This window comes from Aquarana catesbeiana, linkage group LG13, assembly GCF_042186555.1.
Source record: "Aquarana catesbeiana isolate 2022-GZ linkage group LG13, ASM4218655v1, whole genome shotgun sequence".
Lineage (NCBI taxonomy): Eukaryota > Metazoa > Chordata > Amphibia > Anura > Ranidae > Aquarana > Aquarana catesbeiana.
The window spans coordinates 11,610,747-11,741,954 of record NC_133336.1 but is presented as its reverse complement, the minus strand read 5'-3'; the positions used below and the strand labels follow the sequence as shown (position 1 = coordinate 11,741,954).

General features: G+C 44.6%; 3 protein-coding genes across 4 annotated transcripts in view; 1 reads left to right on the top strand and 2 right to left on the bottom strand.

The window, feature by feature from the left end:
* The window catches only part of LOC141117035 (uncharacterized), a 96,412-nt gene extending 39,270 nt beyond the window's left edge, over positions 1–57,142 (top strand). For both annotated transcript variants that reach the window (XM_073609616.1, XM_073609615.1), the window contains 10 exons: positions 2,236–3,922; positions 12,094–12,621; positions 20,434–20,961; positions 27,935–28,462; positions 35,137–35,309; positions 40,918–41,063; positions 46,188–46,330; positions 48,520–48,601; positions 49,898–49,952; positions 55,958–57,142. In XM_073609616.1, the coding sequence (XP_073465717.1) occupies positions 2,236–3,922; positions 12,094–12,621; positions 20,434–20,961; positions 27,935–28,462; positions 35,137–35,309; positions 40,918–41,063; positions 46,188–46,330; positions 48,520–48,601; positions 49,898–49,952; positions 55,958–56,070 (3,983 nt within the window). In that variant the 3' untranslated portion in view covers positions 56,071–57,142. The remainder of the gene's footprint in view (positions 1–2,235; positions 3,923–12,093; positions 12,622–20,433; positions 20,962–27,934; positions 28,463–35,136; positions 35,310–40,917; positions 41,064–46,187; positions 46,331–48,519; positions 48,602–49,897; positions 49,953–55,957) is intronic.
* An 11,389-nt stretch (positions 57,143–68,531) lies between these two features.
* On the bottom strand, positions 68,532–100,232 carry LOC141117219 (serine protease inhibitor A3K-like). The gene is made up of 5 exons (XM_073609942.1): positions 100,109–100,232; positions 88,550–88,992; positions 76,479–76,704; positions 72,950–73,049; positions 68,532–68,667 (listed from the first exon to the last, which is right to left on the bottom strand). Exons 2-5 carry the CDS (start codon positions 88,953–88,955, stop codon positions 68,635–68,637), a joined length of 765 nt encoding a protein of 254 aa, XP_073466043.1. The 5' UTR covers positions 88,956–88,992; positions 100,109–100,232; the 3' UTR covers positions 68,532–68,634.
* A 3,659-nt stretch (positions 100,233–103,891) lies between these two features.
* Positions 103,892–130,885, bottom strand: LOC141117166 (serpin A12-like). Its single transcript, XM_073609845.1, has 6 exons — positions 130,848–130,885; positions 129,433–129,533; positions 112,567–113,009; positions 110,803–111,028; positions 105,548–105,647; positions 103,892–104,561 (listed from the first exon to the last, which is right to left on the bottom strand). Exons 3-6 carry the CDS (start codon positions 112,970–112,972, stop codon positions 104,529–104,531), a joined length of 765 nt encoding a protein of 254 aa, XP_073465946.1. The 5' UTR covers positions 112,973–113,009; positions 129,433–129,533; positions 130,848–130,885; the 3' UTR covers positions 103,892–104,528.
* Positions 130,886–131,208: the final 323 nt, after the last annotated feature.

The window sequence follows — 131,208 nt, the reverse complement described above, 5'->3', positions numbered from 1 at the left end:
CACAGTTTAGGAGATATCCCCTGTATCTGCATGTGCTGACGTCATCAGCAAATGCGCACTTAAGCAAACTGAAGCAAATGGCACGTACGTGCCGTTGCTTCAGTTAGACTGTACTGTTACTGGCGGCTCCCGTGCGCATGCGCAGGAGTGACGTCATCGGCCAATCAGAGCGCCGGAGCCGCGATACCCTGAAGTAACCCCCCGGGAGCGATGTCGGCCGCCGGAGCGGTGACCGAGGACCGCTGCAGGGGCTTCGATCTCGGGTAAGTAATTCATAATGAGCTAGTATGCTATGCTTTTTTAGGGTTTACAACCACTTTAAAGTGGTTCTAAAGCCTAAACCTTTTTTTTTTTTTTTTTTTTTTTTTTTATCTTAATGCCTTCCTTGCATTAAGGTAAAAAATGTTTAGGCAAGATACATCCCTGGGAATTACAGACCAGTTAGCCTAACATCAATAGTATGTAAACTCTTGGAGGGGATGATAAGGGACTATATACAAGATTTTAGTAATGAGAACGGTATCATTAGCAGTAATCAGCATGGATTCATGAAGAATCGTTCTTGCCAAACCAATCTACTAACCTTCTATGAGGAGGTGAGTTGCCATCTAGATAAAGGAAGACCCGTAGACGTGGTGTATCTGGATTTTACAAAGGCATTTGACACAGTTCCCCATAAACGTTTACTGTACAAAATAAGGTGCGTTGGCATGGACCATAGGGTGAGTACATGGATTGAAAACTGGCTACAAGGGCGAGTTCAGAGGGTGGTGATAAATGGGGAGTACTCGGAATGGTCAGGGGTGGGTAGTGGGGTCCCCCAGGGTTCTGTGCTGGGACCAATCCTGTTTAATTTGTTTATAAATGACCTGGAGGATGGGATAAACAGTTCAATCTCTGTATTTGCAGACGATACTAAGCTAAGCAGGGCAATAACTTCTCCGCAGGATGTGGAAACCTTGCAAAAAGACCTGAACAGATTAATGGGGTGGGCGACTACATGGCAAATGAGGTTCAATATAGAAAAATGTAAAATAATGGATTTGGGTGGCAAAAATATGAATGCAATCTATAGACTGGGGGGAGAACCTCTGGGGGAATCTAGGATGGAAAAGGACCTGGGGGTCCTAGTAGATGATAGGCTCAGCAATGGCATGCAATGCCAAGCTGCTGCTAAAAAGCAAACAGAATATTGCATTAAAAAGGGGATCAACTCCAGAGACTAGAACGATAATTCTCCCGCACTACAAGACTCTGGTCCGGCCGCACCTGGAGTATGCTGTCCAGTTCTGAGCACCAGTCCTCAGGAAGATGTACTGGAAATGGAGCGAGTACAAAGAAGGGCGAACAAAGCTAATAAAGGGTCTGGAGGATATTAGTTATGAGGAAAGGTTGTGAGCACTGAACTTATTCTCTCTGGAGAAGAGACGCTTGAGAGGGGATATGATTTCAATTTACAAATACTGTACTGGTGAACCCACAATAGGGATAAAACTTTTGAAACGTTTCAGAATTTAATAAGACACGTGGCCATTCACTAAAATTAGAAGAAAAGAGGTTTAACCTTAAACTACGTAGAGGAGTTATTTACTGTAAGAGCGGCAAGAATGTGGAATTCCCTTCCACAGGTGGTGGTCTCAGCGGGAGCATCAATAATTTCAAAAACTAGATAAGCACCTGAACGACCGCAACATACAGGAATATACAATGTAATACTGACATAAATTCACACACATAGGTTGGACTTGTGTCTTTTTTTAACCTCGCCTACTATGTAACTGTTTTTGGCCCCTCACATGCCCCCCCCCGTTATCTGAGCCCTTATTAGATCCGGTGCTGTACGTCTGCAGCTCTTCTCTCCCCTCACTGCTGTGGCTCACTGGCTGTGTTGGGCACTGGGAGCCATTGGTCAACCTTTGCTGTCAATCAAAGCCAGTGACGATAGAGTGGGGGTGGGGCCAAGTCGGGAGCGAGAGCATACACAAGTGCCCCCCACGGGAAGCTGCTTCCTATGGGGGCATTGGACAGAGAGGAGGAACCAGGAGCACCGGCAGGGGACCCAAGGAGAGGAGGTTTGCTCCTGCTCTGTACAATTTTTTCATTGCACAGAGCAGGTAAGTGTAGAGATGTTTGTTTTGTTTTTGTTTTTTTTTCTTTTATAATCACTTTAAATCCCTTTTTCTCATAGTCTACTGTTTTTTTACTAAAGCCATTTTGTCGCTTCTTTATAATTAGAACTACCGGTCAAGAAGACCAACTCTAAAAGTCAAACTTTGGGAAATAGACAACGAAATCGCAAGAAGTGTCCGCTGAAGCCCATAAGCGTAATGCTCACCCCCTTGAACACCAGACAACAGGTGAAAAAAAGGTGTTCACAACATCGGGTTCGGTGTCGCAGCTTGAGCAGTTCCAATAGTAGTCCCTCCAATGTTTCCTTAGGGAAGACAGATGTGGGGTATAAAAAATCAAAAGCGGAGAAAACTGGGAACAACAAAGCCTCTTCCAGTTTTTCCCAAGACACAGAAGATTGTGAGACTAGCTCTTTGACCGAAAGCAGTAAAGCTGAAAGTAGGTCCTCTAGTGATGTTATCATAATCAGCGAGGATGAAAGTGAGTCCTCTGGTGATGATTACCTACCTTTCGCTATAAAAAAAGGGAATAAGTCTAAAAAAGCTTCAGAAATAAAACCGAAGAGTTTTAAAACAAGTATGCAACAAACCGTCCATCCTACAGGACTTCAAAATTGTGTGCGAGTCTCCGAAAGGTTGAAACGTAAAAACAGTGGGAGTAATGACCATGTGGAAGAAATGCAGAAGGAAATGTTATGTGATCAAATTCCAAGTAGAAAATCACTATCTGCTTCTCCAGTGTTATTGACTAATATAACAGAAGTTTCTGAAGAAGGAAGCCTTGCCGTGTCTAAGAGCCCACCACACCTTCAGAAGATGGTAAATCCTGATCCTTCTGACAGAAATGGAACACAGACCTTTGGGACTGAGCAGCCAATAACCGATTCTGAGAAACCTTCCAATGTGGAGAAGGTGGCTGTTTTATGTGAAAACACCAGCAAACAGACTGTAAGGAAAAAGAATGAAGCCATTCTACATAAGTCTAACAAGCAGAAGTCAGAACCTGTTGAACCTTCTTCCTCAAAACCACAAAGTTATTTAACAGAATCTCAGGACTCAGAAGAAGAAGTAGAAGCAAGGGTCTGCAGGCAAGAGCCGGACAATCAGAAGAAGTCAACCCTTTCCAAACCCACTCGGAAAAGGAATTCTGTAGAAAAATCCTCCCATTCTGAAGAAGTGTCTAGTCCGTTAAATAGTGTGCAGGGGAAACGAAGATCTCTCAATTCCAAGCAAGATGACAAACAAGCTTCTCCTACTACTCAACCTTTGGATGACTGTGAGAAAGGAAGCCCTCAAGATAATGAGGCAATAGCAGAGCCTTGTGACAAGGTAGCTGTTCCTTCTGGAAAATCCCAAAGTAGTTCAGATTTTGAAAAGTCTGAAGTAGAAACGGTTTCTAGAAAGGATTTGTCTGAAACGGTGAAGTCAAAAAATAAAAGACTTCTTTCTACACCTGGCCCACAGAAAAGACAAAATACTCATTCACAGGAATCTCAAAGACAGGCCATAGAGCAGGAGAACACTGAGGAGCACTTTACAGAAAAAACAATTACAACCAAGCGGTCACATCCTAGAGCCTGTCGAAGGAAAACCAATCTGTCTGAAGAAACTTCAGAGTCTGAATTAGACTTTGCAGAAGAAGAAGATGATGATGACGAAGAAGACTATGAGTCTGAGAGGGAAGCCAAGAAGAAAGCCAAAGGGAAGGCTACCAAAGCAAGTAATCGATTGCGGGATTTTCGGAAACCTCAGCAAATCTTGAGAGGCAGCAGAGCATCAAAAAGACTTGACAGGCAAGTATTAAAGCGGAGCTCCAGTAATTTTTTTGGTTACAGGTCAGCAGCTACAAAAACTGTAAATGCTGTTTTTTAATAAAACACACTTGCCTGTCCCACGATCCAGCGTTGTGATCACGCAAGCTGCCTCTTCCCACAGCCTTCTCTCCGCATCTGGCATTTCCACTGTGGGCACCCGGCTGTGGTAGATTGCCGCTTCACAGCCGGGTGCCCACTGCACATGTGCGAGTCGCACTGCACCTTGTGAATGGTCCTGCAGTCTTCTGGGACCTGACGCAGAAGACTGCAGGCAGAGAGGGCGAGAGGAGAATTTTCTGCTTGGATCGCCTAGGCGCTCCAAGTGAAAGTAGGGCAAAACCAGGTATCGCAAAAAAAGCTAAAGTGGGCGCAAAGGAAAAAGGATCCCCAGTATAGAATTCAAACCACAACCAGCTAGCTCACAAACTCGGGGGCCAAATGAGGACAATTGACTATCTAAAACGTGGAGTGCCTATGTTGTGAATTAAACAGTGGCGGGAGGCTTGAGTATAGCGAGAATAAAAACAATCCATAGTTTACAGATCAGATATTGACAGACTATATCCCAATGGGGATCACACTTGCATGCCCAGGAGCAGGAAGGCTGGTTGGGGTGACTCACGGTCTTGTACCCAGTTATATATGACAATGTAAAATACGTGCCCCCCTGGTCGTTTTTAAATGTAGCTTTTGCCGGCAAATCCCGGTGACCTGATGAAAGGGCGTGCCCCGAAAACATGTTGTCGTAATTTCCGACAAAATCAACACCCCCCCACCCCCCCCGTGTGGACTCCAGATTCACACCCAGGCTCTGGGTAGGGCGAGGAAGTCACGGCACTTCCAGTTTGTGTTCCATGCTCCTGTCGAGTGCTGGCAGCTTCTCGCTTCCCAGCCGAGACATTTCCACTGTAGGAGAGGGGGAAAGGTGGAACTTCCTGTTTTGGGTGGAGCTCCACTTTTATATGCAAAATATTTTATTATCTGCTGCAGTTGAGGGGGATTAGAATCTGTCACACCTTTATTGCTGTCTGTAGCATCCTGATTACAGCTGTGAATCCAGGAGAAGAAATGAGGGGGTTGGGGGTGTCATTGGGGCAGGAATGCATTGACAGCAATAGAAACCCTACAGAGGTTCTGACCTTTCTTTATTCAGGTGAAGAATTATTGCTGCCTGGGCAAGATAATGAGGCATGAGCTTAAAGTGGGTGTAAAGGCTCAAGGTTTTTTACCTTCATGCCTTCTATGCATTATACAGGACGCCAAGGGGGGGGGGGGGGGGGGGATCCTGAATAGGTGCCTTGAAAAAGTATTCACACCCTTTGAAATTTTGTCAGGTTACAACCAAAAACGTAAATTGTTTTATTGAGATTTTTTGTGATAGACCAACACAAAGTGGCACATAATTGTGAAGTGGAAGTAAAATGATAAATGGTTTTCAAATTCTTTTACAAATATGTGAAAAGTGTGGGGGGTACATTTGTACGGCGCCCCCCCGGAGTCAATACTTTGTAGAACCCCTTTCTCTGCAATTATAGCTGCAAGTCTTTTTGGGGATGTCTCTACCAGCTTTGCACATCTAGAGAGGGACATTTTTGCCCATTCTTCTTTACAAAATATCTCAAGCTCTGTCAGATTGGATGGAGAGTGTCTGTGATCAGCAATTTTCAAGTCTTGCCACAGATTCTCAATGTGATTTAGGTCTGGACTGTGACTGGGCCATTCTAACACATGAATATGCTTTGATCTAAACCATTCCATTGTAGCTCTGGCTGGATGTTTCGGGTCGTTGTCCTGCTGGAAGGTGAACCTCCGCCCCAGTCTCAAGTCTTTTGCAGACTCTAACAGGTTTTCTTCTAAGATTGCCCTGTATTTGTCTCCATCCATCTTCCCATCAACTCTGACCAGTTTCCCTGTCCCTGCTGAAGAAAAGAATCCCCACACCATGATGCTGCCACCACCATGTTTCACGGTGGGGATGGTGTGTTCAGGGTGATGTGCAGTGTTAGTTTCCCCCCACACATAGAGTTTTACTTTTAGGCCATGAAGTTGAATTTTGTTCTCATGTGACCAGATCACCTTCTTCCACATGTTTGCTGTGTCCTCCACATGGCTTCTCACAAACTACAAACAGGACTTCTTATGACTTTCTTTCACCAATGTCTTTCTTCTTGTCACTCTTCCATAAAGGTCAGATTTGTGGAGAACACGACTAATAGTTGTCCTGTGGACAGATTCTCCCACCTGAGCTGCGGATCTCTGCAGCTCCACCAGAGTTACCATGGACCTCTTGGCTCTTCTCTGATGAATGTTCTCCTTGCCCGGCCGGTCAGTTTCGGTGGACGGCCATGTCTTGGTAGGTTTGCGGTTGTGCCATACTCTTTCCATTTTCCGATGATGGATTGAACAGAGCTCCTTGAGATGTTCAAAGCTTGGGAGATTTTTTTATAACCGAACCCTGCTTTATACTTCTCCACAACTTTATCCCTGACCTGTCTGGAGTGTTCCTTGGCCTTCTTGATGCTGTTTGTTCACTAAGGTTCTCTAACACACCTCTGAGGGCTTCACAGAACAGCTGTATTTATACTGAGATTAAATGACACACAGATGGACTCTATTTACTATTTAGGTGACTTCTGAAGGCAATTGGTTCCACTAGATTTTAGTTAGGGGTATCAGAGCAAAGGGGGCTGAATTCAAATGCCCCCCCCCCACACACACACACACACACACACACACACACACACAATTTTCACATGTTTTATTTGTAAAAAAAAATGAAAACCATTTATCATTTTCCTTCCACTTCACAATTTTATGTGCCACTTTGTGTTGGTCTATCACCAAAAAAAATAAAATACATTTTACGTTTTTGTTTGTAATATGACAAAATGTGGAGGCACTGTATTTTATTATTATACAGGTTTTATATAGTGCCAACAGTTTGCGCAGCTCTTTACAACATGAGGGCAGACATTACAGTTACATTACAATTTGGTACAAGAGGAATCAGAGGGCCCGGCTCGTTAGAGCTTACAATCTAAAAAGGAAGGGTCAATTGATACAAAAGATAATAGCTGTGGGGGGGATGAGCTGATGGAGGAAGTAAAACAGTGTTAGTTAGAAGCAGGATAGGCTTCTTTGAAGAGACGGGTTTTCAGGGATCGCCTAAAGATGGATAGATTAGGGGACAGATTGGGGTTGGGAGTTCCAAAGGATGGGAGAAGCTCTGGAGGCGAGCATGGGAGGAGGTGACAAGGGAGCTAGAGAGCAGGAGGTCTTGGGAGGACCGAAGAGAGCGGCTTGGTTGGTATCTTGGGACTAGGTTAATGATGTAGCTGGGGGCGGAGTTATGAATGGCTTTGTAAATTATTGTTAGTACTTTGAATTTTATTTGTTGGGTGAGTGGGAGCCAGTGGAGGGATTGGCAGAGAGGGGTGGAGGACACTGAATGGAGACCAGTGGAGGGATTGGCAGAGAGGGGTGGAGGACACTGAATGGAGACCAGTGGAGGGATTGGCAGAGAGGGGTGGAGGACACTGAATGGAGACCAGTGGAGGGATTGGCAGAGAGGGGTCGAGGACACTGAATGGAGACCAGTGGAGGGATTGGCAGAGAGGGGTGGAGGACACTGAATGGAGACCAGTGGAGGGATTGGCAGAGAGGGGTGGAGGACACTGAATGGAGACCAGTGGAGGGATTGGCAGAGAGGGGTGGAGGACACTGAATGGAGACCAGTGGAGGGATTGGCAGAGAGGGGTGGAGGACACTGAATGGTTGGTAAGGTGGATGAGTCTTGCAGCAGCAGTATGTGGCACCAATATTTGGGTTGGTGTACCCAGGGGTCTCGCCCGTAAAGGGTGAGGGATTCTGGGACAGTTGAGCAGAAGAGTGGACTGATTCGCAGGCCTCTCGGCATTAGTAGTGGCTTATTTGGGACCAGCATTTTGGAGGTCCTGAGTGACATTCGGATGGGAAAAGGGCCTCCACTCCTGACATCGGGGACTCCGGTCCCTACGGGGTTAAGCAGCCTCCAGGACTCCACACATAAGGCAGGGAACTCCCGGCGTTGGCGGGTGGAGTAGGACTTGGGAGGAGACCTGGATCTGTGCTGCATGTTTGCTACAAAGGTCTAAAGCTGCTAACCCCGGAGTAAAAATCCTTATTTGACTTTTGCTTATTTAACAAGTTTGATTTGTGCTGAAGATAAGCGGAACTTTCTGTGTTGCTTTCTCTGAAGTTTTGTTTTGCTGCTGGAAGCTCTTTTATGTTTTTGACCTCATGTACACTGCTGATGGTCAACGGACATTTGGCATTCAGCAGTTGGAAAAAAAAATGCCCAACTGTTCCTGATCTCTCCTCTGTTATTTTATCAGTACATGTACACAGGATCCCCGATCTCTCCTCTGTGTTATCTTATCAGTACATGTACACAGGATCCCCGATCTCTCCTCTATGTTATCTTATCAGTACATGTACACAGGATCCCCGATCTCTCCTCTATGTTATCTTATCAGTACATGTACACAGGATCCCCAATCTCTCCTCTATGTTATCTTATCAGTACATGTACACAGGATCCCGATCTCTCCTCTATGTTATCTTATCAGTACATGTACACAGGATCCCCGATCTCTCCTCTATGTTATCTTATCAGTACATGTACACAGGATCCCCGATCTCTCCTCTATGTTATCTTATCAGTACATGTACACAGGATCCCCGATCTCTCCTCTGTTATCTTATCAGTACATGTACACAGGACCCCCGATCTCTCCTCTATGGTATCTTATCAGTACATGTACACAGGACCCCCGATCTCTCCTCTATGTTGTCTTATCAGTACATGTACACAGGATCCCCGATCTCTCCTCTGTTATCTTATCAGTACATGTACACAGGACCCCCGATCTCTCCTCTATGTTATCTTATCAGTACATGTACACAGGACCCCCGATCTCTCCTCTATGTTATCTTATCAGTACATGTACACAGGATCCCCGATCTCTCCTCTGTTATCTTATCAGTACATGTACACAGGATCCCCGATCTCTCCTCTATGTTATCTTATCAGTACATGTACACAGGATCCCCGATCTCTCCTCTGTTATCTTCTCAGTACATGTACACAGGATCCCCGATCTCTCCTCTGTTATCTTATCAGTACATGTACACAGGATCCCCGATCTCTCCTCTATGTTATCTTATCAGTACATGTACACAGGATCCCCGATCTCTCCTCTGTTATCTTATCAGTACATGTACACAGGATCCCCGATCTCTCTATGTTATCTTATCAGTACATGCACACGGGATCCCCGATCTCTCCTCTATGTTATCAGTACATGTACACAGGATCCCCGATCTCTCCTCTATGTTATCTTATCAGTACATGTACACGGGATCCCCGATCTCTCCTCTATGTTATCTTATCAGTACATGTACACAGGATCCCCGATCTCTCCTCTATGTTATCTTATCAGTACATGTACACAGGATCCCCGATCTCTCTATGTTATCTTATCAGTACATGTGCACAGGATCCCCGATCTCTCCTCTATGTTCTCTTATCAGTACATGTACACAGGATCCCCGATCTCTCCTCTGTTATCTTATCAGTACATGTACACAGGATCCCCGATCTCTCCTCTGTTATCTTATCAGTACATGTACACAGGATCCCCGATCTCTCCTCTATGTTCTCTTATCAGTACATGTACACAGGATCCCCGATCTCTCCTCTGTTATCTTATCAGTACATGTACACAGGATCCCCGATCTCTCCTCTATGTTATCTTATCAGTACATGTACACGGGATCCCCGATCTCTCCTCTGTTATCTTATCAGTACATGTACACAGGATCCCCGATCTCTCCTCTATGTTATCTTATCAGTACATGTACACAGGATCCCCGATCTCTCCTCTGTTATCTTATCAGTACATGTACATGGGATCCCCGATCTCTCCTCTATGTTATCTTATCAGTACATGTACACAGGATCCCCGATCTCTCCTCTATGTTATCTTATCAGTACATGTACACAGGATCCCCGATCTCTCCTCTATGTTATCTTATCAGTACATGTACACAGGATCCCCGATCTCTCCTCTATGTTATCTTATCAGTACATGTACACAGGATCCCCGATCTCTCCTCTATGTTATCTTATCAGTACATGTACACAGGATCCCCGATCTCTCCTCTATGTTATCTTATCAGTACATGTACACAGGATCCCCGATCTATCCTCTGTGTTATCTTATCAGTACATGTACACAGGATCCCCGATCTCTCCTCTATGTTATCTTATCAGTACATGTACACAGGATCCCCGATCTCTCCTCTATGTTATCTTATCAGTACATGTACACGGGATCCCCCATCTCTCCTCTATGTTATCTTATCAGTACATGTACACGGGATCCCCGATCTCTCCTCTGTTATCTTATCAGTACATGTACACAGGATCCCCGATCTATCCTCTGTGTTATCTTATCAGTACATGTACACAGGATCCCCGATCTATCCTCTGTGTTATCTTATCAGTACATGTACACAGGATCCCCGATCTCTCCTCTATGTTATCTTATCAGTACATGTACACAGGATCCCCGATCTCTCCTCTGTTATTTTATCAGTACATGCACACGGGATCCCCGATCTCTCCTCTGTTATTTTATCAGTACATGTACACGGGATCCCCGATCTCTCTATGTTATCTTATCAGTACATGTACACAGGATCCCCGATCTCTCCTCTATGTTATCTTATCAGTACATGTACACAGGATCCCCGATCTCTCCTCTGTTATCTTATCAGTACATGTACACAGGATCCCCGATCTCTCTATGTTATCTTATCAGTACATGTACACAGGATCCCCGATCTCTCCTCTATGTTATCTTATCAGTACATGTACACAGGATCCCCGATCTCTCCTCTGTTATCTTATCAGTACATGTACACAGGATCCCCGATCTCTCCTCTATGTTATCTTATCAGTACATGTACACAGGATCCCCGATCTCTCCTCTATGTTTTCTTATCAGTACATGTACACAGGATCCCCAATCTCTCCTCTGTTTTCTTATCAGTACATGTACACAGGATTCCCAAGCGGTCCGGGATACGACTCCAACCGGGAGCTGAGGTGGAGAGTCTCGCGAATTTGGAAGGGGGCGACACCCAGGGTAGGCGCGGAACGCAAGGACATGCTGGGGAGGGAGGAAACTAATTGTGAACAGAGGGGAAAAAAGGGGGGGCAGAGAAAGGGGGGAGGGCAAGGAAGGAAAGGAGAAAAGGGGGAGGGGAAAAGGGAGGATGGAGGGAGAAAAGGGGGAAAAAAGGGGGGGGGGGGGGGAGAAAGAAAGAAAGAAGGGTGTGGTGAAGTGGTAGTGTTGGGAGTGATGGTGAAGGTGGCTGAAGTGTGAGTTGGAAGGGAATTAAAGGAAGGGAAAAAGCCATGAGTTGTGAAGGTGATAAAACCATAATAGTGGTAATAAGTGTAGCAAATTTACCTTGTGAGGGTGAGGAACTCAATGGTGGGGAACCAGAAGAGTCAGGCGCAGAGTCCCACCCTCCCTGTAAATAAACCCCTTTCTCTCTTCATGTAAATGGGATGGATATACACGACCTTACCAGATCTTGATATATAAAGTCCCTAGGGATGGAAATACATGACCTTACCAGGCCATGGCTTCCTGAAAGTCCCTATTCCCCCATAAACTTCCTCCAATTTATTTACAGCATGAAGGTAAAAATCCTGTTTGCAGCCCCCCCCCCCACTACTTACCTGAGTGCCGCCTCGATCCAGCGATGTGCACTAGATCAGTGGCTCTCCTGCATCTCTTCCTCCTCATTGGCTGAGACTAGCAGCAGGAGTTTTTGGCTCCCACTACTGTCAATGACAGCCAGTGAGCCAATGAGGGAGCGGGGCCGAGAATGGACACACAGGGCAGCAGCTCCGGGTGTCCTCATAGCAAGCAGCTCAGTAGTAGGGAAGGGTCAGGTGCGCCGGTGGGGGGACCTGAGAAGAGGAGGATCTGGGCTGCTCTGTGCAAAACCAACAGAGGAGGCAAATATAACATGTTTAAAAAATAAAATCTTTAACACCACTTTAAGCTTTGTAACAAAGTATCTGTTCTTTCTAGAAAATCCCAAACCGATGATTTGGATTCAGAGTCTGAAGTGGAAATGGTTCCTGGAAAGGATTTGGGCCAAACTGCCAAGTCAGAAAATAAATTCTCGGTTTCTTCTCCTGGAATACAGAAAAGACAAAACACTCGTTCCCAGAAATCTCAAAGAGGGACCATAGAGCCAGAGAACACCGAGAAGGACTTCACAGAGAGAAATGATACAAACAAGCCGGCAAATCCCAGTTCACGTAAAAAGAAAAGCAGTCCGAGTGAAACTTCACCGTCTGAACTAGACATTGCAGGTGAAGAAGAAGAAAGTGAAGAGGACTATAAGCCTAAGAGGAAAACCAAGAAAAAAGTCAGCAGGAAGACTACCAAACCAAGTCAGTTGCAGGATCTTCAAAAACCTCCACAAAACCCAAGAAGAGGCAACAATGCATCAAGACCATCTACACATTCCAATCCAGAACGCCAACCGCCCAAGAACCCATTTGCAGTTCATCAGGACGACTGGACAGAGAAAGAAGTAGAAAGACTTCACAGGCAAGTATTCTACTTTAATGTTGTATTACCTGCAGCAGTTGGGGCGGGGGGGGGGAAGGATTAGAACCTCTGTCATGTTTTATTGCTGCCTGTGATGTCCCCATTGCACCTGTGAAGCCAGGAAAAGAAATGGGCGTATTGGTGGTCGTTCAGTCAGTAAGTCATAGACGGCAAAAAGAAACCTTCGAGGTTCTGATCTTCTGCACTTAGCTAAACACGGGTCCCTTTCTCTGTCCCTTTTGGAGGTAGTTATCATTTTGGCTTCCTGTCACTGGAACAAGTAAAACAAAATCCCACACAGCAATTAAAACCTAAAAAATATATTAAAGTGAGGGCCTAATAGAGAGGAAAAACCATGTTCTACACCTAGGGGGGCACCGGCCCGATATACAGTGCCTTGAAAAAGTATTCATACCCCTTGAAATTTTCCACATTTTGTCATATTACAACCAAAAAACATAAATGTATTTTATTGGGATTTTATGTGATGGACCAACACAAAGTGGCACATAATTGTGAAGTGGAAGTAAAATGATCAATGGTTTTCAAATTTTTTTACAAATATTTGAAAAGTGTGGGGGGGGGGGTACATTTGTACAGCGCCCCCCGGAGTCAATACTTTCTAGAACCGCCTTTCTCTGCAATTACAGCTGCAAGTCTTTTTGGGGATGTCTCTACCAGCTTTGCACATCTAGAGAAGGACATTTCTGCCCATTCTTCTTTACAAAATATCTCAAGCTCTGTCAGATTGGATGGAGAGCGTCTGTGAACAGCAATTTTCAAGTCTTGCCCACAGATTCTCAATGTGATTTAGGTCTGGACTGTGGCTGGGCCATTCTAACACATGAATATGATTTGACCTAAACCATTCCATTGTAGCTCTGGCTGGATGTTTCGGGTCGTTGTCCTGTTGGAAGGTGAACCTCCGCCCCAGTCTCAAGTCTTTTGCAGACTCTAACAGGTTTTCTTCTAAGATTGTCCTGTATTTGGCTCCATCCATCTTCCCATCAATTCTGACCAACTTCCCTGTCCCTGCTGAAGAAAAGCATCCCCACACCATGATGCTGCCACCACCATGTTTCACGGTGGGGATGGTGTGTTCAGGGTGATGTGCAGTGTTAGTTTTTCCCACAAATAGTGTTTTGCTTTTGAGCCAAAAAGTTGAATTTTGGTCTCATATGATCAGATCACCTTCTTCCACATGTTTGCTGTGTCCTCCACATGGCTTCTCACAAACTACAAACAGGACTTCTTATGACTTTCTTTTACCAATGTCTTTCTTCTTGCCACTCTTCCATAAAGGGCAGATTTGTGGAGAACACGACTAATAGTTGTCCTGTGGACAGATTCTCCCACCTGAGCTGTGGATCTCTGCAGCTCCTCCAGAGTTACCATGGACCTCTTGGCTCTTCTCTGATGAATGCTCTCCTTGCCCGGCCGGTCAGTTTAGGTGGACGGCCATGTCTTGGTAGGTTTGCAGTTGTGCCATACTCTTTCCATTTTCCGATGATGGATTGAACAGAGCTCCTTGAGATGTTCAAAGCTTGGGAGATTTTTTATAACCAAACCCTGCTTTATACTTCTCCACAACTTTATCCCTGACCTGTCTGGTGTGTTCCTTGGCCTTTTTGATGCTGTTTGTTCACTAAGGTTCTCTAACACACCTCTGAGGGCTTCACAGAACAGCTGTATTTATACTGAGATTAAATGACACACAGGTGGACTCTATTTACTATTTAGGTGACTTTTGAAGGCAATTGGTTCCACTAGATTTTAGTTAGGGGTATCAGAGCAAAGGGGGCTGAATTCAAATGCCCCCCCCACACACACACACACACACACACACACACACACACACACACAATTTTCACATGTTTTATTTGTAAAAAAAATTGAAAACCATTTATCATTTTCCTTCCACTTCACAATTTTATGTGCCACTTTGTGTTGGTCTATCACCAAAAAAAATAAACTACATTTTACGTTAACAAAAAAGGGGGACACTCAAAGGAGCAAAGACACAGGAGGCTGCGCACCCCAAAATATATATATGAAAAACGGAAAACCCCCTAACGGGCCTTCACTGCAGCCAATATTGTAGTATAATCCAATTCCAAATAAGGTAGATAGACGAAAGGTTATGTTGATATAAAGCGAGTTTTACTTAATACATTCTGACATATACAAGTCAGGACATGAACTAGAATGTAACATAGGTCAGGAAGCAATGTACAGTACAGTCAACCATGGGCAACAGAAGTAGAACAGCATAAATTGTTAAGTCGTGAGATCCTGACGCGTTTCGACCCCAGTGGGTCATCTTCAGAGGATAGGTGGTTTAACAACTGTAGGGATGTAAACATACATCAAAAAATCTTTCAAAACAAAAAACGGAACCAAACAATATATCTATATCTGCATGAACAAGTCCATATATTATAACATTACCAGTCATAATTGCTCTTAAATGATTGTAGACGGCCAAAATGTAAGGGAGTTGCCCTCTCACGTGTCTCCAATTTCCCAGGCGGTGGGTCGGTCCCCCAAGAGAGCAGAAATCGCGCACGCATACCTTACGAGGGATCACACAATGAATAACCCCCAAGTTGTGGAGGGGAGGAGGGGTATGCACTGCACCTGTAAGGGGTAATAAAGTACTAAATATAAATAAGACTTTTGGGTCAAGAAGTTTTAACCCCTCGGGCAATGAGGGGGAGTATCGTATTACCATAATTTTATACCATAATTTTTAAAGATATTGACAGGTACAGGTTGGAATATCTACATTTTACGTTTTTGGTTGTAATATGACAAAATGTGGAGGCACTGTATTTTATTATTATACAGGTTTTATATAGTGCCAACAGTTTGCGCAGCGCTTTACAACATGAGGGCAGACATTACAGTTACATTACAATTTGGTACAAGAGGAATCAGAGGGCCCGGCTCGTTAGAGCTTACAATCTAAAAAGGAAGGGTCAATTGATACAAAAGGTAATAGCTGTGGGAGGGATGAGCTGATGGAGGAAGTAAAACAGTGTTAGTTAGAAGCAGGATAGGCTTCTTTGAAGAGACGGGTTTTCAGGGATCGCCTAAAGATGGATAGATTAGGGGACAGTCGGACAGATCGGGGTAGGGAGTTCCAAAGGATGGGAGAAGCTCTGGAGGCGAGCATGGGAGGAGGTGACAAGGGAGCTAGAGAGCAGGAGGTCTTGGGAGGACCAAAGACAGCTGCTTGGTTGGTATCTTGGGACTAGGTTAGTGATGTAGCTAGGGGCAGAGTTATGAATGGCTTTGTAAATTATTGTTAGTACTTTGAATTTTATTTGTTGGGTGATTGAAAGCCAGTGGAGGGATTGGCAGAGAGGGGTGGAGAACAGTGAATGGAGACCAGTGGAGGGATTGGCAGAGAGGGGTGGAGGACACTGAATGGAGACCAGTGGAGGGATTGGCAGAGAGGGGTGGAGGACACTGAATGGAGACCAGTGGAGGGATTGGCAGAGAGGGGTGGAGGACACTGAATGGAGACCAGTGGAGGGATTGGCAGAGAGGGGTGGAGGACACTGAATGGAGACCAGTGGAGGGATTGGCAGAGAGGGGTGGAGGACACTGAATGGAGACCAGTGGAGGGATTGGCAGAGAGGGGTGGAGGACACTGAATGGTTGGTAAGGTGGATGAGTCTTGCAGCAGCAGTATGTGGCCCCAATATTTGGGTTGGTGTACCCAGGGGTCTCACCCGTAAAGGGTGAGGGATTCTGGGACAGTTGAGCAGAAGAGTGGACTGACTCGCAGGCCTCTCGGCATTAGTAGTGGCTTATTTGGGACCAGCATTTTGGAGGTCCTGAGTGACATTCGGATGGGAAAAGGGCCTCCACTCCAGACATCGGGGACTCCGGACCCTACAGGGTTAAGCAGCCTCCAGGACTCCACACATAAGGCAGGGAACTCCCTGTGTTGGCGGGTGGAGTAGGACTTGGGAGGAGACCTGGATCTGTGCTGCATGTTTGCTACAAAAGCCTAAAGCTGCTAACCCCGGAGTAAAAATCCTTATTTGACTTTTGCTTATTTAACAAGTTTGATTTGTGCTGAAGATAAGCGGAACTTTCTGTGTTGCTTTCTCTGAAGTTTTGTTTTGCTGCTGGAAGCTCTTTTATGTTTTTGACCTCATGTACACTGCTGATGGTCAACGGACATTTGGCATTCAGCAGTTGGAAAAAAAAATGCCCAACTGTTCCTGATCTCTCCTCTGTTATTTTATCAGTACATGTACACAGGATCCCCGATCTCTCCTCTGTGTTATCTTATCAGTACATGTACACAGGATCTCCGATCTCTCCTCTGTTATCTTATCAGTACATGTACACAGGATCCCCGATCTCTCCTCTGTTATCTTATCAGTACATGTACACAGGACCCCCGATCTCTCCTCTATGTTATCTTATCAGTACATGTACACAGGATCCCCGATCTCTCCTCTGTTATCTTATCAGTACATGTACACGGGGTCGTTTAATGTCATTTTCTAGGCAGTTGAGTTTCTAGGCTTTTTTTGAAACGCAAAAAAATGGGTTCAGAAGCTGAGTTTAGAGGCATTTCAAGCGCTAAACGCGGTAACTTGCCTTTAGCTGCGTTTCATTTACAGACTTTTTTCATTTTTGGCTATTTTGGGGGGGGGGGGGGGGAACACGGCATGTAAACGTGGCAAAACCGACATTTTTAACGCGGGTTACGATCTGTCAAGTTAAATCGTTCAGGAGAGGTTGTAAAAAACGTCCCGTGTACATGAAACCTAAAGGAAAATAAAGACTTATGTTCTAAAGTGTAAGTTCACCTTTACTGAAAAATCTGTAAGGTGAACTTACACTGGACCCCGCCCCCATCGCACCCAGTCCCGCTGACCTGGAGTCCGGCAATCGCCCGTTCTGACAGATCGTATAGCCACTCTACCCCGGTCCAAGGATTTGAAGTCCCGGCTTTCTCTCCTCTTCGCCTGCGGTGGCAGGATGGGCTACACAGGTTCTGATTGACCAATTTAGAATACCACCGCTCACAATTCCTTAGGAGATTAAGCGGTGGGGGGTTTTTGACCCCTGGACCCGTAAAACTGTGACCGTCAGTGCGGGTATTCACCAGACTCCAGGTCAGCGGAACCGGGGGGGGGGGGGGGGGTGGGGTGGGGGGGGGCTCGTATTATAAGTTCACCTTACAGAGATTTCTGTAAAGGTGAAGGTGGTTGTAAACGCTCCAGGGTTTTCACCTTGATACATTCTATGCGTTAAAGTAGAGTTCCGCTTAAAAAAAAAAAAAAAAAAATTAAAGTCAGCAGCTACAAATACTGCAGCTGCTGACTTTTTGAATAATCGGACACTTACCTGTCCCAGGGTCCAGGGATGCGGGGGAAGCCCCGCTCGTCTCCCCCCTCCTCTCTGTGGTGCCGGCTTTGTAACTGTGGGCACCTGCGCATGGGACCCTCTTGGACCATCTGGGACCTTTGACATGTCTCAGATGATTGCTGAGAGGGGGGAGAGGTGATCTCCCTTCCAGCGCCGCTGGTGCAGCAGAAGGAAGTGGGAGCTGGGACCCTCTAAAAAGAGGGTATCTGCCCCCCCCCCCCTAAAAAAAATAGCATGTCAGGGGGTCACCTCACTTAAAGTGGAATTTCCATTTGTGGGTAGAACTCCGCTTTAAGGTGAAAAACCTCCTGTGATGCAGGAGCGCCCCCCTTTAATTTACCTGAACCCGGTCTTTCCAGCGACGGGGATGAGCACACCAGCCGGTGTCTCAGATCCTGATTGGATTTGATTGATAGCAGCGCAGCCATTGGCTCCCGCTGCTGTCACTCAAATCCAATTACGCGGGGACGGGGCTGAGTCCTGCTGTCTGTGTCAATGGACACAGCAGCAGGACCCGCACGAGTCCCCCTCCCGAGGGAGAGCTGCTCTCAAACGGGGCACTCGAGAAGAGGAGGCGCCAGGACCGCTGCTGAGGGACCCCAGAAGAGGATGATCGGGGCCAACTGCACAGAGGAGGGGTAAGCATGACATGGTTGTGTTTTTTTTTTTTTTTTTTTTTTTTTTTTTAACGAACCTTTACATATCCTTGAACTTAACCTTTAAGTTAACTGGTTGTTGCACAGGAGCTAAAACCCCCGCTACAAACTTTACAGCATGAAGAGAGAGAGAGAGGGGTTTATTTACAGGGAGGGTGGGACTTTGTGTGAAGCACGTGGCAGCAAAGAGATAATTAGATGAATGTAGAGGAATTTTATTAGAAAATTAGTTTGTAAACATACAATGGTCCATAACATTGGTACAAGGTAACATACATATAATAAGATCATTAAACACAATCCGTAAAACATTTGATGATATCAGTGGTGTGCAATACACAATATAATAAAATTGACGGTAATCTCTTGTGGTGTAAACACTTAAATTCCCTCATTCACCTCAAGAAGAGTTGATATAAAGCAATAATTCAAAGGGTAGGGACCTATGGCCTCATAAAAACGATGATAACTTGAAAAATCTTGATGAGATAGGTAAGGACACGGCAACCGGTAGCTCTACGCGTTTCGTGGCTAAAATGCCACTCGTCAGGAGCAAGCGCGTGTAAGATCTATAAGAACATATTATAAAGCTAAATGGGAAAAATAAAATATAAGAAAGGAAGGACAAGTGTTAGGGGTGGAATAAGAAACCTCCATAACCTGGGCTTACTTACTGGGGCCAACTGGATTGATGGTATGGTGGTGGGACCCCTAAGCGGCCCGGGATAGGACTCCAACCGGGAGCTGAGGTGGAGAGCCTCGCGGGTTTGGAAGGGTTGAAACCCAGGGTAAGCACGGAACGCGAGGACATGCTGGGGAGGGAGGAACGAATTGTGAACAGAGGGGAATAAAAAGGGGGAAAGAAAGTGGGGGGGAGGGGAAGGGAAAAACAGGGGGAGGGGAAAAGGGGAGGATGGGGGAAGAAAAAAAAAGGGGGGGCAGAGGGAAAGAAGGAAGGGGAAGAAAGAAAGAAGGGTGTGGTGAAGTGGTAGTGTTGGGAGTGATGGTGAAGGTGGCTGAAGTGTGAGTTGGAAGGGAATTAAAGGAAGGGAAAAAGCCATGAGTTGTGAAGGTGATAAAACCATAATAGTGGTAATAAGTGTAGCAAATTTACCTTGTGAGGGTGAGGAACTCAGTGGTGGGGAACCAGAAGAGTCAGGCGCAGAGTCCCACCCTCCCTGTAAATAAACCCCTTTCTCTCTTCATGCAAATGGGATGGATAAACACGACCCCTTACCAGATCTTGATATCATATAAAGTCCCTAGGGTTGGAAATACATGACCTTACCAGGCCATGGCTTCCTGAAAGTCCTTATTCTCCCATAAACTTCCTCCAATTTATTTACAGCATGAAGGTAAAAATCCTGTTTGCAGCCCCCCCCCCCCTCCCCCCCTAATACTTACCTGAGTGCCGCCTCGATCCAGCGATGTGCACTAGATCAGCGGCTCTCCTGCATCTCTTTCTCCTCATTGGCTGAGACAAGCAGCAGGAGTTTTTGGCTCCCACTACTGTCAATGACAGCCAGTGAGCCAATGAGGGAGCGGGGCCGAGAATGGACACACAGGGCAGCAGCTCCGGGTGTCCTCATAGCAAGCAGCTCAGTAGTAGGGAAGGGTCAGGTGCGCCGGTGGGGGGACCTGAGAAGAGGAGGATCTGGGCTGCTCTGTGCAAAACCAACAGAGGAGGCAAATATAACATGTTTAAAAAATAAAATCTTTAACACCACTTTAAGCTTTGTAACAAAGTATCTGTTCTTTCTAGAAAATCCCAAACCGATGATTTGGATTCAGAGTCTGAAGTGGAAATGGTTCCTGGAAAGGATTTGGGCCAAACTGCCAAGTCAGAAAATAAATTCTCGGTTTCTTCTCCTGGAATACAGAAAAGACAAAACACTCGTTCCCAGAAATCTCAAAGAGGGACCATAGAGCCAGAGAACACCGAGAAGGACTTCACAGAGAGAAATGATACAAACAAGCCGGCAAATCCCAGTTCACGTAAAAAGAAAAGCAGTCCGAGTGAAACTTCACCGTCTGAACTAGACATTGCAGGTGAAGAAGAAGAAAGTGAAGAGGACTATAAGCCTAAGAGGAAAACCAAGAAAAAAGTCAGCAGGAAGACTACCAAACCAAGTCAGTTGCAGGATCTTCAAAAACCTCCACAAAACCCAAGAAGAGGCAACAATGCATCAAGACCATCTACACATTCCAATCCAGAACGCCAACCGCCCAAGAACCCATTTGCAGTTCATCAGGACGACTGGACAGAGAAAGAAGTAGAAAGACTTCACAGGCAAGTATTCTACTTTAATGTTGTATTACCTGCAGCAGTTGGGGCGGGGGGGGGGAAGGATTAGAACCTCTGTCATGTTTTATTGCTGCCTGTGATGTCCCCATTGCACCTGTGAAGCCAGGAAAAGAAATGGGCGTATTGGTGGTCGTTCAGTCAGTAAGTCATAGACGGCAAAAAGAAACCTTCGAGGTTCTGATCTTCTGCACTTAGCTAAACACGGGTTCCTTTTGGAGGTAGTTATCATTTTTGCTTCCTGTCACTGGAACAAGTAAAACAAAATCCCACACAGCAATTAAAACCTAAAAAATATATTAAAGTGAGGGCCTAATAGAGAGGAAAAACCATGTTCTACACCTAGGGGGGCACCGGCCCGATATACAGTGCCTTGAAAAAGTATTCATACCCCTTGACATTTTCCACATTTTGTCATGTTACAACCAAAAAACATAAATGTATTTTATTGGGATTTTATGTGATAGACCAACACAAAGTGGCACATAATTGTGAAGTGGAAGGAAAATGATAAATGGTTTTCAAATTCTTTTACAAATATGTGAAAAGTGTGGGGGGCATTTGTACGGCGCCCCCCGGAGTCAATACTTTGTAGAACCCCCTTTCTCTGCAATTACAGCTACAAGTCTTTTTGGGGATGTCTCTACCAGCTTTGCACATCTAGAGAGGACATTTCTGCCCATTCTTCTTCTTTGTAAAATATCTCAAGCTCTGTCAGATCGGATGGAGAACGTCTGTGAACAGCAATTTTCAAGTCTTGCCACAGATTCTCAATGTGATTTAGGTCTGGACTGTGACTGGGCCATTCTAACACATGAATATGCTTTGATCTAAACCATTCCATTGTAGCTCTGGCTGGATGTTTATTTCGGGTCGTTGTCCTGCTGGAAGGTGAACCTCCGCCCCAGTCCCAAGTCTTTTGCAGACTCTAACAGGTTTTCTTCTAAGATTGTCCTGTATTTGGCTCCATCCATCTTCCCATCAATTCTGACCAGCTTCCCTGTCCCTGCTGAAGAAAAGAAACCCCACACCATGATGCTGCCACCACCATGTTTCACGGTGGGGATGGTGTGTTCAGGGTGGTGGGCAGTGTTCGTTTTCCCCCCACACATAGCGTTTTGCTTTTGAGCCAAAAAGTTCAATTTTGGTCTCATGTGACCAGATCACCTTCTTCCACATGTTTGCTGTGTCCTCCACATGGCTTCTCACAAACTACAAACGGGACTTCTTATGATTTTCTTTCACCAATGTCTTTCTTCTTGTCACTCTTCCATAAAGGGCAGATTTGTGGAGAACACGACTAATAGTTGTCCTGTGGACAGATTCTCCCACCTGAGCTGTGGATCTCTGCAGCTCCTCCAGAGTTACCATGGACCTCTTGGCTCTTCTCTGATAAATGTTCTCCTTGCCCGGCCGGTCAGTTTAGGTGGACGGCCATGTCTTGGTAGGTTTGCGGTTGTGCCATACTCTTTCCATTTTCCGATGATGGATTGAACAGAGTTCCTTGAGATGTTCAAAGCTTGGGAGATTTTTTTATAACCTAATCCTGCTTTATACTTCCCCACAACTTTATCCCTGACCTGTCTGGAGTGTTCCTTGGCCTTCTTGATACTGTTTGTTCACTAAGGTTCTCTAACACACCTCTGAGGGCTTCACAGAACAGCTGTATTTATACTGAGATTAAATTACACACAGGTGGACTCTATTTACTATTTAGGTGACTTCTGAAGGCAATTGGTTCCACTAGATTTTAGTTAGGGGTATCAGAGCAAAGGGGGCTGAATTCAAATGTCCCACACACACACACACACACACAATTTTCACGTGTTTTATTTGTAAAAAAAATTGAAAACCATTTATCATTTTCCTTCCACTTCACAATTTTATGTGCCACTTTGTGTTGGTCTATCACCAAAAAAAATAAAATACATTTTACGTTTTTGGTTGTAATATGACAAAATGTGGAAAAGTTCCATGAGTATGAATACTTTTTCAAGGCACTGTATTTTATTATTATACAGGTTTTATATAGCGCCAACAGTTTGCGCAGCGCTTTACAACATGAGGGCAGACATTACAGTTACATTACAATTTGGTACAAGAGGAATCAGAGGGCCCGGCTCGTTAGAGCTTACAATCTAAAAAGGAAGGGTCAATTGATACAAAAGATAATAGCTGTGGGGGGGATGAGCTGATGGAGGAAGTAAAACAGTGTTAGTTAGAAGCAGGATAGGCTTCTTTGAAGAGAAGGGTTTTCAGGGATCGCCTAAAGATGGATAGATTAGGGGACAGTCGGACAGATCAGGGTAGGGAGTTCCAAAGGATGGGAGAAGCTCTGGAGGCGAGCATGGGAGGAGGTGACAAGGTAGCTAGAGAGCAGGAGGTCTTGGGAGGACCGAAGAGAGCGGCTTGGTTGGTATTTTGGGACTAGGTTAATGATGTAGCTGGGGGCAGAGTTACGAATGGCTTTGTAAATTATTGTTAGTACTTTGAATTTTATTTGTTGGGTGAGTGGGAGCCAGTGGAGGGATTGGCAGAGAGGGGTGGAGGACACTGAATGGAGACCAGTGGAGGGATTGGCAGAGAGGGGTGGAGGACACTGAATGGAGACCAGTGGAGGGATTGGCAGAGAGGGGTGGAGGACACTGAATGGAGACCAGTGGAGGGATTGGCAGAGAGGGGTGGAGGACACTGAATGGAGACCAGTGGAGGGATTGGCAGAGAGGGGTGGAGGACACTGAATGGAGACCAGTGGAGGGATTGGCAGAGAGGGGTGGAGGACACTGAATGGAGACCAGTGGAGGGATTGGCAGAGAGGGGTGGAGGACACTGAATGGAGACCAGTGGAGGGATTGGCAGAGAGGGGTGGAGGACACTGAATGGTTGGTAAGGTGGATGAGTCTTGCAGCAGCAGTATGTGGCACCAATATTTGGGTTTGTGTACTCAGGGGTCTCACCCGTAAAGGGTGAGGGATTCTGGGACAGTTGAGCAGAAGAGTGGACTGACTCGCAGGCCTCTCGGCATTAGTAGTGGCTTATTTGGGACCAGCATTTTGGAGGTCCTGAGTGACATTCGGATGGGAAAAGGGCCTCCACTCCTGACATCGGGGACTCCGGTCCCTACGGGGTTAAGCAGCCTCCAGGACTCCACACATAAGGCAGGGAACTCCCGGTGTTGGCGGGTGGAGTAGGACTTGGGAGGAGACCTGGATCTGTGCTGCATGTTTGCTACAAAAGCCTAAAGCTGCTAACCCCGGAGTAAAAATCCTTATTTGACTTTTGCTTATTTAACAAGTTTGATTTGTGCTGAAGATAAGCGGAACTTTCTGTGTTGCTTTCTCTGAAGTTTTGTTTTGCTGCTGGAAGCTCTTTTATGTTTTTGACCTCATGTACACTGCTGATGGTCAACGGACATTTGTCATTCAGCAGTTGAAGAAAAAAAAATGCCCAACTGTTCCTGATCTCTCCTCTGTTATTTTATCAGTACATGTACACAGGATCCCCGATCTCTCCTCTGTTATCTTATCAGTACATGTACACAGGACCCCCGATCTCTCCTCTGTGTTATCTTATCAGTACATGTACACAGGATCCCCGATCTCTCCTCTATGTTATCTTATCAGTACATGTACACAGGATCCCCGATCTCTCCTCTATGTTATCTTATCAGTACATGCACACAGGATCCCCGATCTCTCCTCTGTGTTATCTTATCAGTATGTGTACACAGGATCCCCGATCTCTCCTCTATGTTATTTTATCAGTACATGTACATAGGATCCCCGATCTCTCCTCTGTGTTATCTTATCAGTACATGTACACAGGATCCCCGACCTCTCCTCTATGTTATCTTATCAGTACATGTACACAGGATCCCCGACCTCTCCTCTATGTTATCTTATCAGTACATGTACACAGGATCCCCGATCTCTCCTCTATGTTATCTTATCAGTACATGTACACAGGATCCCCGATCTCTCCTCTATGTTATCTTATCAGTACATGTACACAGGATCCCCGATCTATCCTCTGTGTTATCTTATCAGTACATGTACACAGGATCCCCGACCTCTCCTCTATGTTATCTTATCAGTACATGTACACAGGATCCCCGACCTCTCCTCTATGTTATCTTATCAGTACATGTACACAGGATCCCCGATCTCTCCTCTGTTATCTTATCAGTACATGTACACAGGATCCCCGATCTCTCCTCTGTTATCTTATCAGTACATGTACACAGGATCCCCCGATCTCTCCTCTATGTTATCTTATCAGTACATGTACACAGGATCCCCGATCTCTCCTCTATGTTATCTTATCAGTACATGTACACAGGATCCCCGATCTCTCCTCTGTTATCTTATCAGTACATGTACACAGGATCCCCGATCTCTCCTCTGTTATCTTATCAGTACATGTACACAGGATCCCCGATCTCTCCTCTATGTTATCTTATCAGTACATGTACACAGGATCCCCGATCTCTCCTCTATGTTATCTTATCAGTACATGTACACAGGATCCCCGATCTCTCCTCTGTTATCTTATCATTACATGTACACAGGATCCCCGACCTCTCCTCTGTTATCTTATCAGTACATGTACACAGGATCCCCGACCTCTCCTCTGTTATCTTATCAGTACATGTACACAGGATCCCCCGATCTCTCCTCTATGTTATCTTATCAGTACATGTACACAGGATCCCCGATCTCTCCTCTATGTTATCTTATCAGTACATGTACACAGGATCCCCGATCTCTCCTCTGTTATCTTATCAGTACATGTACACAGGATCCCCGATCTCTCCTCTGTTATCTTATCAGTACATGTACACAGGATCCCCGATCTCTCCTCTATGTTATCTTATCAGTACATGTACACAGGATCCCCGATCTCTCCTCTATGTTATCTTATCAGTACATGTACACAGGATCCCCGATCTCTCCTCTGTTATCTTATCATTACATGTACACAGGATCCCCGACCTCTCCTCTGTTATCTTATCAGTACATGTACACAGGATCCCCGACCTCTCCTCTGTTATCTTATCAGTACATGTACACAGGATCCCCGATCTCTCCTCTGTTATCTTATCAGTACATGTACACAGGATCCCCGATCTCTCCTCTGTTATCTTATCAGTACATGTACACAGGATCCCCGATCTCTCCTCTGTTATCTTATCAGTACATGTACACAGGATCCCCCGATCTCTCCTCTATGTTATCTTATCAGTACATGTACACAGGATCCCCGATCTCTCCTCTATGTTATCTTATCAGTACTTGTACACAGGATCCCCGATCTCTCCTCTGTTATCTTATCAGTACATGTACACAGGATCCCCGATCTCTCCTCTGTTATCTTATCAGTACATGTACACAGGATCCCCGATCTCTCCTCTGTTATCTTATCAGTACATGTACACAGGATCCCCGATCCCTCCTCTGTTATCTTATCAGTACATGTACACAGGATCCCCGACCTCTTCTCTGTGTTATCTTATCAGTACATGTACACAGGATCCCCGATCTCTCCTCTATGTTATCTTATCAGTACATGTACACAGGATCCCCGATCTCTCCTCTATGTTATCTTATCAGTACATGCACACGGGATCCCCGATCTCTCCTCTGTGTTATCTTATCAGTACATGTACACAGGATCCCCGACCTCTCCTCTATGTTATCTTATCAGTACATGTACACAGGATCCCCGATCTCTTCTCTGTGTTATCTTATCAGTACATGTACACGGGATCCCCCATCTCTCCTCTATGTTATCTTATCAGTACATGTACACAGGATCCCCGATCTCTCCTCTGTGTTATCTTATCAGTACATGTACACAGGATCCCCGATCTCTCCTCTGTGTTATCTTATCAGTACATGTACACAGGATCCCCGATCTCTCCTCTATGTTATCTTATCAGTACATGTACACAGGATCCCTGATCTTTCCTCTGTTATCTTATCAGTACATGTACACAGGGTCGTTTAATGTTATTTTACGCAAGGACATGCTGGGGAGGGAGGAAACTAATTGTGAACAGGGGGGGAGAGAGAAAGGGGGGAGGGGAAAAGGGAGGATGGAGGGAGAAAAGGGGGGGGGAGAAAGAAGGGTGTGGTGAAGTGGTAGTGTTGGGAGTGATGGTGAAGGTGGCTGAAGTGTGAGTTGGAAGGGAATTAAAGGAAGGGAAAAAGCCATGAGTTGCGAAGGTGATAAAACCATAATAGTGGTAATGAGTGTAGCAAATTTACCTTGTGAGGATGAGGAACCCAATGGGGGGGAACCAGAAGAGTCAGGCGCAGAGTCCCACCCTCCATGTAAATAAACCCCTTTCTCTCTTCATGCAAATGGGATGGATAAACACGACCCCTTACCAGATCTTGATATCATATAAAGTCCCTAGGGTTGGAAATACATGACCTTACCAGATCTTGATATCATATAAAGTCCCTAGGGATGGAAATACATGACCTTGCCAGGCCATGGCTTCCTGAAAGTCCTTATTCTCCCATAAACTTCCTCCAATTTATTTACAGCATGAAGGTAAAAATCCTGTTTGCACACCAACCCCCCCCCCCCCAATACTTACCTGAGTGCCGCCTCGATCCAGCGATGTGCACTAGATCAGCGGCTCTCCCGCATCTCTTCCTCCTCATTGGCTGAGACCAGCAGCAGGAGTTTTTAGCTCCCACTACTGTCAATGACAGCCAGTGAGCCAATGAGGGAGCGGGGCCGAGAATGGACACACAGGGCAGCAGCTCCGGGTGTCCTCATAGCAAGCAGCTCAGTAGTAGGGAGGGGCCAGGTGCGCCGGTGGGGGACCCGAGATGAGGAGGATCTGGGCTGCTCTGTGCAAAACCAACAGAGGAGGCAAATATAACATGTTTAAAAAATAAAATCTTTAACACCACTTTAAGCTTTGTAACAAAGTATCTGTTCTTTCTAGAAAATCCCAAACCGATGATTTGGATTCAGAGTCTGAAGTGGAAATGGTTCCTGGAAAGGATTTGGGCCAAACTGCCAAGTCAGAAAATAAATTCTCGGTTTCTTCTCCTGGAATACAGAAAAGACAAAACACTCGTTCCCAGAAATCTCAAAGAGGGACCATAGAGCCAGAGAACACCGAGAAGGACTTCACAGAGAGAAATGATACAAACAAGCCGGCAAATCCCAGTTCACGTAAAAAGAAAAGCAGTCCGAGTGAAACTTCACCGTCTGAACTAGACATTGCAGGTGAAGAAGAAGAAAGTGAAGAGGACTATAAGCCTAAGAGGAAAACCAAGAAAAAAGCCAGCAGGAAGACTACCAAACCAAGTCAGTTGCAGGATCTTCAAAAACCTCCACAAAACCCAAGAAGAGGCAACAATGCATCAAGACCATCTACACATTCCAATCCAGAACGCCAACCGCCCAAGAACCCATTTGCAGTTCATCAGGACGACTGGACAGAGAAAGAAGTAGAAAGACTTCACAGGCAAGTATTCTACTTTAATGTTCTATTACCTGCAGCAGTTGGGGGGGGGGGGGATTAGAACCTCTGTCATGTTTTATTGCTGCCTGTGATGTCCCCATTGCACCTGTGAAGCCAGGAAAAGAAATGTGGTGGTCGTTGGGTCAGTAAGTCATAGACAGCAAAAAGAAACCTCAGAGGTTCTGATCTTCTCCACTTAGCTAAACACGGGTTCCTTTCTCTGTCCCTTTTGGATATAGTTATCATTTTGTCTTCCTGTCACTAGGAACAAGTATACCAAAATCCCACACAGCAATTAAAACCTAAAAAATATATTAAAGTGAGGGCCTAATAGAGAGGGAAAAAACATGTTCTACACCTAGGGGGGCACCGGCCCGATATACAGTGTCCTGAAAAAGTATTCACACCCCTTGAAATTTTCCACATTTTGTCATATTACAACCAAAAACATAAATGTATTTTATTGGGATTTTATGTGATAGACCAACACAAAGTAGCACATAATTGTGAAGTGGAAGGAAAATGATAAATGGTTTTCATAATTTTATTTTACAAACATCAGAAAAGTGTGGCGTGCATTTGTATTCAGCCCCCTTTACTCTGATACCCCTAACTAAAATCCAGTGGAACCAATTGCCTTCAGAAGTCACCTAAATAGTAAATAGAGTCCACCTGTGTGTAATTTAATCTCAGTATAAATACAGCTGTTCTGTGAAGCCCTCCAAGGTTTGTTAGAGAGCCTTAGTAGTGAATAAACAGCATAATGAAGGCCAAGGAACACACCAGACAGGTCAGGGATAAAGTTGTGGAGAAGTATAAAGCAGGGTTCGGTTATAAAAAAATCTCCCAAGCTTTGAACATCTCACGGAGCTCTGTTCAATCCATCATCGGAAAATGGAAAGAGTATGGCACAACTGAAAACCTACCAAGACATGGCCGTCCACCTAAACTGACCGGCCGGGCAAGGAGAACATTCATCAGAGAAGAGCCAAGAGGTCCATGGTAACTCTGGAGGAGCTGCAGAGATCCACAGCTCAGGTGGGAGAATCTGTCCACAGGACAACTATTAGTCGTGTTCTCCACAAATCTGCCCTTTATGGAAGAGTGACAAGAAGAAAGACATTGGTGAAAGAAAGTCATAAGAAGTCCTGTTTGTAGTTTGTGAGAAGCCATGTGGAGGACACAGCAAACATGTGGAAGAAGGTGATCTGATCATATGAGACCAAAATTCAACTTTTGGGCCTAAAAGTTAAACGCTATGTGTGGGGAAAACTAACACTGCACATCACCCTGAACACATCATCCCCACCGTGAAACATGGTGGTGGCAGCATCATGTGGTGGGGATGCTTTTCTTCAGCAGGGACAGGGAAGCTGGTCAGAGTTGATGGGAAGGTGGATGGAGACAAATACAGGACAATCTTAGAAGAAAACCTGTTAGAGTCTACAAAAGACTTGAGACCGGGGCGGAGCTTCACCTTCCAGCAGGACAACGACCCGAAACATCCAGCCAGAGCTACAATGGAATGGTTTAGATCAAAGCATATTCATGTGTTAGAATGGTCCAGTCACAGTCCAGACCTAAATCACATTGAGAATCTGTGGCAAGACTTGAAAATTGCTGTTCACAGACGCTCTCCATCCAATCTGACAGAGCTTGAGATATTTTACAAAGAAGAATGGGCAAAAATGTCCTCTCTAGATGTGCAAAGCTGGTAGAGACATCCCCAAAAAGACTTGTAGAGAAAGGGGGTTCTACAAAGTATTGACTCTGGGGGGCGCCATACAAATGTACCCCCCACACTTCTCACATATTTATTTGTATCATTTATCATTTTCCTTCCACTTCACAATTATGTGCCACTTTGTGTTGGTCTATCACATAAAATCCCAATAAAATACATTTACGTTTTTGGTTGTAACATGACAAAATGTGGAAAATTTCAAGAGGTATGAATACTTTTTCAAGGCACTGTATATTAGAAAAAGAAGTATTGTAGAAGATGGGCTTTCAAATGGTAATCCCCATGGTTCAGGTAAAGCATATATAGTATATAACAATCAATATTAGAAAGATAAAGTTTATTAATACATATATTATTCATAAAACAGGCAAAGAGGGCAACTAAAGCCCTCTTTGTGTAGAAAGCACATTACACAAAATATCAAATAGGAAAACACATGAATTGTATGGGATCTGCCAACATGTTTCATGGTCATTCCCGCTTCTTCAAGGCTTAATCATCTATGTGTACATCACAAAACATTTGATATTTTGTGTAATGTGCTTTATACACACTTTTTTGGTCTTTAGTTGCCCTCTTTGTCTCTGTTTTATAAATAATATATGTATTATTTATTATATAAATTTGTATAATGTTTTACCTGAACCACGGGAATTACCATTTTTTAAAAGCCCATCTACTACAATACTTCTTCTTTTTCTAGCAATTAAAACCTAATGGATATTTTAAAGTGTTTTTGTTTTCTTTTTTTTTTTTTTTTTTTTTTCACTTTTTGCATCCAAATTGGGATAACATCGAAATTTGTATTTGTTACACGTTTTCATTTGCATACCATAACTAGATATGTGCAATTCGTTTCCTTCTGAATTTGTTTTTTTAACGAAAACCGTTTTAACAAATTTTTCCGAAAATTCGTAAAATTCGGAAGGTCGAAAATCTGAAATAATAACTAATAATACCTTAACTATTACTAACTATTAAATTATAGGTATTGGAATTTCCTTTCAAATGTGGCTGTTAGTGAACGCAACAAATATGAATTTATCCAAAGTCATAAAATAATGAACGTCGTATCAACAAATGGAACGTAACAAATTATTAATTATAAATAACGATAATAATAACATTATTATTATTATTTATTCGTTCTGTTCTATTTGTTTACATGCGGCATTTGTTATTTTGGATATTTCATAACTTGGGATAAATTCGTATTAATCACGTTCACTAACTGCCAAATTTGAAAGGAAATTCCAATACCTATAATTTTAATAGTTATTCATTCCAATTTATGAATTTACGAATTGCAATCATAACAAATGACCCGCAAAAATGAAAAAAACAAAAAAATTTAATGAAAACAAATGAATTTTTTGGCAGTGCACAGGTATAACCATAACTTTAAAAAAATTAATTAAATTAAAAAATTGATGCTTCAACCTTCTCTTTTTTTTTTTTTTTTTATTTGTTTTTAACATGATTGAATATTCTACATAGCTTTCCCCTCTATGTAATGTTAAAGAGGAGCTCCAGGATCCTGCAGAAATAATAAAATGTCAGCAGCTATAAATGGTGTAGCTGCTGACTTTTATTATTAGAACACTTATCTGTCCAGGAATCTAGCGGTGTTGTCACCTGAGCCGATTCTTCATTCGGCTATTGGGTGCCGCCATCGCAGTCTCCACTAAGGGGAGCCCAACGGCTCCACTGCCGGTTCCCTACTGTGCATACTGCACTCTCTAATTGGGCCAACTGTGGGGTAAGGAGGAGGGGGGGTGGTCCGGGTGAACTCAGTCGGAAGTGGGAGCGGGTACCTGTCAAAACCAGGTACCTGCTGTATTCTATGCATTAAGATAAAAGCCTTCTGTGTGGAGCAGCCCCCCTCCCCCAATACTTCCCTGAGCCCCATCTCGATCCAGCGACGTTGCACGAGACACTTGGCCATTGGCTCCCACTGCTGTCAATCAAAGTCAATGAGCTGCGGCACAACTCGCTATCCCCCTCCGATAGCAAGCTGCTTGCTGTGGGAGCACTCAACGGGGGGGAGGGGCCAGGATCACCGAAAAGGGACCAGAGAAGAGGAGGGTCGAGGCTGCTCTGTGCAAAACCATTACACAGAGAAGGTAAGTACAACATGTTTGTTTGATATTTTTAACCAAAAAAAAAGACTTTAGTATCACTTTTTAAAGAATAAGTTCCTCTTTCTAAAGATAAATAAATGCACTTATTTTTTTTTTGCAGGTTAAAGAAATGTGCATTTTTATTTAAAGCCTGTAAAGCATTGCAGATGGCGGGTGCAATCTTAGGCTCCTGCAGACTGTCTGCTTGTACCTCGTACGGACCAGCAGTTGCACAATGACAGGAAGACTCGAAGCACCAAGAGTGCTCGCTAGTGCCTCCCCTCTACCCGACGGCACCCGCTATGCCGGTCCCAGGCCTGCAGATGGGCAAGCCGGTGGGATATATGGGAGGGTGGGGGGCGCTTGTGGGGTGTGTGGAGCATTTGGGTGGAAGCTCAGGATCCAGGACAAAATTTCTTGCCACCCTGGGGCCTGGGGTGTGTTCAGCCCTGCTTTAGACCCCTTTCACACCGGGGTGGTTTTCAGGTGCTTTAGTGCTGCAAATCGCCTCTGCTAAGCGCCTGAAAACCGCCTCCCCATTCATTCCAGTGTGACTTTTCACACCGGGGCGATGCGCTTGCGGGACGTTCGGAAAAGTTCTACAAACAGCCACTTTGGGGCGGTTTGGGAACGCTGTATTTAGCGCTCCCAAAACGCCCCGCCCATTGGAATGAATAGGCACGCTTCGGAAGCACCGCAACGCGGGAGGTTTTAACCCCTTCTTTAAAAGCGCTCCGCTAGAGGGCGAAAAGCGCCACTTAAACAGCACTAAAGTGCCGCTAAAACGAGTGGCGCTTTAGCCCAGTGTGGAGGGGGTCTTAATGCTTTTTCTGCATGAAGGTAAAATATCATCTGTACTGCAGGATCTTGCCGCCCCCCTTATACTTATCTGAGCCCATTCTCGATCCAGTACTGTGACGGGGTGCAGGGCCATGCCATGTTGTTTGTGTCTATAGACGCAGGCAGCAGGGCTTGGCGGGGGTGAGCCTGCAGGTGTCACAATAGGAAGCAGCTTTATATGGTGGCAGACCAATAAGAGGAGGGGCCAGGAATGGCGGCGGGGGATCCGAGAAGAGGAGGATCAGGGCCTCTTTTTTTTTTCAATTCTATTGTGGAGCTGCACGATTAATCGTTAAGAATCGCGATTTTTTTTTTTCCCCGTTGTGATCTTGAAAAAAGTATTTCCCGATTCTTTCTATGCAGAGAATTATCTCCTCTCTGCTAAAGCCAACAGCCCTCAAAAGAAAGGAAAGGAAACTTAAGCAGTGGAACTTAAGTATAAACATTGTAACGATTTGTCCTTTAGATCAAAGGAATACACTTTGGCGTGTAAATGAGGAAAGTTTAACCATTTAAACACTAAACCTTTTTCTGACATTTGTTGGTTTCAAGTTAAAATCATTTTTTTTGCTAGAAAATTACTTGGAACCCCCAAACGATATATATATATTTTTTAGTAGAGACCCTAGAGAATAAAATGGTGGTGGTTGCAATATTTTATGTCACACTGTATTTGCGCAGCAGTCATTCAAATGTAATTTTTTTGGAAAAAATTACACTTTAATGAATTAAAAAAACTAACCAGTTTTCAGCAAAAAAATTGTGTGACAGACCTAGCCGGGAGAGAGACTTTTGGAGGGGACTGTATGCTAGCCTCTTGCCGATCAATCGTGGGCCCTGGCATTTGGGGGAACGGTGTTCTTTGTGAGCTGTATGCCTGGGGACCCTTGAGGTGGTATTACTGTGGATTCGGGTCCTGGTCCCCCAGGACACACAGACTCTGGGGACCCTGGATTTGCCATATTGGAATAGTGACTGATTCATATCGTTGGGACTCCTACTGTTAAATGCTAATGTCATCAATTCCAGCTACCTGTCTGTTGTCTGCTAAAATGTGTATTGTAAATAAGTCTCTAGTATGGGATCTAAGAGTCATTAGATCCCCATTGTTGTTTGTGTTTAATTAACTCTGCTATTGTGATAATGCTGATTGGATTTTCTGAACTACAAGACGGCCAGTCTGGCCTAAAGGTCATGTCTGAGTCATCTAGGCTGTCTAAAGGGATTAGTTAATTAGCTCATGTTAATTAGGTTTCTGGTCACAGGTGTATGTTCAGAGTAATATGAGCCGGAGGTATACAACTCCTCTGTTAGTGTATAAAAGAGCCTGTATTTTCCAATAAAAGAGATTCCTGGTTGAACTTACATACAGCCTGCCTGGTGTTTGTTCTGAGCTATCACAACTGGGTTAGAATGGCACATAGCTGTAGTTCTAATCCCGGAGCATCGGATGACCGAGCAATCAAATGTCGCGATCTGCAGTCTGATTCTATAGCTGCAGAGGAGTGTCGGGATAGTGGAACCGAGCGAGCAAGGGGCTCGTTACATTGTGATTCTCATTTTGGCCAGAATCGTGCAGCTCTATTCTATTGCACAGAGCAGGAAAGTATAACATGTTTGTCATTTTAAAAAGTTTGTCTATTTTTGGCAAGACAGACAAGAAAAAGCCCACAGGAATAAAAAAAAAAAAACATGTTACCTCTTTATTACTAAACACAAATATAGAAAAAAAATCTTTAGTACTTACGGAGCCAATCTAAGCAATATATTGATAAAAGGTATCCCTAGTGAACTCTATAAGCAGCTTTTGTGTATGAATATAGTAATCAAAATATGGGACAGCAAGACTTTCAGGTAGATGTCCATGTAATGAAGAAGATGGTCTGGTCACTAAACTTGTTTCTTTTTAGCTCTCAGTACTTTGTTATGGATGTAAAGAATCTAAACGTTAATCTATTCTGTGCCCTTTAAAGTGCAATTTCTACACTACCGAAGTACAAACGCGGGTTCTGGAGCGAAGTCGCCATGGCAGTTGGATTCCGCTCTTCGGAGGAATGCCAGGAAAAATACATGGAAATCCAGCAGCTCGAGGGATTCAAATCCAAACCCCAAAAGAAAAATAATTCCTCTAAGAAAAAAAAAGAGAGTAAGTAAAAGAATTCTGAATTAAATTTTATGTATTTTTTTTTTTTTTTTTTGGTTGTTTGAGTGGCAAAGGTTCCCATTAAAGCGGAGTTCCCCGTTTAAAAAAAAAAAAATGTAAAGGTCAACAGCTACAAATACTGCAGCTACTGAATTTTAATAATCGGACACTTACATGTCCCAGGGTCCAGCGATGCGGGGGGAACGAAGCCCCGCTCGTCTTCCCCCTCCTCTCTGTGGCGTGGCATTGTCACTGTGGGCACCCGGCTGTGGCTTCACAGCTGGGCACGCACTGCACGAGCCACGGGTTGCGCCATGACTGGCCGGGCAATCATCTGGGACCTGTGACGCGTCGAGAGGGAGTGGTGATCTCCCTTGCGGTGCGCCGGGAGGAAGTGGAAGCTGAAATTCTCTAAAAAGAGGGTATCTGCTCCCCCCCACCCCAAAAAAATGACATGCCAAATGTGGCATGTCAGGGGGTCACCTTCCCTTAAAGCAGAAGTTCTATTTTTGGGTGGCACTCCGCTTTAAGTGTCTCTTGTGTCCCTGCTGGGCAGATTTACCCCTCTATTGGTCTCCGGGGACCATTGTCACTGAGACACAAAGCAGGAGGAATCCAGAAGTTGTCACCAGAGCAAGAGGTGAGGGAAAATCTTCCTGCATAAAATAAACTGACTGGTTTAACCCTTTTCTTCTCTATCCAAAATATTTAAAAAAAATGTTTTGACTTTAAAGAGGAACTGCAGTCTGCTCACATAATTAAAAACATCTTTTGCCATTCTGAAGCTTCCCTCCAACCACTTTGCATATTATTTTATATATACTGTGATTCTGTACTTGCCAAATATGGTGCAGAAATCTCCCTCCACTAAGTCTGGCTGCAGCCATTTTAACTGTGGGCAGCTGAAGCTGCTGCCCTGTTCACTTCCTGGATTCACACAGAGGCACACCTCCAGCTCCGCAGCTCTCATTGGCCCTCTTATGACTCATTCCCCCTCCTTTCCTGTCAAACTCTCGTGAGAAAAAGGGAGAGCTGTGCATGATGTCATAAGTCTAGGTCTTTTACCAGACAAACAGGAAGTGGGCTGTATAAGGTATTTACTGGCAGAAAAAAAAATGTATTACTATCCAAAGTTAAAACAACAACAACAAGGGCAGAAGATTTAATAGATGGAAAGATATAAAAAAATGACTGAAGGTCCGCCTTAAATACACTTTAAGTCGTGTTGTATAGGAGAACCTGAAAATGGAGGATGCGGCTGAAGCTGCTGCGGAGGTGGCCGTCCCCTTTGGCACCAACAAGCCATCTTGCGCGGCAAAGGTGTTCCCTTATCCATCCTATTCTGACAGGTTTGTCTATAAGTATTGGGAGCGTCCAAAACACCCCTTTTCTGGTTCCTAAACGCTTTGTAGAGAGGGACCCCCTTTTGAAGGGTCACTCCTTAAGAAGTAGTGGACTGTTCCACCAACAGTGGACCCCCCTGTCCCCAGGTTGAACAAGGCGACCATGATTCCGATCGAGGAATCTCCAGCCTCTAAGGATCCGGCTGACCGAAAGGTGGAGTCTGTGGTCCGCAATATGTTCACTATTGCTGGTTTGCCACTGAGTCCGGTCCTGGCCTTTGCCCTGGTGTCGCAAACACTAACTGAATGGGCAAAACCTTTGCGCTATGATCTGGGGGTGAGCAGATTCCTTCTGCTTTTGCTGAGTTGGCGGACCAATTGGTCCAGGGGATGCAGTTTGTCTGCGATGCCGCTTTTGGATGTGGCTCCCTTGATTTCTAAACTTTCTGTTTTTGACAGTGGTGCTTAGGCGTGTATTGTGGCTTAAGTGTTGGTCTGCGGACCAGACTTCTAAAAAAAAAAAAAAAAAAAAAAAAAAAAAAAGCTCTGACTGATTTACCCTTTCAAGGCGTTTGTCCGTTTAGGGTTACACTGGATGACATTAGGAGTCCCACGGGGGTAGCACACCTTTCTTCTGCAGTCTGGAAAGGGAAAAGAACCTTGACGCAAACACAGACTTTTTTTTGTCCCTCAAGGTCCACTGGCAAGGGTTCAAAACCTTTCAAGCCCTCCTTGGGAGGTTCCAAGCGGCCCTGGTCTGGCAAGCCAAGAGCAGGATTCTCTAGATTCTCTCCTTCAGCATGAAGGTGTGCCCTCACCTATGCCTGGGGTGGGGGGGCATCTTTGTTTGGTTTCCGGGCCTTTGGACTTCCTTGGTAAATGACAAATGCGTCCACAAAGTGATTTTGTTCGGTTACAAGATATAATTTGTTCTTGCCCTCCGGAAAGGTTCTTCCCTTCCAATGTATGCCTATCCATGGACCGCTTGCAAGCTCTCTTCGGAACGGTGCAGGACCTGTTGCTTCAGGGAGTGATTGTCCCACTGCAGATCTTGAAACGGTTTCAAGGTTTTTATTCAAACCTGTTTACGGTCCCAAAAAAGGAGGACAAGGTCTGTCCAATTCTGGACCTCAAGGCCCTGAACTGGCATTCCTACATCTGGGATTTTCTAGCCTCTATCGACATCAAGGATGCTTACTTGCACATTGCAGTATGTGCCCGACATCAGCATTTCCTCCACTTTGCTGTGGGAGAGGAACAACATCAGTTCGTGGCGTTACCCTTTGGTCTCGCTTCGCCTCCTCGGGTCTTCACAAAAGTGTTGGTTCCGGTTCTGGCATTGCTGTGTCAGAGGGGGATTGCAGTACTGTACTACCTGGACAACCTCCTCTTGCGAGCGGAGTCCTCTTCTGCCTTGATGGACGATGTGGAAATCACTATACAGACCCTGAAGGAGTTTGGCTTCTAAACTACCAGAAGTTTGCTTTGATTCCATCCAGGAAATTGGATTATCTGGGTCTGACTCTGGATTCAGCTCTAGCCAGAGTTTTCCTTCCTCTGGACAAACTCCAGAAGTTGCATGCTGCGGTTCATCTGTTGCTGTCCAGCAGGTGGTCCCCCCTCCGGACTTGCATGCGGTTGCTGAGCCTGATGGAACTTCGGGCAATCAGGCTGTGCCTGGATCACTGGACGGTTTGGCGCTGGGGGCTCCCGGTACTGATCCAGTCAATGGATCACGGCGGTGGCTTATGTCAATCACCAGGTGGGAACAAAAAGTGTGTTTAACGTCTCTAGATGTAGCTGGCATTCTCCAGTGGGCAGACCGCTTTGTTCTGGCCCTCTCTGCCGTACTCTTTCCAGGAGTGAAAAACTGGCAGGCGGGCTATCTCAGTTGGCAGGCGTTAGACCAAGGGGAGTTGTCTCTTCATCCGGGCGTGTTTCATCGGATATGTCTACGGTGGGGCACACCCGAGGTGGATCTGTTGGCGTCTCGGCTCAACAGAAAGGCACCGTGGTTTGTGGCAAGGTGTCAGGTTCCTCTGGCGGACGCCAAAGGCGCACTGGTGGCCCTGTAGGGCCAGTATCGTCTGATTTATGCCTTCCCTCCTCTCAAGCTTTTTCTGTGCAGAATCGAGGCCAAAGGGATTCTGGTGGCTTGGGGCTGGCCTTGCCGGTCTTAGTACGCCAACATGGTGTAATTGGTTGCCGACGTCCCTTGGAGACTGCCTCTCAGGAACGGCCTGCTTTCCCAAGCGCCGATCTTTCATCCTGCTTTACAGCCGCTGGCTTTGACGGCCTGGCTGTTGAAAGCCAGGTGCTGAAGGATAGAAGTTTTCCTGGGTCAGTTATCTCGACGCTGCTGAAGGCTCGGAAATCTACCTCCTAGAAAGATTTACCATCGTACATGGAAAGCGTACATTTTGTGGTGTAAGTCGATCGGTGTTCATCCTTGTAAGTTTTCGGTGGCTCGCATTTTGACCTTCCTTCAACGAGGTGTTGAGCAGAAGTTGGCCTTGAGTACCCTCAAGGGCCAGGTGTCTGCCTTGGCGGTCTTCTTTCAGCAACCCCTGGCCACGCATTCATTGGTGCATACTTTAATTTAAGGGGTTTGACACCTGACTCCATCAGTGCGGTCTCCTTTACCGCTGTGGGATTTGAGCTTGGTGCTCTCAGTTCTCTTTTTTTGGTGTCTATCGCCTCTGCTCGCAGGGTGTGGGAAGTGGAAGCGTTATCTTGTCGTACCCCCTATGTGGTGTTCCACAAAGATAAAGTGGTTCTTCGTCCACGCCCGTCAGTCCTACCTAAGGTGGTCTCTGACTTCCATCTGAATGAAGACATTGTGTTGCCTTCCCTGTGTCCAAGGCCCACCCAGGGAATTTGCGTTGCATGCCTTGGATATGGTTCAAGCAGGTTATAACGTGGTTTTGTTTTTGATTTTTTTTTTATTGATATTTTTATTGTAAAGATAAGTATGTTATAGGTTATATTCCGATCACATGCTGCGCTATGCTTTTACTGTTACCTTACTAGGTAAATCACTGCGGTTTCAGTAAACCGAGAGGAGGGGAAGGAGGGCTGTTTCTCCCTCCTCTGGTTAAAATGTCAGACATTTAGTGGCGGCGGGTCATAGGTTACTGACCTCTGCTCTATTTGTTCTATCCTTTTTACGAGGAACACCCTGCTCCCGAATCACCAGGGTGAAATAGATAAGAAATCTGATCACTAGAGCTGTATTAGGTGGATCGGATAGCGGCGGATGTTAGCGGACATGTCAGCTGACATCCGCCGCTCCATAGGGGTGAAGGGAGGGTCCACCTGTAAAACTGGTGCCTGTGTGAAAGGTAGACATGTGCAATTCGTTTAGTTCCAAATTAGTTTTTTAGCGAATTTTGACAAATTCGTTAATTCCGAAATTTCCGATTTTTTTTTTTTTTTTTTTTTTTTTTTTTTTTTTTTTTTTATTTCCGAATATTCGATTTTTCTGAAATACGAATTTTCGGTTTTTCGGAATTCGGAAATTCAAAAATTTGAAAATATGAAAAAACATTATTTCAAATTTTACTGATTTTCTAACTATTAAATTTATAGGTATTGGAATTTCCATTCAAATTTGGCTGTTCGTGAACGTAACGAGTACAAATTTATCTGAAGTTACAAATTATCCAAAATAATGAATGCCACAGCTAAACGAATGGAACGTAACGATCTAATAATAAGAAAATAACAATAATAAAACCTTTTTATTATTATTATTATTAATTTGTTCCATTCCATTTGATTAGATGGATTAGATTAGATTATTTCGGATAATTCGTAACTTCAGATAAATTCGTATTCATCACGTTCACAAACAGACAAATTTGAATGGAAATTACAATATCTATAAATTTAAAAGTTATTTTGAACTTTACTGATTTTCTTTCCTTTTTTCAGATTTTCAAATTTTTGAATTTCCGAAAATCCATAGTTTCGGAAATTTGAAAATCCGAATTTCCAAAAAAACGAATGAAACGAAAACAAACAAATTCACATGTCTAGCGAAAGGGCCCTTATTTATTTATTTATTTATTTATTTTTCCAATCTTATACAAAAAACGCACACTTCATTCACTGCCATGTACTGCATATGGTGTAAATTGGCCCCTTTAAACCCTTTGCCCATTCTATACAAAAACAAATTGGGTGCATTTCCACTAAATAAGATTCTCACCTCCTTTTTTTTTTTTAATTTTGAAAAAAAAATAACGTGTGGTGTTTGTGTCTGATAGGTAAAGGAAAGGAGACGGTACAAATCACAGCAAAAGTGGGAACCTTGAAAAGGAAGCAGCAGATGCGGGAGTTCTTGGATCAAATCCAGAAAGATGATCACGACGACGTATTCAGGTCCACTCCATTCAGGAATAAGAGAGTGAGGGTAAGGGGACGCTCTTCTGTTCTACAAAATGTCTCTATACATTGGTGTGTGTGGTTTTTGTTTTTTATATATAGTACAAGAACAATCCTGGTTATTTTTTTTTGTTTTGTTTTGTTTTTTCTTGCCTTGTTTCTAGCTTTATTCCCCCTTATATTAGAGACATTTCATGAAACCTCTTCAAGTTAAAAAGTACAGATGGTATTGTTTTTTTTTTTTTTTTTTTTTTTTTTTTTTTTTGGGTTAATAGCAGTTTGTGCAACTTATGGATTAGTTCCCAAAAAAACATTTGTAACCATTTATGTCAATAAAGTGTTTAAAGCACAGGGCAAGATTCAGGAAGAAGGCTGTAAAAACTAGGTGGAGGGTGTTAACAAACATTAACTTGTTCTTTTTTTTTTTTTTTAAAGCTCAACTCCAGGTACAAAAACCATGATTTTAGATATACAGTGATACCTCGGTTTGCAAGTAACGAGCTTTAGCAAGACGAGCTATATATTTTTTTTTAAATCCTGACTTGATTTGCGAGCATTGTCTCGCAAGACCAGCAGGACTCAAGCCGCTGGTGTATGTATTACTGTATGTAGCCAGAGCTCCAGGGGCGCTGGTGGCTCCCAGTGCTTCCCGGAGAACTCGGAGACACTCCGAGCTGGGTGGGGCGGGCGTAACATGCACTGGAGCACCCAAAAGTGTCAACAGTTCTTATGTGTCTCCGAGCGTCACCAGTGCCCCCCGCACCTCTGGCCACATGCAGTATAGCTTACTCCAGCGCCCCCTCTCCTCTGCCCACATACAGTACTGCATACTCCAGCGCCCCCGCACCTCTGGCCACATAAGTACTTCATACTCCAGCACCCCCACACCTCTGGACACATACAGTACTGAATACTCCAGCGACCCGCACCTCTGGACATATACAGTACTGCATGCTCCAGTGCCCCCGCACCTCTGGACATATACAGTACTGCATGCTCCAGTGCCCCCGCACCTCTGGACATATACAGTACTGCATACTCCAGCGCCCCCGCACCTCTGGCCACATAAGTACTTCATACTCCAGCACCCCCACACCTCTGGACACATACAGTACTGCATACTCCAGCGACCCATACCTCTGGACATATACAGTACTGCATACTCCAGCGACCCGCACCTCTGGACATATACAGTACTGAATACTCCAGCGACCCATACCTCTGGACATATACAGTACTGAATACTCCAGCGACCCGCACCTCTGGACATATACAGTACTGCATGCTCCAGCGCCCCCACACCTCTGGACACATACAGTACTGCATACTCCAGTGCCCCCACACCTCTGGACACATACAGTACTGCATACTCCAGCGACCCGCACCTCTGGACATATACAGTACTGCATGCTCCAGCGCCCCCACACCTCTGGCCACATATAGTACTGCATACACCAGCAGTGGTTGTGGAACAAATCATCTGAGTTTCCATTTTTTCTTATGGGGAAACTCGCTTTGATGTATATTAGTGCCTTGGATTACAAGCATGCTTCTGGAATGAAAAACCTAGCAGTTTCTGGACTGGCTACCCTTGGTTCCTTCTGTGGGGCTGTAATGTTTTTCCTTCTGGCACTGGATCCTGTGTAAGGTGCTTTCCTTGGCAGGAAGTGTAACATGTAAAGTTAGCTGCAGGATGTTATACAAGTCCATAGACTGTGGTTCCAAGACCCTGAAGATCCCCTTTCGTGGGTATGCCCACCGTGCTGGGCGAAGCTTGGATCTTTTTGGGTCCAGCATCGTGAATAGGATAAGACCGGGTTTTCCTGTATATGGAATCTGGTTCCTTGCTTTAAACGCCACTATCCACATGGCATTGATTGCGCTCTATGCAGTTCAGTGGGCAGAAGATTTGGGCGGTGGTCGTTTTTTATTTTGGCACTTTGATTCTAATGCTTCTCGGCAATCAATTTTAACCCCTTCAGTATCGGGCACTTTTACCCCCCTTCCTGCCCAGAACAATTTTCACCTTTCAGCGCTGTCACTTTGACAATTGCGCGGTCATGCTACACTGTACACATATGACATTTTTATCTTTTTTTTTTTCACACAAATAGAGCTTTCTTTTTGTGGTAGTTAATCGTCACTGTGTTTTTTTTTTTTTGTTTTGTTTTTTTTGTGAAAAGCTTTGAAAAAAATGGTTATGAGGAAAGGTTGTGAGCTCTGAACTTATTCTCTCTGGAGAAGAGACGCTTGAGAGGGGATATGATTTCATTATACAAATACCGTACTGGTGACCCCACAATAGGGAGAAAACTTTTCCGTGGAAGGGAGTTTAATAAGACTCGTGGCCACTCATTAAGATTAGAAGAAAAGAGGTTTAACCTTAAACTACGTAGAGGGTTCTTTACTGTAAGAGCGGCAAGGATGTGGAATTCCCTTCCACAAGCGGTGGTCTCAGCGGGGAGCATCGATAGTTTAAAAAAACTATTAGATAATCACCTGAATGACCGCAACATACAGGGATATACAATGTAATACTGACATATAATCACGCACATAGGTTGCACTTGATGGACTTGTGTCTTTTTTCAACCTCACCTATTATGTAGCTATGTCCCACCTGTGTGTTTATGATAATGTGATTTGGTGCTGCTACAAAACTGTGGCATTCTGGTAATAAGTGGGGTTAGTAAGTATGATGGCCTACAGTGTTTTTGCCACTGTCCAATCCTCCTGTAGGTGGCAGGATAACGGATTTTGTACAAAAATCCTATGTCAACTACTTCTCCTCCTGCCCTTCCTCTGCAACAGCACTACCGACACTGCACACAGCAAATCACAGGCAGTGAGACGTTTCCCGGTCCGCAGCTTCACAGATCGGAAATGTCTCCCTGCCTTAGCAGTGTGCATTGTCGGCTTCCTGGCGGGATCGGGCAAGGTGGGTTGGGTCTAGGATCCCGTACAAACCCGAGCCCATCTCTACATGCAGAGCACTTGCAGCACAAGTTCTAGTTGAGACTTTTCCAAATTTTGTAGCAAATTTGCATTGCAAAGTCTCTAGCAAGAGCAACGTTGCAGTGGTGAGTCTACAGCAAGAGCTCTGCAAGTCTACAGCATGATAATTCAGCCACAGCGACCTCTTGTGGTGGGATGACTATCGCACAACATAACTCAACCAGAACCAGAAAGTTGATCTGGAGTTGTGCAAATGCGGACTTGCTGCAATTTTGCAACAAACTCGTGAAGACGGACAAGTCTAGCAATAGCTTAGAAAATCATTTTCAAACATTGCTTGTTATCTGGGAAACTGGGACAAAACCCGAGGTTGTGCTGCCACAGAGAATTTCTGAGAAAAAGTTACTGGTAAATAGACTGTATTTATTGGCGTATAACACGCACTTTTCCACCCTGAAAATCGGGTGCAGATAGCGTGTGCGTGTTATACGCCGATACTTCAGTTTTAGCTGCCTCAGAGGGGACAGGGAGGGGGGCGTGGCGAGCACCATCAGATTACGTACGGTGAGAATCTCCTGTTTACTTGGCGGCCTCTGTAATAGGAAGTCTTATCTCCTGGGCCGCCATTGGACCACTGTTCTGTCTATCATAGGAGATTCTCACTGTATGTAATCTGTTGGCGCTCGTCCCGGCCCCCTCCCTGTCCCCTCTAGACTGCAGATGGGCATCGATCAGGCTGCACTGATGGCAATGGTGAGGCTGCAGCATTGATGGCAATGGTGAGGCTGCTGCATTGATGGCAATGGTGAGGCTGCTGCATTGATGGCAATGGTGAGGCTGCTGCATTGATGGCAATGGTGAGGCTGCGGCATTGATGGCAATGGTGAGGCTGCGGCATTGAAGGCAATGGTGAGGCTGCGGCATTGAAGGCAATGGTGAGGCTGCGGCATTGAAGGCAATGGTGAGGCTGCTGCATTGATGGCAATAGTGAGGCTGCAGCATTGAAGGCAATGGTGAGGCTGCTGCATTAAAGGCAATGGTGAGGCTGCGGCATTGAAGGCAATGGTGAGGCTGCAGCATTGAAGGCAATGGTGAGGCTGCTGCATTGATGGCAATGGTGAGGCTGCTGCATTGATGGCAATGGTGAGGCTGCTGCATTGATGGCAATGGTGAGGCTGCTGCATTGATGGCAATGGTGAGGCTGCTGCATTGATGGCAATGGTGAGGCTGCTGCATTGATGGCAATGGTGAGGCTGCTGCATTGATGGCAATGGTGAGGCAGCTGTATTGAAGGCAATGGTGAGGCAGCTGTATTGAAGGCAATGGTGAGGCAGCTGTATTGAAGGCAATGGTGAGGCAGCTGTATTGAAGGCAATGGTGAGGCAGCTGTATTGAAGGCAATGGTGAGGCAGCTGTATTGAAGGCAATGGTGAGGCAGCTGTATTGAAGGCAATGGTGAGGCAGCTGTATTGATGGCAATGGTGAGGCAGCTGCATTGAAGGCAATTGTGAGGCAGCTGCATTGAAGGCAATGGTGAGGCAGCTGCATTGAAGGCAATGGTGAGGCAGCTGCATTGAAGGCAATGGTGAGGCAGCTGCATTGAAGGCAATGGTGAGGCGGCTGCATTGAAGGCAATGGTGAGGCGGCTGCATTGAAGGCAATGGTGAGGCGGCTGCATTGATGGCAATGGTGAGGCTGCTGCATTGATGGCAATGGTGAGGCTGCTGCATTGATGGCAATGTTGAGGCTGCTGCATTGATGGCAATGGTGAGGCAGCTGTATTGAAGGCAATGGTGAGGCAGCTGCATTGAAGGCAATGGTGAGGCAGCTGTATTGAAGGCAATGGGTGAGGCAGCTGCATTGAAGGCAATTGTGAGGCAGCTGCATTGAAGGCAATGGTGAGGCAGCTGCATTGAAGGCAATGGTGAGGCGGCTGCATTGATGGCAATGGTGAGGCTGCATTGATGTGGACTGATGAGGCTGCAGATGGGCACTGACCCTTATTTTGCTTCAAAGTTCTTTATTTAAAATGTAAAGTTTTTTTTTTTTCTTGAAACTTCCCTCTTAAAATGAATGTGCGTGTTATACGCCAATAAATACCGTAATTATAGACCTAATCTAGCAGCAACAAATGTATTGTATTTTATTACATATTGTGATAACTGCAGCCTGTTCTCTTTGTCTTATACACTTATAGCTACCATCAATGATGCACAACACGGAGGATGACGACTTCTACCTGGATGCGCAATCTCCATCTTCTTCCTCTGGTATCTTTCCTCTGGCTTATACCCCCGAGTCTAATCACATCTCTCCTGGAATGCTGGGCACAATCGATAGGTGAAGATACGATCCTCTTTATGTATATAGGACTTGGCAAGGATGTGTGTGGCACATCTAATGTTTTCTTTATCCTTTTCATGCCTCAGCTTATTTCTGACATTTGTTGCTTACAGGTTAAAATACGTATTTTTTTTGCTAGAAAATTACTTGCACCACCTGTAAGGATTAGTTTACACTTTGCTTTAAAACAAGGCTTCGGACAGGCTTTGTTAAAGCTCTCTGAACACCAGTCAAAGCTCCTGTCACTAAATAAAATGGTGAGCTTACAGTCCTGTTTACACTTTGCTTCTCTTCAAAAATGATACCCCATGTCGCTTTAGTGGGGCTTCAAAGCACTACCAGAAACCTTTTTTTCCCAGAAATTCTCTGTGGCAGCACAACCTCGGGTTTTGTCCCAGTTTCCCAGATAACAAGCAATTGTGCTGCAAGTTTGAAAATGATTTTCTAAGCTATTGATAGACTTGTTCGGCTTCACAAGTTTGTTGCACAATTGCAGCAAGTCCGCATTTGCTATGACTCCAGATCAACTTTCTGGTTCTGGTTGAGTTATGTTGTGCGATGGTCATCCCACCACAGGGGGTCGCTGTGGCTGAATTTTCATGCTGTAGACTTGCAGAGCTCTTGTTGTAGACTCACCACTGCAACTTTGCTCTTGCTAGAGCAGACTTTCTCAACCTTTCAACACAGAAGATCCCTTGAAATAACTTTCTGGTCTTGGGGAACGCCTGCTAAAAATTATTATATCTACAACTCATGATATGTTAGTGTGATGGTCAATAGGAAGAATATCTCTTACACTTGTGGTCATTGGGAAGAATTACCCCTTTTACGGATAAAAAGATCAATGGTGTCAGTGAGCACATACCTGAGAGGCAGAAATTGCTCATTGCTCAAGGAAGCCTTAGCAACCTCTTGAAGAACCCTAGAGTTCCTTGGAACCCTGGTTGAGAAAGGCTGTGCTAGAGGCTTGCAATGCAAAATTGCTACAAATTTGGAAAAGTCTCAACTAGAACTTGTGCTGCAAGTAGGGATGGGCTCGGGTTTGTTCCTAGACACAACCCACCTTGCCCGATCCCGCCAAGAAGCCGACAATACACACCGCTAAGGCGGGGAGACATTTCCCGATCTGTGTAGCTGCGGACCGGGAAACGTTTCACTGCCTGTGATTAGCGGTGTGCAGTGTTGGCTTCCTGGCCATCAAAGCCTCCATAGAAGTCTATGACAAAGCTGGCTTGAAGCACCTGCGGCTTTTGAGAGGCTTTAATTCAGCTTTAGCTTCGCTTTGTTCTGGAAAAATTGCAGGTGTGAGATACCAACAGACACACAGGGCATCTGCCAAGCTTCAAAATAGCATCACTGAAGCCTCATCGGAGCCTCAAAAACACATCATAAAAGCTTGTTGAAGCAGTAGGAGCTTTAATAATGTGCATTGAAGCCGAAGCAAGTGTGAAGGAGCCCTAAGGGCTCCTTTAGGAGTGGTTTACACTTTGCTTCAAAACAAGGCTTAGGACAGGCTTTGTTATAGCTCTCTGAACGCCAGTCAAAACTCCTGTCATTTAAATAAAATGGTTAGCTTACAGTCCTGTTTACACCTTGCTTTTGCTCTGCCTTGGCTTTGCTTAAAAAATTATATCCCATGTAGCTTTAGAGGTGCTTCAAAGCATCTTCAAAGCCCCCATAGAAGTCTATGACAAAGCTCGCTTGAAGCCTCATCGAAGCTCCACCAAAGGCTCATCGAAGCTCCACCAAAGCCTCATCGAAGCTCCACCAAAGGCTCATCGAAGCTCCGCCAAAGGCTCATCGAAGCAAAAGCAAGGTGTAAACCGGACTGTAAGCTAACCATTTTATTTAGTGACGGGGCCATGACTGGCGTTCAGAAAGCTTTAACAAACCCTGTCCGGAGTCTTGTTTTGAAGCAGGTGTAAACTAGCCATTAAAGTGATGGAGTGGCTGCGTAGCTGCTTGGATCACTTTTACATGAAAGCTTATCGCTTGCTCAAAAAATAAATATATATATGTATTTTAATGATTGTTGCAGCGATGAGTAAGATATTGTCGCTCCGGAGGATGGGAATTGGTTAAACAATAGAAACTGTGATAGTCGTGTTTAGGACTCGGGTGATTGGGGACTTGTGTGTTCAGCAGTTTTGTATTTTTGTGTCAACAATGTGTTTTTATTATTGCAGATCTAACAATGAAAAGTATGTCTACAGACTCCAGAAAAGCTTAAAGCATCCACAGTTTAGGGTCTTCATAAACAAGAAAGCGGTATGTATCTTTTATAGTCAGGGGTCTCCAAACATTCTAAACAAAGGGACAGTTTTTTGTCCTTCAGAGTTTAAGAGGGCCGGACTGTGACCAACAGGGGGTAGAAAATAGACGTGCACTGCCAAAAATTTATTTTATTTTTAGTTTTATAATACAGACAAATGATAAAAATTTAGTTTGGGTACAATGTTACATGACCGCGCAATTGTCATTCGAAGTGTGAGAGCGCTGAAAGCTGAAAATTGTCCTGGGCAGGAAGGGGGTGAAAAGTGCCCGGTAGGCAAGTGGTTAAAGCGGAGTTCCAGCCTGAGGGGGGGGGGGAATTAACACAGTAGCTACAAATACTGCAGCTGCTGACTTTTATTATATGGACACTTACCAGGGAGCCCACTATGTCGGCACCCCAGCAGATCTTCTGCCGCCGCCATCTCCACTAAGGGAAACCGTCCGCGAAGCCATTTGGCTTCACGGCCGCCTACCTACTGCGTACTGCGCATGTGTGAAGCATGCTGCGCTTTCTAATTGGCCCGGAGGAGGGGGGGCCGAACTTCCGAGAGGGGGGGCCGTCTCCCGTAAGTGGGTACAGGGACCTGTCAAAAGCAGGTCCCCCCTGAAAGTTACCAAATGTGGCACCTGAGGCGGGGAGGGAGCAAATAAGCAGAAGTTCCACTTTTGGGTGGAAATCTGCTTTTAAGTGGAGGTCCGCCCACCACTGCAAAAAAATGAAAAGCCAGCGGCTACACATACTGCAGCTGCTGGCTTTTAATAATTGGACACTTACCTGTCCTGGAGTCCAGTGATGTCGGCACCATTGCGGGTCAGGGAACCCTGCGGTATAGCCTTGCGGCTTCATGCCGGGAACCCTACTGCGCATGTGCGAGGCTCCGTTCCTCTCTACTAAAGGCCCCACGTCTGGGGGAGGAGGAGGGGGCCGAGCGGTGACGTCAATGGGCGTTGCTCCCGGAAGTGGGGACAGGATATCCGCTCCACACACACACACACCCCCGGCAGCAAAGGAGGGGGCGAACTTCCGAGGGGCGGTGCCCTCTCCCGGAAGTGGGGAGAGGGACCTGTCAAAAGCAGGTCCCCGTTTTTCATGACCAGCACCCAACGTGTAGGGAGCCCTTTGGTAACTGGTTGCATGGATTTATACACAAGTTGAATATTCTGAATTGGCAAAATAGAATTGCCATCTCCTAATATTGCCATCTTATAAAGGAAATTTTGCAAGATGTTATGATATCATATGATGTCTTATATTATATTATATGATATTGTCATTTTATTTCTTGTTAGGGATCCAAGATCCAAGCGACGCCAACTTCTCGAAGGCTGACCTCCTTGGGGAAAGGTAATTATTGATATAAACGTGAACTTGGCTGTGCCAGATTTTTTCATGTGTGTTTTAACACTTTTTTGTTTGTTTTTTATGTTTTTAAAGTGAGCTTGTCAGCCATTTGACAATTTTTTTTTTTTTTTTTTATAAGTTAAAACGTTTCACATGTAAGTACCACATAATGTCTCGCTTTCCTTTTACTAGCCAGGAAATACTTATTTAGGGCCACAGTTCTGCTTTTACTTTTGAGCATAGTGTTGTCCATCTAGAAGCCTGCTGTTCAATGCAAATACTCTTATTGGCGTTTGGCGCGCTTTATTTAACAGATTTAACACCAGAGCTAGGTCCTGCCTACACATTAAAGTTCCATCTGTGTGGGGAAAAAAAACAAAACGGTGTATCATAAACACCCATTTCTTTCTCATACATCACAGGACACCGAGGGCTTCATTCATGAATACTTGGGTTAGGCTGCCACCTTCACGTGACTAAACACTGGCCAAATATAACTCCTCTCAGCTCAGCTAGCCTCCATTTTTTTTTAAGCTAGTGTCCTTAGGTGATGGATGTACCTACTGCTTTCAAGGGCTTAGTTCCAGATTTTTTTGGCCTATCCCTAACACCCCTGCTTGGGTCGTTAAGGGCTTCCTCCGGATTGGTCACTACAGCCTGGTGAGGGTGATTTTTAGGCAGTTTTTCATTGTAAAGTCACATATGGCAGTGGTGAAGCTCAGAAGCCGGAGGTCCATCATGACATCATCATCGTCCGCATCTGCTTTTTTTCTCAGGCATGAAATTCTCAGCTCCTGGTATTCCGGAAATGCAGAATGACTCATTGATGGACCGTGAAACTGTCTCAGCCCTGCAATGCGGCCTCTGCTTAGGGCACAGCAAGTATTGGGACACTTCTGTGGGAGTGAGTTGCCACATTGGTGTTCTGGCAAAGGCTGGTCACCCCTCCCCCAGCTAGGTGGCCCCTCCCTTCTTGGTTTTACAGGCCTATTAAACCTCAGCAAGCCATAGGCTTGTGCAGGCAGAGAGGTTGGGAGATGAACAATTGGATGAGCTCCCAAATCCCTCTTTCAGTTCGCCCTGCAATCGCTCCCCAAAGGGTCAGATTAATTCTGAATCCCGACCCATATGCTATTTTCCCTGCCTTGTGGGAGCACAATTCTCCACTTCCTTTGTGTCCAGGGAGGACTTTTCTGCAGCCGTATCTAGATTGCATAATCAGCTCTCAGAGGTTCTCACTGGTTTGGAACACCTGGGATGCAAATGTAGGTGCTCTCCTTCCCTTCCCTTTTTACAGATGATGAAGAATTGGAGGAAAATCCTCATGAAGAGAAGGAAGCTTTTGGTGATCAGGAATCCTCTGTAGATGAGCTCTTCCACGGGGAATCTCAAAGTCTGGGGCTGTCAGTCACATTGCGCACCGCATCTGCCAAGAAGCTAACTGTGGGCTTCTAACCTGGAGTTTACTGCTTTAGGAATCCTTTTCCCCTAAATTAATTTGGTTTTGGGTCCTGGCAGCTGCCAAAAAGTTCCAAGTCTTTTTCAGTGCGCACTTATGTGCAAAAAGGTATATATGCAGATTGGACACCCGGAGAAGGTGTTTTCACTGCAAGTGTTTTGCTCATCATTATCCTATGGAGGAAGACATTTACAAGAAATGGGGTTCTTCAGTTGTTGACTCTATTTTCTGTATCAGTAAGACCCTGGTGCGTGAGGTCTCTGTCTTTTTATGATGTCATGAATAAGATTAGAGGCCCCCTTTAAGGCATCCACCTCTCAGGTAGGAGCAGCTTTGCAGCTTCAGGGTGAATGCTTGTTTGGACCATCCTTGGATACCTTCATCCAGAAGGTGACTGTGGATAGAAGCACTCTCATCCCTAAAGAAGAAAGCAAAGATGACAGGTCAGAAACCCGGCATTCAAATGGAATTCCTTTCATAAGCAACAAGCCTTGGGGTTCCATGCCAAGCTTACATCCCAGTTCCTTGACAAAGACTGGACCCTCAAGTCCTCTGGTCCTGGAAAATCCTCGCAGTAAAGGGGTCCCACTACTCGTGCAGTTTGGGGGATGTCTGTTGGCCTTTCACGGCCATCTGGACTTGGTAAGTCAGAGGACTGGGTCTGCAGCGTAGTGTCCAAAAGCTACTAACAGGAGTTTCATTGCTTCCCCCTCCCCGCTTTATACACTTAAGGGTACCCTTGGATTCACATAGAAGAGCAGTTTTCTTTGTGGCCCTGGAAAGACTGGTTTTCCAAGGGCTCCTTGCACCCGCACCGGAGGGGGGGGGGGGGAGAGGTCTCTTGGTTTGTATTCCAACCATTTCACAGTTCACTAACCCAAACCAAGACATATGGCCAAGGAGGGACCTCAAGGATCTCTTGGTATCATGGCGATTGCTGCCCAGCACCGAACAACAGCTTTACAGGCCATCTCAGTTCTTGCATAGCAGAGTGTGAGTACTGGACCCCAGGGCGATAGGTGACTGATCCGGATAAAGCTGTTTCCTTCAAAAGCACGGATGTACAGAACAGGCAGTAAAAACCCGGGCTAATCCTCACAGGGAGGGATCTTCAGACGCATACATCTCCTAAGGACACAGGTTTAGCAGAGTAATATCTGGGCAGTGATCTGTGGCGTTTTTGTTTTTTTATATATTTGGCCAGTGTCCATTATTCACCTGAAGGTAGCAGCATAACCTAAGTAGTCATGAATATGAAGACGCAATGTTCCTGAATATTAATATTGAGAATCAGGTTTCTATGCCAAATCAGTGAGGAAGAACTGTGTTCTCTCCCAAACAATTCCCAAAGCTGTAATAGGCTCTTATTTAACACCTCTCTCGTGGTTTGTGCCTCTACCCTCCCCCTCTGTTCAATGGCTTCAGCCTCCATCAGACTATTTTGCACCTTGTACCTTTATCACACACGAGTCTGCCCACTTGGAACTGCTTTCTGAGCTGCTGTTTGTAGAGGACTAGTACTGTATACTGAAACTAGTTTGGAAATGCAAGCTGCCAGCACTGAATCAGTCATATGCAGCAGATTTTCTTTCATTCACTGAAGGACACAACCTGTTCTCTTTACATTCGTGAATGATTGGGTTTTATGGCGCTTACCAGGAGTAGTACTTCATATTCCCATCGCACACGTTCCTGGATAAGCTCTCAAAGTTTGGGTGCTGCAGCAACAACCAGCTGGATACTGGTTCAAGTCACAAAGTAGATATTTGGCCAGCACACCATGGATCAACAAAAGTGGCGTCCAAACTGATTACCTGTCTGACGAAGGGGTCCTGCGTGACTCCGAAACATTGCACTCTCCTTGTGTTGTGCTCCTGCAATAAATAATCCGTTTGGACGCCACTTTTTTTTAATCCATTTTGTGCTGGCAAATATCTATTTTGTTACTTACCAGGGTAGGACACTAGGCAGGAAAAAAGCTCAGAAGCTCCTATGGGCAGTCCTCTGTAAAACCCCCTCTCTCTGCATATGCCACCAGTTGTTCTGCTTGGTGTTCAGGAGTAAGGACCCAGTTCCCCGTTGGGCCCCTTGGCAGTGTTTGGCGCTTCTGTATCCATTGGTTCTCTTAGCTGTGGATAAGGCCGTCCCCCGCTTGAAGTTTTGCCCCACCCGTCTCAGGAGTGGGGGGGTTGCCTGTGCTGGTTTACAGGCCAGGGTCCCCTCATTTTCTGGGGAGTGGTTTCACAATCTGGTGACGTCCGGTTACAAGGTCAGATTTCTTTCCGTTCCACCAACTCCAGTGCCTTTGGGCTCTGTACTCGGTGCAGTGAGACCTGCTGCATGATGCGCAAGATGGTTCCGATATCAGAACGGACATGGTACCATTTTGGGGGGGGGTTTGTACTCCAAATCTATTCCTGGTTTTGGGACCTCAAGGCCTTGAACGCCTTTGTGTGGGTTCCAAAGTTCAAGATGGAATTTACTTGCCCGTGGTTGCCTCCCCTTATCAGGGGGTTTTTCTGTCCTCTGTAGATATCAGGGAGATAGATCTGTACGTCCCTATCTGCAAGAGGGCACCTGTGTTTTTCTGTGCTTTGCAACTGGGAACGTGCATTGCCAGCTCGTTACGCTTTCTCTTTTGACCTCGCCTCTGCTCCAGGGTATTCAGCACAGTTCTGGACCTGGTCCTTGTCTTGCTGGGACAACAGGGGATTGCTGTGCTCAGGTGCCTTGCTAATTTGTTCTCCTGAGCGGAGACTCTTGTGGCCTTACTGAACAGCGCCCAGGTCACCTAGCGTTCCCATTAGGATTTTGGATGGATTTTGAACCTCAAGAAGTCTGCCTTTTCTCCTGACCATGCATCTGGACCAGGGGTCTTCAAACTATGGCCCTCCAGTTGTTCAGGAACTACAATTCCCATCATGCCTAGTCATGTCTGTGAATTTTAGAGTTTTACAATGCCTCATGGGATGTGTAGTTCCACAACAGCTGGAGGGCCTTAGTTTAAAGATCCGTGATCTGGACTATCTGAGTATGCTTCTCGATGCAGAGCAGGTTAAGAGGTTTCTTTCAACGGTTAACCTCCGTAAGCTTTCGGACTGTGGGCAGCCTGTTTTGGTCCATCTGTGGGCTACCCTGGCTTTTTGCATGAGGAGTCTGGGTCTAATGGTATCCACCTTCAAGGTGGTCCCGTATGCAGAGTTTCATACTAGGTCTCTGCGGCAGCAAATTCTATTGATATGGGGCAGATCTAGATGGGTCGATGAGGGCCTTCTGCCTCTGGTGACCCCGATCTTGGGTATGGGAGGTCTTTTTCTCCCTCTCCATGGGATGGTAGTCTGGCTGGCGAGGAGCCCTGGGCTCAGTCGTTGAACTCTGAAGGGACTGTCCATTTTATGTTTTCTAGAGCTGCAAGTCATAATATTCCTGTCACCGTGGGCCTTTGCATTTGGTTCTCCAGAAGCTTCCTTTGGAGAGCATCAAGCTATTTCCTTGTCTATTCTCTCTGAGCAAGGGGCTTCCTGGTTGCCATTAATTCCACACGAAGTGTGCCCAAGCCGGCAGCCCTGTCCTGTAGGCCATCCTATCTTGTTGTACACCAAGACGAGTGGTTCTTTGTTCACCTTCTTCCTTTCTCCCGGATTATGGGTAGGTTTTATGCCTGCTTGCGGACATGGTCTTTCTTTTCTTGTATCCTTGGCCGTTGCATCCTATCACAATGGTGTTTCATTTCTTGGAGTTGCCCTCGAAGATTCGGGTATGTTTATCTGCTACAGCCTCCATTCGGAGATTCACCTTTCTTTTGGGGCTCACAGTTGGTCCAAGGAAAGACATGTGGGGCCCCTTTTGGCCGCTATCACCCTTGGGTTCGGCTAACGATTTTGGCGGTCTGCCATTGGGAGGTGGATGCCTCTTCCCGGTGGCAGCGCCTTACGCCAGGGCAGTTTGTGTTTCTTGGGCGTTCTGACATTGTGCGCCTGTGTCTCAGGTTTGTGCTGTGGTGACCTGGTTGTCTGCGTGTTTTTCCAAAATTTTGTACACCATTGATATGTTGGCTTCTTTGAATGCTAGTTTTGACCGCAAGTTTTGTAGCCTGCGGTTTGGGGATGTTGTAGGCCCCCTTTGGGGTGGTGCTGGTTTGCCTGGTGGTTGTTTTTGTTTGGTTTACCCACCCCTCGTTACAAACTAGTGGGCTATGCAGTGAGACGGGTTTTTATGCACAGAGGATTGCCCTTAGGAGGTGCCAAGGTTTTTCCTGCCTAGTGTCCTACTCCTGGTAGGTGGCACTATTAAACATGATCAGTCATGAATTTGAAGAGAAGAGAGGCTGTGTCCATCAATGAACTCCGAGGGATTTTACAGTGAGTACAAAGAATCCAGTTTTTATTACTACATTGCTCTTATTTTTTATAAAGACTCTGGTATGCCACTTTGTTTTATCTCTGTATAATAAAAATGTATATGGGGGGGTCACAGCTTGTGTCTTCTATAATGTCTTACCTAATCTCACAACTGTTCTTGGTCCTCTTCCCTATTGTGCCACATTTAGGCTCCAGAGACACATCGGTGATTGCAAAACTCTTCAAACCGGATGAGTCGAACGACTCGGACGAGGAAGAAAAAGATTATTATTTTTCGAACTCCTTTTCTGATGAGAGCTAGAACCTCGGAGTGCCCGGTTTTTATAAATTATTTATATACTGAACATGCAGACCTTTTTAATTCTTGGCGTGGGCAGGCCAGGCTACATCCATGGTATGCACCACTTCCAGCGGAACCTTCAGTCATTTTTTTTCAACTTTCCATCTATTAAATCTTCTGCCCTTTTTGTTGTTTTAACTTTGAAAAGTAAAACTTTTTTTTTATTGCCAGTAAATACCTTATACAGCCCACTTCCTGTTTCTTGTCTGCTAAAAAGCCTAGGCTTATGACATCATGCACAGCTCTCTCTCACTGTCCTGAGAGTTTGCCAGGAAAGGAGGGGAGATGAGTTATAAGAGGGCCAATGAGCGCTGCAGAGCTGGAGGTGTGTGCCTGTGTAAATCCAGGAAGTGAACAGGCAGCAGCTTCAGCTGCCCACAGTTAAAATGGCTGCGGCCAGACTCAGTGGAGGGAGATTTCTGCACCATATTTGGCAAGTACAGAATCACAGTATATATAAAATAACATGCAAAGTGATTGGAGGGAAGCTTCAGAATGGCAAAAGATGTATTTATTACAAATTATGTGAGCAGACTGCGGTTCCTCTTTAATGACATAGACTTAAAGGAGAAGTCCAGCCTGGCTTGTTTGGCTGGGCTTCCTCTATGGGTCACGGGGGGTGCAATTCGTTTTGCACTTCTGTGATCTTTTTTCAGTAGAGAGCGCTCTCTGCTGACTTTGCAGGAATCCGTCCACAATGGAAGTCGGGATCCGCCAAATGCCTGGACTGGCACCTGTCTCGGCCTCTCAGCTCCCCGCTCCCCCGCCCCTCTGCAGCCCAGCGCTCCAATGAGCGTGGAAGAGCAGAGCGGGAGAGATGCTGATTGAAGGTCAGCAGCTCTCTTCTCGGGAAGGTGAGAGAACCGAGCCATCCGTGGTGTTCGATCGCTCGGCTCTCAGGGGGGACAAATGCAGCATCGGTCCACCTAGGTAAGTATGATTGGGGGGAAAAAAAAAAAACCCAAACCCATACTTCTTTTTAACCCCCTCATTAAAGCATCTTCAAAATGACGTGAAATGTTTTTTTTTTTTTAACTTATTTTATTAATTGAGAAAGGTTGTAAAGCTCTGTTTTTAATAATTAAAATCATACTTACCGATTTGTAATAAAGCCTTTAAAGAGCTCTAGAAATCAGCGAGTTCCTACTCTCTCTGCAAGCAAAGGTAGTGCCTATGTGAAGATAAGAGAGGTCTTCTACACAGGAGCTTGTAAACACTCCTCTGAAGAGCTGTCTACAATCTATAGTGTTTTCAAAGCCCTCAGCTGGTTTCAGATTGCATTCTTCAACCCTCCAACTCCAGTTTGGCGATGGTATTGCACCAGTAGCTTCCTTTAACTCTGGAGGAAAGCAAAGGTTGGAGTCGCTGCCATGCTGGGCAACCTTCCATTAAGCTGGCCAGCAGTTGGGGACCTTAGATTGTAGATTTAGGGACCTTAGATTGTAAGCTCCTTGAGGCAGGGACCGCTGTGAATGTACAATGTGTATATATACGTAAAGCGGCTGCGAACATTGACAGCGGCTATATAAGTACCATAAATAATAATAATAGATAGATCGAAATTCAGCAGGTCAGAAGAACCGGACGATATTCAATCTGTCTATGGGCAGGCTGGTTGTACCGAAGTCAATCAAGTTCAGTACACAAACCTGTCTGATTTTTATTTTTTTTATTTTGTGCTATAGCCGCCAGTCGTGATCATTGTATTCTGCCAGTAGAACACAATAGCCCCGTGGGGAGGGATTCTCCCATCAACAGACTGGGAGAATATCCTTTCGGGAAGCTCAGCCAGATCTTGGGAGGGTAACTTTCATGTGGGCTTGAGCCTTGACCTTACTCATAGCAGAAGGAGAAACATGGAAATGGAAAGGAAGCTCATTGTAAAGAGAAATATTTCCCATCTAGGCTTCAATACTTGAGGCACAACAACTCCAGATACAGGCGTAAAGTGATTTTAAAGGTTTAAAAGTTATCCTTACCTTTTCTGTTGCAGTTGGTTTTGCACAGATCACAACCCGGATCCTCCTCTTCTCGGGTCCCTCTTCGGTGCTCCTAGCCCCTCCCTCCTGGCGAGTGCCCCACAGCAATCGGCCTACTATGGGGGCACCCGAGCCGACTCACGGCTCCATATGTCCATTCAGACACGGAGCCCCAACCTGGCCCCGCTCTCCCTCCCTGATTGGCTAACTGACAGCCGCAGGAGCCAATGATGCAGCTGCTGTGTCTCAGCCAATCAGAAGGAGAGTCCAAGATGGCTAAGACACTCGTGGGCATCGCTGGAGAGAGATTGGGGCTCATGTAAGTATTAGGGGGGCTGCCAGCACACAAGTTTTTTTTATCTTAATGCACAGAATGCACCTTCTGCCTTACAACCATTTTAACTGCTTGGCCGACCAGCCGCGACAGTTTTACTGTGGCAGAATGGCACGGCTGGGCGAAATGACGTTACCTTACGCCGCTTCGCCTTTTGGCCACTAGGGGCGAGCGCCCGGAGCCGATGCGATGACCGCTGGGCACCTGTGATCGCTCATGACAGAGAGGGGAGAGAAGACAGATTGTGTGTTCATACAAAGTATGAACACCGATCTCTCTCTCCTCCTAGACAGTCCCATCCCCCCTACAGTTAGAACACACAGTCAGGGAACGCAGTTAACCCCTTGATCGCCCCCCTAGTGTTAACCCCTTCCCTGCCTGTGACAGTGATCGCCCCCTAGTGTTAACGTTTATACACTGATCGCTGTATAATTATCAATAGTCCCAAAAATGTGTCCAGTTGGTCCGCTGCAATATTGCAGTCCCGATAAAAATCTCAGATCGCCGCCATTACTAGTAAATAAAAAAAATATTAATAAAAATGCCATAAATCCCCAATTTTGTAGACGCTATAACTTTTGCGCAAACCAATCAATATACGCTTATTGCGATTTTTTTTTTTTTTTTTTTTTTTACCAAACATAGGTAGAAGAATACATGTCGGCCTAAACTGAGGAAAAAATGTGTTCTTTTTTTTTTTAAATGTGTGATATTTATTATAGCAAAAAAATAAAAGATGATGTGTTTTTTTTCAAAATTGTCACTCTTCTTTTGTTTATAGCGCAAAAAATAAAAACTGCAGAGGTGATCAAATACCACCAAAAGAAATCTCTATTTGTGGGAAAAAAAAGGACGTCAATTTTGTTTGGGTTCAGCGTCGCACGACTGTGCGATTGTCAGTTGAAGCAACGCAGTGCCGAATCGCAAAAAATGGCCTGGTCATCGAGCAGCCAAATCTTCCGGAGGTTAAGGGTGTACATAAGAACCTGGTCCCCTATGAACATATCAGTTTTGTAATTGGGATTTCATATCTATGTAAATATGTTTTTAGATCCTGCAGGGTGCAAAAAAAAATGCAGCACACCAGAAATTTTGGTCCTGCTGTATTTTTCTAAAGAAGTATTAATAACCATCCCCCCCCCCCCCAGCATTGGTGTCTGTATAAGTGAATGTGATAATGACACCCAGCATTGGTGTCAGTAGATACAATAATAGCCACCAGCACTGGGGGTTGCACTATTAATCTCCCTCTAGAAGGTGCATTCAATTCATTAAGATAAAAAAGCCTTCTGTGTGCAGCAGCCCCCCCTAATACCTACCTGGGGACCCTCTCTGTCCATGAATGTCTCAGCCACCCGAGACTCTCCTTCCTGATTGGCTGAGACACAGCAGCGCCACCATTGGCTCCTGCTGCTGTCAGTCAAAGTCATCTGGCCAATCAGGGGAGAGAGGGCGGGCCGGGGCTCCGCATCTGAATGGACACAGGGAGCTGTGACTCAGCTCGGTGCCCCCATAGCCAGCTGCTTGCTTTGGGGGGCACTGAACAGGAGGGGAGGGGCCAGGACTACAGAGGAGGGACCTGAGAGGAGGATCCGGGTAGAACGTGAAAAGACGTCTTTACAATAACTTTAATACTCCATCCCCGGGTTGGTGATCATGTTATCCGCCCTCTTGTTGATCACTTGCTCATAATGCACTCTTGCACCTCCCTTCTTTCCCCCAACTCAGGCTGAGGCTTGTATTGGGGCCGGAGATCTTTCCACCCACAGTACAGTCTCTTTTCATGCCAGGTGCTGGGACACAGATGGAGTTCCTGCTCCCAGCTGACAATATGGTGCCCTAGCCCGTGGGCCATTTGTTGGGCACAAGGCCTGTGATTCATACTGTGCCTGCATTTTGGGTTTTATGTATAAAATGTGTCCGTTTACATCCAGGCCATCTCAGTGGTTCTCAACCTCAGTCCTCAAGTACCCCCAACAGGCCATGTTTTCAGGTGCTTTAAATCAGAGTCAATGGCTTGGTATTTTGGAGAGATATTTTATCTAAGAGAAATTCCCAAAACATGGCCTGTTGGAGGTACTTGAGGACTGAGGTCGAGAACCACTGGACTATCTGATCTGTCACATTTAGGGCTGAAAAAATAGAAAGGGAAACAGTCCTTTCCAAATTATTATTTTTTTTGGACCCGGAGGTAGGCGGACTCTGGACTCCTTAGACCTACATGGAGCTTTCACTCAAGTCTGCATGAAAAACTAACAGGCGGACCTAATTGGAAAGCTTGGGTGAAAGGTTCTTAAAGGGCAGTGGTTTAGAGGTGGTAAAAATGTACCTAATGCACAGTCATAACACAGTCGGCACCCAACAACCAACCGGCCAAAGAGCACCCGCTGTGCTCAACATGATGATCCTAAGCACAGAGTCTGGGGACTGCACCTTCCAGAGTAGCCTGTGTGGTGTGCAGGGGACTGCTAGTACCGCCACCTCAGAGATCAGTCCCTCCCTCAGGCGGCACTTATTGAGGGAGAGGAGCCACTTCACAGTAGAATCCATCCGCCAGGGAAGGCATACGGTAGGATAGCCAGATATAATCTGTGCCGGGTGCATTGGTGCAGAGCAGCATGCGGCGCTGAATAATATGCCTGTGCCTGAAAATGGAGAAAAAGCCCCCCCCCCCCCTCTGCTCTCACCTTCTGGGCCCCTCTGACATGAGGGGGCCCAGGAAATGACTATGCACCCTGGTAATCAAGTGGGGTGTGGGTCAATAAAGCCTTTTTTTTTTCACTAGAAATTGAAACTGTAAAGCTGCCCCTGGCCTGGGCCTCATAAACTCAACAGGGGCAGCTTTACAGTTAATTTCTAGCAAAAAAAAAAAATGGCTGTACTGCCTTGCATACCATTATTGCCAAGCACTGGTGTTTACTGCCTCAATGGTGTCGTGGCTCTGTGAACTGGATGTCGTTTGTGATATGGAGAGAAGGATTTCTGAGGAAAATGGCAAATCGGATGCTTTTAATTTTTTTAAATTACCTGGACAGGGTGGTCTCACTTTAGATCACCAGATTTTACCTTGTGATATTGGGGGGGGGGTCCTTCTAACTGCCTTCATGATGTGGCTCAGAAGACTGTTTTGGCTCTACCCCCCCCCCCCCCCCCCCCCCTTTTGCTTTTACTATACTGTCTCTCCTTTTCCCTTCTATTTGTAAGCCCTTCTGATTACAAATAAGAGTTTTTACATATGCTTTCCAGTCTATCCCCACCTCCATCTCTTTGACAGGGTTTGATGTACATTCCTCATAATATATATATATATATATACAACCACACTTCTCATTTCCTGTTAACATTTTATGGATGTATCAAGATGAACTCTGCTTTTTGGCGCTTGTGCCTCACCATGCTAGGAAGGGTACTGCCTTTCCTCCAATCAGGTGTAAAATATCTGTGACGTCGATTTATATCTGTTGAAATGTTTTTTTTCTGTATTCTTTGAAAATCTAATAAAAGAGATTAAACAAATGTTGCCTCTACCCTGCTCTCATATTTTCTGCATATATCGCAATTGATATACCTTTTTTTTTGGTGCTGATAAGTGCCAAAAAAGTGTCTTCCTGTAGAGGGGCAACAGTGCTGAAGTCTTAGGCTAACCACACACATTACAATCTGATGGCAGATATACAGTATCTCCCCAAAAAAATAAATTCTGAAGTACTTTATAATTCATTCAACTAGTGTTTTTTTTCCTTTGTATTGAATTATTGAAAAAAAAAATATATATATATATATATACACAGTATCTCACAAAAGTAAGTACACCCCTCTTCTATCTTTTCATGTGACAACACTGAAGAAATGACACTTGTCTACAATGTAAAGTAGTGAGTGTACAGCTTGTATAACAGTGTAAATTTGCTGTCCCCTCAAAAATAACTCAACACACAGCCATTAATGTCTAAACCGCTGGCAACAAAAGTGAGGACACCCCTAAGTGAAAATGTCCAAATTGGGCCCAATTAGCCATTTTCCCTCCCCGGTGTCATGTGACTCGTTAGTGTTACAAGGTCTTGTAATAGAATGTATAAACAACTGACTCCATCTTAGATTCTCTTCCATTTTACATAAAGTATAAATGAACTTTTTGTGTGTGTGAGTTTCGCCATAGTCACCCTGTGAGATATTGTGGTTAAGCTGAATCTGTGTCAGCAAGTCATCAGCTATTTCTTGTTATCTAGTCAAGCAGTCTAACTCTTGATAAGAAAGTACTGAGTGTAAAGTTTGATTAACCCTTAGACGTGTATTTTTACTGGTGTATATATACTACTGTTGTATTCAATAAAGAGATCTTATAAACACACTCAACGCCTGTTTCCTGTGTCTCATTTGGTCTCTCATGAATCCGAGGGTCCTGGTGGTCTGCCTGCATAAACCAGGGTGGTCCTCAAGGTGTATAATTCCTTTCAGGTCTCAGGTGTGAATGGAGAGCAGGTGTGTTAAATTTGGTGTTATCACTCTCTCATTCTGGTCACTGGAAGTTCAACATGGCACCTCATGGCAAAGAACTCTCTGAGGATCTGAAAAAAAAAAGAATTGTTGCTCTAAATAAAGATGGCCTAGGCCAGGGATCCTCAAACTACGGCCCTCCAGCTGTGGAACTACACGTCCCATGAGGCATTGTAAAACACTGACATTCACAGACATGACTAGGCATGATGGGAATTGTAGTTCTTGAACAACTGGAGGGCCATAGTTTGAAGACCCTAGGCCTAGGCTATAAGAAGATTTCCGAGACCCTGAAACTAAGCTGCAGCACGGTGGCCAAGACCATACAGCGGTATAACAGGACAGGTTCCACTCAACAGTATAAAGGTAGGAATACCGCACTAACAGATAACAATAAGCAGCAGCATACAGTGCAATCACACCAATATTCAAAAATCTTGTAAAAAAGCTGCGCTAAAAATTGAAATTAAAGTCCATACAAATGACATCAAAGGAAAAAATAAGTCTTTCAAGAGCAAAAACACCACCACCGTGTACCTATAGACAATAGTGCTAATCCACCGTAGTAGTTGATTCAGCTTACCAGATGGCAAGCTTAAAAGGGCAGGTGGCTATAGCCCAGCCAAGGCCTTTCAGCTTGCTGCTGCTCCCGGTGTTTAAATGGCTGGGGGAAAATCTCCAAGTTCACTCACGGTGTCCACATATCCACATGTTGCAATGGAAACCCAGATAGTTTAGAGGAAAGAAAGACTGGCCATAGTGTGATATCCTCTAAATATTTATTTGTAAAACATGTAGTCACTTACATTAAAATTAGCAGAGTTGCGAATACGAAAGCCGGCCGGCATACAAAGCAAAACGGAGCCCGTTCTACTCCGAAAGCGTGGTGATGTCAGTGCGTACCCTCCCAGGCGCGTTTCGTCATCATCTGACGTTGTCAATGGGGAACCTTCCACTCAGAACAGGCCTCGCCATGGTCGACCAAAGAAGTTGAGGTCACGTGCTCAGCATCATATCCAGAGGTTGTCTTTGGGAAATAGACGTATGAGTGCTGGCAGCATTGCTGCAGAGGTTGAAGGGGTGGGGGGGGTCAGCCTGTTAGTGCTCAGACCATACGCCGCACACTGCATCAAATTGGTCTGCATGGCTGTCATCCCAGAAGGAAGCCTCTTCCAAAGATGATGCACAAGAAAGTCCGCAAACAGTTTGCTGAAGACAAGCAGACTAAGGACATGGATTACTGGAACCATGTCCTGTGGTCTGATGAGACCAAGATAAACTTATTTGGTTCAGATGGTGACAAGCGTGTGTGGGGGCAACCAGGTGAGGAGGACAAAGACAAGTGTGTCTTGTCTACAGTCAAGCATGGTGGTGTCATGGTCTATGGCTGCATGAGTGCTGCCGGCACTGGGGAGCTACAGCTCATTAAGGGAACCATGAATGCCAACATGTACTGTGACATACTTTTTTTCTCGAACAATAACTATTTATTGAGCACAGAAAGAAATTGTACTTACATGGTCCAGAGCAAAACAAGTACACAAGATCTGTAGATTTCAACATATATAAATTCAGTATATTATACAAAACATTCTGCAGAATGACAACCCACCTTCTCATACAATCAAATAAAACCTGATCCATCAACGTAAAGTACAACCGTACAATCAAACGTTCAGCTAGGCAGGGTAAATGTATTAACAAGCGCTAGAACAGTCGGTCATACACCAGATCTACTGGGGCTAGGCCAGGGATATCCAACCATGGGGCCCACAATTTATCAAATTTACCGCTTTTACCCCTGTGTTGATAAATGAGCTTCTCTAATCGAATAGTGTCACCCATTTGGGTAATCCATTCCTGCAACGTGTGGGGCTCCGTGGATTTCCAGTGTCTCAGAATCATTTTCTGGGCCTGGAAGAGAGCTCTTGCCACAGCCTGTTTAGGGATATCCTCTACTGGGAGTCTGTCTAGAATACCCAGCAGGCAGTGTTTAGGGTCAGCAGGGATCATAATCTGGAAGACCCTATTAAGAGTGTCTAAGACCCGTTTCCAATATAGATGGAGTTTTGGGCATCTCCATAAGAGGTGTATCAAATCTCTGTGATCTCTACTGCATCTGGTACAGGTGGAGTCAGAGCTCACCCCCATGTGAGCTAACCTGGCCGGTGTGTAGTGAACTCTCAGGAGGATATACAGTTGTGACAGGCGCTGAGCCACATTCAGAGAGCACTCAGGAACAGCCTGTAGCAGTTCCTCCCATTGCTCCTCTTCAAAGACCCCAACGTCCTGTTCCCACTGCGACACCGCATTATGAGGCGAGTCCCTATGGAAAAGGTTGAGGAGCATGGCATAGCTACAGGAGATAAATCCTTTATAAGTAGTGACCTTAAACACGTAGTTAAATAACAGAGGTAGAATCTAAGGACCATTGATCTCCTCCCCCCTGAGTACTGTGACATAATAAAGCAGAGCATGATCCCCTCCCTTCAGAGACTGGGCCGCAGGGCAGTATTCCAACATGATAACCACCCCAAACACACCTCCAAGATGACCACTGCCTTGATAAAGAAGCTGAGGGTAAAGGTGATGGACTGGCCAAGCATGTCTCCAGACCTAAACCCTATGGAGCATCTGTGGGGCATCCTCAAACGGAAGGTGGAGGAGCGCAAGGTCTCTAACATCCACCAGCTCTGTGATGTCGTCATGGAGGAGGGGAAGAGGACTCCAGTGACAACCTGTGAAGCTCTGGTGACCTCCATGCCCAAGAGGGTTAAGGCAGTGCTGGAAAATAATGTTGGCCACACAAAATATTGACACTTTGGGCCCAATTTGGACATTTTCTCTTAGGTGTGTACTGACTTTTGTTGCCAGCGTTTTAGACATTAATGGCTGTGTGTTGAGTTATTTTGAGGGGACAGCACATTTACACTGTTATACAAGCTGTACACTCACTACTTTACATTGTAGCAAAGTGTCATTTCTTCAGTGTTGTCACATGAAACGATAGAAGAAAATATTTACAAAAATGTGAGGGGTGTACTTACTTTTGTGAGATACAGTATATATATTGCGCTATAAACAAAAGAATATCGACAATTTTGAAAAAAAAAGCATTATTTTTTTACTTTTTTACTATAATAAATATCCCCCAAAAATATATAAAAAAAAAACATTTTTTTCCTCAGTTTAGGCCGATATGTATTCCTCTACATATTTTTGGTATTAAAAAATCGCAATAAGCGTATATTGATTGGTTTGCGCAAAAGTTATAGCGTCTACAAAATAGGGGATAGATTTATAGCATTTTTATTATTAATTTTATTAGTAATGGCGGCGATCTGCGATTTTTATCGGGACTACGACATTATGGCGGACACATCGGACGCTTTTGACACTATTTTGGGACCATTGTCATTTATACAGTGATCAGTGATATAAAAATGCATTGATTGTGGTGTAAATGACACTGGCAGTGAAGGGGGTTAACCACTAGGGGGCAGTGAAGGGGTTAAGTGTGTCCTAGGGAGTGATTCTAACTGTGAGGGGGCGTACCTGTACACCCCTTTGCCTGCCAGTGCCATTCTGCCGACCTAAATCGGCATGCGCTGGTTGGCAAGCAGTTAAAAAGACAACCTTTTTGTCCTTAGTTGACAGGAAGTAACAAGGAAATGGCATATCTGGCAGAATTAAAAGGTATAATCTGAAATTGCTGAACATGTTCTAGGCCCAAAGAAAAAAAAAGAAAACCAATGCAGTCACCACATCTAAAGACTGGTAAACCAGAATATATGACCCTTCTAGTTATAACTTACCCTGTTTCCCTGACATTAAGACCTAGCGTTACTGTCGGAGATGGCTGCAATATAAGCCCTACCCTCCAAATAAGCCCTAGTTAAAGTCCTTGTAGGTCTTATTTTCAGGGTAGGGCTTATTTTCGGGGAAACAGGTTAGGGCTTATTTGGGGGGTAGGGCTTATATTGCAGCCATCACTGACAATCACGCTAGGTCTTATTTTCGGGGAAACAGGGTAGGTAGGTTACACATATGGAGAGTACAGACAGATGTAAAATGCCTGTAAATCTCTGACATGAAATATGAACAAAGCACATACCTCTATAGTGTGTACTTGTCTCAGTCCAGAGCACAAAGTGTCAAGTCTCTCTGCTGCCTCCTTCATCTGCTATCTGCGTGAGTCACTTCTGACGAGTTTTCCTGAGACCAAGAGAAAAATGATGACAGGGGAGGGAGCTCCAGCACGCAGCCTGTGATTGACAGCCTCAGCTCTGTTCCTGTGCCCTGTGTGTGAAGGGGTCGGTGGGTGTCCCTTCCCTTAAATCAGCTCTCAGAACTCTCCTCACTGAGCTCTGCAGAGTGTAGCTTCAGCTCTCCACCCCCTGTTTTCTGAAAGCTCAGACAAGCTTTATAAATTCTGTACTTTGAACGGATGTAGAGAAGACTATAGATAGACAGGTACCACTTATGTAGGAAGATTTGTATCACCTGAGGCCAGGCACTTCACTGGGTTTATGGAAGGGTTTATAACCACTCTAACCACTTAAGGTCCACCCTATAGTAGTTTTACTGCTACGGGGGGGGCACCTCTGCGCCGGATCACTTATACCCTATATTCCCAAAAGTATTGGGACGCCTGCCTTTACACACACATGAACCTTAATGACATCCCAGTCTTAGTCCGTAGGGTTCAATATTGAGTTGGCTCCACCCTTTGTAGCTATAACAGCTTCAACTCTTCTGGGAAGGCCGTCCACAAGGTTTAGGAGAGTGTCTATGGGAATGTTTGACTATTCTTCCAGAAGAGCATTTGTGAGATCAGACACTGATGTTGGTTGAGAAGGCCTGGCTTGCAGTCTCCACTCTAATTCATCCAAAATCATGAAGGTGTTCTATCAGGTTGGAGGTCAGGACTCTCTGCAGGCCAGTCAAGTTCCTCCACCCCAAACTTGCTCATCCATGTCTTTATGGTCCTTGCTTTGTGCACTGGTGCGCAGTCATGTTAGAACAGGAAGGGGCCGTCCCCAAACTGTTCCCACAAAGTTGGGAGCATGAAATTATCCAAAATATCTTGGTATGCTGATGCCTTAAGAGTTCCCTTCACTGGAACTAAGGGGCCAACCCCTGAAAAACAACCCCCACACCAAAATTCCCCCCTCCACCAAATGATTTGGACCAGTGCACGGCTTTCTTTGGGGCTCCGACTAGCCAGCGGTTGTGCTGGCTAGTAGCTCGGGTCTCCTGGTGGGACGGTTCACCGCTGTGGTTGTTATTAGAGGGGAGCTGACTGTCTGCTTTAAAAAAAAATGTTACCGGGGTGATGCCGGCAGCTGCAAATCATCCCATGACAACCACTTTAAGTCAAATGATGTACCATGTATGTGATTTGGCTGCAAGTGGTTAACCTTCTCAGAGTTTAATGAATTAAATTGATGCTCATTCGTAAAGTATGAACTGGTAAATATGCCAGACCCTCTGCCATGGTGGTTACTACAGTTCTGAACCTGTAAGTGCTCATATCTGAGTGCTTCCAGGTTCATTCAGTCTAGAAGAGATCTATGAGTCCTTTGCTTAAAGACAATGAAGACAACACAGAGTCATGTGAGATATATTTTTATTTAGGTGAACACTACACCGTGCTGTGTGGAGGATTCTAAGGAGCTCCTGGCATATGGAGTTGTTGTTGGGACGATCCTCGATCTACGGGAACTGTGCTGACACTTTAAAGCCATACTGTAAATGCAAAGAGATGATAAAGGTCTGTATTAAAGGCTAATCATTTATGAAAATACAAATAATAAAGCCAAAGCTACTGTTAAAGTCACATCTACCCTATAACAGTAATTCTCCTGAAGTATTCCATGGCTGTGGGGTGGATTTACTAAACGCAAATAGACAGCACACTCTGCAAGTGCAGTTGCTCCAGAACTTGGTAAATGAGGGGGAGCTCTGCTGACTTCCATCATCCAATCATGTTCATGCAAAACTGCTCCTTTAATTTTTTTATTTACCTTGCATGTGATTGAGTATTCTTTGCAAAGTGAGGCTTTACCTCATTTACTAAGCTTTGGAGCAACTGCACTTGCAGAGTGCACAGTCTATTTGTCTTTAGTAAATCAACCCCATAGTCTGCCAGGTTTTTATTGCTGTGCCTGCACTGGGTAGATTTCCCATGATTTCCTCTCCCTGTAGAACTTTCCACTCACCTATTGTCCTCTCCAGGTAACTTTCTGCCCTCCATAGAGATTTCCTCCTACTTCTTGTCCTCCTGCAGACACTTCCCAAAACTGCATGTCCTCACTAGGTAGATTTCTCATTACTCCCCTCCATCCAGAGATTCACACTCATCTCCTGTCTTCACTGGTTAGTCTTATTGTTGTGATTGGGAAGATTCCCCTTTCACTTCCTGCCCCCCCCCCAAGAGATGTGCCCTCTCTTCCTATTTTTAGTGGTTAGATTTGCTCACGCTTCCTGTCCCCTCTGTAGATATTACCATCACCTTCTAACCTCTATAATTCCCCTCCTCTCACTTCCTGTCCTCACTGGTTATAGCTCCCCTCCTCTCACTTCCTGTCCTTGCTGGTTATATCTCCCCTCCTCTCACTTCCTGTCCTTGCTGGTTATATCTCCCCTCCTCTCACTTCCTGTCCTCACTGGTTATAGCTCCCCTCCTCTCACTTCCTCTCCTCACTGGTTATATCTCCCCTCCTCTCACTTCCTGTTCTCCCTGGTTACAGCTCCCCTCCTCTCACTTCCTGTCCTCACTGGTTATATCTCCCCTCCTCTCACTTCCTGTCCTCCCTGGTTACAGCTCCCCTCCTCTCACTTCCTGTCCTCACTGGTTATATCTCCCCTCCTCTCACTTCCTGTCCTCCCTGGTTACAGCTCCCCTCCTCTCACTTCCTGTCCTCGCTGGTTATAGCTCCCCTCCTCTCACTTCCTGTCCTCGCTGGTTATAGCTCCCCTCCTCTCACTTCCTGTCCTCGCTGGTTATAGCTCCCCTCCTCTCACTTCCGGTCCTCGCTGGTTATATCTCCCCTCCTCTGACTTCCTGTCCTCGCTGGTTATAGCTCCCCTCCTCTCACTTCCTGTCCTCGCTGGTTATAGCTCCCCTCCTCTCACTTCCTGTCCTCGCTGGTTATATCTCCCCTCCTCTCACTTCCTGTCTTTGCTGGTTATAGCTCCCCTCCTCTCACTTCCTGTCTTCACTGGTTATAGCTCCCCTCCTCTCACTTCCTGTCCTCGCTGGTTATAGCTCCCCTCCTCTCACTTCCGGTCCTCGCTGGTTATAGCTGCCCTCCTCTCACTTCCTTTCCTCACTGGTTATAGCTCCCCTCCTCTCACTTCCTGTCCTCGCTGGTTATAGCTCCCCTCCTCTCACTTCCTGTCCTCGCTGGTTATAGCTCCCCTCCTCTCACTTCCTGTCCTCGCTGGTTATAGCTCCCCTCCTCTCACTTCCTGTGCTCACTGGTTATATCTTCCTGTGACAGACCTAGCCAGGACAGAGGCTTTTGGAGGGGACTGAATGCTAGCCTCTTGCCTACCGATTATGGGCCCTGGCATTTGGGGGAACGGTGCTTTTTGTGAGCTGTATGCCTGGGGACCCTTGAGGTGGCGTTACTTTAGATTCAGGTCAATGTCCCCCAAGACACACAGACTCTGGGAACCCTGTATATGCCATATTACAAATAGTGACTGATTCATACTGTTGGGACACATACTGTTAGATGCTAATGTCATCAACTCCAGCCACCTGTCTGTTGTCTTCTAAAATGTAAATGAGTCTAGTGTGGCTTCTCTTTCAGCCATTGTTGTCTGGGCTAATTAACCCTGCAATTGTATGAAGGAGTTCTGTGTTGAGATGTATGATAATGTGTATTGTATAGTCGGTGAGCTAGGAGAAGTCTGTCCTAAAGGTCATGTCTCTGAGTCACCTAGGCTGTCTAAAGGATTAGATAATTAGCTCATGTTATTAGGTTTCTGGTGAGAGGTTGTATTTTCATCCTGCTGTATATATTTGTGTGAGATCTCACAATAAAGATTCATCCCTGTCTTGAACCTCAACACAGAGCCTCGTCTCATACTTGGGGGGAGAATTATTCGTATGGGTTTCTTGTTCGGCTGATTGGAGTGTTCGTGGCTGCCTTTATGTTCGAGTATGGAATGTCCTAAACTACTTTAACCCCTTTCATACTTGAGGTGTCGTTACACTCCCCTCCCCTCACTTCCTGTCCTCACTGGTTATAGCTCCCCTCCTCTCACTTCCTGTCCTCACTGGTTATATTTCCCCTCCTCTCACTTCCTGTCCTCACTGGTTATATTTCCCCTCCTCTCACTTCCTGTTCTCACTGTGTAGGTTTCCCCTCATTTCCTGTCTACTGGTAGATATTTCCTTTACCTTCATATCCTTGTTGGGAGGAATTTGCCCCCCTCCCCGCAGAGATTTACCCTCATGTTGTTCTCAATGGTTCGGTTTACCCTCACTTCCTATTCTTAGTGCTTAGATTTACACACACTTCACACATTTACGTCCCCTCTGTAGATATTACCCTCACTTCCTGTCCTCGCTGGTTATAGCTCCCCTCCTCTCACTTCCTGTCCTCACTGGTTAGATTTACTCACACATTTTGTCCTCATTGGGTAGATTCCCCTTCACTTCCTTCCAGACCCTTCTAGAGATTTGCCCTCACTTCCCATCCAGAGTGGTGAGATTAGTTTGCCGAAACTCATTAGCCCCTTGTACTCTTTTTACATGTACCTATAAATACTTCATATGGATTTGGTGTTGCCGACTTTCTTACTGGAATTTACTCTACTTTTCGTCCTCGGTGGGTAGATTCCTCTTCACTTCCTGCGACCCCCCCCTCTCTAGGTTAGGTTTAAACTCACTTCCTGTCCTCACTGGTTAGATATACCCTTACTTCCTGTCCCCTTGTAGTGATTTACCTTCACTTTCTGTCCTTTCTGGGGCAATTACCCTTTACCTCCTGCCCTTCCCTCTTCATAGAGCTTTTCTCTCACTTCCTGCTCTCACAGGGTAGCTTTGACTTCACTACCTGTCCCCCTATAGAGACTTCTACCCTCACTTCCTGTTCTCACTGTATTCCCCTCATTTCCTGTCTCCTGGTAGAGATTTATTTTACCTTCCTATCCTTATTGGGTAGATTTGCCCTTTACCCCCCCACAGGGATTTACCCTCATGTTCTCAATGGTAGGTATACCATCACTTCCTGTCCTCACTGGTTAGATTTACCCTCACTTCCTGTTCTCGATGCATAGATTTTCCCATACTTACTCTCCTCACTAGTGAGCTTTCTTATCCCTTTTTTGGAGATTTCCACTTGCTTAATATACCCGCTGGAGACTTCCTCTTCCCCGCTGGGAAGATTTTCCGTCACATTGCCATTAACTTCACCTGCCCACTTGGGAATCTCCCACATCCTGTCCCCACTTAGAAGATTTACGCTTGCTTCATGTCCCCACTGGAGACATTTTCCCTCAAATCATCCCCCAGCCCCCCAACTGGGGAGATTTCACTTCACACCCAGTCACCCCTAGATACATTTTTACTCACTTCCTGCCCCTGTTACTGAGATTTACCTTCACTTCCTGTACTTACTGGGGGCAGCAAAATCAAAGATGGTGCAAGATGTCCCTCTGTACAGCAAACGTGTGATGGTAAAAATCAGGAGTTCTGGTTCTCCACCTCCTGGAGGGCTTCCTCCAATTGGTGATCCCTGGGATCTACTGAGGTTTATGGGGCAAAATACCCGCTTTCTGTGATATCAGTGCCATCCTAATAGAGAAGTACATGGCTTCTTTCTAGAGGCAGTGAGGTCATAGAGTGTGAATGGGAGGGACCTCCCGTGCTGGTAAGTGGCCCTTTGGGCGGTTTATAGATTACCAATAGGCCGGGCAAAGCAAAATGATCAGAACAGCAGATTTCCCATTGTTTTGTTATCTCTACAAACCAATTATCTTAACTTGTGTCTTCACAAGAAAATGTAAATGTTACCATAGATCTGTAAACATTCCCATGAACTGTAGGAAGTATATCCATTAACAGGTAAGCCCCCGTATAAACTGTGACTCTGGTAACGTTCACGCGTACGTCCCTGCAAATATGAAATGCATTATCTATGAGATTATGTATTCTATATTTTTTTCAAGTGTAATGCATTTTATTAAATAAAAATAATTAAATAAAACATTAACAATACAATACATATAACCAAGGGCCGGCGCTCCCGCTAGGCAAACTAGGCAGCCGCCTAGGGCGCACTGCTGCATAAGGGGCGCAGCCACGGCCGCTGACTTCCCCCACTAGCACTGGCCGGGGAACACGCTGGCCAGGGGCTGAAGAATGCCACCCCACACAGGGCTGGTGCGCTGACTGAGTCTCTAGAGGAAGCAACAGCCATGGAGGACAGCCGTAGCTCAACCTGTGAAGAGGGAGACAGCTGGGGAGCCGGACGAGGCGGGCACGAGGACAGCTGGGGAGCCAGGCGAGGCAGGCAGGAGCACAGCTGGGGAGCCAGACAAGGTGGGCACGAGGACAGCTGGGGAGCTGGATGAGGCGGGCACAGCTGAGGAGGTGGAGGAGGACGGGGGGGCGAGGACAGCTGGGGAGGCAGACAAGGCGGGCACAGCTGGGGAGGCGGAGGACAGTTGGGAGACTGATGAAGCGGGCACGAGGACAGCTGGGGACTTGGACAAGGCGGGCACAGCTGGGGAGGGGACACTGGGGAGCCAGAAGAGGCGGGCACCATCAGGTCTCCAGACGTAGGTGAAATTATTCTGCCCCAGTGAATCTTCTCTGACCCTGTTCCCTTTTGTAGTCACCTGCGCCCTAGGCAAGACTAGCACCACCCCCCTTGCCGGGGGTGGTCAGCAGTAGCTCAGTCTGTGAGGAGGGCGACAGCTGGGGAGCCAGACGAGGCAGGCACAGCTGGGGAGGAGGAGGAGAACAGTGGGGAGGGGACATTGGGAAGCCGGACGAGGCAGGTACAAGGACAGCTGGGGAGCCAGGAGAGGCAGGCACAGCTGGGGAGGTGGAGGAGGACAGTGGGGAGGTGACACTGGGGAGCCGGACGAGGCAGGCATGAGGACAGCTGGGGAGCCGGACAAGGCGGGCACGAGGACAGCTGGGGAAGCGGATGAGGCGGGCATGAGGACAGCTGGGGAGCCAGGTGAGGCAGGCACAGTTGGAGAGGCAGAGGAGGACACTGGGGAGGGAACACTGGGGAGCCGAAAGGGGCGAGCACCAATAGGTTTCTGGAGGTAGGCGAAATTATCCTGCCCGGTGAGTCTGCTCTGACACTGTTCCTAGTAGTTGTCACCCATGCCCTAGGCAAGGCTAGTGCCACAATCCCCCCCAACCCCCCCGTAGGCGGCATTGGTAGGGGGGTTTAAGTCTTGCCTAGGGCGCAAAACAGTCAAGCAGCGGCCCTGCATATAACCCAACCACAAGCCTAGGCATCTTGTCGTGATCTCTGTTAAATGGGTAAGAGGTTAAATTGTTGGAGTATACTCTTCAACAGGGTCACATGATTAAATAGGACATGTGAGCACAATTTAAATTCTTTGTGTACCCATTTCAACAAGATGATTCACATAACCTTATGGTGGCTTTTCAGCTTGAATAAAGAAAGTCATTTTGTATGTTTTTTGCATTCCGTCGGATCTTCGGCCTTGTTACCTGGTCCATCCCAAGTGCCTGCATGATCTGTATACATCTACATGGAATCCAACTTACAGTCAAGGATGGTTTCTCTCACCTTATGGTTATCTCTTATGGTTTTTGAGCCCCCCCCCCCCGGAAATGCATTGGATTTTATTGCAGAATAAAAATATTTGATGGACTGTACAAACAACCACAGTTGTTGGTGAGCAGCCTCCGAGACCGAATATCACATTTAATGTTACACAGAGCTTTTTTATTTCAGAGAATAGGTGAACGAACTCGCACCTAAACCAGACCAAAATATGCACAGGACCCTGTTTGAAACCGCACCGTGGCCGCCCCGGACATGTGTGAACCAGCTCCATTGAGAGCCAGTCCCATTCACAGTTTGTGTAAATTGTATGCGGTTATGTGATCCCGGCCTTATACTACAAAAAGCTGGCCCATTCCAGTGAACCACCACAAAAACCGGTGGCTGAGCAAAAGAATGCTGGTAGGGTTTAGTCCAGGTTAGCATTAGTCCCACCATTAGAATTTTGCAGAAGACAAAGGCTTAGGTGTAATCCACATTAGTTGTCAGGAAGGGTCCATTGGGTCCATTTTGGTAACAGGAGGGCAGGATTGCAGGGAAGGTCGTAGGGTATTTCTGAAGACAACACAACAAGCTCCTTAGATAATACTAAACCTTAAATAGGCTCTCTGGTGCCAACACAAGCTCATGCACATGGGCTGATGTATTGCCCTGTAGACAGTCACTTTTTGGCTCACGTCTGCATACACATGTATCTGTACATACAGAATGCTTGCTCAGTGCCAGTATTGGCTTTTGAGATGGTTACGGTGTGGTCTTCAGCTATACATTGCAATTCATAACCTTTGACTTGACCTGCAATTCTGCTCTCGTGTTACTGATCCAGCTTGCTTACTGACTTGTTTTGGATTTTCCACTTGGACCTCTGCTCTACTGACACCAGCCTGTGACACTGACTAAGCATCTGCCTGCTGATAGTACACCACTGGTGATTGTTACTGATCATGTCTGTTGAGTGATGCATTTGTTTAGAAAATCAACAGATACACTCTTTACCTACAGTGGGGACGGAAAGTATTCAGACCCCCTTAAATTTTTCACTCTTTGTTATATTGCAGCCATTTGCTAAAATCATTTAAGTTATTTTTTTTCCTCATTAATGTACACACAGCACCCCATATTGACAAAAAAACACAGAATTGTTGACATTTTTGCAGATTTATTAAAAAAGAAAAACTGAAATATCACATGGTCCTAAGTATTCAGACCCTTTGCCGTGACACTCATATATATAACTCAGGTGCTGTCCATTTCTTCTGATCATCCTTGAGATGGTTCTACACCTTCATTTGAGTCCAGCCGTGTTTGATTATACTGATTGGACCTGATTAGGAAAGCCACACACCTGTCTATATAAGACCTTACAGCTCACAGTGCATGTCAGAGCAAATGAGAATCATGAGGTCAAAGGAACTGCCTGAAGAGCTCAGAGACAGAATTGTGGCAAGGCACAGATCTGGCCAAGGTTACAAAAAAATTTCTGCTGCACTTAAGGTTCCTAAGAGCACAGTGGCCTCCATAATCCTGAAATGGAAGACGTTTGTTTTTCTGTCAATATGGGGTGCTGTGTGTACATTAATGAGGGAAAAAAATGAACTTAAATTATTTTAGCAAATGGCTGCAATATAGCAAAGAGTGAAAAATTTAAGGGGGTCTGAATACTTTCCCTCCCCACTGTATAACACCAATCAGATCACAGTCTTATAGGTCTTCTTCCAGAGCAGGGATGGAAATAGGATGGGTGAAATATAAATGAAATGTATGTCTTACTTGAGAGTCATAGACTTCCTCAGAGCCTCTATGGTTTGTGGGGTGAGTTGATCACCCACTTTCATTTCTCTTCCTGGATCAGGTATAGCGATAATAATAGACACATAGGGAGTGTACGGTATTTCTATGGCAGTGACCCCCATGGTTTTATTCACCACCATCTTGTACTGTCCTTCCAACTTCTTTGTCCAGCCAGTTCCACCTGCAGATGGAACTTTCAAGGCATCTGAAGGGAGAAGGTAATTAAAGGAGTAATGCTTAATGAATACAATAGTGTACTGCAAATATTCTATACAGACTTATTCACTAACGTTATATCCATAATTCCTTCCTTCTTTCTCAAGAAGGGATTCTTCCTTCCTTATGTTCTTCCTCACATTCTTCCTCCTTCTTCTCCTCTTCCCTTACTTTCTGTTTCCTCTACCTTCCTACCTACCATCTTCCCCTATGTTCTTTCTTCCTTCATCAGGTTCTTCCTCCTTCTCTTCTTCCCCTACTTTCTGTTTCTTCTACCATCCTACCTACCGTCTTCCCCTATATTCTTCCGTCCTTCCTCATGTTCTTCCTCCCTCTTCTCTTCTTCCCTTACTTTCTGTTTCTTCTACCTTCCTACCTACCATTTTCCCTTATATCCCTCCTTTCTTCCTCATGTTCTTCCTCCTTCTCTTCTTCCTTTACTATCTCTGTTTCTTCTACCTTTCTACCCACTGTCTTCCCCTATATTCTTCCTTCCTACCTTCCCTTATTCCTTTCTTCCTTCCTTCCTTTCTTCCGTCCCCCCCTCTCCATGCTGGTTGCTGCGACCTGCACTATTCTACACTAGGCATCAGTAGCATTCCACCTGAGGAAAGTGGTAAAAAGATCTGTGCCCATAGGGTAATCTCAGTGGTATTGCTATCCTAACCCCTTCCCCCTAAGAAAAAACAAATCTTAATGCCTAAGCACAATTTTGCAACTTTGACATGTTTTAGTAAAGCCGTACATATCATCACAACTACTTTGTGCATCCAGGTGGATTATACCATGTTTTTTTTTTAGGACAAAGTGGGCTTTCATTTGGTGGGAAATGGTAACGGATATCTCCTGATTTTTTTTTTTTTTTATAAAAGGAAAACTGACCCAAAATAGTATTAAAAAATATATTTTTTTTACAATTTAGCTGTATATTTCTTGTTACTACCATAACCTTCCACCAAAGAACAACCCAAAATAAATTCTCCTGCTCCTGGCAATTGCAGCGATGTCACATATGTGTACGTTATTTGTAGATTGTACCCGTAGTACAGCCCAGAAACAATAGTGCGCATTTTGCTTTTTTTTGTCCTACCTAAAATACACCGGCACTGACTGACACTGATACTAATTTAAACAAAAAAAAAAAGATCCTGCCCAAAATATACTTACCCTGACCTTTGACCCTGTCCTTGACCGTTGACCCTGTCCTTGACCCAAACACTAACCCTTGCACTAACCTAGAAAAAACCTTAATCTAGGTAGTTTTTCTTTTTTTTGTACACACACCTTTTTTTCCCCCTCTCTGCAAGGAAAGAGAAAGATACATTGTATCTTTCCTCTCTATTCACACCTTCACCTTTGAACCTTGACCCAAACACTAACCCTGGCACCAACCTAGAGCAATGCTTGATCTAGGTATTTTATCTTTATTATATAATTGTTTATCAATTTTTTTTTTTACACACACTTTTTTAACCCGCTCTGCAAGGAAAGAGAAAGATACCATGTATCTTTCCTCTCCATCCACAGAGAGAGAAACACAGGGGCGGGCTTCACAGTGACTGATCACTGTGGTAGCCAATCAGAGGCTATCACAATGATCAGGTGAGCCAGAATTGGGAGTTCCGGGTCCCGATTGTTAGTATGGGACCCGGGGCTCCCGCTGAGACCCCCGGTCTCTGTGCTGGGAGCGCACCATGTGGCACGCTCCCAGCACAGAGGCCGAGGGTCTCAGCAGGAGCAAAAATAATCACAACAGGAGCGAACCACTGTCAGCGCACATGCACACCCCTTACCAGGAAGAGTCGGATCACGTATATATATATATATATATATATATATATATACTGTATACATATATATATATATATATATATATACGTGATATATACGTGATCTGGTACGGAGGTGCTGTCCTGTAGCAGTAACACTGTGGTTGTTACTTTTTCCACTGTGATTGTAAGCACAGGCCTTGTCAGCAGCTAGTGTGGCAGCAAAATTTCAATTTTTGTTTCACTGACATTCTCGTCTGATTGGGATATTTCCAGCAGCCATGGTAAAGCGCCATCATGGCAGTCAGCAAAATTTGAAAAAATAGCAGGTGAAGCCAGAAAGTCATAACAAACTAAAAAAACATAAAAAAAGGTAAAGAAAGATAAAGGCCAACGTCATCCAAAATAATTTTTGCAGTTTGCTCGGCTTTCTTTAAGGTGAAGCTCAGGAACTGCAGCAAAATGATCTGCCTATCAGAATGCTTAAGTCTTGCCAAGCCATAGCCGTGTGCATGGGGTGTGCCAGGTGTGACTGAGCACGCCCTAATCCTATGGTTGTCAACTCGCCAATGAGTGACAGGTAAACTGCAATCCTTTCTTGCTGACCCTCAGAACCTGGACAGGAGAGACGGTGGGGGGGGGGTGCAGTTTAGTGGAACCGATCTGTACTTTCCTCCTGCAGCAACTGAAAGCAGGCTTCTCATCCTCTCCCTCTCGTCACATTCAGCTGCCACAGGAGGAAAATACAGGGGATCTGTACCAATATATATGCCACCCCCGCCATCCCTCCTTTCCCTGTTCCTCTTCCTTCTGTTGCCCGGGTTCCCCGGTGTGCTCCCTTGCTCCCCCTTCCTCCCATTGTTTCAGGAAGGAGAGCAGGGAACAGGCGGGTAAATATGTCAAACACATATGTGTTGAAGCTTTGGGGTGCACACCCTAATTCAATAGGCTGCGCACACCTATGAGCCAAGCAGTAGCTTTAAATATCAAAACCAAAGCCAGGTTCAAGGGTGAGGTCACGTATGTAGAATGAAAGGATGGAAGCACCAAGCTGAAAGCAGCCACTCAATGATGGGTGAATCGGTTGGGGATTGATTCACCAAGGGTTTGGTGAGTCTTGTTTGGAATCGGTTGGTGTTTGATTCACCAAGGGTTTGGCGAAGTCTTGTTCAGAATCGGTTGGGGTTTGAGTCACCAAGGGTTTGGCGAAGTCTTGTTCGGAATCGGTTAGGGTTTGAGTCACCAAAGGTTTGGCGAAGTCTTGTTCGGAATCGGTTGGGGTTTGAGTCACCAAGGGTTTGGCGAAGTCTTGTTCGGAATCAGTTGGGGTTTGAGTCACCAAGGGTTTGGCAAAGTCTTGTTCGGAAACGGTTGGGGTTTGAGTCACCGAGGGTTTGCCAAAGTCTTGTTCAGAAACAGTTGGGGTTTGAGTCACCAAGGGTATGGAGAAGTCTTGTTCGGAATCGGTTGGGGTTTGATTCACCAAGGGTTTGGCGAGTCTTGTTTGGAATCGGTTGGGGATGATTCACCAATGGTTTGGCGAGTCTTGTTTGGAATCGGTTGGGGATGATTCACCAATGGTTTGGCGAGTCTTGTTCGGAATCGGTTGGGGATGATTCACCAAGGGTTTGGTGAAGCTTTGGGGTGCACACCCTAATTCAATAGGCTGCGCACACCTATGAGCCAAGCAGTAGCTTTAAATATCAAAACCAAAGCCAGGTTCAAGTGTGAGGTCACGTATGTAGAATGAAAGGATGGAAGCACCAAGCTGAAAGCAGCCACTCAATGATGGGTGAATCGGTTGGGGATTGATTCACCAAGGGTTTGGCGAGTCTTGTTTGGAATCGGTTGGTGTTTGATTCACCAAGGGTTTGGCGAAGTCTTGTTCAGAATCGGTTGGGGTTTGAGTCACCAAGGGTTTGGCGAAGTCTTGTTCGGAATCGGTTGGGGTTTGAGTCACCAAGGGTTTGGCGAAGTCTTGTTTGGAATTGGTTGGGGTTTGAGTCACCAAGGGTTTGGCAAAGTCTTGTTCAGAAACAGTTGGGGTTTGAGTCACCAAGGGTTTGGAGAAGTCTTGTTCGGAATCGGTTGGGGATGATTCACCAAGGGTTTGGTGAGTCTTGTTCGGAATCAGTTGGGGATGATTCACCAAGGGTTTGACGAGTCTTGTTCGGAATCGGTTGGGATTTGATTCACCAAGGGTTTGGCGAGTCTTGTTTGGATTTCAGCGAACCTGAATTTAGAGGTGAATATCATTGATGATGCTTTGGGTATGAACCTGATTGTAAAGTATTACCACTTTTAAGGCTGATAGGTAAACTACTGTAAAAAAATCTTGGGAAGCTGGCGACTGATATGGGGGTATGTACCAATAAAAGAAACAATGTACAGTGATTAGAGGTTCTTCTCATGTGGCTTCAAGTGAAACATTTAAAATACATAAATCCTTTAAATACCATGCTTGGGAGATACCGTGAAGCTGTATGTGGTGATATGGGACAGTACAACTGTCACGGTGAACAGTATCTGTCACAGTCAAGGATCAGGCTCGGAGGCTAGTAATGATATATACAGTCCGCAAGAGTGATGTGCTCTATGCAAAAACTGCGCTTGCTACTATATAATATACACTGTGACATATATTAACGTGCTCAAAAAGGAAAAAAGTCTGCACCTTCTAAAACCAAGCACAAATCCAAACTAAAATCAAACACAAGTGAAATCCATATAGTGATAATTAAAGTGCATAATTGGCCCGCTTTGACTGGCAAATAGAAACTGTAACAGTAGTCAGCTGTGTTTGTCCTTGCTGATGCCAAACTTCCCTGCTTACAGCCAATTTTTATCAAGCTCTCATTAAGAATTAAAAGATGATGCAGTAGTGCAAAACTGGCCAGCAGAAGGACAATTTTAATGATTAAGGATAGGCCCAAATTTACTAGCGACAAGGAGGACAAGGTGGGTTTTACTACAAATGAATTAGGATACCACAGAGGATACAGCAGTGTACAGCTGGCCAGCAGCAGGACAGTTTTAATCAGGAATAATAGGCCCAACTGGTGTATGCCTAAATTTTTTTCTTATCAAATATGTTTATTGTTTTGAATAAAATAAAGGGGAACAATCTGAATTTTACAAAGATTGTGGTACATATTCAAAGGGTAACAAACAAATTACTTCAATTGGAAAGAGACAAATAAAAATTCAAATGCAATATCGCATTATTTATATAAGCATTAAATAGACCGTCAAATGTCAAAAATTTCATATTCATGAAAGAGAAAGGTAGGATTGTTGACGGTCAGTCTGATTAAAAACAAGGTGATTACCAAATTAGTAAAGCAAAAGTACATTTCAATGGGTCTGGAGAACAACCACGTGTGTACCACATAAGAACTGATAAAAGGGAAAGGGTCACGGAAAAGGTGTAAGAGAATAGAAGAAGTAAAGAAAAGGGAAAAAATACAGCGAGAGTAAAGGGTAAATTTGATAGAGGTAGTGCAGTTTCAACCGAATGAAGAGTGATGGAAGGGTAAATGAAGTATTATTACAATGGCACTAGTAAAGTGCAATTAAAGTCAGGAGGTAAACAAAGTTTAACGCTGTAGCTGTACGTCGGCTCAGGAACTCGCTATTGTGGGCGCCCGCGCGCTCCCATTGGCCAGCTGGGGAGCCAATCAGCGGGTCCGGCGGTCTCGATGTCTGCCGGCCACCCGCGATCATTCCCCACAGTGACAGAACGGGGATCCTCCTGTGTAAACAAGGCAGATTTTCGTTCTGACAGGGGTGCTCACACAGATCCTGTCTTTCTGCTATGCAGGAAGAAGGATCTGCGTGTTTCCCCAGTCACACAGTCCCCCATACAGTTAGAAAACACAAACAGGGAACACATATAACTCCATGATCCCCCCTGATATTAACCCCTTCCGTGCCAGTGTCATTAGTACAGTGGCAGTGCGAATTTTTAGCACCAATTACTGTAATAATGTCACTGGTTCCCAAATAAGTGTAAAAAATGTCAGTTAGGTGTCCGATCTGTCTGCCATAATGTCGCAGTCCCGCTAAAAATCACTGATCGCCGCCGTTACTAGTAGAAAATAAATAAATAATAAAAATGCCATAAATCTATCCCATAGTTTGTAGACGCTATAACATTTGCTCAAACCAATCAATATACACTTATTGCGATTTTATTTACCAAAAATATCTAGCAGAATACATATTGGCCCAAACTGCCAAATAAATTATTTTTTTTATTTATTTATTTTTTTTAAATGATTCATAGCGGAAAGTAATACATTTGTTTTTTTACATTTTTTTTGTGGAAATGATTTATAGCAGAAAGTAAAAAATATTGTTTTTTTTTCAAGTTTGTCGATTTTTTTTTTGCTTATAGCGCAAAAAATTAAATCCCCAGAGGTGATCAATTACCACCAAAAGAAATCTCTATTTGTGGGGAAAAAAGGATATTAATTTTGTTTGGGTACAGCGTCACACGACCGCGCAATTGTCAGTTAAAGCGACGCAGTACCCAATCGCAAAAAATGGCCTGCTTATGAAGTGGGTAAATCCTTTGGGGGGCTGAAGTGGTTAACCCAACAAAGTTAACCAAAGCTTTTCAAATTTGCAGATCCGATCGCTCTCAATTGCTTCCATTTTAGCATGAACAAGGGCTCTATTGGTTCTGTGAATGGTTTTGGCTACAATCAGATTTTGAGTTTTCCATGCCTTAGCTATGGTTTGTTTTGCGCTGTAAGAGCTGTAAAAGAAGACGAAATTGAGTCCGTGCAATTCCGTCTGGTTTCAGATTCATGTCTACATTTTTTTAATCCATGGGGAGGGGGTGCAGTGACTGTGAGAGTTATAAAGTGGCCTAGGTGCACACTATTCTTACACTTGGTTTTCTTTTTAACGAGAACAAAAGCAGAGAACAACAGAGAACAGGACACAATGACCTTGAAGGTTGTTGCTCCACGTTCTCTGCTTTTGTTCTCATTTAGTTTACAGAAGAGTACATCCTCAGTGCATGACCAGTGTACCAAAACACCTCATAGGGTTAGTATTGTTGCTTTTTCAATACTACGGGGCCTTGAAAAAGTATTCGTAACCCCTTGAGATTTCCCACATTTTGTCATGTTACAACCAAAAACTTCAATGTATTTTATTGGGATTTTATGTAATAGACCAACACAAAGTGGCACATAATTGTGAAGTGGAAGGAAAATGATAAATGGTTTTCCAATTTTTTTACAAATAAATATGTGAAAAGTGTGGGGGGCATTTGTATTCAGCCCCCTTTACTCTGATACCCCTAACTAAAATCTAGAGGAACCAATTGTCTTCAGAAGTCACCTAAATCAATTGCCTTCAGAAGTCACCAAACCTCAGAGGTTTGTTATGCCTTGTACACACAAGCAGACTTGCCAACGGGCTATACTCCGTCGGCATTTCTGACGGAAAGATTTAGAACATGTTCTATATCTGAGTCCGTCGGAAATGCCGACAGAAAAAGTCAGATGGGGCATACACACGGTCGGAATGTCCGACCAAAAGCTCCCATCGGAATTTTTCTGTCGGGAAGTCCGGACGTGTGTACGCGGCATTAGAGAACCTTAGTTCAAACAGCATCATGATGGCCAGGGAACACACCAGACAGGTCAGGGATAAAGTTGTGGAGAAGTTTAAAGCAGGGTTTGAACATCTCACGGAGCTCTGTTCAATCCATCATCGGAAAATGGAAAGAGTATGGCACAACTGCAAACCTACCAAGACATGGAAGTCCACCTAAACTGACCGGCCGGGCAAGGAGAGCATTCATCAGAGAAGAGCCAAGAGGTCCATGGTAACTCTGGAGGAGCTGCAGAGATCCACAGCTCAGGTGGGAGAATCTGTCCACAGGACAACTATTAGTCGTGTTCTCCACAAATCTGACCTTTATGGAAGAGTGGTACAGAAGAAAAACAGCCGCACACCACCAGGCGGTTGAATGAAGAAGTATCCTTTATTCACATCTGCCAGAGATAAACAGGATACACAGAATGCAAGGTGGATGCATTTCACACGGACTCAATGTGCATGTTCACTACAGTACACACAGTAGTGAACAAGCACGTTGAGTTTGTGTGAAACGCATCTAACTTGCTTTCTGTGTATCCTGTTTATCTCTGGCAGATGTGAATAAAGGATTCTTCTTCATTCAAGCTCCTGGTGGTGTGCGGCTGTTTTTCTTCTGTACCTGTGTTCCACGGTGGCGAGCCGGAGCCAGCACCCACTTTAGTGAGCTGATCATCCAACCACCTGAGCAGTGTATACATTCTCCTTTATGGAAGAGTGGCAAGAAGAAAGCCATTGTTGAAAGAAAGCCATAAGTAGTTCCCTTTGCATTTTCACAAGAAGCCATGTGGAGGACACAGCAAACATGTGGAAGAAGGTGCTCTGGTCAGATGAGACCAAAATTAAACTTTTTGGCCTAAAAGCAAAACGCTATGTGTGGCGGAAAACTAACACTGCACATCACCCTGAACACACCATCCCTACCGTGAAACATGGTGGTGGCAGCATCATGTGGTGGGGAGGCTTTTCTTCAGCAGGGACAGGCAAGCTGGTCAGAGTTGATGAGAAGATGGATGGAGACAAATACAGGACAATCTTAGAAGAAAACCTGTTAGAGTCATCAAAAGACTTGAGACTGGGGCGGAGGTTCACCTTCCAGCAGGACAATGGAATGGTTTAGATCAAAGCATATTCATGTGTTAGAATGGCCCAGTCACAGTCCAGACCTAAATCACATTGAGAATCTGTGGCAAAACTTGAAAATTGCTGTTCACAGACGCTCTCCATCCAATCTGACAGAGCTTGAGATATTTTGCAAAGACGAATGGGCAAAAATGTCCCTCTCTAGATGTGCAAAGCTGGTAGAGACATCCCCAAAAATACTTTCAGCTGTAACTGCAGCGAAAGGCGGTTCTACAAAGTTTTGACTCAGGGGGGCGCCATACAAATGCCCCCCCCCCCCACACTTTTCACATATTTATTTGTAAAAAAATTTGAAAACTATTTATAATTTTCCTTCCACTTCACAATTATGTGCCACTTTGTGTTGGTCTATCACATAAAATCCCAATAAAATACATTTACGTTTTTGGTTGTAACATGAGAAAATGTGGACAAATGTCAAGGGGTATAAATACTTTTTCAAAGGCACTGTATTCCTTTAGAAACCTTGCAGCACAAGTTAGACTTTCTTTTTACTAGTTTTCCTTTTCTATCAACTGATGTAGCAAACAAAAGGCAACTGAAAGTGAATGTGACTGGTATATTGTGAGGTGGCCTAGGTGCGCACTGTTCTCACACCTAGGCCCTTGTGTAGTTGGAGCGCGCTTTGCATTTTCTGTTTTTTGCATGATTTTAGCGTGTTGTTTCCACAAGTTGCACATAAGGGTGGCCTATTCACTTGAATGGGCTGCTGTATGCTATAAAAGTGCATCAAATAAGCTTCCGCTACCTTTTAGGGCATGAAGCTTTGTGCGTTTTTTGAACATGAATTTTGTTGTGCGCCAAACATGGCAAAACGGCAACACGTTTGGGGTGCCATTAACAAATAATGGCACCGCAAGCGAGTTTCCATTTTGCTGTGCTTCTGAAAACGGGGGCAGAAACACGCAGTTCTGCCGACATTTTCCATTCATCAGGGTAATTATTATTACCCAGGATTTTATATACACTAACCGGCCACTTTATTAGGTGCACCTGTTCAATTGCTTGGTAACACTAATCAGCCAATCACATGGCAGCAACTCAATACATTTAGGAATCTAGACGCGTTGAAGACGACTTGCTGAAGTTCATACTGAGCATCAGAATGGGGAAGAAAGGGGATTGAAGTGACTTTGAACGTGGCGTGGTTGTTGGTGGCAGACGGGCTGGTCTGAGTATTTCTGGAATTTTCACACACAACCACCTCTCGGGGTTTACAGAGAATGGTGGGAAAAAGAGAAAATATCCAGTGAGCGGCAGTTGTGTGGAGGAAAATGCCTTGTTGAGGTCAGAGGAGAATGGGCAGACTGGTTCCAGATGATAGAAAGACAACAGTAACTCAAATAACCCCTCGTTACATCCAAGGTATGCAGAATACCATCTCTGAACGCACAACACATCCAACCTTGAAGCAGATGGGCTACAGCAGCAGAAGACCACACCGGGTGCCACTCCTGTCGGCTAAGAACAGGAAACTGAGGCTACAATTGGCACAGGATCACCAAAAATGGACAATAGAAGATTGGAAAAACGTTGCCTGGTCTGATGAGTCTGGATTTCAGCTCCGACATTCAGATGGTGGGGTCAGAATTTGGTGCATGGATCCATCCTGCCTTGTGTCACCGGTTCAGGCTGGTGGTGGGGGTGTAATGGTGTGGGGGATGGGGTATCACCGGTTCAGGCTGGTGGTGGGGGTATAATGGTGGGGGGGATATTTTCTTGGCACACTTTGGGCCCCTTAGTACCAATTGATCATGGTTTAATCACCACGTCCTACCCGAGTATTGTTGCTGACCATGTCCATCCCTTTATGACTACAGTGTCCCCATCTTCTGATGGCTCCTTCCAGCAGGATAATGCACCATGTCACAAAGCTCCAATCATCTCACCACTGGACAATGAGGTCACTGTCCTCCAATGGCCTCCACACTCACCATATCTCATCCAATAGAAAACCTTTGGGATGTGGTGGAAAATCTGCAGCAACTGTGTGATGTTATCATGTCACTATGGAGCAAAATCTCTGAGGAACATTTCCAACACCTTGTATCTATGCCACCAAGAATGAAGGCAAAATGGGGTCCAACCTGGTACTAGCAAGGGGGACCTAATAAAGTGTCCAGTGTGTGTATATTATTATACAAGATTTATATAGCGCCAACAGTTTACGCATCGCTTTATAAACAGGGGAATTATCATGTAACCCCTGAAACGTGTTTGCTGTCAACTTCTGATACATTTTTTTCATTGTGGTAAATAAAAATATGTGGATGGACTACCTAAGGCTTGGTGCTTTCATAATTTCTCAATTTTCCCGGGAAAACTGTAAGGTAAACTGGATCTCCAGCTTCAGAAAACCAGTGCAGATCTAGGCTCAGGCACATGCGCATTGCACACATGCTCATATTTCTACGAGAACGAGCAAGGCTCGATGTACTGGTCCACTTCATCATGCACGTGGGCATACCAATTAGTGGAATATTTAAACTGGTCTGTTACTATGAGCAGTTGCTGAATGGTCTTCTGCTTGTTCCTGAGACCCGATCCTCTGTACTTGCCTACCTGTGTATGACTCCGCTTGCTTTTGGACTTCACTTCTGCTCCTGCCTCAACCTTGTTCATCTGATTACTCAACCTGTTTACTGGACTTGTCTTTACCTGCTGATTCTTTACTGCTTTTCCCAGCTGTTACTGACCTTGGCCTGCCTCCTGGACTTGTCCTGCCTGCCTATTTGGTCCCTCGCTGCCCGGTTGTTGCTGACCTCTGCATTTCTCCTGGTCCTGTTTCTGTCTTATGCTCTGGTGCCAAGCTGCCTCTGCATCCTGTTCTGAGGACTGCGACTCCCACCTCTAACCACTTGAAGAGCGGATATCACCAGCCAGCTACTCCGGGCACTCGTGCCACTCCGAGACCTCACACCCTCTTTCTCTACCTTCAGAAGTGTTGGGCAGGAGGTGCAGGGGAGGCTTCCACAACATTCCATTCTTCACCGGGTACCTGATAAAACTCATCCGAGTCCCACTAGGCATTAAAGAGTTGTTGACAACAACTCAACTCATTCAGAATTTCCACTGATCTTAGAGTCCAGCACTCCACCACCCTGGCTTCTAAAGGTTTAAGTGTGAGACTTTCATTGGAACCTTGTGGGACAAGGCAGAGCAGGGAATCTTGGCATGGATTGGGATTCTATTTACCCATGCCCTCTCGAATTTGGAATTTCAGTTTTGTGCAAAAATGCCATATAAATACAATCATTATAAGTGTGAATAGCTCACACCTATGCCAACTCATTCTGCCCCCAAACTTACTGTTGGTGTTAACAATAACTGTAGCTGTGTTTTTATTAACATTAGTCACTAAATCTTCGATCATCCCACTGGTTTTATTTTTTACGAAGGAGTTGATGCTGTTCTCGACCACAACGGGGGAGCTGAAATCTTTGGACACCGTTGAAATATCCTGGTTTTGAGGATGCCAGCTTTTGTTGACGAATATAGTTATGTCATTGGTGGGGCGCACGCTGCTGTGAGAATCTCCAAGAGCACCATACAGACTGTCCAAGGCATCTTTACTGACTGCTACAATAATATACATATAATCTTGGGAATTTTCAGGTGGGTAATGTTTGTAAACCTGCATTTTAAGGTAAGCATCATATAAGATGGCCACGTGGATGAGGACTGCGCTCACACACAGGAAGAGCAAGGCTTTCATCTTTCCTACTCCTGGATTTTGCTCACACCGAATGTTCCTGAAAAACAAACGATAATAACAAAATGTTATTCAATATACTGTATATATATATATATTTCTGGCCGTGACCCTACGACAGAGAGAGGTGGGGATCACATAAACACGCGACAAGACTTACAACATAAATAGACCTGAAGTGTGCCTTGGTGGTCTGGTCGGTATGCCAAGAAAAGGGGGCATACCCAAGATAAGTAATGGGTAGTTTATGAAGAAGGATGTGCTGAGAAGTGCCCTGAAAAAGGGAAGGGAGGGGGGGTATCGTGCACTGGAACCGACAAAGAGCATGGGTGAGTGGGCTGCTTAAATACCCTCCGGGCTCCTCCCATAAATTCAGGCCACCATACTGGCCTTCTTATTTATGGTCGTGGCCCTATGACCGAGAGAGATGTGGATCACATAAACACGCGACAAGACTTACAACATAAATAGACCTGAAGTGTACCTTGGTGGTCTGGTCGGTATGCCAAGAAAAGGGGGCAAAATGTTTGTGTGGCTGATTGTGAGCCACTGAGGTGTGTTTGCAAGTTAGTTTGTATGCAGGTTTGCACGTAGGTGCGTACTGCAAAGTGTTTTATACTACTGAAGACGATATTGCGTGGTTGCAAGGGTCTCAGTGAGTGTCAGGTTGTTGAGACGAAATTGCGTGGTTGCAGGGGTCTCAACGAGTGTCAGATTGCTGGGACGAGATTGCGTGGTTGCAGGGGTCTAGATGAGTATGAGGTTTGTTTTGAGATGACATTGCTCGGTTGCAAGGGTCTCAGTCTGGTTTGCTGAGATGATATTACGTGGTCGCAAGGGTCTCAGTCTGGTTTGCTGAGATGATATTGCGTGGTTGCAAGTGTCTCAATGAGTATGAGGTTTGTTTTGAGACAAATTGTGGACAAGGAAAGATGACTCCTGCGCTTGTGAGAGTCTGTTTGGGTTTGAGAAAAGTAGTATTGTGAACTGTGGTAAAGCAAAAGAGAGGGTGTTGCATGTCCCGCTGCCCAGAAATTGACCCCGGGGTGGTCAGGTAAGGCTATATGGAGAGTGATGGATGAAGAGCGCGTGATCAATTGCTCACATCAAAACGTATATAATTTATTCATATGAAAATAAAAGCAAATAAAAGCAATTGAATAATACCAATACTACGTATCATGCTAACAGGTAACAAAATATAAAACATGGAAATTAAAAAATGGGTTAAAAGTTCATAAGCCCATCAGCTGATATCCTGATATCCACCTATATCTGGATATAGGCAGGGGGACGCCTGTGGACACACTTGGCTTCAGTATCCTCTCTAGAGATCTTCACCCCCCTCCATCCTCCTTAGTACAGGACAGCACTCTCCCAGGAGGACGCAGACAGGCCGAAATCTCTCCTCCATCCAGCCCGTGACAGGTACACACCACCCTACAATCCTTTCTCTACAAATTTAAAGGAGAACACACATACCATCAACTATCACATAGAACGCTTGAACGTGGACTGTTATGGAACACAGAAAAACGTATTTCCCATTTCAGGCCACTCTTTCCAACTAGCCATTATGTTGATGTACATATTTTGGACCACTGGCCCATAGAGACTGAGCCCTGGTTCTCAAAGGCTCTGATGAAGAGGTTATCCTCGAAACGTGTCAGCCGACTTTAAACACCCGCCTCAACATGAGCTTATGAACTTTTAACCCATTTTTTAATTTCCATGTTTTATATTTTGTTAGCATGATACGTAGTATTGGTATTATTCAATTGCTTTTATTTGCTTTTACTTTCATATGAATAAATTATATACATTTTGATGTGAGCAATTGATCACGCACGTTTGTTTTGAGACGACATTGCATGGTTGCAAGGGTCTCAGTCTGGTTTGCTGAGATGATACGGTGTGGTTGCAAGGATCTCGATGAGTATGAGGTTTGTTTTGAGATGATATTGTGTGGTTGCAAGGCTCTCAGTCAGGTTGCTGAGAAGGTATTGTGTGGTAGCACGGGTCTCGCTGAGTATGAGGTTTTTTGCTTTTTTTTGTTTTTTTGTTTTTATTATGATGATATTGCGTGGTTGCAAGGGTCTCGACGAGTGAGGGGTTGCTGAGACGATATTGCGTTTTGCAAGGGTCTCTAATTAGTGTCAGACTGCTGAGACGATTTTGTATGGCTGCAAGGGTCTGAATGGGTGTCAGGTTGCTGAGACGAGATTGCGTGGTCGCAAAGGTCTAGATGAGCGTGAGGTTGCTGAGACGATATTGCGTTTTGCAAGGGTCTCAAATGAGTGTCAGGCTGCTGAGACCATATTGCATGACTGCAAGGGTCTCAATGGGTATCGGGTTTATTAAATTATTTAATATTTTTAGAGGTTTTCTTTTTTTAATGTAACATAACTTTCTTCCTATCACTCATTGTCTCACCTTGTTCAAATGCAGGCCCAGGCTCATTTAACTTATTTTCCTACAATGTTTTGAGTTCCTACATCCCCGCTGGGTTGCCACAATCCACATAGTGTAATCCAATTTTACATGTAGATGTACACTTACAATAAAAACATAAGTTAAAAGCATAAGTAAAATTATACTTGTGAAGTCGCTCCCTCCTGAAGTGAAGAGGTACATCAGGTATTGTAAGTGTACATCTATGAGGGTTTATTAAACATACCTTTTGGAAAATTGGATTACGCTGTGTGAACCCTTATTTTCTTGCTTGTCACGGGTTTACACTGTGCTGAAGGTCGGGTTTTGTGGGTGTTGTAGGGTGGGTTTGGTTTGTTGAATGGTGGGATTTGCCTGTGTCTAAGGGTGGGTTGCAACCTGCCCTTCAACACACCCAACCTGCCCCGCAACACCCACAAAACCTACCCTTCAACACACCCAACCTGCCCCGCAACACCCACAAAACCTACCCTTCAACACACCCAACCTGCCCCGCAACACCCACAAAACCTACCCTTCAACACACCCAACCTGCCCCGCAACACCCACAAAACCTACCCTTCAACACACCCAACCTGCCCCGCAACACCCACAAAACCCGCCCTTCAACACACCAAACACGCTCCGCAACACCCACAAAACCTGCCCTTCAACACACCCAACCTGCCCCGCAACACCCACAAAACCTACCCTTCAACACACCCAACCTGCCCTGCAACACCCACAAAACCCGCCCTTCAACACACCAAACACACTCCGCAACACCCACAAAACCTGCCCTTCAACACACCCAAGCTGCCCCGCAACACCCACAAAACCTACCCTTCAATACACCCAACCTGCCCCGCAAGACCCACAAAACCCGCCCTTCAACACACCAAACCCACCCCGCAACACCCACAAAACCCGCCCTTCAACATACCAAACCCGCAACACCCACAAAACCCACCATTCAACACACCAAACCCGCCCTACAACACCCTCAAAACCCACCCTTCAACACACCAAACATGCGCCGCAACACCCACAAAACCAGCCCTTCAACACACCAAACCTGCCCCGCAACACCCACAAAACCCGCCCTTCAACACACCGAACCCGCCCCGCAACACCCACAAAACCCGCCCTTTAACACACCGAACCCACCCCGCAACACCCACAAAACCCGCCCTTCAACATACCAAACCCGCAACACCCACAAAACCCACCATTCAACACACCAAACCCGCCCTACAACACCCACAAAACCCGCCCTTCAACACACCAAACCTGCCTCGCAACAACCAAAAAACCCACCTTTCAACACACAAAACGTGCCCCGCAACACCCACAATACCCGCCCTTCAACACACCAAACCTGCCCCCAACACCCACAAAACCCGCCCTTCAACACACCGAACCCGCCCCACAACACCCACAAAACCCGCCCTTCAACACACCGAACCTGCCCCGCAAACACCCACAAAACCCGCCCTTCAACACACCGAACCCGCCCGCAACACCCGCAAAACCCTCCTTTCAACACACTGAACCCGCCCTGCAACACCCTCAAAACCCACCCTTCAACACACCAAACATGCGCCGCAACACCCACAAAACCAGCCCTTCAACACACCAAACCTGCCCCGCAACACCCACAAAACCCACCCTTCAACACACCGAACCCGCCCCGCAACACCCACAAAACCCGCCCTTTAACACACCGAACCCACCCCGCAACACCCACAAAACCCGCCCTTCAACACATCAAACCTGCCCCGCAACACCCACAAAACCAGCCCTTCAACACACCAAACCTGCCCCGCAACACCCACAAAACCCGCCCTTTAACACACCGACCCCACCCCGCAACACCCACAAAACCCGCCCTTCAACACACCGAACCCGCCCTGCAAAATCCACAAAACCTGCCCTTCAACACACTGAACCCGACCTGCAACACCCACAAAACCCACCCTTCAACACACCGAACCCGCCCCGCAACACCAACAAAACCCGCCCTTCAACACACCGAACCCGCCCCGCAACACCCACAAAACCCGCCCTTCAACACACCGAATCTGCCTCACAACACCCACAAAACCCACCCTTCAACACACCGAACCTGCCCCGCAACACCCTCAAAACCCACCCTTCAACACACCAAACCCACCCCGCAACACCAACAAACCCGCCCTTCAACACACTAAACCCGCCCCGCAACACCCACAAAACCCACCCTTCAACACACCAAACCTGCCCCGCAACACCCACAAAAACCGCCCTTCAACACACCGAACCCGCCCCGCAACACCCACAAAACCCGCCCTTTAACACACCGAACCCGCCCCGCAACACCCACAAAACCCACCCTTCAATACACCAAACCCCCCCGCAACACCCACAAAACCCACCCTTCAACACACCGAACCTGCCCCGCAACACCCACAAAACCTGCCCTTCAACACACCAAACCTGCCCTGCAACACCCACAAAACCTGCTCTTCAACACACTGAACCCGCCCTGCAAACACCCACAAAACCCGCCCTTCAATACACCAAACCCACCCCACAACACCCACAAAACCTGCCCTTCAACACACCGAGCCCACCCTGCAACACCCACAAAACCTGCCCTTCAACACACCAAACCCGCCCCGCAACACCCACAAAACCTGCCCTTCAACACACCGAACCCGCCCCACAACACCCACAAAACCTGCCCTTCAACACACTGAACCCACCCCACAACACCCTCAAAACCCACCCTTCAACACACTGAACCCGCCCCGCAACACCCACAAAACCCGCCCTTCAACACACCAAACCTGCCCCGCAACACCCACAAAACCTGCCCTTCAACACACTGAACCCGCCCTGCAAACACCCACAAAACCCGCCCTTCAACACACTGAACCCGCCCCGCAAACACCCACAAAACCCGCCCTTCAACACACCGAACCCGCCCGCAACACCCGCAAAACCCGCCCTTCAACACACCGAACCCGCCCCACAACACCCTCAAAACCCACCCTTCAACACACCAAACACGCCCCGCAACACCCACAAAACCAGCCCTTCAACACACTGAACCCGCCCTGCAAACACCCACAAAACCCGCCCTTCAACACACTGAACCCGCCCCGCAACACCCACAAAACCCGCCCTTCAACACACCAAACCTGCCCCGCAAACACCCACAAAATCCACCCTTCAACACACCAAACACGCCCCGTAACACCCACAAAACCTGCCCTTCAACACACTGAACTCGCCCTGCAAACACCCACAAAACCCGCCCTTCAAGACACTGAACCGCCCCGCAACACCCACAAAACCCGCACTTCAACACACCGAACCTGCCCCGCAAACACCCACAAAACCCGCCCTTCAACACACCGAACCCGCCTGCAACACCCACAAAACCCGCCCTTCAACACACCGAACCCGCCCCACAACACCCTCAAAAGCCACCCTTCAACACACCAAACGCGCCCCGCAACACCCACAAAACCAGCCCTTCAACACACCAAACCTACCCCGCAACACCCACAAAACCTGCCCTTCAACACACCGAACTCGCCCCGCAACACCCACAAAACCCGCCCTATTACACACCGAACCCACCCCACAACACCCACAAAACCCGCCCTTCAACACACCAAACCCGCCCCGCAACACCCACAAAACCCGCCCTTTAACACACCGAACCCACCCCACAACACCCACAAAACCCGCCCTTCAACACACCAAACCCACCCCGCAACACCCACAAAACCCGCCCTTCAACACACCGAACCCACCCCACAACACCCACAAAATCCGCCCTTCAACACACCAAACCCGCCCCACAATACCCACAAAACCCACCCTTCAACACACCAAACCCGCCCCACAACACCCACAAAACTCGCCCTTCAACACACCAAACCTACCCCACAACACCCACAAAACCCGCCCTTCAACACACCAAACCCGCCCCGCAACACCCACAAAACCCGCCCTTTAACACACCGAACCCACCCCGCAACACCCACAAAACCCACCCTTCAACACACCGAACCCGTCCTGCAACACCCACAAAACCCGCCCTTCAACACACCAAACCCACCCCGCAACACCCACAAAACCCGCCCTTCAACACACCGAACCCGCCCTGCAACACCCACAAAACCCGCCCTTTAACACACTGAACCCACCCCGCAACACCCACAAAACCCGCCCTTTAACACACCGAACCCGCCCTGCAACACCCACAAAACCCGCCCTTTAACACACTGAACCCACCCCGCAACACCCACAAAACCCGCCCTTCAACACACCGAACCCGCCCCGCAACACCCACAAAATCCGCCCTTTAACACACCGAACCCGCCCCGCAACACCCACAAAACCCGCCCTTCAACACACCGAACCCGCCCCGCAACACCCACAAAATCCGCCCTTTAACACACCAAACCCGCCCCGCAACACCCACAAAACCCGCCCTTCAACACACCGAACCCGTCCTGCAACATCCATAAAACCTGCCCTTCAACACACCCAACCTGCCCCGCAACACCCACAAAACCAGCCCTTCAACACAACAAACCCGCCCCGCAACACCCACAAAACCCGCTCTTCAACAGCTCACTACTTTACATTGTAGCAAAGTGTCATTTCTTCAGTGTTGTCACATGAAAAGATAGAAGAAAATATTTACAGAAATGTGAGGGGTGTACTTACTTTCTGAGACACTATATATATATATATTCACTAAACCTAACATGCACTGCATTGTGCAGTCTGTAACCGAGAGACCGGCATGTTCACGATTCGAAATTCGAAACTTGAACGGATGATGCCCCCACCCACGTACTTTTAGTTCCCGATAGGGGTACGTGAGGACGCGGCGACATACCCGGTCTCACGGAGAGACTTACAGCACGACTTTACTACGGGTCCTCTAGGAGGACCACATGTCCCATTTTAAGTCCTAAATTGTCCCACAGCTCCAAGCGTTCTAGTTGATTTTTGGATGTAACATCTTGATTTAGGTTTTCTCTTTTCTTTTTTACTATTCCCCTTAGCAATCTCACTGTATACCAATGTTAATACTGTATTTCAAGATTGTAATGATGCTTGGTTCCATGTCTTATTATTTGTAACATGCAGTTTATTTAATAAAAACATTGAAACAAAAAAAAACAAATGCTGTGCTAAGAGGAAAAGTTGTAAGATGAAAAACATATATAGTGTAACATATGAGTCAAAGTCTATCAAAAAAAGGTGTCACTTGATTCCGTTATGAACTCTGGAGATGCATGTGGCATCTATTGTGTAAATCAATTATGAAAGTAAAAAATTATAAATACATTATGGAAAAATATGAGTTTAACCACTTCAGCCCCGGAAGATTTTACCCCCTTCCTGACCAGAGCTCTTTTTGCGATACGGCGCTGCGTCGCTTTAATTGACAATTGCGCGGTTGTGCGACGTCGCACCCAAACCAAATTGACGTCCTTTTTTTCCCACAAATAGAGATTTCTTTTGTTGGTATTTGATCACCTCTGTGTTTTTTATTTTTTGCGCTATAAACAAAAAAAGAGCAACTATTTTGAAAAAAAGCAATATTTTTTACTTTTTTCTATAATAAATATCCCCCAAAAAATATATAAAAAAACTAATTTCTTCCTCAGTTTAGGCCGATACGTATTCTTCTACATATTTTTAGTAAAAAAAAAATCGCAATAAGCGTATATTGATTGGTTTGCGCAAAAGTTATACCGTCTACAAAATAGGGGATAGATTTATGGCACTTTTATTATTATTATAACTTTTTTTTTATTAGTAATGGCGGTGATCTGCGATTTTTACCGTGACATTACGGCGCACACATCGGACACTTTTGACACCATTTTGGAACCATCGTCATTTATGCAGCGATCAGTTGTATAAAAATGCATTGATTACTGTAAAAATGTCACTGGCAGGGAAGGGGTTAACCACTAGGGGGGCGATCAAGGGGTTAAGTGTGTCCTAGGGAGCGATCACTAGGAAAGCCGTTTAACCTCTGAGACATGGCCCCGGGTTCAGTTCTAGATCCTGACAACTGCGGTCTCTCCCTCCATTCCAACCTTCTCTGCATTTCATCACTTTATTGGGAGAACATTACATTTGATACATCGCCGCTGGAGGAATGAGCTATTTTATATTTTAATAGACGCGTGCAATTTGTTTCGTTCCGAATTCATTTTTTAACAAATTTCGAAAATTCGTTAATTCGGAAATATCCAAATTAACGAAAACCCGTTTAACTAATTTTTTCGAATATTCGGAAATTCAGAAACCTGAGAAATTCGAAAATCTGAAATAATAACTAACTAATAATAACTTAACTATGACTAACTATTAAATTATAGGTATTGGAATTTCCTTTTAAATTTGGCTGTTAGTGAATGTAACGAATACGAATTTATACGAAGTTACGAATTATCCGAAAAAAAGAATGCCGCATCTAAATGTGTTATTCACTTTACAGTCAACACAGAGGACAAGGGGGCACTCTTTATGTCTGGAGGAAAAAAGATTTCATCTTCAAATACGGAAAGGTTTCTTCACAGTAAGAGCTGTGAAAATGTGGAATAGACTCCCTCCAGAGGTGGTTCTGGTCAGCTGGTCTGGTCAGTAGATTGCTATAAGAAAGGCCTGGATACTTTCCTAAATGTACATAATATAATTGGACACTGACATTTATAGGTAAAGTTGATTCCAGAAATATCCGATTGCCTCTGGGGGGGATCAGGAAGGAATTTTTTCCCCTGCTGTAGCAGATTGGATCCTGCTGTGCTGGGGGGTTTTTTGCCTTCCTCTGGATGTTTGATATTATTTATTATTTATTTTTATGGTTGAATTAGATGGACTTGTGTTTTTTTTCAACCTAACTATGTAAATGAATGAAACGTAACGAATTAATAATACTAAATAACAATAATAATAAAAACATATTATTATTTATTATTAATTTGTTCCGTTCCATTCGTTTAGATGCGGCATTCGTTTTTTTGGATAATTTGTAACGTCAGATAAATTTGTATTCATTATGTTTACTAACAGACAAATTTGAAAGGAAATGACAATACCTATAATTTAATAGTTAGTTATTATCAGTTAGTTAGTTAGATATTCTTTTGCATTTTTTTTCTTATTTTTGAATTTTCGAATCTATGAATTGCGATCATAACGTATGACCCGAGAAAAAAACAAAAAAACAAAACAAAAACGAACAAATGTTTCGGCAGTGCAAATGTCTATATTTTATTTTATTTGATTACACGCCTGTATTATGGGCTGCACTTTGTGAACCACTATATATGTCTATATGGTTTGACACTATTTTGTTTTGAATGACATATTTATTTGCACAACTGAGTCGGCACGACACCAATTAACACTTTACATACTGATTAAGGCTCCATTCACACTAGCGCGTTTTTTGATGCATTTTGCATTTTGCAGAAATGCATGGGAATTTTCATGTTCACATGTTCACATCAATGCCTTTTGTGCCTCTGCTTTTTTGGAAAGGGTCAGGGACTTTTTTTTCATGCAAAATGCAGCGTTTTGCATGTAATACAATTCAATGGACCAGCATCAAAAACGCAAGTGCAGCGTTTTTACAGCGTTTTTGATGCGTTTTTGATGCGTTTTTGGCGTTTTGTTTTTTTGTTTTTTTTAGACTGTATACAGTCTAAAAAAAAAACTGTAAAAAAAAAAACGCAAAACGTGGCAAAAACGCCGCAAAAACGCTGTAAAAACGCTACAAAAACGCTGCTCAAAAACGTGGCAAGCATCACAAAAAAAACTCCAAAAACGCTCAAAAGCAACATGCATAGATGTGAATCGAGCCTTAGATTGTGGGAACACAAGAGGTGGATGCGGCGGCTTTGCTATTAATTGCACACGGCTAGTTTACTTTGTACAATATTAGTTTGGTTTTATCCACATTGGGGTAGCGCAGAGGTATACTCACATATTGTACTTTACACGTTATGCTCATTTTTTTACGTAATGTATTTATGATTTTTTACTTTCACGATTTATTTACACGATAGATTCCATATGTATCTTCAACAGTGCTCTGGAGCCCATAACGGAATCAAGTGATATATATATATTTTGTTTTTTATTATTTGATTTTTCAGTGTTAAGAGTGCACCATGGGGTGCCAAAAGTTGAAATGCAAAAATAAAAAGATTACTAAAGGTACATAGGAAGTGCCGGCCGTGCCGAGCCATGTAAAAGCCAATACCGAAAGTGCAAAAGTTACAAGGTTAACAAATTACAAACATGAGAAATACAGTAAATTCCCTAAACAAATATTTATATTTAAATTGTTGTCAACAGGTAAAAAAAAAGTTTTTTTAAAAAAAAGGACAATATACTGTATATATGTGTGTGTATATATATATATATATATATATATATATATATATATATATATGTTTATTGTTAATATTATTAGTAGTAGTAGTATTTTTTTTTAGAGAGCAAATTAATTTGCTAATTTAGTGCATTAGTATAAAACAAGGACATTTTTTATTTAAAAAAAATATTTAAAAAAAAATGTTTTAATCTACCATTGGATCTGGATTCAGCAATAAATTTATATTTTCTGTTGCTGTTGTATCAACCATCACTGTATCTAAATTGAAAAATAAATAGAAATATAAAAATATCCAGCCCACCTGTGGGATTCCTCTGCGTTGCGTAGCCTGTATGGCGAATGCCCAGCCTTATATATGGATGATGTACTGAGGAGCAAAGCACTGTGGGAAATATTTGGTTAATATTGTGCTTTGGCTGGACTAACATGTTCCACAGAAAATTGAACAAGAACAATAGAATATGTTCTGATGCTGAGAAGTAAACAAAAAGAAAAAAAATTGTTTGATCAAAGGGAGGAAGAAACATGAATTCAATTATATTTTGAATACGTGAATCCTGCCTGAAATTTAATTTTTCATGTATTTAATTATAGGGATTAATAGGGACCTCACATTTTTATGGTGAAGACCATTTATTATATGACTTTGCGGAGGTCCTCATCCCTGACCTATCATAGAGAAATGTATCCAAAATTGGGACTATATTATTGGGACACTCACTAGAAATCCTCAAGAATTACAATTTATTATTTCCATTCATGTAACATTTTCCAAATAAAACACAAAAAGGGCATTAGTGGTGATCACCCCTCAAATCCAGTAAAAAAAAAAAAAGAATACTACATATAAATAACGGCCATATGACTTTGTACTATAATATATCTTTCTTCTGGATTCCGTCAGGTCTACTCATTTCATGGTCCATCACCACTTCATCAGGCCCTGATACTTTACATCATTGTCCAAGCTGTGGTCCTTTGTTTGTCTTTATCAGGCCCTTTGGGCGCTATTCCTCTCTCTGATACAAGACGCCATTCCTTCTACTGACGCTTACAATGGGGCACTATTCCTACCACTGACACCATATGGGGACCTATTCCTTCCCCTACCAAAAATTGCGCACTATTCCTCCCACTGACACCAATGATGGGGCACTATTCCTCCCACTGACACCAATGATGGGGCACTATTCCTCCCACTGATACCAATGATGGGGCACTATTCCTCCCACTGATACCAATGATGGGGCACTATTCCTCCCACTGACAGAAATAATGGGGCACTATTCCTCTCACTGATACCAATGATGGGGCACTATTCCTCCCACTGATACCAATGATGGGGCACTATTCCTCCCACTGACAGAAATGATGGGGCACTATTCCTCCCACTGATACCAATAATGGGGCACTATTCCTCCCACTGATACCAATGATGGGGCACTATTCCTCCCACTGATACCAATGATGGGGCACTATTCCTCCCACTGACAGAAATGATGGGGCACTATTCCTCCCACTGATACTAATAATGGGGCACTATTTCTCTCACTGATACCAATGATGGGGCACTATTCACTCCACTGATACCAATGATGGGGCACTATTCCTCCCACTGACACCAATGATGGGGCACTATTCCTCCCACTGATACCAATGATGGGGCACTATTCCTCCCACTGATACCAATGATGGGGCACTATTCCTCCGACTGACAGAAATGACGGGGCACTATTCCTCCCACTGATACCAATAATGGGGCACTATTCCTCTCACTGATACCAATGATGGGGCACTATTCACCCCACTGATACCAATGATGGGGCACTATTCCTCCCACTGACACCAATGATGGAGCACTATTCCTCCCACTGATACCAATGATGGGGCACTATTCCTCCCACTGATACCAATGATGGGGCACTATTCCTCCCACAGGATACCAATGATGGGGCACTATTCTCCCCACTAATACCAATGATGGGGCACTATTCCTCCCACAGGATACCAATGATGGGGCACTATTCTCCCCACTAATACCAATGATGGGGCACTATTTCTCTCACTGATACCAATGATGGGGCACTATTCCTCCCACTGATACCAATGATGGGGCACTATTCCTCCCACTGATACCAATGATGGGGCACTATTCCTCCCACTGATACCAATGATGGGGCACTATTTTTCCCACTGATACTAATGATGAGGCATTGTTTACTCCAATTGACGCCAGGGCATTTTTGACTCACACTGGCCTCCTCAATGTCAGTAAACTGGCTCTTTGTTCAGAAAGTTTGGAGATCTCGGCTTTACATAAATCCTTTATCATATAGGAATAAATAGAGACACGTATTTTTCTACACTGCAGTCATCCCAAATTTGTGCAATAGATCAGAGAATATTTTTTTACAAGGGATGTACAGCACTTTGGGATGGAAGAATACATCCAAAGTTACAAAAATACACGGGGGATGATTTACTAAAACTGGAGAGTGAAAAATCTGGTGTAGCTCTACATGGGAGCCAATCAGCTTCTAACTTCAGCTTCTTCAATTAAGGTTTGACAATAAAACCTGGAAGCTGATTGGTTACTATGCAGAGCTGCACCGGATTTTACACTCTCCAATTTTAGCAAGTCTCCAGCTCAGGTATAATCTTGCTCCCGATATTGAGAATTCCCACATAGGAAAGTAGAGGTCACACAATGGAAGCATCCTATAGAGAGGACAACGGCCCCGAGTCAAACAGGGGCATAGAGACTCCAAATGGAGCAGAAGGGCAACCCAAGATAAGGAACAATGGTACATTTGTGGACTACAGAGAGTCCCAGTATACCGCAAAACATTTCCCTGACCCTACCACACCATTTATACCCCCCAACGTACCATTTATATTTCCCGCCATATCATTTATACCCCCCACCGTACCATTTATATCCCCCACCGCACCATTTATATCCCCCACCGCACCATTTATATCCCCCACCGCACCATTTATATCCCCCACTGTACCATTTATATCCCCCACCGCACCATTTATATCCCCCACCGCACCATTTATATCCCCCACCGCACCATTTATACCCCCAAAGTACCATTTATATTTCCCGCCATATCATTTATACCCCCCACCGTACCATTTATATCCCCCACCGCACCATTTATATCCCCCACTGTACCATTTATATCCCCCACCGCACCATTTATATCCCCCACCGCACCATTTATATCCCCCACTGTACCATTTATATCCCCCACCGCACCATTTATATCCCCCACTGTACCATTTATATCCCCCACCATACCATTTATATCCCCCACTGCATCAGTCGGTTCTTTTGTAATAACAACCGATGTGGCTAAGCAGCCGCTCAGCTGTATCACCAGATATCTCCTGTCCCACCGGGAGGCCCGAGCGACCAGCACTAGACATGTGCACTGCCAAAAAATGTGTTCGTTTTCGTTTCATTAGTATTTTTTGTTTGTTTTGTTTTTTTTTCGTTTTTTGGGTCATTCGTCATGATCACAATTCGTAAATTAGTAAATTCATAAATTCAAAAATTTGTAATTTCGTAAAATGGAAAATTCATAAATTTGAAAATCCAAAAATAAGAAAAAAATCTGAGGATTCGAAAGAACGAAATCCAAAAATTCTAAGTAATAACTAACTAACTAATAATAACTATTAAATTATAGGAATTGGAATTTCTCCGAAGTTACGAATTATCCAAAATAACGAATGCCGCATCTAAACAAATGAAACGTAACCCAATAATAATAAATAACAATAATAATAATAATAAAAAGTTTTTATTATTAATTTATTCCGTTCCATTTGTTTAGATACAGCATTCATTATTTCGGATAATTCGTACCTTCAGAGAAATTTATATTCGTTATGTTCACTAACAGCCAAATTTGAAAGGAAATTTCAATACCTAATACTCCAATACTGCTTCCAATCCTCTGCTGCTGGTCACATGTTTAATATAAAAAAAAAAACAGCCTTTGGAATACAGAGTAAAAATAAACAATTCATAATTAATATCAATACATTCTTTTAATTGGCATACAAATATATCTTTGAAATTAAATCTTTATTATTTTTTGAAAATAACATGGTGTGGGCAGATTTTTGCCAGTCATAGGCTGTGTCACACCCTTCCAGCTTGTGTCTTAAAATAACAGGGAGGTGAAGCCTCCATCAATCTACATGTAATATACCGCGCCCCCCCATTGTGTTTAGCTGGTTAGTGGGCATGGAGGAGGAGGAGATAGGGAGTGGGCTGTTGTTTACTACTGTGTATACGCCCACATGTGTGACTCTATAATCACATGGGCTGCTCAGGGATAGGGAGGAAATGCTCAGCATAGAAACTCACTGAAAACTGAGCATGTGCAGAGTTGCCACCACAGGTGCAAAATTCCTAGCTGACATGGGGGCATGGACAGAAGGGGGAGATAGAGAGCAGCGGGATCAACCAGGTTTTTTGCAGAATACAGAAAAGGAATCTCATAGTAACTGCATGGAATACATCATTTATTGATCTTTTTTTTTTGTTATGATGTGGTTTTAGTCACATAAAAGACAATGAGGACAACAGAGTCATGTGAGATAAATCTTTAATTAAGGTGAATATTGCACGGTGCTGTGTAGAGGATTTTAATAAGCTCCTGGCATATGGAGTAGTCCTGACCTCTGAGTGGTATATCCTCCATCTATGGGAACTGTGCTGCCACTTTATAGCCGTACTGTAGATGCAAAATAAAGCATGTAATAAGACAGTATTACAGGCTAATGATTTATAACAATACAAATAATAAAACCAAAGCTACTCTAAAATTCACATCTGCCCTGTAGCTGAAACATTCAGAAGCATCCAATTACTATCTCTGTTAGAGCGGGGAAGACCCTTTGTCAATTTTTTATTGCTGAGTCCATGCTGGGGAGATTTTGCCCCTCACTTCCTGTTTGCACTGGGTAGATTTCCCCTCACTTCCTGTTTGCACTGGGTAGATTTCCCCTCACTTCCTGTTTGCACTGGGTAGATTTCCCCTAACAACCTTTACTCCTTAATGAGATTTACGCTTACAGTAAATCCTATTTTTGCCCAGTAGATTTACCCTCACAATGGAATTACCTTCACTTCCTGCTTCTCCCCGGTGGAGATTTACCCTCACATTCTGTCCTCACTGAGTAGATTTATTTTCACTTCCTGTCCCCATTCAGAGATGTCCGCTCACTTCCTGTTTTTCACTGGATACAATTCTCCCTCACTTCCTGTCCCTTACACCATGTGGAGAATTCTCCTCACTTCCTCTCCTCGCTAGTGAGATTTCCCCTCACTATCTGTCCTCACTGGGTGGATTTACTCCCACTTCCTGCCCCCAGTAGAGATTTACCCTCACTTCCTGTCCCCTCGTTTAGAGATGCCCTCTTTTTCCTGTTTTCACCATGTACATTTTTCCCTTACTTCCTCCTCCCTTCCCCCATGGATAGATTTGCCCTCACTACCTGCCCTCACTGAGTAGATGTTCCTCTAACTTCCTGTAGATATTTACTTGCACCACCTGTTCTCGATAGATTTCTCCTCACTTCCTGTTACCTTAGGGACCTATAATCACTTCCTGTCCTCTTTGGGTAGATTTACAAAGCAAAATTGTAATAGGAGCAGACTTTCCGTTGCTTGCCTATCTCAAATATGCAACAATCTTAACAATAAAATGAAAAATGTTACCTTAGTTCTGATAAGTTCCTCATCATCCAAAGGAACTACGTCCACAGCCACGAAGGACGCAGCATAAATTGTGGCTCTGGGAACCTCCTTCCGTACTTGCCTGTGAATAAGACATTTTTATCGATGAGATTATAAATTTGTAATAGTAATGTTTTATTACATTTGAAAAAAAAATATTCAAATACAGTACATACAACCCAACCACAAATCTAGGCATTTTGTCATGGTGACCTTTGCTAAGAAGGTGAATCGGAGGTGTAATTGTTGGATTGCGCTCTTCATCAAGGGGCCATATGATTAAATGGGTCGTGCGATTAGCAATAAAAGAAACTCTGAGCTGTATTACTCTTTGTGTATCAATTTTCCAGCCTTATGGTGGTATTTCTGTTTAGGTTGGATTAAGGAAGGCATTTTGTATCCCTGTGCATATATTTTTCATTGGCCCTTTGTGCCAGCTGTTCAAGAACCCTTCAGGTTTGAAGCCTAGATAGCTGGCCCATCCACAGAAGCAACCAGAAAAAGCTTGTGGCTGGTTAGAGGAATGCTGACAGGGTTTAGTATGGTGTCACCCACATTTTTCAGAAGGGTCCCATTGGGCCCAGACCGTTGACTAAAGGATAGGATCGGGGGATAGTCCAGAGTATTTCTGAAGCCAATTGAGCTCCTGAGACAAAGCTAAGCCTCAACTCCATCATCTGGCTAAACACAAGACCATGCACATGTGCTGGCCCATTGTCCTGCACAGAAGGCCACTTTTGGGCACGCATCTGTATTCACACCCAAGCTCTTTTAAATGCTCGTTTCTTAAGGTGGTCTCCAGCTGTATAATTCATAACCCCATGACCTGTAACCTGACCTGTAATCCTGCTCCCCTCGTACTGATCCATTTGACCTAATCTCTTGGATTTCTTACCCTGACCTCTCTTGGACTTCTGCTCTTCTGATTCTGACAACAGGCCCTGGCACCGATTAAACTTCTGCCTGCTGATTCTGCAACGCTATTGATTGCCCGTTGACATTGTTCATTGTGTGAGATCTGTTTGGTATCTGTGCCATTCCCTAGTATTCAGTGTCACCACTTTCAGGGGTGCTTGAGCAAAAGAGGCCACTAGCCATGTGCAAATCGTTTCAAAATTTTTGTTATTCGAAGATTAGGATGTATGCAACTTTCCAAATCACAATAGTAAACTATATGGCCTGGAGCAAAAGTGAAACTGGGAGGAGGGCCAGTATGACGGGGGTGGGCAGTGAGGCGGAGTGAATAAGGGGATTATATGAATAGGGGTTATTCACTTACATGATTGGGTCCCGAATTGATGGGGGGGCTGTCCAGTAGGGAGTGGAGGGAGAAAGGTGAGTAAGGACCTTTATTTCACATGTGGTGGCTTGGTGACACCGAGTGATTTTTACTGCTGCAGATACAGCACGGGACTATTTCACATGTCAATAGGATTTCCTATCTTGAATATCACTGCATTTGGTTGGGACTGAGTATTTTTTACTGGAACTCTTTGGACTTTCATTTCTTTTTGGATTCTTAAATTTTATTTTTATGCTGATTCAGTCACATGCAAGCGCTGTTTACAAGTTTGATCACATGGCAATAAATACAGTAAAGTATAAAAGTGAAACACGATTATGATTTCCACTTAGATTGATTTATAGAATAGAACAAAACAGAATACAATAGAAAAGAGAATAAAATAATGGAATAGAAAAGAATAGTTTAGAATAGAAAAGAATAGATTTACTTTTATACCTTACTGTATTTATTGCAATATGTTTCCATTTCAATTTCAAATTCATTTTCAAATTCGTTTTTGAATTTGATTTGAAAATAAGGTATATGAAACAGATCGGACTATAAAAAACAAATTCCAAAAACGAATCATTCTAACATAAGGAATTTGACAAAACAACATTATGAACGTAACTAATTCTAAAGCCACCAGTTTGCTTTTATGAATATCTTCTAATCAATCACCCCGGCATATACTCACCTTTTCTTTGATCTTCTACTGCTCTATGAAGAAAATTACCCAAAACTTTCAGTATGTGGCCTTTCCTTTAACAATGAAAGTCTGGATTCCTGAGCAGCCAATCGCCAGGCTGTCATGGGAGGATGAAGGGATAGTCCCAGGTCCTGTGTTAATTTCAACCAGAGTGACTTGGACTTACATAGCTACATAGTTGGTAAGGTTAAATAAAGACAATAGTCCGTCCAGTTCAACCTGTATGGGTGTGTGTTTGTGTAGATAATCATTTCCCATATCCCTGTATACTGTGTTCACTAAGATGTACGTCCAAGAGTCTTTTGAAACTATTCATACTTCCTGTAGATACCAATGATTGTGGAGGAGAGTTCCACATCCTTATTGTCCTCACAGTGAAAAACCCCCTACGCAGCTTAAGGTTAAACTGCTTCTCCTCCAATCTCATTGTGTGACCCCGTGTCCTCTCATTGAGAATGAATAGTCTCCTCCCTACGCTGGGATCACCATTGAGATATTTGTATATCGCTATGGTATCTCCTCTCAGGCGTCTCTTCTCCAGGGAAAATGAATTTAGCGCTTGTATTCGTTCCTCGTATCTGAGGTCCTCCAGCCTCCATATTAATTTTGTTGCTCTTCTCTGAACTATCCCCAGTTCCAGCACATCCTTTCTGAGGACTGGTGACCAGAACTGGATGGAATACACCAGATGTGCCCAGACCAGAGTCTTGTAGAGTGGGAAAATTATCATTTTATCTCTGGAGTAAATCCCTTTTTTAATGCATGCCAATATTCTGTTGGCTTTGCTTGCTGCATGTTGACATTGCATGCTATTGCTGAGCCTATCATCTACTAGGACCCCCAGATCTTTCTCTGTCCTGGATTCCCCCAGAGCATCCCCACTTAGTAAGTAACTTGCATTTATATTTTTAACCCCCAAGTACATTACTTTACATTTTTCAAGGTTAAACTTAATTTGCCATCTACAGTCAAGTCCATAAATATTGGGACATTGACACAATTGTAATCTTTTTGGCTCTATACACCACCACAATGGATTTGAAATGAAACGAACAAGATGTGCTTTAACGTAAATTTAAAGTAATGGGACAATTGGCTGCGCAGTCCTTTTATGGCCAGGTGTGTGTTATTCCCTCATTATCCCATTTACAAGGAGCAGATAAAAGGTCCAGAGTTCATTTCAAGTGTGTTATTTGCATTTGGAATCTGTTGCTGTCAACTCTCAATATGAGATCCAAAGAGCTGTCACTATCAGTGAAGCAAGCCATCATTAGGCTGAAAAAACAAAACAAACCCATCAGAGAGACAGCAAAAACATTAGGTGTGGCCAAATCAACTGTTTGGAACATCCTTAAAAAAAAAGAATGCACCAGTGAACTCAGCAACACCAAAAGACCCGGAAGACCACGGAAAACAACTGTGGTGGATGACCAAAGAATTCTTTCCCTGGTGAAGAAAACACCCTTCACAGCAGTTGGCCAGATCAAGAACATTCTCCAGGAGGTCGGTGTATGTGTGTCAAAGTCAACAATCAAGAGAAGACTTCACCAGAGTGAATACAGAGGGTTCACTACAAGATGTAAACCATTGGTGAGCCTCAAAAACAGGAAGACCAGATTAGAGTTTGCCAAACAACATCTAAAAAAGCCTTCACAGTTCTGGAACAACATCCTATGGACAGATGAGACCAAGATCAACTTGTACCAGAGTGATGGGAAGAGAAGAGTATGGAGAAGGAAAGGAACTGCTCATGACCCAAAGCATACCACCTCATCAGTGAAGCATGGTGGTGGTAGTGTCATGGCGTGGGCATGTATGACTGCCAATGGAACTGGTTCTCTTGTATTTATTGATGATGTGACTGCTGACAAAAGCAGCAGGATGAATTCTGAAGTGTTTCGGGCAATATTATCTGCTCATAATCAGCAAAATGCTTCAGAACTCATTGGACGGCGCTTCACAGTGCAGATGGACAATGACCCGAAGCATACTGCGAAAGCAACCAAAGAGTTTTTTAAGGAAAAGAAGTGGATTGTTATGCAATGGCCAAGTCAATCACCTGACCTGAATCCGATTGAGCATGCATTTCACTTACTGAAGACAAAACTGAAGGGAAAATGCCCCAAGAACAAGCAGGAACTGAAGACAGTTGCAGTAGAGGCCTGGCAGAGCATGACCAGAGATGAAACCCAGCGTCTGGTGATGTCTATGCGTTCCCGACTTCAGGCTGTAATTGACTGCAAAGGATTTGCAACCAAGTATTAAAAAGTGAATGTTTCATGGATGATTGTTAATCTGTCCCATTACTTTTGGTCCCTTAAAAAGTGGGAGGCACATATACAAACTGTTGTAATTCACACCGTTCACCTGATTTGGATGTAAATACCCTCAAATTAAAGCTTAAAGTCTGCAGTTAAAGCACATCTTGTTTGTTTCATTTCAAATCCATTGTGGTGGTGTATAGAGCCAAAAAGATTAGAATTGTGTCGATGTCCCAATATTTATGGACCTGACTGTAGTTGTCCACTCCATTATTTTATTGAGGTCCTCTTGAGAACTTAACACAAGACTACCCGTTATCAACTCGGAATAAAATACAACAGGGCAGTGGAAGAAAGATGAGCACCATATGTGCCGGAGGTGAGTGATAAAGTAGATCTCCAGCTTTTTTTTTTCCAACCAATTCCTGTGAACCCCACTGTCATGAACATGTCATAATGTCAGCACCACCCTCTGCAGTATGTGGGGCTGCTCAACACCTCTATGAGAAGAAGACCGCATAGTCATGTGACCAGCTAGAAGATGCCAGGAGAAAAGTAGGAAGAGAATCAGATAAACAGCTGTGAGAGTGGGTGCAGGGCTTTGGGTGAACTTATGGCCTTACTGTGTTTATACATAGGGTCAAAGCAGTGGTCACCTTTACATTTCCATATTTTCCCCCAGCAAAATGTTCAGTCTGTTTATTCCCTGCATGCCTTGGAGTGGTGTGTATCTGAAATAACCAGGTTGATTTCAAGCTATTTTGCTTAGTTTGGACAATATTCGACATGCCTATCTTGCAAACCAGGATTAAGCTTGGCAAGCAAAGATACACCAATTTGAAAGAGGCACCAGAATCTTTTTTAGAAAATCGGCAGATTTACTCTCAATATAACTTCAGTCATCAGATTATCAGACTTGTCTGTCTGCTTGTAGAGGGATGTCATTTTGATGGCTTAAATATAATTTAAATATATGGCTTACTGGAGAGTCATAGACTTCCTCAGAGCCTCGATGGTTGGTGAGGTGAGGCTCTTGCCCACTTCTTCTTCTTTTCCTGGAGAAGGTATAGCAAGAAGAATGGATAAATAGCGACTGTATGGTATTTCTATGACAGTGACCCCCAGGGCTTTATTCTCCACCATCTTGTACTGTCCATCCAATTGTTTTGTCCAGCCACTTCCACCTGCAGATGGCACTTTCAAGGCGTCTGTAGGGAGGAGAATAATTAAATGAACACATATTAATGAATAAAGTACTGCAAATATTATAAACTGTCTTATATACTAGTACTATATTCTTCCTTCCTTCCTCCCTGACTTCCTCCTTCTCTTCCTTCCTTCCTCCATGACTTCCTTCTTCTCTTCCTTCCTTCCTTCCTTCCTTCCTTCCTTCCTTCCTTCCTTCCTTCCTTCCTTCCTTCCTTCCTTCCTTCCTTCCTTCCTTCCTTCCTTCCTTCCTTCCTTCCTTCCTTCCTTCCTTCCTTCCTTCCTTCCTTCCTTCCTTCCTCCTTTCTCCCCCCCCCTTTTCTATCATTACTCCATTTTTCTTTTCCTCCCTTCATACTTTTATATTGTAACAAAATATAATTATATCCTATGTAACCGTCCAAGACTTGGTGATTTTCCCAAGATCCTTTGAGTTCCTACAGGGCATTAGAGAGCTGCCATATGTTGACAACCTTTTGATTTATTGAAAATCTCCAATAATCTTGGAGTCTAGCACTCCACCACTCTCACTTCATAAGGTTCAAGGGTTAGACCAGTGGTCTCCAAACTGTGGCCTGTGGGCCAAAATATGGCCCTTTACTTGTCTTTATCCGGCCCTTGGGGCACCATTCCTCCCACTGGCACCAATGATGGGGCACCATTCCTCCCACTGGCACAAATGATGGGGCACTATTTCTCCAACTGACACCAATAATGGGACAGCATTCTTTCCACTGACACCAATAATGGGCTCCTATTCCTCCTACTGATCCCAATTATGGAACATTATTCCTGCCACTGACACCATTGATAGGGGCACTATTGCTCCCACTAATACCAATGATAGGGGCACTATTGCTCCCACTGATACCAATGAGGGAACATTATTCTTGCCACTGACACCAATGATAGGGAACTTCTCCTACTAACACTAAAGATGGGTCTCCATTCCTTCCACTGACACCAACATTTGGGCATTGATGCTCCCACCAATACCAATGATGGAACATTATTCCTCCCACTTTTACCAATGATGGGACAGTATTCCTTCCACTGACACCAATGATGGGGCACTATTCCTCCCACTAATACCAATAATGGGGCACTATTCTTTTTACTGACACCAATAATGAGGCACTATTCCTCCCCCCTGACACCTATGATGAGGCACTTTTCCTCCCACTAATATTAATGATGGAGCACTATTCTCCTCCTATTGACCACAGGTCATATGTATTATATTTTTATTCCCACTGACCACCAAGCCCAAGGCATTTTCTACCAATGGCCACAGTGCGGCCCCTCTAAAGTCTGAGAGACAGTAAACTGTCCCTTTTGCTTAGAAAGTTTGGAGACCATTATGGCCTTGCGGGACAAGGCAGAGTAAGGAAATCTCACCGTTGGATGGCATTCCATTTACTAACTCCTAGTTGAATTTGGAATACCAGCTTTGCGTGGAGCTGACATTCAAAAACAATCATAAAAATACGAATGGCTTACACCTAGAACATATCAAACTGGCACTGCCCTCCAGACTTACTGTTGGTGTTGACAATAGCTGTCACTGTGTACTCATTAAGATTCCCCACTAAATTGTCAATTTTTCCACTGGTTTTCTCTTTTACAAAGGCGTTCACACTGCTCATGGCCGCCTCGGGGGAGGAGAAATCTTTGGACACCGTTGGAAGATTGGGGTTTTGAGGATGCCATTTTTTGTCGATGAATATGGTTACGTCTTGGGCGGGTCGCACGCTGCTGTCAGGATCTTCAAGAGCCTCATACAGGCCCTCCAGGACTCCTGTATGGAAAGCTACAATCATATATATATAGTCTTGGGGATTCAGAGGTGGGTAATGATTGTTAACTTTCAGTTTAAGGTAACCATCGTATAAGATGGCCACATGGACGAGGGCTGCGCTCACACACAGAAAGAGCAAGCCTTTCATCTTTCTTCCTCCTGGATTTTGGTTGCACTGAACCTTCCTGAAAAACAAACAAAACACTATAAATTATATATACAGTACCATGCAAAAGGTTAAGGCAGGTATGAAAAATGCCGTAGACCAAGAAAGCTTTCAGAAATAGAAGTGTTGATCATTTATTTTTATCAATTAACAAAAGACGATTGCCGGAAGGGAATGTGCAAAGTAGCAATGGGACTTCCGAATCATAGGGCAGCGAACACATGTGTTTTTACATATACTAAATAATCCACGGGGATCTATATATAGAGTTTTTTAGACCTAAGTGCTTTCTTTATAGATTTCACTTAGACCTAAGTGCTTTAATATCTCAAATAAATCCCCCTCACAGTGGCGTTAAAGGCATCCCAGATCAGGTCAAAGCTAGACGATTGGTCATTTAATCTGGATAACTGATATAAAACTGGCTAAAAAAACAAATTCAGAGAGTAGTGGTTCTTACTCTGAATGGTCTAAGGTTATCGGTGGTGTACCCCAAGGTTCAGTGCTGGGACCCTTACTTTTTAATATCTTTATAAATGATATAGGGTCTGGGATTAAAAGTACCATTTCTGTCTTTGCAGATGACACCAAGCTATGCAGTGGAATAACATCCTTACAGGATGTCTCCAATTTACAAGCCAACCTCAATGCACTGTCTGAATGGGCAACTAGGTGGCAGATGAGGTTTAATATTAATAAATGTAAAGTTCTGCACTCGGGGGCTAAGAATATACATCATACATACTAAGGGGAGTAAAACAGGGGGGATCTATGGTGGAGAAGGATCTGGGAGAGTCAATGATGGAGAAGGATCTGGGGGAATCAATGGTGGAGAAGGATCTGGGGGTTCTGGTAGATCATAAGCTCAATAATAACATGCAATGCCAAGCTGCTGTTTCCAAAGCAAGCAAAGTCCTTTCTTGTATTAAGAGAGGGATGGACTCCAGAGAGAGAGAGATATCATTTTGCCCATCTGTACAAATCATTAGTAAGACCTCATCTGTAATATGCAGTTCAGGTTTGGGCTCCAATTCTCAAAAAGGATATCGGGGTACTGGAGAAAGTGCAGAGAAGAGCAACCAAACTGATAAGAGGCATGGGGGAGCTCAGCTATGAGGAGAGATTAGAGGAACTGAATTTATTCTCTCCTGAGAAGAGGAGATTCAGGGGGGATATGATCACCATGTCTAAATACATAAGGGGGGATATTATCTTTTCCTGTGGCCTGCCAGGTTGCGTGCTCGGATAAGGGTCTGGTATGGATTTTGGGGGGGACCCCTACGTCATTTTTTTTTTATTTGGCGCAGAGTTCCCCTTAATATTCATACCACACCCAAAGGGCCTGGTAATGGATTGGGGGGGGGACCCATGCCGTTTTTTTCAATGAGTTTTTTCTATATTGAAGGGATACGACAATACATTACAGCCGCGATCAGTTTTAAATGACTTTTTTTCCTTTAGAAATGTCATTTTGCTCTCGGACTGTTCTAAACACGGGAAACATGCGCCACTTTACAGGCATACTATAGACACCCTTCAGGTACAAAATTTAAAGGAATATTTCACTTTTTTTTTTCACTTTAAGCATTATTAAAATCACTGCTCCAGAAAAAACGGCTGTTTTTAAAACTTTTTTTTTGCATTGATCCATGTCCCCTGGGGCAGGACCCAGGTCCTCAAACACTTTTTATGACAATAACTTGCATATAAGCCTTTAAAATGAGCACTTTTGGTTTTTCATGTTTGTGTCCCATAGACTTTAATGGTGTTCGTATGTTTGTCCGAATTTTTTTGCCTGTTCGCAAGTTCTGGTGCGAACCGAACCGGGGGGGTGTTTCGACCCATCCCTAATCACCATATATAAATACATAAGAAGGAACTGAATGTATTCTCTCTTGAGAAGAGGAGATTAAGGGGGATATGATCACCACGTATAAATACATAAGGGGGGATAAGATCACCATGTATAAATATATAAGGGGGGGATATGATCTCCATGTATAAATCTATATGGGGGGAGATGATCTCCATGTATAAATATATAAGGGGTCCATATAGTGAACTTGGTGTTGAGTTATTCACTTTAAGGACAAGGGGGCGCTCTTTACATCTGGAGGAAAAGAGATTTCATCTCCAAATACGGAAAGGTTTCTTCACAGCAAGAGCTGTGAAAATGTGGAATAGACTCCCTCCAGAGGTGGTTCTGGTCAGCTCAGTAGATTGTTTTAAAGATAGTCCTGGATTCTTTCCTAAATGTACATAATATAACTGGGTACTGACATTTATAGGTAAAGTTGATCCAGGGAAAATCCGATTGCCTCGATCGGGGGATCAGGAAGGAATTTTTTGCCCCCAAAAATAGCAAATTGGATCATGCTTTTTTGGGATTTTTTTCGCCTTCCTCTGGATCAACTGAGGGTAAAGGATTGTGTATATGGGATTGTATTTTTATTGTATTTTTTCTGGTTGATGGACTTTTGTTATTTTTCATCCTGACTAGCTATTTAAATCTGTAATCTTCAGTAGGAGGTGAAGCATGGTTGAATATACCCCCTTACTTTGTCCACTTGGACCCATCCAGGTCCCAAACACCTTTCGCCAGGAGGTGAGTCTACGGCCCCTTTCACACCAATGGACTTGTCGGACCGCCTGTCAGTTTTTCATAAACCCATCCCTCTGGCAGATCGGATGACAGTCGGGTGGAAATGGACAGGCGCTGTCTGTTTTCCCATAGAGAACAGCGGAGAAGATGCGAACCTGTCATCCGCCTGGCCGGTGGGACCCATTGTAGTGTGAAAGGGGCCTAACTGGTTGATATCGCACCAGTTTCTCATAAATGGTATATAGAAGAGAATGGCTGAATGGGGGAAGGGTGAGAAATCAGCCTAGCCTAAGCAGTAAGATGCACATGCATAGCTCCCAACTGTCCCGGATTTCGAGGGACTGTCCCTGATTTGGAGCATTGTCCCTCTGTCCCTCATTCCTCCTCATTTGTCCCTCATTTTGGTCTGATCTCTATAGTTGTATATAAAATGCACTTTTTATCTTTCAAAAAGTGTTTTCCAGTGCTAAACCTTTCACCTAAATTTCTGCATTTGTAAATTTCAAAAGTCAATATAAAGGAACAGTAGTGGTGGTAAAAGCACTTGTGGATTTAATTAACCCTTTTTTAAAAATTATTATTTCCCCTTTAAGGGGAGTGGCAGGGGGGGCGTGTCCTATGCCTACATACGTTTACCAATAGGTGTCCCCCATTCTCATAGCTCCCAACTGTCCCGGATTTCGAGGGACTGTCCCTGATTTGGAGCAATGTACCCCTGTCTCTCTTTCCTCCTAATTTGTCCCTCATTTTGGTCTGATCTATATAATTGTATTTAAAATGCACTTTTTATCTTTCAAAAAGTGTTTCCCGGTGCTAAACCTTTCTTCCAAATTCTAAATTGCTGCATTTGTGCATTTTAAAAACCGATATAAAGGAATAGAAGTTAGACATCAAAGAAATCCTGGACAGCCGCACTCCAAAAATATTTCCCTTTATTCAATAAAACGTCATCCAAAATACAGGTCACAGCAGAGTGGAACAAAGCTTACGCGTTTCGCACTACGCAGAGTGCTTAGTCATAGCTTGCTATTGCATTTTCTATGACTAAGCACTCTACGTAGTGCGAAACGCGTAAGCTTTGTTCCACTCTGCTGTGACCTGTATTTTGGATGACACTTGATTGAATAAAGGGAAATATATTTGGAGTGCGGCTGTCCAGGATTTCTTTGGTGTCTAACTGCTACAGCATTGCCAGCACCTGGACTTCTAGAGTGAAGGAGATGCCTTTTACTTTGATCTGACCCACCAGGATCTCCTGGCATCATATCGCCATGCTATCAGCATTATAAAAACGAGAGGTTGGGCGCGACACAAAATTCGAGAGATTGTAGAGTGTTAGCTTCTGTGTTACTGCAATGGGATGATCCCAAATGTTTACTGGTTACACCTGATTATAATTATTTATAAAGTAAATATCCTTCTTTCTAGATGGCCTGGAATGATTACCATCTACAGTAACTAATGTCTTGTAATAGAACACATATTAAGCTCTTGTAGTTATTGGCTGGAGGCCCAGAAATTCTACCGTCTGAGTTTGTTATGGGCAGGATCTGTATTTGATCCGACCCGAGACAATACCTTGTAGGCAAATAAAAAGCACATTCTTAATCCAAATCCAAGCAGGATATGTCAGGGTTATCAATCATTATTATAATAAAATGTTTATCCACAGAAACCTCCAAGATTGGTGGCCTTACTGGCCTGCCACGCCATGATAATTTGAAGGATAAAAAAAAAAAAAAAGAAGAAAAAAGAAAAATATCACAGTTATGAGATGTTATCTAATTAAAGAGATAAAATAAAGTGTTATTATTCATTGAGGTTTATTTACTAAAACTGGAAAGTGCCAAATCTGGTGCAGCTCTGCATAGAAACCAATCGGCTTCCAGGTCTTTTTTTTTTTTTGTCAAAGCTTAAAGTGATTGTAAAGGATTGTTTTTTGTTTTTTTTTTAAATAACAAACATATCATACTTACCTCCACTGTGCGGCTCGTTTTGCACAGAGTGGCCCCGAACCTCCTCTTCTGGGGTCCCCCCGGCGGCTCTCGCGGCTCCTCCCCGCATCAGATAACCCCCTAGAAGAAGCGCTCTCCCAAGGGGGGGTTACCTTGGGGGGGCGAGCTCCCGAGTCCAGCATTCAGCGTCCACAGACACGAATGCCAGACTCGGCCCCGCCCCCCGGCGCCTGCATCATTGGATTTGATTGACAGCAGCGGGAGCCAATGGCTGCGCTGCTATCCATCTATCTAACCAGGACACGAGACACCGGTCGGAGCTGGTGCGCTCGTTCCCGTCGCGCAAATTTTGGGGGCTCAGGTAAGTAAAAGAGGGGCTCGGGGGCACTGCTGCATTAAAAAATGTTTTAATTTTTAAAACGGCGAGGGTTTACAACCTCTTTAACTGAACAAGCTGAAGTTAGAAGCTGATTGGCTCCCATGTACAGCTGCACCAGATTTTGCACTCTCCACTTATCCATTATGTATCATTTTTTTGTATACGAAGAAACACCCCTTTCATAATAGGGCCGCGTTTGAGGAAAGTGGCGTTTTACTGCTTTTTAAGCAGCGCTTTTCTGTCGCTAGTGGGGCGCTTTTAACCCCAAGGAAGGGGTTAAAAAACTCCCGTGTTGTGGCGCTTCCAAAGCACTTTTCAGGCACTTCGGAAGCGCTGCCCATTCATTACAAAGAGCAGGGGCCCCAAAGATGCTGCTTGTAGGACTTTTCCAGAATGTTCCGCAAGCGCACCGCCCCCAGTGTGAAAAGTCACACTGGAATGAATGGGAGGCGGTTTTCAGGTGCTTAGCAGAGGCCATTTCCAGCGCTAAAACACCTGAAAACCGCCCTCTGTGAAAGGGGTCATAATGCAAAACAAATTTAGGGAGCTACAACTATTCTTTGAGTTGGCATATTACCATATTTATCGGCGTATAACACGCACTTTTTTCCCCTTAAAATCAGGTCAAAATCGCAGGTGCGTGTTATACGCCGATCCCCTGCTGTCTCTGAGGAAAGAGGAGCGAGCGCCGCTGAATTACACAAACCCACGGTCTCCTGTGTACCCGGCGCTTCGTCACTCACAGCCACGCCTCCTGGCCCTGCATTGGGCCACTGTTCTGTCGATCATATGAGCAGGGCCAGGAGGAGTGGCTGTGAGTGACGGAGCGTTGGGTACACAGGAGACCGTGGGTTTGTGTAATTCAGTGGTGCTCGCTCCTCCTCTTTCCTCGGAGACAGCAGGGATAATCCAACACTGGCGAGGCTGCAGATGGGCACTGAGCAGGGTGCATTGATGAGCGGTGACCCTAATTTTGCTTCAAAGTTCTTTATTTAAAATGTAATTTTTTTTTCCTTAAACTTCCCTCCTAAAATTGGGGTGCGTGTTATACACCGATAAATACGGTATATTTTTACCATAATGTAACACACTGTTGCAACCTGAAAGAGTATGTCCAGCAAAATGTGACGTACGTGTAAAAAGGAAAACTTCCTATGAATTTGAATGGTGTAGGAATAGATTATAACCCTTGTTGAAATTTTTTGCATTCCTGCTGGGAAGATTTGTCCTTTCAGTTTGGCCCACAGAAAGTAAAGGGAAATCACAATATTACAGTAGTCACCAGAACAAGAGGTGAGGGATAATCTTCCAATGGGGACCCCTGCTCTAAAGCCGGCCATAGATGCATCGAAAATGTGTCCAGTGTAGCAGGGACCAGTCAAATGTCAATCCACGTGTGGCTATGTGAAAAAGATATAATCAGTGCAATACAAAAATAATGTGAACCAATAAAATAAAATAAATATTTGGTGTATTAGCCTACTAATAGGCTTAACGTGATTGCTGCCAACACCTCCCAGAGTGTATCCACATGTGACTCTCAATAAAATACTTGCAAACAAAATATAGTGTAGTGCAACCAAAAAGCAATAAATTAAGTCCACATATTATAAAAATTCCACCGTTGTGCAACTTTCAGTGACAGTTCCTAATATCCAGTGACTTCAGTGACTACCACCTCTAGCTGGAATGCCTGCTCACCGCGAAAAGTTGACCCCACTACAGAGTCACACACGCCTGGTGTTATATCTCTCAGGGTAATCCTCCTCCTGGTGTTCCTGGACAACACAGACCTCCTCCCAGGTTCTCCAAATGTAGTCCCCACTACAGAGCCACCTGATGAAGAAGCTCATCGGAGAGCGCAACGCGCACAGGTGTGAGGTGCCTCCATTCAGGACGTTTTTCACCGTTTACATCAAAGTTGATGATATGCATATTTTACGCATTTTTGTGAGTATTTTTATCCCTGAGTTAAGTTTTAAATAAATGTTATTAGCAGAGAGCACTATTGAGTGCCTTGGTCATTATATGGCCACACATGACTGACTGAGATCCTGGGAGGAGGTCTGAGATGACCGGGGGCACTAATGCCGCGTACATACGAGCGGACTTTTCAGCATCAAAGGTCCGACAGTCTTTCCGATGGACTTTCGACCGGACTTGCCCACACAAAGCCCCTTGGTTTGAACGTGATGACGTACGAAGGGACCAGAATAAGGAAGTTCATAGCCAGTAGCCAATAGCTGCCCTAGCGTCCTTTTTTGTTCGTCGGACTAGCATACAGACGAGCGGGTTTTTCGACCGGACTCGAATCTATCGGAAAGATTGGAAACATGTTCTAAATCTAAAGTCCGTCTGATTTCGACAGAAAAAGTCCGCTGAAGGTCCAATGAAGCACACACACGGTCGGATTGTCCGACGTATTTGTTCCGTCGGACCAGTCCGGTCGAAAAGTCCGGTCGTGTGTACACGGTTTTAGAGGAGGATTTGTTTTCCCGAGGTATCCTATATATATATATAGATATAATACCAGGCGTGTGAGACTCTGTAGTAGGGTCAACTTTTGGCGGTAAGCAGGCATTCCAGCCAGAGGTGGTGGTCACTGAAGTCACTGGATATTAAAATGGTTGTAAACCCCTACAATCCACTTTTTACTACAGGCAAGCCTATAATAAGGCTTACCTGTAACTACCATGGATATCTCCTAAACCTGCATGGTTTAGGAGATATCCCCTGTATCAGCATGTACCGACGTCATCGGCACATGCGCACTGACGCAACGGCTTCGTTCGTGCCGTTGCTTCAGCTGACGTGCCGTTACCGACGTGACGCCAGAGCCCCGCGATACCCGGAAATAACTCCGGGAGCGGTGTCGCCGGCCGGAGCAGTGTACGAGGACCACTGCGGGGGCTTCGATCTAAAGGTGAGTATTTCATAATGAGCTAGTATGCTATGCATACTAGCTCATTATGCCTTTGTCTTGTAGGTTTTTTAATTTTTTTATTTATTGTTGCGTTTTTTTGTGTTTACAACCACTTTAAGAACTATCACTGAAAGTTGCACAACGGTGGAATTTTTATAATACGTGGACTTGATTTATTGCTTTTTGGTTGCGCTACACTATATTTTGTTTGTCAGAAGTCAATTTTTTTTTTCAAGAATTTTTCAGTTTGTTTGCGCCCCCCCAAAAATTTTGAGCACCAGCCGCCACTGGAGTGGACTGAAGGGACCACCTGGCATGGAGAGAGACTGTCACTGTGACTCAGGAGGGGGACGTGTCGGTGATCTGTGCTGCTGCACACCGCTGTCAGTGTCACTGTGATGCCCTGTACACACGATAGGACATTGATCAGACATTCTCTGTTAGATTTTTTCCGACGGATTTTGGGCCAAACTTGTCTTGCATACACGCGGTCACACAGGGTTGTCGGAAAATCCGATCGTTCTGAACGCGGTGACGTAAAACACGTACGTCGGGATTATAAACGGGGCAGTGGCCAATAGCTTTCATCTCTTTATTTATTCTGAGCATGCGTGGCACTTTGTGCGTCGGATTTGTGTACACAGGATCGGAATTTAACCACTTCAGCCCCGGAAGGATTTACCCCCTTCCTGACCAGAGCACTTTTTACAATTTGGCACTGCGTCGCTTTAACTGCTAATTGCGCGGTCATGCAATGCTGTAACCAAACGAAATTTGCGTCCTTTTCTTCCCACAAATAGAGCTTTCTTTTGATGGTATTTGATCACCTCTGCCGTTTTTATTTTTTGCGCTATACACGGAAAAAGACCGAAAATTTTGAAAAAAAATGATATTTTCTACTTTTTGTTCTAAAAAAAATCCAATAAACTCAATTTTAGTCATACATTTAGGCCAAAATGTATTTGGCCACATGTCTTTGGTAAAAAAAATGTCAATAAGTGTATATTTATTGGTTTGCGCAAAAGTTATAGCGCCTACAAACTAGGGTACATTTTCTGGAATTTACACAGTCTTTAATTTATGACTGCCTATGTCATTTCTTGAGGTGCTAAAATGACAGGGCAGTACAAAACCCCCACAAATGACCCCATTTTGGAAAGTAGACACCCCAAGGAAATTGCTGAGAGGCATGTTGAGCCCATTGAATATTCATTTTTTTTGTCCCAAGTGATTGAATAATGAAAAAAAAAAAAAAAAAAAAACAAAATTACAAAAAGTTGTCACTAAATGATATATTGCTCACACAGGCCATGGGCATATGTGGAATTGCACCCCAAAATACATTTAGCTGCTTCTCCTGAGTATGGGGATACCACATGTGTGGGACTTTTTGGGAGCCTAGCCGCATACGGGGCCCCGAAAACCAATCACTGCCTTCAGGATTTCTAAGGGCGTACATTTTTGATTTTACTCCTCACTACCTATCACAGTTTTGAAGGCCATAAAATGCCCAGATGGCACAAACCCCCCCCAAATGACCCCATTTTGGAAAGTAGACACCCCAAGCTATTTGCTGAGAGGCATGTTGAGTCCATGGAATATTTTATATTTTGACACAAGTTGCGGGAAAGTGACAATTTATTTTTTTTTTTTTTTTTTTTTTGCACAAAGTTGTCACTAAATGATATATTGCTCACACAGGTCATGGGCATATGTGGAATTGCACCCCAAAATACATTTAGCTGCTTCTCCTGAGTATGGGGATACCACATGTGTGGGACTTTTTGGGAGCCTAGCCGCGTACGGGACCCCGAAAACCAATCACCGCCTTCAGGATTTCTAAGGGTGTACATTTTTGATTTCACTCTTCACTGCCTATCACAGTTTCGGAGGCCATGGAATGCCCAGGTGGCACAAAACCCCCCCAAATGACCCCATTTTGGAAAGTAGACACCCCAAGCTATTTGCTGAGAGGCATGGTGAGTATTTTGCAGCTCTCATTTGTTTTTGAAAATGAAGAAAGACAAAAAAAAAAATTTTTTTTTTCTTTTTTTAATTTTCAAAACTTTGTGACAAAAAGTGAGGTCTGCAAAATACTCACTATACCTCTCAGCAAATAGCTTGGGGTGTCTACTTTCCAAAATGGGGTCATTTGGGGGGGGGTTTGTGCCACCTGGGCATTCCATGGCCTCCGAGACTGTAATAGGCAGTGAAGAGTGAAATCAAAAATTTACGGCCTTAGAAAGCCTGAAGGCGGTGCTTGGTTTTCGGGGTCCCATACGTGGCTAGGCTCCCAAAAAGTCTCACACATGTGGTATCCCCGTACTCAGGAGAAGCAACAGAATGTATTTTGGGGTGTAATTTCACATATTCCCATGGCATGTTTGAGCAATATATCATTTAGTGACAACTTTGTGCAAAAAAAAAAAAAAAAATAATAATAATTTGTCTCTTTCCCGCAACTTGTGTCACAATATAAAATATTCCATGGACTCGACATGCCTCTCAGCAAATAGCTTGGGGTGTCTACTTTCCAAAATGGGGTCATTTGGGGGGGTTTGAACTGTCCTGGCATTTTATGCACAACATTTAGAAGCTTATGTCACACATCACCCACTCTTCTAACCACTTGAAGACAAAGCCCTTTCTGACACTTTTTGATTACATGAAAAAATTATTTTTTTTTGCAAGAAAATTACTTTGAACCCCCACACATTATATATTTTTTTAAAGCAAATGCCCTACAGATTAAAATGGTGGGTGTTTAATTTTTTTTTTTCACACAGTATTTGCGCAGCGATTTTTCAAACGCATTTTTTGGGGAAAAAACACACTTTTTTACATTTTAATGCACTAAAACACACTATATTGCCCAAATGTTTGATGAAATAAAAAAGATGATCTTAGGCCGAGTACATGGATACCAAACATGACATGCTTTACAACTGTGCACAAACGTGCAGTGACAACAAAATAAATACATTTTTAAAAGCCTTTAAAAGCCTTTACAGGTTACCACTTTAGATTTACAGAGGAGGTCTACTGCTAAAATTACTGCCCTCGATCTGACCGTCGCGGTGATACCTCACATGCATGGTGCAATTGCTGTTTACATTTGACGCCAGACCGACGCTTGCGTTCGCCTTAGCGCAAGAGCAGGGGGGACAGGGGTGCTTTTTTTTTTTTTTTTTTTTTTTCTTTATTATTTTTTTGCTTTTTTATCTTATTTTAAAACTGTTCCTTTCATTTTTTTTTTTTTTTAATCATTTTTATTGTTATCTCAGGGAATGTAAATATCCCCTATGATAGCAATAGGTAGTGACAGGTACTCTTTTTTGAAAAAATTGGGGTCTATTAGACCCTAGATTTCTCCTCTGCCCTCAAAGCATCTGACCACACCAAGATCGGTGTGATAAAATGCTTCCCCAATTTCCCAATGGCGCTATTTACATCCGGCGAAATCTAAGTCATAAAATGCTCGTAGCTTCCGGTTTCTTAGGCCATAGAGATGTTTGGAGCCACTCTGGTCTCTGATCAGGTCTATGGTCAGCTGGCTGAATCACCGGCTGCATTCTCAGGTTCCCTGTTGAGACAGGAGAGCCAGAGAAAAACACGGAAGACGGTGGGGGGGGGGGGCATTCTCTCCCACTGCTTGTAAAAGCAGTCTAGAGGCTAATTAGCCGCTAGGATTGCTTCTACATGAAAGCCGACCGCTGGCTGAAAAGAATGATACCAAGATGATACCTAAACCTGCAAGCATCATTCTGGTTTAACCACTCAAAGTCGTGAATGCTGTACTCAGACAAAAATATGGTTAACAATAAAGCACAGTAAACGGTAAAGTATAAAAAATTGCAGACCTGAAAAGCAAACATGATAAAACATAATAACAATAAAACATTGCAGAATAGAATACAGTAAAAAAGAGCAGAACAATAGAGAGAATAGAGAGAGAGAGAATAGAGAGAGAACAATAAAACGACAACTATTATTTTTTATTTTATATTTTTGTTTGTGTTTTTTTTTTTTTTTTTTTCACTTTTTTTGTAACTGTAACTTTTATAACTGTAACCGGTTCCAGGTTCGGGTCTCTCAAAATGCGATGGCATCTTGGGAGACCCTGTGAAAGTGTGTCCTAGTCTGTGCAATGCTGTACCCTACGCTAATACTCAGCTAGTGAATGGTAGCGTTCAAAACATTCACCAATGCAAAGACCAGGATTGTCAGGACAGGAGGGACAATAATAGCGGGTGTAACGCCTATATCCGCGCTTGCTGCAGACACAACATCTTTTTTGGGGGGGTTCGCTGGGTAGGGGTACTCGGGAGGACATAAAAATGCCTCTCATGCAGCCGACTGCATTTGGTTGGGGATGTGAATGGGGGAAGTACGGGCGCTGCAGAAGCGGTAGGTTCCCAATTAGGATTGGCGAATGCAGCAGGAAGGGCACTATGGGCACGACGGGCCTGTGTTTGTCTTTTTGGTGGCAGCGGGACACTACTTGTGCTTGCCACCTCACCAGCTTGAACTGCACTTATGGGACTCGCCACGTCACCAAGTGTTACTGCAGTGCTGGTTTGACTACGACCGGGGTGTACTAGGCCGCTGGCGCTTGCCAGTTCACCAAAACGCTACCAAAAAAACTGTTAACGATCGCAGGGATCAGGCCTGACTCTGCGAACGCTGCAGTTATGCATTTAGTGTTTTGTAAGTGACAGTGATCGATCGATACTGCACTTGGGTGGGCTGGGCTGGGCTGGGCCGGGCGGAGGGGCAAAACGCAGGTGCTAGCAGGTATCTGGGCTGATCCCGCTAACACTGCGTTTTTGGGAACCCTAAACTGCTGGGGACGCCAGTATAGATCTGATCGGATCAGATATTGATCAGTTCAGATACTATACCACTAAGGGAGGTGTACAGTGCGTGCGTGGGTGTTAGCGCTACTGGCACTAACCTGACGCTGCCTGGGGCTGGTGCTTGCCAGTTCACCAAAACACTACAAAAAAAACTGTTAGCGATCGCAGGGATCAGGCCTGACTCTGCGAACGCTGCAGTTATGCATTTAGTGTTTTGTAAGTGACAGTGATCGATCGATACTGCACTTGGGTGGGCTGGGCTGGGCCGGGCGGAGGGGTAAAACGCAGTTGCTAGCAGGTATCTGGGCTGATCCCGCTAACACTGCGTTTGTGGGAACCCTAAACTGCTGGGGACGCTAGTATAGATCTGATCGGATCAGATATTGATGCGTTCAGATACTATACCACTAAGGGAGGTGTACGGTGCGTGGGTGTTAGCGGTACTGGCACTAACCTGACGCTGCCTGGGGCTGGTGCTTGCCATTTCACCAAAATGCTACCAAAAAAACTGTTAGCGATCGCAGGGATCAGGCCTGACTCAGCGAACGCTGCAGTTATGCGTTTAGTGTTTTGTAAGTGACAGTGATCGATCGATACTGCACTTGGGTGGGCTGGGCCGAGCTGGGCGGAGGGGCAAAACGCAGGTGCTAGCAGGTATCTGGGCTGATCCCGCTAACACTGTGTTTTTGGGAACCCTAAACTGCTGGGGACGCCAGTATAGATCTGATCGGATCAGATATTGATGCGATCAGATACTATACCACTAAGGGAGGCGTATGCTGCGTGCGTGGGTGTTAGCGGTACTGGCGCTAATCTGACCCTGCCTGGGGCGACGCATATCACCGCCGGGCGATCAGGGGGCTAAATCTTTATTCGGTAATAAACGGCGGGTTCCCTGACACTATAAAAAATAAACAAACTAACCAGCGTCACCCGTAACGGTTATACAGTGATCAGTGGTGAAAGGGTTAACTAGGGGGCAATCAAGGGGTTAAAACATTTATTAGATAGTATATGGGGGTCCCTGTCGCTATAAAACTCTGACGGCGAACCTAAATATTTACGTCCCTAACTAGCATCACCAGCGACACTAATACAGCGATCAGAAAAATGATCGCTTAGCGACACTGGTGACAGGGGGTGATCAAGGGGTTAAAACTTTATTAGGGGGGGTTAGGGGGGTATCCTAGACCTAAAGGGGGCCTAACACTCACTGCCCTGACACTGTAACTGTCACAAACTGACACCAATACAGTAATCAGAAAAAAAAAAAAAAAAAAAAAAAAACTGCTGGTGTCAGTTTGTGACAGGGGGGGGGGGGTGATTGGGGGGGGATCGGGGGGCGATCGGGGGGGGGATCGGGGTGTTTAGTGTGCCTGGCATGTTCTACTGTGTGTGTAGTGTTGGTGCACTTACATTGCAGTCTTCTCTCCTCGGCCCGGAACGGAAAATACCGAGCCGAGGAGAGATGACATCATTTCCTCTGCCTCTGTGTACAATACAGAGGCAGGGAAATGATCCCATTGGCTGAGAGCGATCGCGAGGGGGGGGCCACGAATGGATGGCCTCCCCCTCACCTCCGATCGCCGGGGGAGATTTGCCGACCGCCGCAGGCACCGGGGGGGGGTCCGATCGGACCCCCCACCCGCGGGCAGGCAAGGACGTACATATACGTCCTTTTGCCTGCCCGTGCCGCTCTGTCGACGTATATAGTCGTGCGGCGGTCGGCAAGTGGTTAAACGATCGGATTTTGTTGTCGGAAAATTTTATATCCTGCTCTCCAACTTTGTGTGTCGGAAATTCCGATGGAAAAAGTCAGATGGAGCCCACACACGTTCGGAATGTCCGACAACACAATCCAATCGCACTTTTTCCGTCGGGAAATCCGACCGTGTGCACAGGGCATTAGAGTCAGTTTCATGTGTGTGCCTGCCCATTCTAATGTCTTACCCTCCTGAGTCCTGTCCCTGAACTACAGTGAAAAAGTATTCATACCCCTTGTAACTAAAAACTTATAAATGTGTTTTATTGGGAATTTATGTGATGGACCAACACAAAGTGGCTCATAATTGTGAAGTGGAAGGAAAATGATAAATGATACAAATAAATATGTGAAAAGTGGGGGGGGCATTTGTATTTAGCCCCCTTTACTCCGATACCTCTAACTAAAATCCAGTGGAACCAATTGCCTTCAGAAGTCACCTAAATAGTAAATAGAGTCCACCTGTGTGTAATTTAATCTCAGTATAAATACAGCTGTTCTGTGAAGCCCTCCAAGGTTTGTTAGAGAGCCTTAGTAGTGACCAAACAGCATCATAAACGCCAAGGAACACACCAGACAGGTCAGGGATAAAGTTGTGGAGAAGTATAAAGCAGGGTTAGGTTATAAAAAAATCTCCCAAGCTTTGAACATCTCACGGAGCTCTGTTCAATCCATCATCGGAAAATGGAAAGAGTATGGCACAACTGCAAACCTACCAAGACATGGCCCTCCACCTAAACTGACCGGCCGGGCAAGGAGAACATTCATCAGAGAAGAGCCAAGAGGTCCATGGTAACTCTGGAGGATCTGCAGAGATCCACAGCTCAGGTGGGAGAATCTGTCCACAGGACAACTATTAGTCGTGTTCTCCACAAATCTGCCCTTTATGGAAGAGTGACAAGAAGAAAGACATTGGTGAAAGAAAGTCATAAGAAGTCCTGTTTGTAGTTTGTGAGAAGCCATGTGGAGGACACAGCAAACATGTGGAAGAAGGTGATCTGGTCAGAGGAGACCAAAATTCAACTTTTGGCCTAAAAGTTAAACGCTATGTGTGGCAGAAAACTACCACTGCACATCACCCTGAACACACCATCCCCACTGTGAAACATGGTGGTGGCAGCATCATGGTGTGGGGATGCTTTTCTTCAGCAGGGACAGGGAAGCTGGTCAGAGTTGATGGGAAGATGGATGGAGACAAATACAGGACAATCTTAGAAGAAAACCTGTTAGAGTCTGCAAAAGACTTGAGACTGGGGCGGAGGTTCACCTTCCAGCAGGACAACGACCCGAAACATACAGCCAGAGGTACAATGGAATGGTTTAGATCAAAGCATATTCATGTGTTAGAATGGCCCAGTCACAGTCCAGACCTAAATCCCAATGAGAATCTGTGGCAAGACTTGAAAATTGCTGTCTCTCTCTAGATGTGCAAAGCTGGTAGAGACATCCCCAAAAAGACTTGCAGCTGTAATTGCAGTGAAAGGCGGTTCTACAAAGTATTGACTCCGGGGGGCGCCATACAAATGCCCCCCCACACTTTTCACATATTAATTTGTAAAAAAAATGAAAACCATTTATCATTTTCCTTCCACTTCACAATTATGTGCCACTTTGTGTTGGTTTATCACATAAAATCCCAATAAAATACATTTACGTTTTTGGTTGTAACATGACAAAATGTGGAAAATTTCAAGGGGTGTGAATACTTTTTCAAGGCACTGTATATACTTTATATCGAAAATAAACTAAGAAATATGTTTTGTGCCCTACTATCTACCTTAAATCACATTGCTAATTGCAAATTGTACTTGTTTGTAGCTTAACCATTTCCCACAAAACCTGTACGTGATTTTGCTCAGGTGGTTGTCTCGGTGTAATGCCCGCAGCTCCGGACCTCACCTTGGTACCGTTTCCCCACATCCAATTCCCATAACAGGAGACTCTCAATGGAGCCGCTTCACTCACCTCCGGGGCAGCCGCAGTCCGCACTGGAAAGGGGTCCTGTGTGTCTTCTGGTCTGTTTCAGGTCCGAATTCAGGCAAAAAAAATTTGGACTCGATTCGCACCTGAAACAAAGAACCGGGACACACCAGACCCTCTGCGGGGATCATCTAAGTGGGAACTCCGCCTTAAAGATTGCCAAACAATGCCAAGGTGAACCCAGGGCAGTTCAGCTCATCCTTCTATTTACAGAGTTCACATGCTGGAATCAGGTCTATAAACTTTATTACTTAACTGGAAAACAATAAAGGTGAAGCTGAGATGACATTTGGTTGAGCCTCACATAATATTTGCTTCCTGCTTGTTAAAGTTTTACTTACTCTGTATGATTGACAATACGGCTTCTCAGAAGAAAGATATGGATACAAAATATAACTAAGAAAATGATACATGGCAAAAACCATTTATCTGAAATCGTCTTAATGCTTCCTTTCCATTTCAACATGTTTGCTTATTTTCAAAAGCATAACAAAAATTATTTATAAAAGGAATGCGTAATTTGTATATACTGGATTTTAATTATGCTCTGGGCCAGCTGTAGCTCTTTGCTTGCTGTTATCCGGCCCTTAGGGCAATATTCCTCCCACTGACACCAATGATGGGGCACTATTCCTCCCACTGATACCAATGATGGGACACTATTCCTCCCACTGACACCAATAATGGGGCAATATTCCTCCCACTGACACCAATGATGGGGCACTATTCCTCCCACTGATACCAATGATGGGGCACTATTCCTCCCACTGATACCAATGATGAGGCACTATTCCTCCCACTGATACCAATGATGGGACACTATTCCTCCCACTGACACCAATGATGGGGCACTATTCCTCCCACTGATACCAATGATGGGGCACTATTCCTCCCACTTACACCAATGATGGGACACTATTCCTCCCACTGATACCAATGATGGGACACTATTCCTCCCACTGACACCAATGATGGGGCACTATTCCTCTCACTGATACCAATGATGGGGCACTATTCTTACCACTGACACCAATGATGGGACATTATTCCTCCCACTGATACCAATGATGGGACACTATTGCTGTATTAGAGCACCCCACCCCCACTCTGGATGATAATTTTTGGGGGGGTTAATATTGCTTTAAGTAAATATTTAAATATAAATATTTAAAAACAAATTTTTTTTTTCTAATTTAACAATACATTCCTATAAAACAAGAAAATATTTGATTAAAGAATACTAAATACCAGAGAGCCAAGCAATTCCAATTTGTTAATCTGTCATTGGATCCGGACTCATTAAATGAATATCCCTTGTGTTGGTTTTGTTGTTTTGTAACAACGATCGCTTAAATTGAAAAATAAATAGAAATACAGAAATATAGAAATATCCAGCCCACCTGTGGGATTCCTCTGCGCTGCGTAGCCTGTATGGTGAATGCCCAGCCTTATATATGGATCATGTTCTGAGGAGCAAAGCACTGTGGGAAATATTTGGTAATGCTGCCTTTTGGCAGAGATAGAATTTTCCCCAGAAAATTAAACAAGGACAATAAAATATGTTCTCCTCCTAAGAAGTAAACAAAAAAGAACTAAAATTGTATGTTCAATGGGAGGAGAGAACATGGAAATGAACAGGTGTGAGAACGTGTCAGTGGACAGGTGTGTGAAAAAGGTGACAATATTGTGTGTGTGTGTATATATATATATATACAATTACAGATCATCCATCACATTAGGATCGCTGACAGGAAAAGAATA

Bases quoted from the DNA above. Each gene is read 5' to 3' on its own strand.
- LOC141117219 (XM_073609942.1), bottom strand. From the start codon at position 88,955: ATGAAAGCCTTGCTCTTCCTGTGTGTGAGCGCAGTCCTCATCCACGTG. The intron at 73,050-76,478 runs GTAAGACATACA...TCATATTTGCAG, and splicing joins AGGAAGTCTATGACTCTCAA to GGACGTACGCGTGAACGTTA. The intron at 68,668-72,949 runs GTAACATTTACA...TTGCATTTACAG, and splicing joins GGAATGTTTACAGATCTATG to TATGGCTTTAAAGTGTCAGC.
- LOC141117166 (XM_073609845.1), bottom strand. From the start codon at position 112,972: ATGAAAGGCTTGCTCTTTCTGTGTGTGAGCGCAGCCCTCGTCCATGTG. The intron at 111,029-112,566 runs GTAAGTCTGGAG...TCCTCCCTACAG, and splicing joins AGCTATTGTCAACACCAACA to ACGCCTTGAAAGTGCCATCT. The intron at 104,562-105,547 runs GTAACATTTTTC...TTGCATCTACAG, and splicing joins AGGAACTTATCAGAACTAAG to TACGGCTATAAAGTGGCAGC.